A 143,623-nucleotide genomic window follows, 5' to 3' on the forward strand; every position below is an offset into this window, starting at 1 on the left:
CCCGGGGCGGGGCAGCTGCGCAGACAGGAGGTGGGCACGGGGCAAGCTGGACTTCCCCAGGGAGGGAGAAGGCCCCCAACAGCCCCATCTCCATGGTGGCTGGCAGGGGAGGGCCCCGCTGGGGTGGCACAGGGAAGCTGGGCATCTGGCGAGGCATCTAGGACCCTCAGGAATGCAGTGTCCAACCTCCCGCCTCTCCACTCCCAGGGCCCTGCACTCACCTGACCCCAGGTCACCAGGGGGCACTGTCCTGCCAATGTTGGGCAGGAGGTACTCAATGTTGGGCACTGCCTGAAGCTCCTTGTCGCCCACAGGGGCCTGCAAACAGGAGGCGGGGTCAGCTGGCATGCCCTCGGATGCTGGGCTGCCGACCCCCCAGAGGGGTGTGCCCTGATGACAGAGCCCGTGTCTCCTCCATCAGACCGGGCTCACTGGGGCAGGGACCGTCTCCCTCATCAGCCAGATGCTCTTGAGGATGATTCCTACATGTCCCCTTTTAGACAGTTTTGCGCCTTCCTCAACATCTCGGAACTGCGAAGGCCAGAGCGGCCCCTTCAGCTAGGGGCAGGAGCTGTGTCTCCTGCACCAGACTGGAACTCCTCCAACCTAAGTCCTTCTCAGTAGCCCAGAGGGCAGGAGCTGCCTTTACCCCTGAATTGGGTTCCCTCTGAACAAGGCTTATATCTCCCCCATTTAGACTGGGGATTCCTGAAGGCAAGCTTTGTGCTTCTCTATCAGACTAGGGGCTCCTGAGGAGAGGGTCTGTGTTTCCTCCATCAGACTTGAGGCAAGCTTCAAGGACAGACACCTTCCCCAGCTTAAGTCCTGCTGCCTGCCCCACCCCCAAGGACTGGGGCTCACCCCAGACCAGTCCCCATGCCAACCCAGCCCGCAGCATCACTTACTCTCTCTGCCTTGTCCTCTTCATCACTGAAGAACCAGTCTGACTGCAGAGAAGACAAAAGGAAGGAATGAAATCAGCATGGGAAAGAAGAGTCTCTTCCACCTGCTCATTCCAGAGGACCCACTCAGGCGGCAAGGGGGGCCTCTCTCTCAACAATCCCCAGGCTGGTGGGGCTGCAAAAGAGGGCTCAGAAGGAGCTGGACGGACCCTAAAACCTGACTCCACAGACTATGAAAAACCCTGGGGGAGAGAAAAGGTGGGACCCCAGTGTGGGAGGAGACATGGCAGTGAATGGGAGCGGCCACCTCAGACGGGAGATAGGCTTAGGGAGAGCTTCGCTTTTACTTGCTTTTCTCTAAACACTGTCCTGGGCACACCCCTATGGTATACTCCCCACAGCAAGCCGGGGGGGCAGGGATGCACCAGTGCCGTTAGTGTTGGCCAGGTCCATGGCTGTGACAGCTGAGTGTGCCCCACGCCACCTGCCACCCATGGGTGCCACACTGACAACAGGGGTGTCACGTACTCAGCCCAGAAAAGGAAAATGACAGGAGAAAGGTGTTGGAGGTTTCCTGAGGGGCAGGAGGTGAGAGCTTTCTCATAAAGGCCAAACAAGAGAGAAAATAAAGACCCCGACAGTTTAATATATTTTGTAAAATTTGAGAATCTTTAAGATAAAATTCTAAGGTTTCTGGAAAAAAATCCAGATTGCTTATAAATGAACACGTATCACAGGTACTTGGAACTTTCAGCAGCAAGACACAAGAAGACAAGACAAGAAAGTAAGTTTTGATGTGTTGAAGGAACCTAGAATTTTATACCCTGCTAAAATCTCATTTAAAAAAATGAGAATGTAAAATAAAACTATTCTTTTTTTTTTTTTCCAACAGAATCTCACTCTGTCACCCAGGCTGGAGTGCAGTGGTGCAATCTTGGCTCACTGCAACCTCTGCCTCCTGTGATCAAGTGATTCTCTGGCTTCAGCCCCCCCGAGTAGCTGGGATTACAGGTGCATGCCATCAGGCCTGGATAATTTTTGTATTTTTAGTAGAGATGGGGTTTCGTCATGTTGGCCAGACTGGTCTCAACTCCTGACCTCAAGTGATCCGCCCACCTCCACCTCCCAAAGTGCTGGGATTACAGGCATACCACAGATTGTTTTAATCACCCCTTAAGTGAACCTCCTGCTCTCTGGAACCACCACACCTGGCCTTGAAATAAAGCTATCCTGAGACAGCAGAAAATTTACTACACAAAGACTCTCTTAACTGAATACTTGAGCAAGTAAAGAGATGAACTTCGGCAAGCTCCAAGAAATAACTAAGGCACTTTTGGCTTTTATTGTATTTATTTATTTATTTTTGAGATAGGGTCTCTCGCTGTTATCCAGGTTGAAATGCTGTGGCATGATCCTAGCTCACTGTACCCTTGCACTCCTGGACTCAAGAGATTCTCCCACCTCAGCCTCCTGAATAGCTGGGACTACAGGCATGTGCCACCTTGCTCAGCTAATTAAAAAAAAATTGTAGATTTTGCGATTACAAGCATGAGCCACTGCACCCCACCACTTTTGGCTTTTAGATGTGGTGGAAGGAAGACACAGAAACTGATAAGCATTAGAAATTGACAGTGACAGGCCGGGTGCAGTGACTCACACCTGTAATCCTAGCACTTTGGCAAGCTGAGGTGGGTGGATCACCTGAGGTCAGGAGTTTGAGACCAACCTGGCCAACATGGTGAAACCCTATCTCTACTAAAAATATAAAAATTAGCTGGGCATGATTGTGTGCACCTGTAATCCCAGTTACTCAGGAGGGTGAGGTGGGGGAATCACTTGCACCTGGGAGGCAGAGGTTGCAGTGAGCTGAGGTCGCACCACTGTACTCCAGCCTGGACAAGAGTGAAACTCCATCTCAAAAAAAAAAAAAGAATAAAAATTAAGGCAATTACCCTTTTCCCCCCTCAACACCTATGAAAGAACAGGAACAGGCAATTTATAATCTCATTATATAGACTTAAAACACACAAAGAATATTATATATATTTAAGGATAGCCATGCATTTACAGTAAGTGGAAGGTGTCCTGGAAGGACACATATTAGCCTATTAAGAGTGGGCACCTAGGGGAATGAAGAGGGGAAACAAGGGGACTTGCCTGAGCATGTGCCATGAGCCTCAGTTATTATTGCTCATGATCTGACGTGTGATTAACTCAAACAGCACAGGAAGGCCAGAAGGGAAACAAAAAAGAGATAGAAGAGAAGAGAGCGAAGGAAGATAAGAAAAATGCAAGCTCTGGCCAGGCACAGTGGCTCACACCTGTAGTCCCAGCACTTTGGGAGGCTGAGGCAGGTGCATCAGCTGAGGTCAGGAGTTCAATACCAGCCTGGCCAACAGGGTGAAACCCCAGCTCTACTAAAAATACAAAAATTAGCCCAGCATGGTGGCGTACGCCCATAATCCCAGCTACTTGGAGGTGCTGAGGTGGGAGGATCACTTGAGCCCAGGAGCCGGAGGCTGCAGTGAGTGGAGACCGCACCGTTGCACTCCAGCCTGGATAACAGAGACTCTGTCTCAAAAAAAAAAAAAAAAAAGAAAAAGAAAATTGGAAGCTCTGGAGTCAGTCATCTTGGTTCAAGTTCACCTTAGCCAAGTTGCTTTCCCTCTGTAAGTCTATTTACTTATCTCTAAAACGGGCATGATGTGAGTACCTCCTTCTAGGCCTGAGGAGGATTGAGATGAAATACTGTATGGAAAACGTTGAGTGCAGCACATTGTTAATGTATAATAGATGTCAGCTACCGTTATTCAAAAGTGCGGCTTCCAGAGGCAGGCTGACCAGGGGGAGCCTGAGGATCGGCCCAAAGAAGCCAGCCATTAACTCAGGTTGGAAGGTGCCCAGAAGTACTCTTCAAGCCACAGCATCTACAGGAAGCACCCGGGTGGCCACGGCTCTCAAGACGAATCCACACTAGTTCCTGCCACCCTGTTTCTGCACGTGCTGTTCTTTCCGCCTGGGATGCCCTTTCTCCCTGCTCTACCTGGCTAAGTTCTCATCATGGTCCTCTAAGGCAGTTCAAGAACTCCATGACTATGACCCCAGCCCTGCACCCAGGGCCGGGGTGGGTCCTTCTGTGGGGCTTCCTTGGACATAGCCCAGAGCACAAAGAGACGCAGCTCTTACTTTGATAAACATTATTTTATCAAAGTAATAAAATAATAATGAGAAGCATCATTTTATGGATTTGTGTGTGTGTGTGTGTGTGTGTGTGGCAGGGTCTCACTCTGTCACCCAGGCTGGAGTGCAGTGTCACAATCTCGGCTCACTGCAGCCTCCCACCTCAGCCCCCCAAGCAGTTGAGACCACAGACATGCACCACCACACCGGCTGGCAATATTCCTTCTGAGCAGGCTCCCATTCACCTCCGTGTTCCCAGCACGGGGATCTGTCTCTGGCATGGAATAATGACCACGACAAAGAGGATGACAGTCAGTTCTCACACAACACTTAGGACCTGCCAGGCACCGCTGCGAGTGCTTTAGCAGACATTCACAACGATGTGCGGTAAACAGTATTGTCATCTCTACTTTACAGATGTGGAGACTGAGGCACAACAGGTAACGAACTTGTCCAAGGCCACACAGCACATAGGAGCAGGCTGGCCCCAGAGCCACTGCCATCAATCCCCCCACCCCAGGGGGCACTTGGCAATGTCTGGAGACTTTTTTGATTGTGACAACTAGAGTGATATTCCCAGCATCCAGCAGGTAGAAGCCAGCGATGTTGCTAAATGTCCTATAACACACAGACCAGCCTCTTACAATAAAGACTTATCTGGACCCCAGCGGTCACTAGTGCTGAGGCTGAGAAACATTAGGTATCACTGCCTTTGCTGAGTGAGTCCCTAAGCAAAAGCCCTGGGTGATCTTTGTTTGGGTTCCATTTGACTTCGTAAACATAGGTAGGGGCTCCTGGCAACTTGCCTGCTGCAAGATCAGACATCCAGGTTTGCTCTCCTCTCTGCTCTGCCATTATCTTGCTGCATGGCCCTGGGCAAGTCGCTGTTCCTCTTTACCCCTCAGTTGCCACCCTCTTTCCAACCTGAAGACTGGTCTGGGTGCCCCAAGTGACAGCAGCACTGCCCTGGCTATGGAGCCTCCGGGCTAGACAGAGCTGGCACACTTGGGTGGGCAGGCTTTCAGGGCTTGCAGAGTGGGTGGCTCATTCCCTCGACAATCATCCAGTGCTGGTTACGTTCAATTGCCAAGGAGGCAGAGAAGGGAAGGACACTAGCTCAGTTAGCTCTCGGGAATGAATCTCTGAGTAGAAAAGCCCAGCCTGGCCGGGCGTGATGGCTCACACCTGTAATCCCAGCACTTCGGAAGGTCGAGATGGGAGGATTGCTTGAGTCCAGGAGTTCAAGACTAGCCCTGGCAACATAGTAAGACCTCATCTCTACAAAAGAATACAAAAATTAGCCAGGTGGTGTGGTGGTGGCATCTCTAGTCCCAGCTACTCAGGAGGCTGAGATGGCAGGATCGCCTGAGCCTGGAAGTGGGCCGTATCTGCCCACTGCACTCCAGTGTGGGTGACAGAGACTCTATCAAAACAAACAAACAAACAAACAAACAAAAAAGCAAAAAGAAAGAGAGAGAAAGAGAAAGAAAAGCCCAGCCTGACGTAACCTCAATTAGCAATTTACTCATTCATTTATACTCCACAAACACTGAGTATCCACTGTGTGCCAGGCGCTAGCGTCAGTGCTAAATGAGACAAACTTCACCTTCTCCACCCTGCCCAGAGCAGGGACTCCCCATTGGGGCTTTGGCCTCCTTCCTCCCTGAAGGCTGCAGTTCCTGACACCTCAGCTGACCTCAGACCTTGGGCTTCCAGGGGCTTCTCCAGGAACACAGAGCCAGACACCCACTCTTCCCTGCTGCTGCCCCCAAAACACACCCTCACGGGAGGTTCCGGGGCTCCCTGGTGCCCTGGAGAGCTAAGCTTTCCCAAGGCCTCATCAGGATCCCCGATGCTGCAGGGCAGCCCTGGCCTCCCAGACAGCTCTGGAGTGGTGTTCCTAGTGTCCGGATGCAGCAGGCTGTGATGCTCCCTCCTGTGGCTCAGAGCCCTGAGCATGCAGTCAAAGAGGGAGATGGGCAACCAAGGCTGTTAACATGGCTCAGCTGCCCACCACCTCGCCTCCTTACCCTGGCCCCCTCCCTCCGTCCCAAGCCAGCTCAAGGAGGGACCTAGGAGTCTGGCCTTTGGATTGATAGCAGGAGGAAAGCACAGGCTTTGGTCAGTCAGATCTGGCTTGAAATCGTGGGCTGCCACGTATTAGCTGTGTGACCATGAGCAAGTTGCTTTGCGTCTCTGAGCCTGTTTCCTCCTCTGTAAAATGGGGGTGATAGGGCCCAGCTTTCCTTCCGTGAAGTGTCTAAAGGGGGCTTGGGACTGAGGCTTCCCTTCCTCTGACCAGCAGCCAGTCTTATTTCCCCTGGCAGGAGGGGCTCTGTTCTCATCCTTTGTGGGCTGTAACAAGAATTGGAAATGGAAAATCTATGATTCATAATGACATCCGTGTGTGCCCCAGAAGGCGGCAGTGCTGCCTTAGGGTTGGGCTCTGGAAGACCAAGGCCTCCTGCGCCCTCTGCTGGCCACTCTGGGTTCTCCTCCGCCCATGCACAGTAACAAGAACCTACAGGACAAGGGCTGTTGGCATCCAGGAAGCCATGAGAAGGGAGGTGGCCAGCCCAGTACATGCCAAGCACTGGTGCAGGATCCTGCCTCAGGCCAAGGCCCTGTGTCCTGCCCCATCCACCCCTTGTTACCATGGACATCACCACTACCTCCCCAAAACCTCAGTGGGGCCAGCAGGGAAAGTCACTAGAGCCGGGGCCTTCTGATATCAGGCCAGACCTTGGCCACCGTCTGCTCGTGTCTGCCAGGACACCTCTCCAGGGACCACCTTCTGAAGCTGCCCCTTCCGCCCTCCACCAGTAGCACCTTCCCCGCCCTTCCTCCTCTTCTGCCTTTCCCAGGCATCTTGGACACTCGGGGGCCTCTCGACTCTCCTGCTGGGGACACAACATCCCAGGGCAGCAAGGATTCCAGGATCCATTCCTGCCTTGCCTTGAAATGCAGCCCATGGCTTTGGAGGAGTATATACCACCCTAGCAGCATGCTCTAAAGCTGCCAAGCCCTTCCTGGGGCACACCCCGCCAGGCTGAGCAAGAGCGAGGGGCTCAGAGGAACATGGCCTGGGCCCCAGGGGCTGCCGGGCACCCCCCCGGAACAGGGGCTTACGTGCTGGATCAGTGTCTCCACGATCTTGTAGTGGTCAGGCATGTGGGTCACCATGTCTGTCATGTTGTCCTCAGATGTCCTCACCATTGTCGGCCCAAAGACCAGGGCCAGGTTCTGGAGTTCTATCTGGGCAGCAGGGAAAGCAGGTCACTGTCAACATCCTGAACTCAGTCCTCCCTCACTCTGGCCCCTAAGGCCTCTGTCCCGAACTACATCCTCACCAGTCCCCAGCTTAAAGGGTGGACACCCCCTTGTATGGGCATGGAAATGCTTGATGGGTAGAGCACAGGCCAGATTTCAGCCCCTTTCATCCCCAGGCCCAGCAGCCATGAGCAGTGCCCAACCCGCACACCTATACAGGGCAGCCCTGAGTGGTCAGTGCCAGCAGTGGGAGACCCTGCAGTAGGAAACATGTTGGAGGTCCCAGGGGTTATTTTAGGCCTGGGAAAAAATCTGATCACTTGCAGATGCCTGTAATCCCAGCTACTCGGGAGGCTGAGGCAGGAGAATCGCTTGAACCCGGGAGGCGAAGGTTGCAGTGAGCTGAGATCATGCCAAGGCACTGCAGCCTGAGCAGCAGAGTGAGACTTCATCTCAAAAGAACAAACAAACAAAAAACACAAAAAATCCTATCATTCCCCTCATTTTCCCCACTGCAGAACCAGAAGGCATAAGGGGTTTGATGAGGAAAATGCAATGCGAGGGACTTGAGCTAAGTCGGAGGATGGCAATGCATCGGATACGGGGGGCCGGGGTTCCCTGACTCTGGAAAGCCCTCAGAAACTCAGGAGATGGCTCTCTGGGGGAAAACACTGACCAGCATGTAGGAGCGGGATGGGGACGGAGCAGTCATAGGAGGAGGGCGTGCCTAGAGGGGCCTGAGTTACGGGACCTGCAGGAGCTCAGTGCGTGCTGAGGACCCCCACACAGTAAGTCCATGCTTGCCTCCCCCAGACTCCATGCGGGACTCCTATCCACCTTGTTTTTCTCAGAGTGGTCAGCGATGGTCTTGAGATGGCCCACAAGGAATTTGAGCGTTTCATAGTAGTGTCCTGGGAGATCCCGGATCTGAGCAGGAGAGAGGAGGGGCATGGGGACAGGCTGTAAGGGCCTGCCCCTGTCCCCCGTCACCACCATGCCCCAAAGATCTCCCACTACCATGCCTCAGGGAGTCTGGAACCTATCCTCTGACCCCCCGTTCTCTTGTATGGATGGGGAAACTGAGGCCCTGAGTGGAGCAGGTCTTCTCCAAGGCCACAGGGGTCGTGGGCAGCACCGGACTCCCTGCCTCCTGGGACAGAGGTGCTCAGGCAGCTGCCCCACCTCGTGCCTGGCAGCACCTCTCGCTCCTTACCAGCTTCCGCAGCGTCCTCATCCGCTCCCACACGTCCTCGATGCGGTTGGCCTTGATGAAGTCGTTGTATTTGTCTAGAACACAGCAGAGACTCTTTAGAGAGGTGGGCGCAGCACCTTCCCCTGTTCTCCGGGCCGAGGGCCCTGCTGGGAGGGCTGTGTTTTGAACTCCTCCAGTTCGGGGGCTCCAGCGTGGGCGACAGCCTCTTGTGTATGTGAACACACCCACCACAGCTGCACTTACCACAGCTGCACTCACCACAGCTGCACTCACCACAGCTACACTCGGGTGTGCACCTGACCTGGGGTAGCCCAGCTGTGTTCATTTGGGAGGCAATATGGTCTGAGCTGCATGCTGATCCCAGAAAAGGGGTCCCTGCCTCCATCTCCAGGACAGGGACACCAAGGTTCAGCAGGTCAGAAGAGAAGGGCACCTGGAGAGGAGGAGGGGCTTCAGACAGCCTCGACCAAGGATTCCCCCAACTCCCTTCAGAACAAGTCCATGGGGACTTTTAAAAAATGGAACATGATAAGCCTATTCTGAAATTCATCTGGATGAGCTAATGCACAAAGACAGCCAGGAATAGTTTTTAAAGAAAGAGTAACCTGGGAGGATCTGCCCTACCAGGGACTGAAACATCCTGAATGGATGGCACAGCTGAAGCCGGCTGGCAGGGCAGAAATGGCAGAGCAATGTTAAGGCTAGAAAGGGGGGAAGGGGGCCATGTGGATATTTATTATATGATAAAGGCAGCACTTCCAATCGGGGGGAGGGATGGGGGCCTCAACAGATGTCCCCGGGACAAATGGCTACCATCGGGGGCGGGGGGGACCATTTCTAGCTCACAATACACAAATGCAATCACACGGCAGAGCCAATTGTGAAAATTATAAAAGCACTGGGGAAAAAATAAGAAAATATTTTTATAATCCTAAGGCCATCCTAAACATGAGATGCAGAATCTATGAAGAAAAGATGAACAGCTTTGGTCACATTTTAAACAATTGTTTTCAGCCAGGCACGGTGGCTCACGTCTGTCATCCCAGCACTTTGGAAGGCTGAGGTGCATCAGCTGATCACTTGAGGTCAGGAGTTCAAGACCAGCCTGGCCAATGTGGCAAAACCTCATCTTTACTAAAAATATAAAAATTAACTGGGCATGGTGGCAGGTGCCTGTAATCCCAGCTACTTGGGAGGCTGAGACAGGAGAATGGCTTGAACCTGGGAGGCGGAGGTTGCAGTGAGCCGAGATCATACCACTGCACTCCAGCCTGGGTGACAGAGTGAGACACTTTCTCAAAAAAATAAATAAAATTAAATAAAAATAAAATTAAAAATTGTTAGGCAGGGCGCGGTGGCTCACGCGTGTAATCCCAGCACTTTGGGAGGCCAAGGAGGGTGGATCACCTGAGGTCAGGAGTTCGAGACCAGCCTGGCCAACATGGTGAAACCCCGTCTCTACCAAAAATACAAAAATTAGCTGGGCATGATGGTCGGCACCTGTAATCCCAGCTGTTCGGGAGACTGAGGCAGAAGAATCGCTTGAACCCAGGAGGCAGAAGTTCCAGTGAGCCGAGATCACACCATTGCACTCCAGCCTGGGCGACAAGAGTGAAACTCTGTCTCAAAAAACAAAACAAAACAACAACAACAACAAATTTGTTTTCAGTTTCTGTACTGCAAAGTGAAAAGGCAAATGGCAGGCCAAAGCAAATATTTGTGAAAACTAACAAAGTGTTAATATGTGTAAAACACAAAGAGCTTTTCTCCCACAAATCAACATAAGAAAAAAATAAACAACCCAACAGAAAAATGGGCACATTGTCTGATCAAGCAATTACAGAGAAAATAGAAACAGCCAATATGCTAATGAAAAAAGATTTAATCTCCCTAGTAATGAGGGCAATGAAAATAAAAACAATAATGAGATACCATTTCCCTTATCTGATTAGAAAAGTTTAAAATATTAATACTATTTAACGCTGTCTGGGTGAGGTGGCTCAAGCCTAAAATCCCAGCACTTTGAGAAGCTGAGGAGCGATGATCACTTTAGACCATGAGTTGAAGACCAGCCTGAGCGATGTAGGGAGACCCTGCCTCTACCAAAAAAAAATTTTTTTTTAATTAGCTGGGTATGGTGGCACAAACCTGTAGTCCCAGCTACTCAGGAGGCTGAGATGGGAGGATCACTTGAGCCCAGGAGGTTGAGGCTGCAGTGAGCCATGATTGCGCCACTGCATTCCAGTCTGGGCAACAGAGCAAGATCCTGTATATATAATAGTATTTTTATTTTTATTTTATTGTATTATTTATTCATTTATTTTGAGATGGAGTCTGGCTCTGTCACCCAGGCTGAAGTGCCGTGGTGCGATCTCGGCTCACTGCAACCTCTGCCTCCTGGGATCAAGCAATTCTCCTGTCTCAGCTTCCCTAGCAGCTGGGACTACAGGCACCCGCCACCACACCCAACTAATTTTTGTATTTTTAGTAGAGACGGGGTTTCACCACAGTCAGGCTGGTCTTGAACTCCTGACCTCAGGTGATCCACCTGCCTCAGCCTTCCAAAGTGCTGGGATCACAGGCATAAGCCACCATGCCTGGCCTTCAAATAACAATAATAGTTATAACATCCAATGCTGTTGGGGATGTGGAGAGACAGACTCCTACATCGTTAGTGGGAGTCTAAACCAGGGCCTCTTTCTCAGAGTGCAATTGACACTGGTCTCAGAAAGGTTCGCCGGGACTTTGACCCAGCAGTTCTACATCTAAGAATCTCCTTAGAGAGCACAGATCCAGGTGTGCAAGGACTTATTCAAGGAAAGCCATTGCAACAGGTTGTGTGATAGCAAACATTTGAAGACAAGCTAAATATCCATCAATAGAGGAGTACTTAAAGAAATTATAGTCTATTCAAACCATGAAATTCTGTGTGGCTGATTTAAAAGAAGAATGAGGTAGACCTCTCTGCACTGACACGAATGAATCTCAGAATTACAACTCTGCTTTTGTTAAAAACAACTCAACCAGCGGTGTGCTGGAGCCCGCTCACACCAGCTCCTGAGAGCGACTGTGTGCCTCTCTTCCCAGTTCCATGTTGGTGACATCATGTTGGTGGCTTGAAATACACCATGGTAGGAGTATTTACACCATGGAAGCTGGAAAACGCTAGGCATTAGGGTTTTTTTCCCCAGAGACAGATGTTAAACATCTGCCAGCACACCCCTGAACCCATCCAACTCCAAACCCCATGCAGGCACGTGTGTATCTCTGCCACGCATATAAGAGGGCCAGGAGAGAAACACAACAGATTGTGAATCAGCAGTTCAGCAAACGGCCAAAGCCCGTCGGAGCCCGATGCCTGGGGTGGAATCCTGGCTCTGCCATTTACAACCTGTGTGACCTTGGGCAAGGCATTAAACCTCTCTGAGCCTTGGTTTCCTCATCTGTAGAGGGAAGACAATAGCACCTTCCTCATGGAGTTGCTCTAGGGATTTGTGCTTGGCACACACTAATGCTCAGAAAGTGTTAGCCACAACCTCCCGTGAAAGGGAGCAGGAGATTCACAGGGTCCTGTGCTGTTTTCTTTATTCACATCTGTACAATCTATGTTTTTTTAATAAGCTTTTGTGTTAAAAAAAAAAAAAAAAAAGCCAGCGTGGTGGCTCATGCCTGTAATCCCAGCATTTTGTGGGGCTGGGGCAGGCAGGAGGATTGCTTGAGCCCAGGAGTGCAACACCAGTCTGAGCAACATAGTGAGAAACTCCCCCCATCTCTGAAAAAAGCTTTTAAATTAGCTGGGTGTGGTGGTGTTCACCTGCTGTCTCAGCTACTCAGGAGGCTGAGGTGGGAGGATCGCTTGAGCCCAGTAGCTTGAGGCTGCAATGAGCGGTGATTGCACCACTGCACTTCAGCCTGGGCGACAGAGCAAGACTGTCTCCAAAAAAAAAAAAAAAAAAAAGAGTAAAACCAACAAACCAAATGCAAAAGTAGTGGTCAGGGTGCGGCACAGACTGGTATCCCCTCCCCACTCCCACTTCCACCTCCTACTCACCATCAGTGAAAAGAGGCTCAGGCAGCTTTCGGAAGAAGGACTTGAGCAGGCTGCTGACCACATTGAGGTCTTGCCAGCGCTGGGGGAGGAGTCAGATGTCAGGCCACAGGCAGGCCTAGCCCAATGCCCATACCTCCACGATCATTCACCCCAGAGCCCAATCAAGCCCACCAGGCCCTCCCTGGGACCCACTTAGACTAAGCTCTCTACTCATCAGGATGGTGGCAGCAGACCTGAGTCCCCAGAGAGGTCCTGTGCCCACACTCACACTTGGCCCCAGTACCTCCCTGCTCCTGCCAGCGCGTGGGCTCCAACACCTCCCCATTCACAGAAAGTCCCAGGCACTGTGGGGACACAGTGAGTGGCAGCTGCTGCCTCCACTGGGCACAGTTTAAGCATCCGTGACACAGCAGTTATTCGTGCTGGCTCCTTCCTGTCTCAGGTCCTCTGCATCTGCTGGTTCCCTCAACCAGAACTTTCCTCCCCGCCTCCACACAACTGGCTCCTCATCCCCGCCTAAAAGTCACTCTTCAAAGAGGACTTCTCTGACCCTCATAGCTAAAGCAGCCACCTTCACCACTGCCCTGTCACCTGCACCCCAGCCCTGACTTTGTTTCCTTCATGGCACTTAACCCAATTTGTCATTATTTTCTGCTTTTGTTTCTATGTTCATGCCTGTCTCCCTGCAGGACTGTAAGCTCCAGAAGGAGCCAGGATCCCGTCTGTCTCATTTCCCACTGTGCTCCTATCACCTAGGACAGTTAACCTGATACTTACATGGCCCTAAATCAGTAGTTCTAACAGAAGGAGGCCATTTTGTCCCCCAAACTCCCACTCCACCCCCAGAGGACATTTGACAATGTCTGGAATCATTTTGATTTTCCCAACTGGGAGATGCCACTTGCATCTAGTGGATCGAGGCCAGGGATGATGCCAAATTTCCTCCAATGCACAGGGCAACCCCACACAACAAATAATTGTTCTTCCCAAAATGTCCAGTGAGGTTGAGAAACCCTACTCTAAAATAAATGGTTGTTGAGTCCAAGAACTAACGGCCGGGTCGTTGTCCCTTCTGTCCTCCAGGGGGCACCATCACCCCACACTGCAACCAAGTCGGGCACAGCCGCCTCGCTGGGAATGGCTCAGAATAACTCAGGCCCAGAAAGCGACCTAATACCCCCAACAAAAAGACAGAGCACAGCAGTACACACGCTCATTACAATGGATCCACAGCTTAATGCCAGACAATCCCATAAACAATACACTCCCCACAGGCTCACCAGGGGTTAGATTCATCCCCCACTACACTTATTCCCAGCACGACCCACAACAAATGACACAATGATATCCAAGACAAAACAACACATCCAATACACCTTGTATGCCCCCGGCTGGCCCTGGCTTGGACCAGCTGCCTGCCAGCATGGCCCCCTCATCTCACACACACCCAGTGCGGCTCCTGCCCACCCGACTCCGTTACCTCCTGGCCCTCAGGTGTGAGCTCCTCTCATCTCCCAGCTGCCAAACCCAATGCCCTGGCCAGTGCTTTCTGGCTCCTCCAGAGTGAAGTGTCTGCCCTCACCCCAGCCTCACCAGCGGCCCTCTCCTTCTGTCCCACTCAGAGCGAGGCCCCTGCTGTTCTGCGACCCACCCTTGGTCATCCCATGCCCCAGCTGCAGCAGGACCCATGCCACTCTCTAGTCCACGCTCAATCTAGTGCCTGTTTATGCCCTCGCCCCATGCAAGGGACTTTCCACACCCCAAATCCAATGGAGCCACTCCCTGAGATGGCCCCTCCCTTCCACCTCTCCTCATGCTGCCCTACTCCCTGGTTTCTGCCAGGGGAAGATACCACCAGCCCCAGCTCAAACATGCAGCTCTTCCTCGCCCCTCCTTCCTCCCTCTCATGCAGCCAACTCTTAGGGTTGCTCCCATCCTCCCCCTTCCCCCGGGACCACCAAGTCCTCCCGACACTTAGCGCTTCCATAGATCAGTGACTTCTCCCCAGACCCCTGCCCTCCACTTTCGTATCCAATGGACATGAGCAGAAGCATTACTCTTTCTTTAACTTTGTTCTCACGATGCCTCCCCAGCTTAAGAACCATCAAAAGCTCCCTACTGTCCATCAGATCAAGGTCAAAGTCTTCAGTGAAGCCATCAAATGCCCTCTCTGTCCCCCTGGGGCCTCACCCTCCCCACCTCCAAGCCCAGGAGGTAGATCTACTCTCTGTGCTAACCCTCAAGCCCTCCCTGGCCCTTGCTGGGGTTTTGGGAAAACTGCCATTATCTCACACCCCGAAAGGCTTCCTGTCCACCTGCCCCCTCCTATTCATTCCTCCAATACTCAAATCCTCCAGCCACCACCTGCTCCAGCCTGAGCACCCTGTCCTTCCTCATCACAGTGTGGTCCCTGATGAGAGATCATCTTTTTCTCTTGTCCACAATTTCACACACACTTGTCTCAGCTCCTCACTCTCCAAGGACAGGAAGACTTGTGTATTCCATGAGCCTTCATGTGTGTGACTCATGGGACATCACTGCCCACATTCATGGTTTTCCAAAATATCTTTTTTATCAGAGCCCCTTTGGGCAAATAAAATTGTACGTGAAAACCCAGTACAACAGACAGGGCAAAGCAGGGTTGCTCTAGCAAGGACACGGGGTCCTGACCTGCCCCTGGCCTCCCATGCCCCTCTGGGGAACCCTAGGACTCTGTGGAACACCCTTTGAGAATCGCCGGCCCTGCTGGAAACACTTAAGTGTGATTGCAGATCCTTTCACAGGCTGGTCTCATCTCGCCTGATCAGCCACTTCTCTTTCCATGTTGCAGCCACCCAAATTGCTGGCCATTCTAGAAAACATCATATATTCCCCTTTTTCTAAGCTGGCGGTTTGTAAAACATGGTCTGTAGGCAATATCTAGCCACAGCCTGCTTCTGGATGGACCTTGAGCTAAGTATGGTTTTTACATTGTTAAAGGATTAGGAAGAGAAGGAGGAGGAAGAGAAGGGGGGAATGCAACAGAGCAAACTACAGCAGAAAATATTTACTTTCTGCTTTCTACAGAGAAAGCTGGTAGACTCCTGGCACACTTTCCACATCTACACCATTGTGCAGGCCATTCTGCTGCCTGGAATGCCCTCAGCTGGCTTTCACCGGTCTTTGGTGAACTCTACTCATCCTAAACACTCGGACAAAACTGCCATCTGTGAGCCTCTGCCTCAGAGCTCCCCAGGCCATGACTGCATTTACTTGGTCAGCTTCAGCCTGGGGTGATGCCCATCCCCAGGCTGGCCAGTGGGGGCAGGTCCCATCTTGCCCATCTTGGTGTTCTGGACCAATGCCGGGCATGTCATAGGGCACAATGCATGCAACACAATAGACCACAGAACTCTCCAAGCGGAGCACCACCCACACACCATCTCAGTCCCCTTCCACAGACCCCCCCAACTTCACCCACCTCATCCTGCAGGTTGATGTCACCAGGCCAGCAGTTGAGCTGCTCCTGTAGGCTGGACACCACTGCATTGTTGCCGGGCACTCGGTAAAAGCCTGTGGACTCCAGCCCTCATGCCTCCACAATGCGACAGCATGCAGCCACGATTAAGGGGACATGCTGGGGACACAGGGGAGGGGTGTTAGGGGGGACAGGGGCCAGAGGAGCTGGGGAGGCCAAGAAGGGGACAATGCAAGGCCCAGAGCTGCTGCCGGGAACCCTTGGGGGGAACAAAAGGCCCTTGCTGCCTCCAGTCTGGGAGCTAAAAATAACACCAAAGCCTCGCCATGGTCTGAGAAGGAGCCGGGCTCAGCCTCAGCCCTGCTGCTCCCTCCCTGGGAGGCCTGGGGCAGGCGGGGGCCTTCCTCTCTCTGGGCTGTTTTCCCAGCTGTGCTTGTACAATGAGGTGAAGAGCTGGTTCCATGTCCCTTGCTGCTCTGACCCTCTGTGCCTCAGTCTCCCCCTGCCGGGCCTGCTCTGGCGTGTGGCAGAGACCCACCTGGTTCTCCGTGGCTGGCTGGCACTCCTCCAGCCTGACCCCAAATGCCCTTCGGGCGGCCTTCTTATTTTTCTTGATGATGTTGATGCCCCAGGGGGTTTTGGTGGCTGCAGCACTGTCATCTGAAGTGGGGGAGACAGAGTCAGAGTGAGCTGGAGTATCCAGTAGGGTCACACATATTCACTGCCACATTCACACATATGGAGTTATGGGGATTCCATCAGAGAAGAAACCAGATGCCCAGGGCTGATGGGACATTTTATGGCAAGAGAAAAGGCCTGAAGTGGAGGATGCTTACCCCAAAGGAGAGGCCCAGAGCAATGCAAGGACTTCCATGTGGCTCATGGGCCAAAACTACAAGGCAGAAGCCATAGAACTTTGTTTCTTTAGAGACAGGGTCTCTGTCGCTCAGGCTGTAGTGCAGTGGTATGATCATAGCTCAATGCAGCCTCAAATTCCTGGGCTCAAGCAATCTTCCCTGCCCAGCCTCCAGAGTGGCTGGGACTATAAGCTCATACCACCACACCTGGCTAATTAAAAAAAAAATTTTTGCCAGGCACAGTGGCTTATGCTTGTAATCCCAGCACTTTGGGAAGCTGAGGCTGGCAGGACCACATGAGGCCAGGAGTTCAAGACCAGCTGGCCAACATGGCAAAACCCTGTCTCTACTAAACATACAAAAATTAGCCGGGTGTGGGCCGGGCGCGGTGGCTTACGCCTGTAATCCCAGCACTACAGGAGGCCGAGGCAGGCGGATCACAAGGTCAGGAGATCGAGACCATCCTGGCTAACATGGTGAAACCCTGTCTTTGCTAAAAACACAAAAAAATTAGCCAGGCATGGTGGCGGGTGCCTGTAGTCCCAGCTACTCAGGAGACTGAGGCAGGAGAACGGCGTGAACCCAGGAGGCGGAGCTTTCAGTGAGCCGAGATCACGCCACTGCACTCCAGCCTGGGCAACAGAGCAAGACTCCGTCTCAAAAAAAAAAAAAAAAAATTAGCCGGGCGGGGTGGCGCACGCCTGTAATCCCAGTTACTAGGGAGGCTGAGGCACAAGAATCGCTTGAACCCAAGAGGTGGAGGTTGCAATGAGCTGAGATCATGCCACTGCACCCTAGCCTGAGTGACAGAACAAGACTCTGTCTCTAAATAAATAAATAATATATAAAAAAATATTTTGTAGGGATAGGACCTTGCTATGTTACCCAGGCTGGTCTCAAACTCCTGGCCTCAAGCAATCCTCCAGCCTCAGCCTCCCAAAATGATGCTGGGATTATAGGTGTCAGCCATCATGCCTGCTGGCCCAAGGGAACAACTTTCTTTTTTTTTTTTCTTTTTTTTTTGAGACAGGGTCTCGCTCTGTCACCCAGGCTGGAGTGCAGTGGTGTGATCTCGGCTCACTGCAACCTCCACCTCCCAGGCTCAAGTGATTCTCGTGTCTCAGCCTCCCACGTAGTTGGGATTACAGGCGCACACCACCACGCCCGGGTACTTTTATTGTATTTTTTTTTTTTGAGATGGAGTCTCGCTCTGTCACCCAGGCTAGAGTGCAGTGGCGTGATCTTGGCTCAATGCAAGCTCCGCCTCCCAGGTTCATGCCATTCTCCTGCCTCAGCCTCCTGAGTAGCTAGGACTACAGGTGCCTGCCACCATGCCTAGCTAATTTTTTGTGTTTTTTAGCAGAGACGGGGTTTCACCGTGTTAGCCAGGATGGGCTCGACCTCCTGACCTCGTGATCCACCTGCCTCTGCCTCCCAAAGTGCTGGGAGTACAGGCGTGAGCCACCGCGCCCGGCCTTTTGTATTTTTAGTGGAGTTGGGGTTTCGCCATGTTGGTCAGGCCGGTCTTGAACCCCTGACCTCAGGTGATCTGCCTGCCTTGGCCTCCCAAAGTGCTGGGATTACAGGTGTGAGCCACCTTGCCCAGCCAGGTAAGAACTTTCTAATAGCCAAAGTGAGGGAAATGGGAAAGGTTGCTCTTGGAAAGGGTGGGCCTCTCATCCCTGCAGAGACACCAGCAAAGATTAGAGGACCACCCAGCAGGGATGTCAGAGAGGGGAATCAGGCTCCAGGCCCTTCCCCCCTGAGACCCTGAGAGCCCCCAGACCCTCACAGGCATGCACACGCAGACAGACATACCGGTAACCCTGGCACACAGTCAGACACACACGAGCAGACACAGCCCAACACACGCACACACGCTCTCCCCTCCCAATGCCCTCTGCCCCAACACACCACCCTGTCTCAGTGGCCACCTTCCTACCCTTGCTCCCTGCGGGCAGGTCCTGAGTCCTGAGGCCACGTGCCGCACTCTGCTTGAGGAACTCAGACTTGAGGCCCCCCAGGCTGCGAGAGCCTTTGGGGGAGGAATCAGCTTTGGGCCCAGAGCTATGGCTGTGTAGGAAAAAGGGGGAGAGGAGAGGTCTTCACTTGGGGTGGCCAAGCAGGCCACCCACCCTGGCCTCCCGCCCCTCGGGACCTCCCCTCCACCCTGAGGCAATGCCTCCATGCCTAACTGCAGCCTGGAGAACCTGGATACCCTGGATACCCCTTCCCCCAGCAGAGGGCAGCCTTGGAGGTGGGCCAGGAAGACATACTTTGCCTTCAGCCCCCTACCACCCCCACAGAGGAGACTGCTCCATGAGGGCTGGGCCTCACCTTACTTTGCGATAATCATTAAGCTTCTTGCTGATCAGAGCTTGGTTGGCACAGCCGGGGTCCTGAAGCAGGAGAGGAGAGAGTGGATCATGTGAGTGCCCACAGCCAGCCACCCCAGGGCTCATCCCTAGCCCTGCTTCCCCTCTTGTCCACCTGCGAGGTGGACAGCCCAGACCCTGGAGTTAGAAAGACCAGGCCTGGACTCCCCAGCACCCTCTCACCAGCTGAGGCCTTGGGGAAGACTTTTAGCCTCTCTGAGCCTCAGTCTCCTCAGTAATAAACATGGGGGCCTAACAGGGAAGGCTCGGGGCTGGGTGCAGAATCATGCAGCACTCGCCACCATCCTGGCAGACGCTGAGCAGGCATGGAGGAGGTGCCCCAGGAGGGACTGCTAATGCCATAGTGATGGTGACTTGGGACACCCCTGACTAAGCCTTGTTGGGGACAGCCAAGCCAGGCCCCCAGAGGAGGAGGCCCAAATTCCAGGCGCCTTCCTCCCTGCAGTGGGGAAACCTGTTCCCGGGAGAGCAGAGCCTGGTCAGCGAGAGGATGTGTCCTCAGCAAGAGGCCATGCACTAGCACCCCCTCCCACGGCCAGAGCAGGCCCAGGCCCACTGCCCTCTTGGCAGAGACCCCAGGCCTGGGACGCCCACATGACTTTGTGTGGGTGTCTCAAGGCACTTCTGTGCAGGTTCTTGGCCAAAGAAGTAAACAGGGAGGAATCCCTACCTAGGTCCCTGGAGTGTAGCTACGGTTGACCACAATGGGTGCCATTAAAAAAAAATTCTTCAGCTGGGCGCAGTGGCTCACACCTGTAATCCCAGCACTTTGGGAGGCTGAGGTGGGAGGATCACGAGGTCAGGAGATCAAGACCATCCTGGCTAACACAGTGAAACCCCGTCTCTACTAAAAAAAAATTAGCCGGGCGTGGTGGCATGTGCCTATAGTCCCAGCTACTCGGGAGGCTAAGGCAGGAGAATCACTTGAACCTGGGAGGCGGAGGTTGCAGTGAGCTGAGATCATGCCACTGCACTCCAGCCTGGGCAACAGAGTGAGACTCTGTCTCAAAAAAAAAAAATTCTCCCAAAATCCCTGCCGAGGGCCTTGGCTCCACCCCTGCCCACCTGTGGCCAAAGGCCAAGCCTCTCGGCCTCCTCACAAGGTCAATGTGTTCATCCCCCTGCAGACAGGCCAGCCCAGTGCAGTTCTGTTGCGGGGACACTCATGCCCTAAAACACTCCATAGGAGGACCCTGTCTTCCTCGCCTCCTGAGAAAAGCTGAGACTGGCCTGGAGCTGACCACTCCACACCAGAGCCTGCTCAAGGCGATCCTAACACAGTCACAATAATCCCTGTCATCATTAGGGTCAGGATGGTGACTGCTGGTCCCCGCACCCGAGGACGCCAGGTCCTCCGTGAGCCCTGCCCTTGCACCCTCCTCACCCCGAAACCTAGGGGGACACAATCACGAGGTGCACTGCTGTCAGTCCCCCTTTCTAGCAGAGGGAAGTGAGGCTCAGAGCGGACATCCCAGGTCCACAGCCGGTGAGAGGCCACCCCACCCGCCCTCTGTGGCTGCTGGGCTGGCCGGGCCCTCACCTCGCCCTCAGCCCTGCTGTTCTCCCAGATCGCTCTGATCCAGCCCAGCATGTCATCCCAGTCCTCAGCCTGAAAGAGATATTCACAGAAGTCAGCGGTGGTCAGCCGGAACACGTGCCTCCTCTTGGTCTCGCTGTAGGAGATGTCCACGAGGCAGGAGCCGATGCAGACGGGCGCCGCCTCGTGTTCACCTGCGCCGGCCGCTGCAGCCCCCGCCGCCGCTGGCCCGGGCTCCTGCCGCTCCTTGCTCAGCGAGAGCGAGCGCGCCCGCAGCGCGGCGTACACCCGCTTCCACTGGCGCAGGCCGCTGCCCGCTTTCTGCAGGGAGACACGGGGTTGGGGGAGACAGGAGTGGTGAGAGGCCAGTTCTGCCCACTGCTCTCAGAGTAGCAGACAGAGGACAGCCGGGGGATGGACCCCACGCTGCCTACCAGAAGCCCCCTGCTCCACCCGGCTAGACCTGGGCAGCCTCCTGCCCACAGCCCACCAATGCTTTCTCAGCCCCTCGCCTGCCTAGACACCCCTACCCATCACCCTAACGCCCCCCAGCAGACCCCAACCCTCTCCCCCTCTAAACACCAGCATCAACACTCACCGAGCGGTGGCAATGCTCACACACCCAGCATGGCCCTCCCTACATGAAATCCTCGGGAAGCCGTTTGCAGCCCACGCCCCTCCCCAGGCTGCCCCTCATCCCAGCAAACCTGCTCAGAAGCCGTCCGCACTCTTAGAGGGTTGTTCTCCCCACTTTCCTGCCGCCCACCCAAGACTCCGCTTGCCCAGAAGCTCCTCTTAGGGACACCCAGAACCGCCATGTGGCCAAAGCCAGTGGCTGCTTCTCCCCAACTTGCCTTAACCCCTCGGCGGCATCTGACACAGCCGGCCCCTCCTTCCCTCTCCAGACCCTGTCTCGGCACCTGAGACCCCACGTTCCCGGCTTTCTTCCTAATGCCACTGGCTCCTTCCTAGTCTTCTCTACTTCCCCTCCCCCACCCTCTACACCTGTAGTTAAACAGCCAGGAGACTCGTCCCCACGGGACATTTGTGTGGAGGGAGCTGGAGGGTGTGCTATGGCATCTGAGGGATGCGGCTAAACATTGCACAATGCACAGGACAGCCTCCCCCAACAAGGAATTATCTGGCCCAAAATGTCAGCAGAGCTGAAGGTAACAGACCCCGCCCTAAAGGAGGCGGAGCTCCAGAACTTTGTCCTGACTCTCCCCTCCTCTCCTCTCCCTGCACACCTCCCTCAAGGATGTCACCTGTGCCGTGCCTTTAAACCAGGTCCATCTGCTGATGGCCATTCCCCAGCCCAGCGTCTCCCCCAGCCACAGCCCGGCACCCCCACCCTGCTCAGTGTCTTCATTTGCAGGTCCCATGCGCACTTTGCACAATACTTGCCAGGCCACGTGATTTCTTACCATCAGACCTCTTCTCCACTCTCTACCCCCATCTTTTCCAGCCCAGTCAATCCATCCAGTTGCCCAGAAACCTGGGAGCTGCCCTTGACTCCTCACTTTTCCTCGCCCTTGACATCCCATCCATCAGGAAGTCACAACTGTCCTGCCTCCAAAACATCCCCTGTCTCTGTCTTTCCTGCCAGAGGAAAGACATCTTTCCACGCCATCAACGCCTCTTGCTTGGAGGATGCACAGACCTTCCCAGTCTCTACTCTCGCTCCTGCAACCATTCTCCAGCAGAAGCTGCAGCGATCATGTTAGAATGAAAAGGAGATCACATCTCTCCCCTGCTCAGCATCCTCTCAAGAGATCCCATCGCCCTCAGAATCAAATCTAAGGTCTCCTGTGGTCTGTCCCTGCCTTTCTCCAAATTCATCTTCACACCTTTCTCATTATATCAAGCCAGGGGGCCCTTGCAGGTGAGCGAGCCAAGGCTTTCCTTTCTCAGGGCCTCTCCGCTTGCTGTTCCTTCTGCCTAAGCCCCCCTCTGTCACTTCTATATGTGGCTGCTTCCTTCTTCCCCTTCAGATCTGAGCTCCAGCATCACCAACGTCACCTCCTCAGCGAGGCCTTCTCTGGCCATATTTTTCCCTCAATGCAGCTCCTGCTTCTGATCAGCTTGATCCCTTCCAAGAACTTACTGCAGCCTCAGGCTGTCCTGGGGACAGGGAGCTTGTCCGTCCTCTCATTTCCATATCCCAGGGCCTACAGCAGCATGCAAGCGCTCATCAATATTTTCTGAATAAATGAATTAATGATCCTTGGAGCACCCTGAGGGCAGGAGCTCCATCTCCCATCAGACCAAGAGCTCCTCTCTGCTGGCTGGTGGCTCCACATGCAGCACAGGCCTCAGCTTTCCGAACAAACCAGACAAAGAGACCCTGTGGCTGGCAGATGGGCACAGCCCACATCTGGCCTCCCATCGTGTGGATCCTGAGCTGTGAACCCTGCTCATCACAGAACTGCTGGAGGGGGACAGGGACATTCAGAGTAGGAGACAGCAGAGCCCTCCAGGGAGAATTTTAATGTGACAGTGAGGTGGTGACAAGGGCACCTCTCTGAGGCTAAACCAGCGGCATGACCTAGGACAAGTCAACCGCACTCCCAGGCCTCAGTGTCTCCGGCTGGTAAATGAGTGAGGGAGTTGGTCACCAAGGCTGTATGCAACTCCCATGCTGGGGCTGAGGCTGGGGGGACAAGCCACTGTCCCTTTCCCTCCTCTGCCTAACAGTCCGTGTCTCTGAAAGAGGCTGGGGCTGAGAGGGAGCACAGAGAGGGTGCCCACGGCCTGGGTGGACCAAGGGCCTGAGGCTGACTTGAAGACTCTCCTCTAACGTCCAGGCCACTGCACCAAGGGAACAAGTGACATCGGGTTTTGGCCAGCAAGGGACTGGAGGCCTGGTCCTCCAGAACTGGCCGGTGAGCAGGCAGGGGACAGCTCCTGTCCCTGAACTGGGCTCAGGGCCCCCAGGAGCTGAGGGTCAGGCTCCCCAGCAGGGGGAGCCAGCCACCCTCACAAGGACCCTTCATGTGGCTCACACGTTAGACTGGAAGGGCTGGCCCACATGTGGCTCTCCTCCCACAGTGCACGTGGCTGGTCCCTCCTTGCCTCATGGCTCCCACCCCACGGGTCGCTGCCAACTTGCTGGCTCTTTTTGGTCTCTGTCGGCCTCCCCGGCCCCCCCACTTCTCTCAAGGCTCAGCCAGGTCTCTTGCCTTCTTCCTTCAAGCACCTGCACAGAGGCACAGGTAACTCGTCGGTGCTGACAGACAAAGGCCGTCCCCAGGTGGGCCTCCCTCTAGTACCACGCCCTCAGAGCCTCTGTCCCCAGGACATCTCCACTGAGGTCTGTCCCAGGGCCCTCAGACTCACATAGCCCCAGTGGAGCCACTTGGCTTCCTCTCCCCAAACCTGCTCCTCCAGTGTGCCATGGCCCAGGGAGGGTCCCACCACCCACCACCCTCCCTCAGCCCAAGCCAGGAATCCAGGAACCTTATCGCCTCCTCCTCCTTCCATACCTCCCAGCAGCTGGCAAGCCCTGGCCGTCCTTCCCATGGAATCTCTCTCTAAAGTGTCCGCTCCATCTGGCCCCACACCACCGCCTTGGGTCAGGGCCCCCAGCCTCACTCACCTGGACAAGGGCAATGGGATTGGCTCCTCCTGTCACAGACATAACCCCAGTCTCCTGCCAGCCCCAGCCCACATTTAAAACCCTGGACAGAACCGGGCACGGTGGCTCACGCCTGTAATCCAAGCGCTTTGGGAGGCCAAGGCAGGCAGATCACTTGAGGTCAGGAGTTCGAGACCAGCCTGGCCAACATAGTGAAACCCAGTCTCTACTAAAACTACAAAAATTAGTTGGGTGGGTGCCTGTAGTCCTAGCTACCCAGGTGGCTAAGGCTCGAGAATTGCTTGAACCTGGGGGGCGGAGGTTGCAGTGAGCTGAGATCGTACCACTGAACTCCAGCCTGGGCAACAGAGTGAAACTCCGTCTCAAAAATATAAAATAAAATAAAATAAAATAGAATAAAATAAAATAAAATAAAATAAAATAAAATAAAATAAAATAAAATAAAATAAAAAAATAAAATAAAATAAAATAAAATAAAATAATAAAAAAATATAAATAAAATAAAATAAAAAAACCCTGGACAGGCTCTTCCTGGGTATCAAGGCCCCACACTCTGGGCAGGTGCCCAATTCCCCAGCTCATCTTCCACCTCTCGCCCTGGCTCCCAGCACACCTCTCCCCACCTCTCCCCAGGACCCTCTAAGGAGACATCTTCCCTGTCAGGCCCCTCCACTGTCTCCCAGTTTTGTGGCTTCTCATCCTTTCATGTCTCAGCCTCTGGATACCTCCCTATCCATGCCCACCCGCCCCTGCACCCCGGTGTCACAGCAGTCTGTGCACTTGGAACCATGATGCCACATGCGTTCTCTCTGCTCGACAGGAGCCCCAGGAGGGCAGGGCTGCCCTGGCTCCCTCACCACTAACTCCCCAGAACCTCCACAGAGGCTCCAGAGCAGGGAGGCCTTAGTCATTCTCCACAGAGGAGCGCCAGTCCCGCCTCGACTTCACCCTCAGTTAGTCCACAGCAGCCCTTGGGGTAGGATAACATTGTTCCTATCATACAGATCAGAAAGTGACGCTCGGGGAAGGTAAGTGGGGTGCCCAAAGCCATGTGCTTGATATGTGGCCAGATAGGAACTCAAAGTCTGCCTGCTTCAAAGCTTATGTTCTTTCCAGGGACCCCCAAGACCCCAGAAGGCAGGGTAGAAAATTCAAATAGCAGTAAGCGGGCTGGGCACGGTGGCTCATGCCTGTAATCCCAGCGCTTTGGGAGGCCAAGGCAGACAGATCATTTGAGGTCAGGAGTTCGAGACCAGCCTGACCAACATGGTGAAACTCCGTCTCTACTGAAAAAATACAAAAAAAAAAAAAAGTAGTTGGGTTCGGTGGTGAGTGCCTGTAGTCCCAGCTACCTAGGAGGCTGAGGCTGGAGAATTGCTTGAACCCAGGAGGTAGAGGTGGTAGTGAACCGAGATCGCGCCACTGCCCTCCAGCCTGGGCAACAGAGCGAGACTCCATCTCAAAAAAAGAAAACAAATAGCAGTAAGCAGAAGTACAGCAGCTTCAAGTGCCGGGCACTGGGTAAACCCTTTACTTAGATCATCTCATTTAATCCTTAGCAACAGGCTTATGAGCTAGGGATTACTGTTAGCTCCATTTACAGACGAGGACACTGAGTCACGGCCAGGTGAGTCACCCAGGCTCTCAGAGCAATGGGTGATGCAGTCAAGAGTCAAACCCGGGTTCATCCTAATCGCCGGGAGGGAAGGCAGTGGTCTCTCCTCCCACTTCTCCAGCCCACAGTGCAGCCTGGGGCCAGGATTTGCACCCCATGGATCCAGGGGCTCTGCCCTTCTCCTCTCAGAGTCCTGCTGGTTCCCTCCCAGGCCCTCCCCAACTACTCCCCGAAGCCCCCTTTGCCTCTCACCTGGATCTCCACGGTGGCTCTAACTGGTCTTCTTGCCTCCAGCGTGGCCCCTCCCTAACTCACTCCCAGGGAGCCAAATGGATATTTTAAAGCTGTTAACTCCCTTGGCAAGAGCCCCCGAGAGCTTTTGGTTGCCCTTAGGATGAACACTAAGCCCTTTGCTGGCTTGCCTGCGTCTTCTTGGGCCTTAACTCTCCTACGGAAATCACCCCGGCCTTGCTCCTTGTTTTCCATGAGCCCCAGCGGCCATCTTCAGGATGGCCTATCAAGCCAGGGCCACTGTGGGATGGTTTTGCCAGAATTCCAAGCACGACTCGATCAGATCCATCCCACAGCAAAATCCACCTCTCTTGTTAAGTTCTTTTACATAAGTTCTTTAAATCCCCCTGCCAGGAAGTTCTTCCTAGCATCTAACCTCCATCCTTCATGCAACAACCTACACTGGTTCTCTCTGGCTCCAGAGGCTGTCAGGGTAGGCCTAGGAGAGGCTGGAGGGTTCTGCTGGAGCCAGCTTCCACCTCATTCCTCCACCCATCTTACCTTCCCCTTCTTGGTGAGAATCTGCTTATAATACAACCAGCCTTCTCTCCTGATATCGCTGAAGGTCGCTTCTGAGAGGTCAGAGGTTGAGTGTCGCTTAGAAGGAGCGTCAGCATCTTCAGAGGTGCCCCAGCTATCCAAGGACTGCAGGGAGACAACAGAGGACAATTTAGGGTGGCTCCCACAATGCCAGCATCTCAGGAACCCCAAGGACCACATGTGGCCACACAGTCCTGATATATGTCTGTGCTACACCCCGATGTGCCGTGCGACCTCATGGGCATTGCTTGTCCTCTCTGGACCACTTGTGTTGAGGTCATGAGACATACATAAAGGAGAAGCCAGAAAGGAGGAAAGGCTATGACCTGTCAGCAGACCACACGCCTCACCACGCTAGAGGAGCCAATTCGGAGCCTCCCGTAACTTTATAGACTTAGAAGAATTAAGGAAATGGAGGAAGTGATCGTGTCAACGAGGAGTTAAATAAACAGGGGAAGTGGGAACATCAACAAAGGCTGAGTGAGTGGAGCAGGTAGTCATGTCCACGAGGCGTTAAACAGAGGAAGTGACAGTGTCAACAGGACTCCAGCCAGAGGGCGCAAGTCAAGGGAGAGTTAAGTAAGCAGAAGAAGTGATAAAAAATAAGCTAGGTGCCAATATCACCGGGGTGTTCAACCAACCAATGAGACAGAGCGCTTGACATCAAGATGGCTTTTCCAGTCCATCTATAATCAAAAACAGCCAGGGAAAGGTGGGGCGGGCACGGTGGCTCATGCCTGTAATCCCAGCACTTTGGGAGGCTGAGACAGGCAGATCACTTGAGGTCAGGAGTTCAAGATCAGCCTGCCAACATGGTGAAACCCTATCTCTACTAAAAACACAAAAATTAGCCAGGTGTGGTGGCGCATGCCTATAATCCCGGCTACTCGGGAGGATGAGGCATGAGAATCGGTTGAACCCAGGAGATGGAGGTTGCAGTGAGCTGAGATCGCGCCACTGCACTCCAGCCTGGGCAATAGAGTGAGACTTCATCTCAAAAAAAAAAAAAAAAGAAAGAAAGAAAAACCATGCATGAAAAACATATACATATGATTTTAAAAACAATAATATGTCCAGGTGTGATGGCTTATGCCTGTAATCCCAGCATTTTGGGAGGCCAAAGCAAGAAGATCACTTGAGGCCAGGTGCGGTGGCTCACGCCTGTAATCCCAGCACTTTGGGAGGCCGAGGTGGGTGGATCACCTGAGGTCAGGAGTTCAAGACCAGTCTGGCCAACATGGTGAAACCCAGTCTCTATTAAAAATACAAAAATTACCCAGGCGTGGTGGCACACGCCTGTAATCCCAGCTGCTCGGGAGGCTGAGGCAGGAGAATAGCTTGAACCCAGGAGGTGGAGGTTGCAGTGAGCCAAGATCATGCCACTGCACTCCAGACTGGGCAATAGACTGAGACTCTGTCTCAAAACAAACAAACAGCCAGGGCTATCACAGGCCCGATCCTGCCTCCCCAGGTCCTGAGGCTGGGAACTCTACCTGTCCACCAATCTCAACCCTGTGTCCCGGCCACACCTTTCCAGTGTCCACCCCGACCCCATCCCATGAAGACAAGACGCGATGCAAATACTGACTGAAGGTAGTGAAGGAAACAAATGAAGCCCCAAGTATAAGCTCGGGGAGCTTCTATTCTAGCTGGGGAGCCAGGCAGGGAGGAAGGGAAACACCAATTGTGCATGAGGCGTGCTGAGGAGGAAAACAGAGTAGCGAAGGGAGGCGTGAAATGTCAGGAGCAGAGGCTGGAATTTCAGGGAAGACCTAAAAAGCCGCGAAGACAGTGGAGAAGTGAGTCGTGTGACTATGGGGGATGGGTCTGGAAAGAGGCAGTCCAGACGGGGGCCCCTGGGTGGGGCTGCATGGTGTCATTCAGGGATGTCGGGGCCCACAGCAGAGGGCGGGTCCCGCGGTGGACACAAGGGTGAGGGGTGCAGGGAGGAGGGGGAAGGCAGGAGCTGGAGCAGGAACCCCCATGCCGAGGCTGTGGCCCCACCTCCCTGACACCCTCTCTCCCCACACCCTCGCTCCTGCGCATGCACACACACTTGCAGCTCACCCCGTCGGTGAAGAAGCTCCGGAGCAACCGCAGGCTGGGTATGCGGTTTGGCAGGCACCTGGAAAGCGAGGGTCGAGGGTGAGGGATGTGGGCAGCAAAGCTGGGACCTCACGATCTCGTCATCCACCAAACCCCAAGCCCAGAAGCCTTCCAGCGGGGGAGGCACACTGTCCCATGCATAGAGGACCCTCAGGGCCAAGAGCCCTGCCCCAGAGCAGCTGGCCAGGGTGGCTGTGGCTACCCCACCCCATGTCCAGACAGGGCCTCACCGCAGAACCCGGCCCTCGTCGCGGAAGGTGTTGAGTCCATCATCGCAGGACTTGGAGCGCTCCTTGGTGATGGCCAGCAGGTAGGAGGAGCGGCGGCCAGCCTTTATGCTGCCTGCAAAGCCGCCCGCATCGGGCCTCAGGGTCCGCGGGGCAGCAGGTCAGGGGCTTCCCAGAGCCCTCCCCTTTGGGCAGGGGCAGGAGGTGACTCTCCCAAGGTGCCCCAGGAGAAGCGGAAACCAGAGGAAGAGGCCAGACATCAAGCAGCAGGCCCAACAGAGACCCCTGGGACTGGGCAGCCAGGGAGAGGGTGGGACTGGGGGTGTGGGGAGTGCTCACCGCAGTCCTCCGAGTAATGGCGTCCGAGGGTGAAGGTGAAGGTCGGGGAAGATGGGCTGGTGCCCAAGACAGGGGCTGAGTTCATGGCACTGGAGACCACAGCAGAGGCAGGGACGTGCTTGGCTTGGAGGTCAGTGCTGAGGCTGGTGGGCTCATCTATGCATGTGGAAGGAGAAAGGTGTGAAGGCGGCAGACAGTGGAGCCTGCCTGCCTCCACCCTAGCCTTGCCAGCCCCCGTGCCACTCACCTCCAGGCTCAGACACATCCCAAAGGGTCCTGCTGGCAACACGCCCACTGTCAAGCGTGACTGGCCCGCTGTCCAGACTGTGGCCATGGAATCCTTACCCTCAGGAGTGGGGCTGAACCACCCTCCTTAGACCGGGCTCCTGAGGACAGAGCCAATATTCCCCCGTCAGACTGGGAGCCTCCTGAGGGCAGGGACAGTGTCTCCCCCATCAGACTGAGGGCACTCAGAGAGAATGAATTATGTCTCCCCTCTCAGACCAAGAGCCTCCTGAGGGCAGGGGCAGTGTCTTCCCCATCAGACTGAGAGCTTCCTAAGGGCAAAAGCTCCCCCATCAGCTGGGGCTCCTCAAGGGCAGAGATGACATGTCCCCCTCAAACAGAATGTGCTCTGGAAGAAGAGACTGCCTCTCCCGGCCACAGCCTAGAGCCTTCCATCAGGGGTCAGCGGTGTGGATGGGGCCCTTGAGACAATCCAGTGAGATCTGGAAGTGAAGAAAAAGATTATAATCTGGGATAAATATAAAAAATTACAATAAAAATTTTATTGCAAATTTACAAATTATGGTTGTTTATATGTACAAGGTAAAGGACAATGTTATGATTTGTGAATACAACATGAAATAACTAAGATAATTAAGAAATAACTGATATAATTATCATTCATTGCTTCAAATTTTTATCTTTTATTGTGACAACATTTAACATTTACTCTTAGCTGTTTAAAATGACCGATGTACTATTTTAAATGAACCAATAGAAACCAATTTATGTAAACAATTGAAAATCCGGGAAATCAATTAAGAATTACTGTAATAATTTAATAATTAAAATTTAATAATGTAGTTAATTAAGTTTGATTTTTTCAAACTTTTTTATCATTTCATTGTAATGTTTAATACGAATGCCTACATATACATGCATTGGTCTGTGTATTTATACATCTTTCTATGGGTATAAATTTATGTCCCTATAGCTATGTAGTTGCTGATGTCAACAAATGTTAATAAAACTCTGGAAGAATCAGTGCAAACAATTAGGAATGTTTATTTCTTGAAAGTATATACTTAAAATATAATAATATGTAGAATGTTAATAATTACTAAAATTTAAATATTAATGATAAAATTCATAATAAATATAAGTAACAAAATATCACAGCCCAGAAGACTCCAGAGTCCTGCGAAGATAAACGTGACTTTTCCAGCTGAGGAGAAAGGAAACCTCTCCTGGCACCTGCTCCTGGGACCTGTCCTGTCCTCAGTGGGTCCCGAGGGCCCCCTGGTTGCCCCACGCGCCCCTGCAGGGAGGTTTGTGTCTGGGCTTACACTGACCTCTCCTCACTGTGTCTGTGGTACAGTAATACACGGCCATGTCCTCGGTTTTCAGGCTGTTCATTTGCAGATACAGCGTGTTTTTTGAATCATCTCTTGAGATGGTGAATCTGCCTTTCACAGGTGCAGCGTAGTCTGTTGTCCCACCATTAGCTTTGCTTTTAATACAGCCAACCCACTCCAGCCCCTTCCCCGGAGCCTGGCAGACCCAGCTCATCCAGGTGTTACTGAAAGTGAATCCAGAGGCTGCACAGGAGAGTCTAAGGGACCCCCCAGGCTGTACCAAGCCTCCCCCAGACTCCACCAGCTGCACCTCACACTGGACACCTGCAAACACAGAGACACTAAGGTCAGAAACTGCCACACATATCCACTGTTTCTCTCACTCATGTCCACTCACACTCAATCTCTCTAGCTCTCCGTAAATTACCTTTTAAAATAGCAGCAAGGAAAACCCAGCTCAGCACAAACTCCATGGTGATTCCTGTGTGTTCAGTCCTGATCACTGAATGAAAACACTTGGGAATTCCAAGGCTGGGGCTCCTCTCCCAGAGCTGCAGGGTCAGGACTGGGCTGGTTTTCATCAGGAGAGGGAGGGCCCTATTTGCATGTCACCTACTATATAGCAAGCTCTGGGGTGGGACACCTGAGCAGAGGGCAGTGCCCAGATAAGGTAATGATGCCCTGCAAGAATCTGATGACAATGATGGTGTTTGGAAAACTTGCTGTCTTATTAGGAAATTGTGCTGTGATAAACACTTTGCACTAATCACTCTCTTACATTTTTACATATTTGTGTAAATCATATTTTTAGGGGTCAATGGTTTCTCGATTTACAGATGGCGAAGTAAACCCATACGTGGAGGGGCTTTGTATGTATCTAAGAGCTCATACTCGAGGTTAGTGAGCCCCAGTATCTGGGCCTGTGCTCCTCATCCACTGGCACTATATTACTCCCTAACCCAACTCCAGGACAGAGCTGGGCATGCCTAGTGTGGTTTGTGAAACCCACTTTCTGTATTGAGAACATGTGTAATTTTGCTGCATTCTAGCATTCACCTAATAATATGGTGAGAACTAGGGTTCACGAAGATAAATTATTAGGTGTTTCTGAAATTTAATATTTTTTCTATCTTTATATCACTTATTTCTTGTGCAAGTTTTCATTTGTTTGCTGGTAATAAATTTTATAAATTTCAGTTTACTGATAATAAACTTCACATATTTAAAGTGTACAATTGATAAACCTGATGTAACCATCCTAGTTATCAAGGTGAACCAGAAAATTCTCAAAATTTCCCTCTCATTCTTCCATATTCCTCCTCCTTTCCTCTTCCCTTCTTCTACCGTTTCCCCAAATGGTAAATTCTGATCTTCTTTATATTGCTGTAGATTCAATTTAATTTATCAGAATTTATTAAAATGGAATAACATAGTACATATTCTTATTTGTTTGCTTTATTTTCCTGAACATCAATACTTAGATATTTTACCTTGTTGTTATATTGCTTAAGTTCAGTTTTTATTTTCCAGAATTTATATAAATGAAATTATGTGGTAAATCTTCTCATTTGTATGGTTTATTTTACTCAGCAAAAATACTTAGATATTTTACCTTCTTGTTGCATGTATCAGACAATTATTTATTATAAATGTTGTGTAGTATTCCATTGAACAAATTTACCATAATTTGATTTTCTGTTAAGCAGCTTAACAATGTTCAAATTATTGTATTACTCTGGTAGTACTAAAAATCTGCTACTCAACTTGAAAATGTACATAAATGAGGAATATATTTTCTTTATTTCTTACAACTACATCAACAATAACAGATAAACAGTCAAGATGAAATTTTGCAAATTTCTGAATGCTTAGGATAACTGAAGTTAAAAAAAATCTTAAATTTAACAAGAAGCAAGTTCTTGTAGAGAGTAACAAAGCCAGCATATGAGATTACCTAAGGCAGAGTCTGGCATATGAAATATAGGCTGTTAAAGATAAAAATACAAATATATATGGGATTGCTTGAAATTGAATATGGTTAGCTTGTTGTAGTTTGAAATTCTAAGGGACCACATACTGAAGAGCTTTTCTATCCTCTTGAATCCCTTTCCCCAAAAAAGGGGCAGTCACAAAATCTTCCTTTCCCAAAGTGTCTGTCTAGGAGAGAACAAGAGTCCCCATTTTTGAAAGGCATTCAGACTCGACTCCCTTATATCCACTACAGATCTAAAAATTACTTTGCAGGGGAACCACCAAAACCAGTACACTAGGGGCACAGGTGCAACCCCTCAGGAATTGAGATGGGAACAGAGGTCACTGCCACGAAGTTCTGTTGAGACATAACTCTCTTTCTTATGGAATCAGAGCTTTAGTCTGCAGGGCAGGGCAGCAGATCTGGGAGGTGATGACACTGATGGGGAACACTGGAGTTGTGGGAGGGAACACCTGGGGGAAACAGGGGGGCTGTATCCCAGTGGAAGGGACAAGAACACACAGATGAGCATCTCATCTGGAGGAGGGTCAGGAACACTCAGAAGGTCACACCCAGACTTACGGGCACAATGCCTTTCTAGGAATATGGACCGAGATGAGGTCAGAGACTCTTCCTTCAGTGTAAGGGCTTCCACTAATTTATCAGTTGTCAGTTACATATAACAGAGGAATGCACCTGTGGGAGCTGAAAGAGATTCTCTGGAGGATGGAACAAAGAGAAGAGACACAATCACGCAGCAAAGAAAAACAAGATATCACTGGAGCATCTGTAGTCTCTGGTGGGCATAGAAGAACAGACTTCAATTAGTTGTTGAAACCTTTATATCAGTCTTTACTAATTTATATGCTATAATAGTCGGCCTCATCAATGGAGTCTTATTATCCCCATCAGGGATGAGTGTCCATGTGGGCACGTGGTGCAGTTCTAGTCATGGGGGCAGGGGAGGTGGTCTGTTCAGGTGTTTCTGGTCCTTCAGAGAATTGCAGAACTGTCTCTGCCCCTTTTCCAGCCAATATATAAAATATGTATGTGACCATGGGAATATTGTCACCACGTAACTGCATGATGGGAGTCACCTGGGGGGTGAAGCTGACTTTCTGGATGCATCAGTGTGGAAAATTGAGAAAAGAAACTTCCTGGGCACATGAGCTGTCAAATTATTCAATCCTGGAGCCACTCACTTCCAGAGGCTTCCTGTTTCATCAGGTTGTGATTTTCCTCATTGTGTAGTCAGCCTAGGTTGTCCTTCTTCACTCTCTGCTAAAATAGTCACACATAATATCTAGAAGCATTAAGATTAATAAGTAACTAATTTGAAAATTAGAACAAGTCCCAAGTGAAGTCGAAGTTACTGTGTGGTTGACAGGAAACCTGGCTGGATACTAAGAGTGTGTTCACATCTGTTTTATGTAGATTAGCAACATATTCTGTATATCCCTTAAGTAATACTTTCATTGAGACTCCTGATTTAATACTATTTCTTGATGAATAACACCTAAATCATAAAGGTGGAGGTTATTACCTAATAATTCATATTACTGGTACAAACTTTCACCTAGGATATATTCCTATACCTGATGTAAAATCAGCCCAGAATGGAGGAGTTACTTCTCTTATTAGAGCTTGTCAATTAACTAAAAACCAGGATTAAATACAGATGTTCTACATTAGTGTGTAATTTTAAAATGTGTTGTAAGCAGAGGAGGTTCTTAAGTCTCCTGGAAGCCCCATCAAAATGGACAAAAAAAAAAAGACACTTTTAAATAAATTCCTACATTCTAGAGACCTGACATATGAATTCGAAACCAAATGCCAACAAAGGAGAAAACAAACAAATGAAACAACTAGTATGGAAGCTAGAATAATGTGATGCACCATTACACCAAATATTCAGTCTTAACGTGGTTTTTAATATTATGTAAACATGGAAGCTATTGCCATTGTTCATATGATACAGAATCAATGGCACTCACAATCATCTGAATATGTTGAAAAATGGCATCTTCAAATAAAAGTTATGAAAACTTCAATAAAATATTGAACTCTCTTCACCAAGTGTTATACCATTAGCACTGTGGCATGATGGTTTCCTCCCTCAGCACACATCGGTTATTACCCTATGACTTGGTAGCTGGAAGATTCACACTTTCGAGATTTTACCCTCATCACATACCTTTGTCCTATTGCATGCATGTGTTACAAAATATGGAAAATGATTTTTGTGTTATTCGCACTCCAACGACTAAAAATTTAAAGTTGCCTTTTTACCACATCTTTTAACAGCATTTTGTGATATCCAACCATGAAGTTATGTCTATTGTGTGTCTTTTATCACACAATATGAATCTAGTTAGGAATCGCAGAAGCTTCCTCATTTGACACCAGTGGGTGTTTCGCACTGTACAATCCCTTTCCTGTGAGTGGGAAGCCTCACTCTGACCCACCATGAAACCATCACAAAAACCCTGAGCCAGTCTGCTTTCTGGCTCTATCGAGCCATTTTGGGTGTTCCTGAGAGACCAGCACTAATCTCAACAGACGCCTCAAGAGGTAATTAACTTTTCCATATTCACATCGAGGGAGTATGCAGCACCCACAGATGTGACATCCACCTGACATTTTAGTTGAGATCCCTTCGCCTTTTTGAGGTGTCAACTAGAACTGATGCTGTGAGCTTGTTGTCATGGCTGCTAAACACACGACCCACCTGTTCCCTGAACCAACTCCAGGACAGAGCTGGACATGCGTGGTGTGGTTTGATAAACCCCCATTTTTAATAAAATCATGACATCGTTTTGCTGTATTCTAGTGTTTCCCTAAAAATATAGGTAGACCCAGCGTGTATTCATGTGTATATTCAGGAGTCTCTGATTTCTCATATATATTTAATGGAATATGTAATCCTTTCTTTAAATTATACTTTACGTTCTGGGGTACCTGTGCAGAATGTGCAGTTTTGTTACATAGGTATACACACGCCATGGTTGTTTGCTGCACCCATCAGCCTGCCATCTACCTTAGGTATTTCTCCTAATGCTATTCCTCCCCTAGCCTTTTACCTCCCGACAGGCCTCAGTGTGTGATATTCCCCTCCCCGTGTCCATGTGGTCTCATGGTTCAACTACCACTTACAAGTGAGAACAGCAGTGTCTGGTTTTCTGTTCTTCTGTTAGTTTGCTGAGAATGATGGTTTTCGGCTTCATCCATGTCCCTGCAAAGGACATGAACTCATCCTTTTTTATGGCTGCATAGTATTTCATGGTGTATATGTGCCACATTTTCTTTATCCAGTCTATTATTGATGGACATTTGGGTTGGTTTCAAGTCTTTGCTATTGGGAATAGTGCCGCAATAAACACACGGGTGCATGTGTCTTTGTAGTAGAATGACTTATAATCCTTGGGGTACATACCAAGTAATGGGATTGCTGGGTCAAATGGTATTTCTACTTCTAGATCCTTGAGGAATCGCCACACTGTCTTCCACAATGGATGAACTTATTTACACTCCCACCAACAGTGTAAAAATGTTACTATTTCTCCACATCCTCTCCAGCATCTGTTGTTTCCTGCCTATTTAATGGTCACCATTCTAACTGGTGTGAGATGGTATCTCATTGTGGTTTTGATTTGCATTTCTCTAATAACCAGTGATGAGGAGGATTTTTTCATGTTTTTTTGGCTGCATAAATGTCTTCTTTCGAGAAATGTCTGTTCGTATCCTTCACCTACTTTTTGATGGTTTTTTTTTTCTTGTAAATTTGTTGTAGATTCTGGATATTAGCCCTTTGTCAGATGGATAGATTGCAAAAATTTTCTCCCATTCTGTAGGTTGCCTGTTCACTCTGATGATAGTTTCTTTTGCTGTGGAGAAGCACTTTACTTTAATTATATCTCATTTGTCAGTATTAGCTTTTGTTGCCATTGCTTTTGGTGTTTCAGACTTGAAGTCTTTGCCCATGCCTGTGTCCTGAATGGTATTGCCTAGACTTTCTTCTAGGACTTTTATGGTTTCAGGTCTTGATAAGTCTTCCATCCATCTTGAGTTAATTTTTCTATAAGCTGTAAGGAAGGGGGTCCAGTTTCAATTTTCTGTATATGGCTTGTCAGTTTTCCCAACATCACTTATTAAATAGTTCTGGAATTCTTTCCTCATTGTTTGTTTGTGTCAAGAATGTCAAAGATCAGATGGTTGTAGATGTGTGGTGTTATTTGGGAGGCCTCTGCTCTGTTCCATTGGTCTATATATCTGTTTTGGTACCAGTACCATGCTGTTTCAGTTACTGTAGCCTTGTAGTATAGTTTGAAGTCAGGTAGCATGATGCCTCCAGCTTTTTTTTTTTTTTTTTTTTTTGCTTAGGATTGTCATGGCTATGCAGGATTTTTTGGTTCCATATGAAATTTAAAATAGTTTTTTCCAATTCTGTGAAGAAAGTCATTGGTAGTTTGATGGGGATAGCATTCAATCTATAAATTGCTTTGGGCAGTATGGCCATTTTCATGATATTTATTCTTCCTATTCATGAGCATGGAATGTTTTTCCGTTTGTTTGGGTCCTCTCTTATTTCCTTGAGCAGTGGTTTGTAGTTCTCCCTGAAGAGATCCTTCACATCCCTTGTAAGTTGTATTCCTAGGTATTTTATTTTCTTTGTAGCAATTTTGAGTGGGAGTTCACTCATGATTTGGCTCTCTGTGTTTCTGTTATTGGGCTATAGAAATGCTTGTGATTTTTGCACATTGATTTTGTATCCTGAGACTTTGCTGAAGTTGCTTATCAGCTTAAGGAGATTTTGGGCTGAGATGATGGGGTTTTCTAAATATACGATCCTGTCATCTGCACACAGAGACAATCTGACTTCCTCTTTTCCTATTTTTATACAATTTATTTCTTTCTCTTGCCTGATTACCCTGGCCAGATCTCTCAATACTATGTTGAATTGGAGTGGTGAGAGAGGCATCGTTGTCTTGTGCTGGTTTTCAAAGTAAATGCTTCCAGTTTTTACCCATTCTATACGATATTGGCTGTGGGTTTGCCATAAATAGCTCTTATTATTTTGAGATACATTCCATGGATACCTAGAGTATTGATTTTTTAGCATGAAGGGGTGTTGAATTTTGTTGAAGTCCTTTTCTGCATCTATTGAGATAATCATGTGGTTTCTGTCATTGGTTCTGTTTATGTGATGGATTACATTTATTGATTTGCATGTGTTGAACCAGCCTTGCATCCCAGGGATGAAGCCGACTTGATCATGGTGGATAAGCTTTTTGATGTGCTGCTGGATTCGTTTTGCCAGTATTTTATTGAGAATTGGTGCATTGATGTTCATCAGGGATATTGGCCTGAACTTTTTTTTTTTTTGTTATGTCTCTGCCAGGTTTTGGTATCAGGATGATGCTGGCTTCATAAAAAGAGTTAGGGAGGAGCCCCTCTTTTTCTTTTTCCTTTTTTTTTTTTTTTTTGGAGACGGAGTCTCGCTCTGTCCCCCAGGCTGGAGTGCAGTGGCGCCATCTCGGCTCACTGCAAGCTCCGCCTCCCGGGTTCACGCCATTCTCCTGCTTCAGCCTCCCGAGTAGCTGGGACTACAGGCGCCCGCCACCACAGCCGGCTAAGTTTTTTTTTTGTATTTTTTAGTAGAGATGGGGTTTCACCTTGTTAGCCAGGATGGTCTCGATCTCCTGACCTCGTGATCCACCCGCCTCGGCCTCCCAAAGTGCTGGGATTACAGGCTTGAGCCACCGCACTCGGCCACCTCTTTTTCTATTGTTTGAAATAGTTTCAGAAGGAATGGTAACAGTTCCTCTTTGTACCTCTGATAGAATTTGGCTGTGAATCCATCTGGTCCTGGACTTTTTCTGGTTGGTACGCTATTAATTACTGCCTCAATTTCAGAATTTGTTATTGTTCTATTCAGGGATTCAACTTCTTCCTGATTTAGACTTGGGACGGTGTATGTGTCCAGGCATTTATCCATTTCTTCTAGATTTTCTACTGTATTCGCATAGAGGTTTTTATAGTATTCTCTGATGGTAGTTTGTATTTCGGTGGGATCAGTAGTGATATCCCCTATATTACTTTTTATTGCATCTATTTGATTCTTCTCTCTTTTCTTCTTTATTAATATGGCTAACTGTCTATCTATTTTGTTTATGTGCTGTATTCAGGAGACCCATCTCATATGCAAAGACACACATAGGCTCAAAATAAAGGGATGGAGGAATATTTACCAAGCAAATTGAAAGCAAAAAAAAAAAACAACAACAACAATAAACAAAAGCAGGAGTTGCAATCCTAATCTCTGATAAAACATTTTAAGCCAAAAAAGATCAAAAGAGACAAAGAAAGGCACTGCATAATGGTAAAGGGATCAATGCAACAAGAAGAGCTAAATATCCTAAATATATATGCACCAAATACAGGAGCACCCAGATTCATAAAGGAAGTCCTTAGAGACCTACAAAGAGACTTAGACTCCCACACAAGAGTGGGAGACTTTAACTCCCCACTGTCAATATTAGACAGATCAACGAGACAGAAAATTAACAAGGATATTCAGGACTTGAAGTCAGCTCTGGACCAAGCAGACCTAATAGATATCTACAGAACTCTCCACCCCAAGTCAACAGAATATACATTCTTCTCAGCAACTCATCACACATATTCTAAAACTGACCACATAATTGGAAGTAATACACTCCTTGCCAAATGCAAAAGAACAGAAATCATAACAAACAGTCTCTCAGACCACAGTGCAATAATCAAATTAGAACTCAGGATGAAGAAATTCACTCAGAACTGCACAACTACATGGAAACTGAAAAACCTGTTCCTGAGTGTCTACTGGGTAAATAAATGAAGGCAGAAATAAAGATGATCTTTGAAACCAATGAGAACAAAGACACAACATATGAGAATCTCTGGGACACATTTAAAGCAGTGTGTAGAGGGAAATTTATAGCACTAGATGCCTACAAGAGAAAGCAGGAAAGATCTAAAACTGACACCTTAACATCAAAATTAAAAGAACTAGAGAAGCAAGAGCAAATTCAAAAGCTAGCAGAAGAGAAGAAATAACTAAGATCAGAACAGAACTGAAGGAGATAAAGACATGAAAATCAATTCCAAAAAATCAATGATCCAGGAGCTGGTTTTATGAATCTTTAATTCTGTGTTGAGAAATTTAAGATTTCTTTAGTTTGATGATCGAAGTCCTTATGCCATCGTTCTGACATTTTCTTTTTTATTTCTCATATATTTTATCCATCTCTAAATTCTTTTCTACCAAATTATATATGTTTAAATTTGTAGTATTTTAATGTTGAAATTAGAAAGTAACAATCTTCCCTTAATGTGTACAATTTAACAAATAATGACATAACCATAACTTTTCTCAATACAGAAAAAATTATCCTCAAAATTTCCTCTTGTTGTCCTGTAATTTCCACTTCTTACACCTTCCCTTCTCATACCATGACCACGGCCAACTACTGGTTTTCATTATGTAACTTTAGATTAGTTTTCATTTTATAGAATTTATAAAAGTGGAACTGTATGTATGTACTTGTATTTTTTGGTTTATGTTACTCGTCATAAGTACTTGTGAATTTAGCCTTGTTGCGCATTTCCAGCAGTACTTGTTTGAACAGTGGGTATTATTCAAGTGAACGAATTTAGAACCAAGTGTTTACTGCTTAACCTGCTGATCAATATTTGGATTGCTTTCAGTATCTGGGTATTATAAAGAAAGGTGCTACTCAGCTTAGAGAACTACACAGTTGAGAAAGACAATGTTCTTATTCCTACATCAATGTGAACAGCAGTTAAACTGAAAAAGCTGCAATTCAATAAATTTTCTTCAACACATCAGGTAATTAAAGTTGTAGAGCTCTTTGTGTGTGTCAGTTTGTGTGTGAGAGAGAAGGGAGGAAGGGACACAGAAAAAGTGAGAGATCCTACATAATTGACCATAATTTATGAGGTGCTCAAATATATACAAGGACTTAGTCCTAAAGGACAAGGTCCACATTAGATGGAGAGGACAACGTGGTGCACCTTCGTATGGCTATCTATTTACATAAATATCATTGTCTAATAACACAATAATATACATCAGAATAAATATGGTGGAGAGTAAAATATGCCAGTGATGAAAAACCCCACCTCCAGCACCTTTTTCCCCTCTTGCACCTGCCTTGATGTGTCCTGAGCGCCCCTTGGTGACCTGAGCACCCCCTGGTGTCCTGAGCTTCCCTGCAGGGAAGTTTGTGTCTGGCCTCACAATGACTTCCCCCTCTGTGTCTTTTGTATAAAAATCCATGGTGGTGTACTCATTGCACAGGTAGCTCAGCTGTAGGAAAAACTGCTTTCTGAATGTGGATCTGGAGGTGGTGACTGGCCTCTTGAGAAGTGGGTTGTACTGTGTGCTTCCTCATGACCTACACACCTGACCCACTTCAGCTCCTTCCCTGGGCGCTGGCAGATCCAGCTCCAGGAGGAAGTACTGGTTATGATCGGAAATCCAGAGGCAGCACAGGTGAAGGAGAGGGTCTCTGAGAGCTTTACTAGAACATGAGTGCACTGAAAAACACAATTTTTGTCATACGCAGCATCTGAATGACATTTTGATGAGAACGATCACAGGCTAGAAGCATCAATAACAAGGTTGACATCAGTGTAAGGTTGGACAGGCAGTTGCTGTGCAGATATTTTCACAGAAGTAATTATTTTATTGTTGTGGTTGCCTTGTGCAAGATTGTGGCCTTTCCGAGTGTTACAAAGCTAGCTCTTGTTGTTAGGGATATAAATAATTATTTTGTTGTTGTGGTTATCTTTGTGCACAGTTGTGGTTATTCTGAGTGTTATAAAGCTAGCTCTTGTTCTTAGGGATATAAGTAATTCTTTTACTGTTGTGGTTGCCTTTGTTCAATTTGTGGTTTTTTGGTGTGTTATAAAGCTAGGTCTTGTTCTCAGGGGTATGTGCATGAGAAGCTTCCATAAATGGCCTTCCCCAGCTCCATTTGTCAGGGTTTGAACACAAGGGACTCCAGTTGGATTCCGACAACTTTTACAGGCTCTTCTAACACTACCGGTGAAGAAGGTGACTCTGTGACAGTTTACACAGCACAGGATCAATTCCACATCCTCACCCCATTTTGACCAAAGAAGCTTATGCCCTCATTCCTAATGGCCACATGCATTCCCAGATGTGTCTCCAGAAAACAGAGTGAAGTGTCCTGACCAATGAGAGAGAAGAAAGTCTCAGCAGCCTCTCCCAAGGGCTGCAGGAGTCACAGCCTGAGCCCCACCTAAGCTCCAGGGAAAGGGCTTGAGCCCCAGGATTTAGACCACAGGGACAACATCCTTTTTTCCAGAAAGCAGGAAAAGCAAATGGAAAAGCGAGAACCACTAAAAATGAAAGTCAGGAAGCACCAGATCAGTGCTGATACTCATTTGAATACTTTATTTTCAGGAGAAATGTCATACATAAAACCTGTGAGGTCCTACATGACACTGAACCTGCTCCAGCCTCTCTCTTGGCTGTAATCAAAATCCCTAAAAGCCATTCTAGTCAGGGAATCCCACTGAGGTTCCTGTCCTGAGTCTGACTGGAGAAGACTCACCAGGCACCCCTGAGCTTCCTCACGACTCTGATGCTGGTGCCCATGGTTGAGGAGTTATCATTCCTGTAGGTGGCAATGTACATATTGTGCATGTGAGAATGAGTCCTCATATTACAATGATTAAAAAAAATATGTAGAGATGACATTGGTGGGCACAGAAATCTAAAATTAAAGAGTTTCCCTAGAGAAACTGTCAGAAGCAGAGGAAGTCCCAAATCCTGACAGGAAACAAACCCCAGCCTCCATGTGAACCTGCTCTGGGGTTGACTCTGATGAGTGGGTCCTGAGCGCCCCCTGCAGCTGATTTCCCCCAACGTTCCTGCAGGAGGTTTGTGTCTGGGCTCACACTTGTGTCCCCTCACAGGATTTCTCACACAGTAATACACGGCCATGTCCTTGGCTCTCTGTCTGTTCTTTTGCAGATACAGGGACTTCCTGGAATTGTCTCTGGAGATGGTAAATTGGCCCTTCACGGAGTCCACATAGTGCATCCTACCGCCATTCCAACTAATACCCGAGACGCACTCCAGCCCCTTTCCTGGAGCCTAGAGGACCCAGTTCATGTCACTGTTACTGAAGGTGAATCCAGAGGCTGCACAGGAGAGTCTCAGGGACCCCCCCAGGCTGGACCAAGCCTCCCCCAGACTCCACCAGCTGCACCTCACACTGCACACCTGCAAACACAGAGACATCCTGGTCAGAAACTGCCACACATAGCCACTGTTCTGTCACTCATGTCCCCTCACACTCAATATCCTTAGTTCTCCATGAATTACCTTTTAAAATAGCAGCAAGAAAAACCCAGCCTAGCCCAAATTCCATGGTAATTTGTTTATTGCTGTTGACCCAATAGAAACACCTGAGAATCCCAGGGCTGGGGCTTCTCTCCCGGGGCTGCAGGTTCACGGCTGGGCTGCTTTTCATCAGAAAAGGGAGGGTCCTATTTGCATGTCCTCTATTACATAGCAAGCTCTGAATGGGACACCCGAGGAGAGGACTGAGCCCAGAGTAATGAGAGTGAAAGAGCAAACCTGAACAACTGCAGATAAAAGAAAAAAAAATCCTCAGCATATCAGAGTTGATATCATGGAGCAAACATGAACTGAAAATTTGAGGACAGGGGTTGATAGGGAGACCCAGGATGCATATATGAGTATACCTGGGGCAGCTGTCACTCCATGGCATTTAAGCTAACCTGGAAGCATTTAGAGTTCCTTGAGGATGTGCGCATTAACAGTGTTGCAGTGTGAAGCTTCTAGAGCCACATATTGTTGCAGGCTTTCCTTACAAAGCTTGAAATATCCCACATGACCTCACACTCACACAGTGTGACCTTGCACATCCCCAAGGTCACCTCACATGTGCTCTGAGGCACCTCACACATCCCCAATGTCACTTTACACATCCCGCAGGTCACCTCACACATTTCCCAGGTAACCTCACACGTTCCCCAGGTCACCTCACACGTTCCCCAGGTCACCTCACACATTCCCCACGTCACCTCACACGTCCCACAGGTCACCTCACACATTCCCCACGTCACCTCACACGTCCCACAGGTCACCTCACACGTTCCCCAGGTCACCTCACACATTCCCCACATCACCTCACACGTCCCACAGGTCACCTCACACGTTCCCCAGGTCACCTCACACATTCCCCAGGTCACCTCACACGTTCCCCACATCACCTCACACATCCCCACATCACCTCACACATCCCCACGTCACCTCACACATCCCCCAGGTCACCTCACACGTTCCCCAGGTCACCTCACACATTCCCCACATCACCTCACACGTCCCACAGGTCACCTCACACATTCCCCAGGTCACCTCACACATTCCCCAGGTCACCTCACACATTCCCCACGTCACCTCACACATTCCCCAGGTCACCTCACACATTCCCCACGTCACCTCACACATTCCCCAGGTCACCTCACACATTCCCCACGTCACCTCACACATCCCCCAGGTCACCTCACACATTCCCCAGGTCACCTCACACGTTCCCCACATCACCTCACACGTCCCACAGGTCACCTCACACGTCCCACAGGTCACCTCACACGTCCCACAGGTCACCTCACACGTTCCCCAGGTCACCTCACACATGCCTTAGGTCACCTCACACATTCCCAATGTCTCCTCACACATCCCCCAGGTCTCCTCACACATCCCCCAGGTCACCTCACACATTCCCCAGGTCACCTCACACATTCCCCAGGTCACCTCACACATTCCCCAGGTCACCTCACATGTCCCTCATGTCACCTCACACATTCCCCAGGTCACCTCACACGTTCCCCAGGTCACCTCACACATGCCTTAGGTCACATCATACATGCCCAAGTCACCTCATGAGTTCCCCGTGTCACCTCATGCATGTCCAGGTAACCTCACACGCACCCAGGCCACCATACATGCACCCTGGGTCACCTCACATGAGCCCATGTTCACCTCACACATACCCCCAGGTAACCTTACACATCCCCCAGGTCACCTCATTGTCATGTGACCAGGTCACCTCACCTTCATACAGGTAGGTCCCTTCACACATGCTATGATACATGTATACATTATGGAATTGTTAATCAAGCTATTTAACATATTCATCACCTCACAAATGTGTAATTTCTTTTTTTTTTTTTTTTGAGACTGAGTCTCACTCTGTCGCCCAGGCTGGAGTGCAGTAGTGCGATCTCGGTCACTGCAGCCTTTGCTTCCCAGGTTCGAGCAATTCTCCTGCCTCAGCCTCCCGAGTAGCTGGGATTACAGGCGCCCAACACCACACCTGGCTAACTTTTGTGTTTTTAGTGGAGACATGGTTTCACCATCTTGGCCAGTCCGGTCTTGAAATCCTGACCTTGTGATCCACCCACGTCAGCCTCCGAAAGTGCTGGGATTACAGGTGTGAGCCCCCGCTCCTGACCTGTATAATTTCTTACTGGGAAAAATTTTAACATTTACGTTTTAGCCATTTTGAAATATATAATGCATTCACAGCCATATTTTCCATCTTGTGCATTAGAACACTGCAACTTACTCCTTCTGTCTAACTGGAACATTTTACACTTTGACCAAAATCTCCCTTTTTCCAGTCCAACCCTCCAGCCCCTGGTAACCAACATTCCGTTCTACTTCTGTGAGTCTACCATTTTAATGCACTGCAGTGAAATCACGAATTACTTGTCTTCTGCGCCTGCTTGTTGCACTTCACATGTGGTCCTCTAGAGTCATGATTGCTGTCGTATTTCAAAACCAATCATGCCTGTTCAAGAGTGTGCCAAAGTCTTAACTCATTTGAGCCTTAACTCAAAAGTCCACAGTCCAAGGTCTCATTTGAGATGAGGCAAGTCTCTTCCATATGAGCCTGTAAAATAAAAACCAAGTCAGTTACTTCCTAGAAAGAATGGGAGTTCAGGCATTGTGTAAATACAGCCATTCCAAATGGAGAAATTGGTCCAAACTACAGGCCCCATGCAAGTCTGAAATCCAGCTGGGCAGTCAAATTTTCATGTTCCAAAATAATCTTCTTTGACTCCATGTCTCAAATCCAGGTTACCTGATGTAACAGGTGGGTTCCCATGGTCTTGGGCAGTTCTGCCCCTGTGGCAGAACTTTTTTAAAACTTTTCAAATGAAAAGTTTTAAAAAACTTTTGCAGGGCACAGTCTCCCTCCTGGCTGCTTTCACGAGCTGGCATTGAGTGTATGTGGTTTTTCCAGAAACACGGTGCAAGCTGTCAGTGGATCTACCATTCTGGGTTCTGGAGGGCAGTGGCTTTCTTCTTACAGCTCCATGAGGTTGTACACCAGTAGAAACTCTGTGTGGGATTTCTGACCCCACATTTCCCTGTCACACTGGGACTAAAGGCACGTGCCACAATACCTGGCTATTTTTTGTATTTTTAGTAGAGACGGAGTTTTACCACGTTGGCCAGGCTGGTCTTGAACCCTTGACCTCAGGTGATCTACCTGCCTAAGACTCCCAAACTGCTGAGATTACAGGCCTGAGCCACCGTGCCTGGCCAAGATTAATATGTCATTTAATGATGTATTTGAAAACTTCATGATTCTACAAACACACATACATACACAACAGCCCAGCAAAGACACCTACATATGCCCATGAAAAGAGAATATATATCTAAACACCAAAATAGCACACCCATTTGTTTCATATTTTTTAATTACTTGATTGAATTTAAATTGTGTTTGCAGTTTGAGGTTGTAGTAGAAAATAATGCTCTTCTATGTGTATGTCTGCCTATTCCAATACTAAAAAGACAAATATATTTACATACATGTTTTGTTAAAGCTGAATGTAAATGCTGTTCTTGCCAAATATGTCACTCAAATGTGCAATGGTATTAACTTTAAATATCAGTCTGTTTTTAATAAATTGAATAACTAATAAGACAAACATTGTATTACATTATTTGTTAAATTTAGATTGTAGTTTTCAAACCAGGAAAGATAAAATTGTTTCATTTGAAAAATTTAAAAAAAACTTTTCTGGCATGAATATTCAATACAAACTCTAGTATTTATTTGTCAATATTCCTTTATGATAGAGAACATCCAGGAATATGAAACTGAATACAGCCCATGATTTTCAGGGCTCACTCACAATGGCATCTTCCTACAGGGTGGTCTCTGAGGGTCCAAGCACATGGGGATTTGGACTTCATCATCAAAACACTAGTGAGCCCCAGGGCTGAACACACAGAGGGCAGCAGGAGCTGCAGAGCCCACTCTCGGGTACTTAGGGAAATGAGGGGATGGTCTGCAGGACCCTGGAAAAGGGTGAGTAGGGCAAAGAGTCTGCAGGTAGATGAGCATATTCTAAGGAGAACCATTATCCTCTAAACATGGTTGGCTTCAGTGATTATGAAGACAAGGGAACTGATTCACCAGACTTGGAGGTCAGAAAGTAAAGTGACTTTCTTTTTCCTTCATGGAGACTGAGGAAGGTAAAATACTTTCAAAGAAAAAGGGAAGATGGAGAAACAGTCTGAAAAACAGGACACCTGAAGCCAACCAAAATGGAGAACAAGAGCATTTAAAGTCGTGTTTAATTTCCAAAAACAGCAGATGAAAGAAAAAGAAACAAAATACCATGTATATGCTGAGTTAATGTTAAAAAACATGTACAATTGTTTGACTATTACAGCACAAAAATACAAAACTCTAATCATTGAAACAGTTTGTATTGAGGATATACATTTTTTTTAAATAGGGTCTCACTCTGTCAATGAGACTGGAGTGCAGTGGCACAATCACAGCTCACTGCAGCATTAACCTCCCAGGCTTAAGGGATCCTCCCACCTCAGCCTTTCAAGTAGCTGCTACCACAGGTGGAACCATACCCAGGTATTTATTATTATTATTTTTGTATAGAAAAGACCTCACTGTGCTGCCAGGCTATTCTAAAAGTCCTGAGCTCAAGTGATCTGCCTGCCTTAGCCTCCCAAAATTCTGGGATTACAGGTGTGATTTTTATAATTTTACTATTTTAATAATAGTATTATTTTTAATCAAGAGAATATATGAATAACCTATTTTAAAAATTGTCCTGAGAGATCATTGCTAGTATTACTTGGAAAATATGCAGCATTAAAAGTTGAATTAAATCCTGTTCTAAGTTAATGTTTTGTAAGTAAAAGTAATCATGGATTTACAAGGAAGAAATGGTGAGAGATCCTGGGGAAGACTTTTGCTTGACCAGGTTGGGAATCACCAAGGTTTAAAAGAAAACCACAGCTTCTCAGGCTCCTGATTTGGAGCTGCTTCCTGAGAAACCCCGTGTACTGAGCGCCCCCTGGTGGTTCTGAGTGCCCCTGGCGTCATGAGTGCCCCCTCGTGGTACTGAGGGCGGTGTGATATCCTAAGCACCCCTGATGCTTCTGAGCGCCCCCAGGTGTCCTGAGCACCCCCTGGTGGTTCTGAGTGCCCCCTCGTGTCCTGAGTGCCCCCTGGTGGTTCTGAGCACCCCCAGGTGTCCAGAGCGCCCCCTGGTGGCTTGAGCGCCCCCCTGGTGTCCTGAGCGCCCCCTGGTGGTCCTGAACACCCCCTGGTGACCTGAGTGCCTGCTGGTGGTCCTGGGCAAACCCTCGTGTCCTGAGTGCCCCCTTGTGATTCTGAGTGTCCCTTGGTGTCATGAGCACCCCCTCGTGATCCTGAGAACCCCCTAATATCCTGAGCACCCCATGGTCCTAAGCACACCCTGGTGGTTCTGAGTGCCCCCAGGTTGTCCTCAAGGTGCCTTGGTGGTTCTGCGGAGCATCTACCACGCAGCTCCCTCCTGTCTTCCTGCAGAGATTTTTCTGTCAGAGCTCACGCAGATATTCCCTCTCCTGTGTCTCTCACAGTATTACAAGGCCTTGTCCTTGACTTTCAGTTTGGTCCCTTTAAGGTAGACTGCACATTAAAAGGTGTCGCTTGGGACTGTTAATTTATTTGTACTTACGGAGAGTAACTCTGAGAACTCCCACTTGATCACTCACTGTTTCTACCTACGCAAATCCCTGTCATGAAGCTGGCTGGACAAAGCTCATGCTGTAGCCAGTAAAGGAGAAATCAGAGGCTTTGCATGAGAGTCTCAGTGAACCACTGGGCTGTACAGTTTTTCCCCCTTTGACTCCATCAATACATTTCACACAGGACTTCTGCAAACACTGAGGAAATGGAAGAACGGCCCCATGTGGAGCAGCCGCAGCTGGACCTGATTCACAAGGGACACTAATATTGAGGGTGATGAGAAGGGAAGCCCAAATCAGTGCAGACCCCACGGTGTGGACACTGAGGAAGGGAAGAGACATGGGTTGGCTCCTCACCAAGGCCTGAAGGAACAGGGGATGAGCTGCCTTTCATGAGGAGGGGAGGGGACACATTTCCTTGTCTTTCTTTTTGTGGTCTTGGGTGCACTGCTCGGCATTGCTCATCCGTCCTCTGTGTCTCCATTTCGGGGGGGGCAGGGTCAAAGGACTCGTGGGTCTGGATGCACAGGGTTAATCTGCTGATTAGTCTTTTTTATTTTCTAGTGTGGACCCTGTTCAGGTATCTTCACAGTAGCCAACATTATCAAAAAAAATACATCCAGTAAGAACTTAAAAATACATTTCCAGAGAAAACGGACACCAATCTCTAATCGGTGCATTTAGAGCTACAAACTACTGTTCTTGACAATAAAGCAAAGTTAAGGTACAATAAAAAAATGCAGATCTACACCTTGTCAGGGAGGGATTTTATAATTATTATCTTGAGATCATTTTGCCATAAAACAGTTCAACATTGGATATATGTGTTTGTGTCAGGAAACAGTCAATGTGGAAATGTGTGTACTTATCAGAGTGAAGAGTTCACATGGAGTCATGTTTGTTTGTCTGAGACAAGAGTCCACATAAGGAAATGTCATTACCAGAGGAAAGAGTAAATGTAAGGACATATGTGGTGGTCTGAGGAAAGAGTCCATGTGGGGACATGTGTGTTTGTCTGAGGGAAGAATCCATGTGAGTAAAGGTGTGTTTGTCTGACAGAAGAGTCCCCATGTTGACAGGTGTGTGTGTACCCATCTGAGGGTAAATGCCCATTCAGGGACAGTGTGTGCCTGAACTGAGCTGAAGTTCGGGGAAAATCTTTCTCAACCAATGAAAGAAAAGAATTATCTTGGTTATTTGCTTGTCAGGAAGAAAAAACCTGGGTCACGTTGAAAATTGATTTTTTTTTTAAATTAAAGGTCTTTAGTGAATGGTAACATCTTATATGCAAATGAGGAAAATTACTTCATTCTTTTTTGCATGCATCTCATGACATCCCCACCCTCACCAAATAAGTTATTAGATGACTTTATACAGTCTGCATTTAATCCTGGGTTTAATGAACTGCTAAATACTTTTTACAAAAATTGTATATATTTAGGTTTATATTTTCCATCACACAATTATGAGCTTAGACAAATTAACTGCATCATGTCTCAACCATTTTATATCACTAAAAATAATTTTACTATTCTTAAACAGTGCCATTTTTACTTATTTAATACTCATTCTCTGAATTCCTTGAATATCCTCTATCTGTTTATTTGACTATAGTTTTGGTTTATACCGAATTTCAAATAAATGATATTATACGGTGTAATTGAAATGACTTCACTGAAGAAAGTAGAAAATGAAGTTGCTAGTCTAATTAACTTTGAAAATGAGGAAATTCTGTATGTTTAAAATGTAAAGAAACTACACATAGCACTCTATTCTAGTAGATAAACATATTTCCAATGAGCTTTACATTTCTGATACCGCTATGCATGTGTCCTAAAATTGTGCAACCAGGTAATAATAAGGCAGTTGGTGGGATACGATTCCTCACTTTAAAGTGGATGGTTATGGACAGTCAAGGAAGGAAGGCTAGAAAGGTCCACGTGGTAGCATAGTTGGGTCAGGAGACCAGGGTGTTCTCATTTTTAATATAATAAAGTTACAGAAGATTAGGTACATAAATAGTTTTGATGTGTCCATAAACATGGGTTCATATAAACATGCAAGTCTACTAGGCCAGTAGGTTGAGAGGCCCTAGAAGTAATTATGCACGGTATCACAATTTTTTTTATTTTACTGCTATTCGTTAACATTAGAAACAAGCAATCTTTAGAAAAATGGCTAATTCTATGTACAAAAGAGGTAATATAGAAAATGAACTTAGAATTTATTGTAGTACAAGGAAACAGGGAAGTGTTCAAAAACAAAAGGATGAGGTGCACTGTAAGGATACAGGATCCAAACTAAATGAGCTCCCAGGACCTAATAAAGCTGTGGTGATTTGAATGACAAAATGAATAATACAGCATGGATCTTCTTCAGTGTATGAAATATATATTCATAAACCAATACACATATTAATAGATGATTATGAAAATAAATATTGGGAAGATGAACACATCTCCTTACAGAAGTATTCCAAATATCTGAGGTCAATAGTCCTCCAATCAAGTAGGTGAAGTTTAAACACTCATGAGTTGATTGTGGCCTGAGCTTAGACACATGGAAAAAATAACCACTATTTGTGTATTCTATAATGAGACTTCAGATATAATGCCAAAAACATCATCTATGAATGAATACAATTTTACATGTTTTTGAATCTAAATTTGTACAAACACACACATACACACACAGACACATGCACACACACACGTATGTTTCTGCAATACACACTGATAAGGGAGTAAAGACAGCCACAGACTTGGAAAAAATACTTCCAAGTCACATATTTGTGAAATGAATTCTTTTAATTTGTCAAATGACTTTTATAAACAATATGCAAGTAAACTTGCAATGAATCAAAACGAAGCAATGCAGTTAAAATGAACCAAATGTCAGGAGAGGCATCTCAACAGAAGTTATAGGAAAATTGTTAAATATGAACTTTTGGAGGGACATGTGCATTTAAATAAAAGTTAGATACCATTACTCACCTACTAGATTGGTTAAAACACACAATTCTCATAAGGATACATGACAATATGAATGTGGAAAACCAAGAACTATCATGCATTGATGGTGGGAATTCAAAATGCTACATGCACAAAAGATTTTTTTGGCATTTTTAATAGATATGAATGCAGACTTAAAATGTGATTTTGTGTCTGTATTCCAAAATACTTACAGCACTGATTAAGAAATTAATGTTTACAGATATACCTTCAGAGGAAGTTCTATATTAGTTTCATTAATTTGATTCATTCTTTAATCATTGAAATTTGTTTACAGAATAAATGTTGTATGAAAAATCTCTCAAATAATTAAAATTTCTCAAGTACACATTAATATTGTTCCTTTTCTTTAATGACTTAATGCCATTTTCTAAGCAAATCTTTAATCTAATAATCTTTGTCATCTCCTCTGTGTCAGCACAGGTGTCTCCTTCCTGGGGTTTCTGACACTCTCAGGATGTGGGTTTTTGCACTGTGTCTCTCACACAGTAATACACGACCATGTCTTCAGATCTCAGGCTGCTCAGCTCCATGTAGGCTGTGCTCATGGACCTGTCACTGGTAATGGTGACTCTGCCCCGGAACGTCTGTGCATAGTGTGTGTTATCATTGTAAGGGTTGATGCATCCCATCCACTATGCCCTTGTCCAGGGCCTTGTCGCACCCACTGTGTAAAGTATTTGGTGAAGGTGTATCTGGAAGCCTGGCAGGAGACCTTCACTGAGGACCCAGGCTTCTTCACCTCAGCCCTAGGCTGCAACAGCTGAACCTGGGAATGGACACCTGTGAGGAGAATGGAGGGGTTGATAAAAGCCCCCTTGACTGAACTCAATCCCCTCCTCATCACTGGTACTTGGGAGCCCCTTACCTGTGGCAGCTGCCACCAAGAAGAGGATCCCCCAGGTACAGTCCATGGTGAGGAGCTGTGTTCTCAGGGGCTTCTATAGAAGAGGGATGTGGTTGTTGGGTGATGCTCTCAGGGCACAGACATCCAAATTTACCTCAGTGGATCTCAGGTTATTTGCATATTCATGAGATAGCATTTCATAGCACAAAGCCTGGTTAATAATAAGAAACGGAAGATAAATGACACATCAGATTTACAAGAGTGAGATGCTGATGGTCCAAGCCCTATTCCTGTTTGAGGAAATGCACGCCCTGCTCCATTTATGAACATTCATGAACATAGGTCCTTTCACAGAAGAACAATCCCCCTCAGGACATGCTCCTCACTGTGAACCTACATTTTATAAGCACAGAGACCACCTGGATAATTTCTGGAACCATCACTCTCCATGACACTGAGCAGGTGCCTTGGTTCTGTCCTGGATCCATCAGTCACCAGCACAGCTGACTGATGACTGAGGAAGTTACTGCTGATGTCCCACGTGAGTGACCAGCAGGTCCCTCTGAGATCTGCTGGGCGCTCCTGAAACAGTGTCTCCAGCACCTGACTGGTGTTCAGATCCCCCAGGATCTTCAATAGAAACACTCTTGTTTACAGATTTGCTCTGTGATGTGTGATTAGAGATGATTTTCTCATCTCAGGAACAATAAGAATCAGAAGCTGAAACGGTAGTTTCAAATTCTTTATGAACTCACTGCTCCCAGAATATTTGTCAAGGAATTTGTGTTTTGAATAATTTGGGTTAATTTTGGACTCAATTTATTGGAATTTTTTGAAGTATTTATATATTTTCAATTCATATCCATAGGTCCTCATCTTTACATATTGATATCTAACTCACCTGGTCTGTGCCCCCAACAGCCCAGACCCTGCCCTGCAAAGAGGTTCCTGCTGGGACTTACAAATCATTTCCCCCAAGCTTCTCTAGCCCAGCATGAAATGGCTGTGTCCTGGTTTATCATACTCCTTCAGTGACACCATATGCTGCTGACACCATCTCTTGAAACAATTGATTATCCTTACTAAACCTATTGAACTCTGCAAGGAGACCCAGAGCAAGGATTCAATGACACAGGAAGGAGCCCCTTCTCTGAAGCTCCAGATTCACTTCATTAATGGAACCAAAATGAAGACAAAAACTTACAGGAGATTTGGGAGTGCCATGTTTCTTCACTGGGCTATTGCAGTTGAATGTTGCATCTGAGAATACCAGCAGGTGCAGATACATTCAGATGAAAGCCCACTCCGTATCCACTATTCCAATAACACACATTTTCCCTTCTTCCTAATATGTAGCTTTTAGGAAGTGCCTCCTACACTGACACTAGGCCCAGTTATCTGACTTTCTTCTCCTAGAGATTTAAAGCAAACAGGATACAGGTGGAGACTTGGGAAGTGCATGCAGGTTGTTATTTTCACTTTCTCAGCTAGGAAACCAGCAAAGTCCCCATAATAAAAGAAGCTGAGATCTATGATGGCATTTACAAGATGTTGGTCTTAAAAATCATGATGTCAGAGGCTTCACATTGCTCTACTGCCTTTGTCTCACCCTCTGTCATTGTCTTAGTGTTTCTGTGTTCTCCTCAGATAGAGTCTGTGCATTGCCACACTTTCATCTTTAATCCATGGTCATCATCCTAGTTAGAATGGATTGTGCAGTGCAGGTAAGCACTGCCTGTTCTTCCAATGGAAACCTAGAGATTCAACAGGCTTCCTCTTCTGGGCTGTGACCTTAACAAAGTATCTCCAGGGGAAAAGCTCATTTTTGGCTGTTACTCCCTTTTGTGGTTTTGGCCTCCCTGGACTATTTACGTACATCTTACCCCTTTTGGCTAACTTTACTCATTCATATAATAATGGAAGAATGGGGGAGAATCTGGAATGGGAGATTTGTCTTCCTTCACATAGGATAAGGTTCTGGAAAAGTCATTCCCTTTAGAAGCTTTTGAAGTAGGCTCCTGGTGTATTTTTCTATAATTAATCATCTTCATTTCATCTTCAATTCTGACCAACAGGAAATTTATTTGGATTGTATATTTTAGAATCTGGAGGCTTCTGGAGAGAAAGTCCAGAAACCTTAGAAGTATAAGACCCTCTGGAATGCTCACATTTACCGAGTCCACATTTGTCTTTCAGACGTCTATAGTGGTTACCATGTGAGTGCCTTCAACAACTTGTGGCTTCTGCAGCTTCTGCAGTTTCTGCACCAGTTAAGCAAGTGCTAACTGCAATTCTGGACATGCCCATCTCTCCAGTTTTTGGAGTGGGTAATATTTCTTGCAATTTCAGTTATTTAATAGATTCCAAAATGTATTGACATTCAGATTATGCAGATTTATTTTGACATAAAATATGACGGTGATGAAATTTATAATCAATATCTTGGAGCATAAATCAAAAGTACAATCAAAGGTCACCTTTGATGTGTTACTGGAGGCAGAATTCTGACCTTATTACATGTAGGTGGCACATCTGACATAAATAAACCGGCAATAAAACAGAGAAAGGACACGGCACAACACTGTGCCATGGCACAACTCTGGTTGCCCTTAAAACTTTCTCCTTCATTTCAACCTTGGTGAATCTGACAATTATGTGTCTTAGGGTTGCTCTTCTCAGCGAGTATCTTTGTGGTGTTCTCTGTATTTCCGGAATTTGAATGTTTGCTTTCCTTGCTAGGTTGCACAGGTTCTCCTGGATACTATCATGAAGAGTGTTTTCCAACTTGGTTCCATTCTCCCTATCACTTTCAGGTGTACCAATCAAACTTAGATTTTTCTTTCACATAGTCCCATATTCCTTGGAGGCTTTGTTCGTTCTTCTTACTCTTTTTTTCTCTAAACTTGTCTTCTATTTTTATTTCATTAATTTGATCTTCAATCACTGATATCCTTTCTTCCACTTGATCAAATCAGCTGTTGAAGCTTGTGCATGCATCACAAAATTATTGTGCCATAGTTTTCAGCTCCCTCAGGTCATTTAAAGTCTTGTCTACACTGTTTATTATAGTTAACCATTCATCTAACCTTCTTTCAAGGTTTTAGCTTGCTCGTGATGGATTAGAACATGCTCCTTTAGCTGGGAGAAATTTGTTATTACTGACCTTCTGAAGCCTACTTCTATCAGCTCGTCAAAGTCATTCCCATCCAGCTTTGTTCTGTTGCTGGTGAGGAGCTGTGATCCTTTGGAGGAGAAGAGATGCTCTGTTTTTTAGAATTTTCAGCATTTCTGCTCTGGTTTCTCCCCATCTTTGTGGTTTTATCTAAGCTTGGTCTTTGATGATGGTGACCTACAGATGGGGTTTTGGTGTGGATGTCCTTTTTGTTGATGTTGATGCTATTCCTTTCTTTCTTTCTTTTTATTTATTTATTTATTTTTTTTTTGAGACAGAGTCTTGCTCTTGCCCAGGCTGGAGTGCAGTGGCGCGATCTCAGCTCACTGCAAGCTGCGCTTCCTGGGTTCACGCCATTCTCCTGCCTCAGCCTCCTGAGTAGCTGGGACTACAGGCGCCCACCACCAAGCCTGACTAATTTTTTTTGTATTTTTAGTAGAGATGGGGTTTCACTGTGTTAGCCAGGATGGTCTCGATCTCCTGACCTTGTGATCCGCCCGCCTTGGCCTCCCAAAGTGCTGGGATTACAGGCATGAGCCACCGTGCCTGGCCATGCTATTCTTTTGTATTTGTTCATTTTCCTTCTAACAGTCAGGTCCCTCAGCTGCAGGTCTGTTGGAGTTTGCTGGAGATCCACTCCAGACCCTGTTTGCCTGGGTATCACCAGCAGAGGCTGCAGAACAGCAAATATTGCAGAAGAGCAAATATCGTTGCCTGATCCTTCCTCTGGGAGCTTTGTCCCAGAGGGCTACCCGCCTGTATGAGGTGTCTGTTGGCCCCTACTGGGAGGTGTTTCCCGGTTAGGCTACACGGGGGTCAGGGACCCACTTGAGGAGGCAGTCTGTCCATTTTCAGAGCTCAAATGCCATGCTGGCAGAACCACTGCTCTGTTCAGAGTTGTCGGACAGGGACGTTTAAGTCTGCAGAAGTTTCTGCTGCCTTTTATTCAGCTATGACCTGCCCACAGAGCTGGAGTCTATAGAGACAGTAGGCCTTGCTGAGCTGAGGTGGGCTCTGCCCAGTTCGAGCTTCCCAATGCAGTGGCTCATGTCTGTCATCCCAGCAATTTGGGAGGCCAAGGCCCGAGTAACAAAAGTGAAACTCCGTCAAAAAACGAAAAAAAAAAAGCTGAGGGGATTGAAGGGATTTCTATGCAAAGTGTGGACGGTGTGTTTTAATTTCTCCTTGCTTAATATAGTATAATGTGAGAGGAGGTTGATAAAGAGGAAACTATTGGAAAATGTGGAATCAGGTATTTTATAAGTAAAGAATATTCTCCCATCTTCTGGAAACCCCATAATCTTTTTAAAAATGAAGGAATTTTAAGATTTATTTCTACATTCTAGATACATGCCTAATATAAACTTGGATTTAAGTGCAAACAGAGATACATAGAAGGTGAAAATTCTGCAGCAGATCATTTGCCAAATAGGCAATTTTATACCAGTTTGTAATTTTACCTAAGATTCAAAAGATAAACGACAGAGAGATCCAAATAATAAATTATAACATTTCAATGTTAGACAACTGGTTGAGAGGCGCTTGAATTGACATTATTCTGATGAATCATACCTCAATAATAAAACTGTATTGAATGGTGCACCTGTTCAAGAGGGTGCTTGAGTAAATAGTTTCTACCTCCCCTACTTAGGAGTCCTGCCACAACCCAACATGCTCTAAAACCTGGGGGACACTAAGAACAGAGACAGAAGTTTGAATATTGTGAAGTTATTATGAAGTTTTTGAGCGATCCACAATCACTGACGGGGTGATTGGTGAAGGTTTTCTCTAAGGGCCTAGGCTTGGAAGAGTATGGCTCTTTGTTATGATGAACAAAGAGCTGTTTTTCTTTGATGAGTAGATGGCAACAAAGACCATCAAGGAAAATGAAGAAATGGGGAAATATGGTCCAAACAGGGGAACAACATAAAGGTCCAGAAACTGGCATCAATGAATATAAAAGCATATGGATTTCCTGGCAGAAAATTTAAATATTACAATCATGTTTAATAAGCTAGTGGCAGCATGCAAGAACACTGTGAGAATTTTAAGAGATAAAAAAATTTAAAAGAGAACTAAAAAAAATTGGTGCTGAAGAATACAATAAGTCAGCCAAAAATTTTTAGAGAGCGCACTGTAGGAGAGGCTCAGGCTTTCGTTTCCCCTACAGGAGGTAGCCCTGCAATTTCCTCAGACGTGAATCACTGTTTCCTCTCACCCACCTTCTAGATTCTCCTCAGAGATTCTCCCGACTCCAGAGCTCATGTTCTCACATGTTGTGCGACTTTGGGTTAAAACACACCTGAAACATTTAATGGCTGTTGTCCTTGATCATTTCATCATCACCTGCATTTTAGTTGATGTGATTTTTTTAAACCTCAGTTTGAAGGAAAGAAAAAAAAATCTATAGACTCTATCTAGGCCAGAATTACTTCTCTCTCTTTCCCTTGGTAGCTGCGAATGTAGCCCCAAATATGATAGGAATCAATAAACACTGCAGCTGTTACAATACTTTCTTGGTCAGCTCTTCCAACAGTATGAGAACCACGGCAGCACAATTATTTTATGGGACTAATTCTGTTCCTACTGGAGACACATTTATTCTTATGTACCAGTCCATCGCAGCCTATGATTATGGAGAAAGAAAGAAACATTCTTCAAATTTTCATCATACATGTGGCAAGGGAAACTGACATTTCTGTCCACTGCTTTCTAGACCCAGGTATTGTAGCTCCTGGCCATGGGACACTGTAGTGCTGTTTGGGGGCATTTAAGCATCCTAGAGAATAGTATTATCCCCAAAATGGCCCTTCTTTATTAAATTTCCTACTATAAAATGGAAGCATAAACTACCTGCTGTTTATCTCACATCAGACTGTGGAGACCTAAGTCAATGTTTCCATTGTTCTGCTGGGGCCTTGTTTCTGGTCAACTGTGAGGGAGAAAGAACTGCTGGATCACAGACTGTTGTTCCCATGATCACATCTCCTGTCCCTTAACTATAGCTACATCCCCTCGTGTCAGAACACATTGTGCAGTGTCTCATTCTAGGAATAAGATATTCAGTAACTTGGACAGTGACTCTAGTAGCTTCTCTATGATTAAGAAAAATACATGTGAAGATAAGAGTTAATTCTTCTAAGTATAAATGACTACCTATCAGGTTTGAGCTTTGACTAAATTTTTTAAATTGTCTCCTTATGACTGGTGGGTATCCTTACAGGGTGTAATGATTTTGTTAGACAAATGTGATATCTATCACTATCAGCTCAGGCACTCAGTGAGAGGTGCTGGTCAGTCTGGTTGGCGGTATCTGTGCTCAGTCTTTATTGTACGTTAGGGAATGTGCTGATATAAAGAGAGAGGATGCTATCACTTGTGTGGCAATAATGATTAAACTGCAGAAAATCATCATACTATGAGGTCTCCATACCCTCCTATGCAGCAGAAGAGATTTCCCTTGCTTTCAGCTGCTGGTTTCCTTACATTAAAATTTATTGCATTTCCTTTTACTGCACATGTTTTTAAAAATTCTAAGATATTGTCTGCTTATTTAATTAAAGTTAGCACCAATAAATTTTAAAATTATCAATTACCTGTATAAGAAACATAAAATGGGTGTGGTGAAGATGCCGAGTAGAGATACCAGAAAACAAAACTAATAAAGAAACACATTGTGTAAGTTTAGAGTCGTCACTGAGCACTGAAACCATGAGGAGCTTGTGTTGACTTTTATATGATGAAAGTCTATTACATTTGACATCCAGAAGGCTGATCACACCAGTGAGAAAAATCTGTAGAGTGGTCCACACAGATCAGAAATTAGAAAGTGATAAAGTCACAAACTTGCACAACCTGCAGACATTCAGTGAATTCAGCATTCAGCTCTTCCTATTTCTTCAGTAAAATAGATGGGTTACATCTGCATGGAAAATGGGACAAGTATTTTATAAGCTGATTCTCCTGGGAAGTTGCTAATGAAATCAGTCAAGTGATGCTCTGACACAGGATTGTGAAGAGGACGTTGACCCCTGGTGGTCGCTGTCATCAACATGGGATGCTCAACCCTGGTGGGTGTCTTTGTTACTGTTTTGTTCACAAGAGATTTTAAGCTGTCATGTGCTGCATGCAGGTGAGTTTTTAAGCCTCAGATGAGGAAAATAACATGACCACACAGTAGATGAGAAAATTGAAGACCTCACTTCATCAATGACATTCCACTGATGGGAACTGTTCACACAGAGAGCCAGGGATAACCTGGGAAGAGGAAGGGGCTGGGGAAGATCATCCATAGATGGACCCATCCAGGCTGCTTGAACTCCCTGTGGAAGGAGGGTGTAAATGTTTGTCCTCAACTGATAGCGAGTATTTCAAGACCTTCACAAGCTTTCAGAAAAAGTTTTCATGAACAAGTGCCCGTATGTTACTCAGAGATGTACTTGTCATCATTTATCCTTCCTCTCCAGGCAGCACCACAGTAGCGTGTTCTCAGAATTCTCCCTGATCCTCTATGAGTTCCTGGTGCAGCTCCTGGAGGAAAAGCCTGCATGGGGGAAGGAGCCCTCCTCAGTTGCAGTCCTGAGGCTGTCCCCAAAGTGCCATCAGCTCTCCTACATCCTTCTCGAGCCTCTGCTCTCTCTCCCTTCCACCCCCACCCCTTGGACAAGCAACATCTGAAAGTCTCCCCTGCCCTCGGCTCCCAGAGCTGTCTGGCCGTGGCCTGTACTCTCCCTCAAAGCGGCCCTCCCCCAGGTCACTGTCCTCCCTTCGATGACATCACGCGCCCACCCTGCACTCCTGCTGGGCTGAGGCCCTCCGAGCCTACTTCACCGGGTCCTCTTCTCTCTTCTCTCAAAGGCCATGGGGTTTGCCTGTGGTCCAGCTGGGTTGGCCCTCTTCCCTCTTTCCTGGGTCCTTGAGTGGCCCCGCTTCTTTAGGCCATCTATGAGTCACTTCTCTAATGCCCCTGTCTCCAGACCAGCTTCAGTCAAAGGCTGGGCCAGAGAAGACCCTAGTGAGAAACTTCTGATGAGCAGTGTGACCTTGCCACCTCAAGGTACCCGCCCACCGCCCCTGGTCTCAGCACAGGTGACACCGCCTGTCTCCCCCAACCACACACACCCCTTGAGCCTCCTCCTCCAAGCCTGGGTGGGGACACTGCCCCTCCCTCACCCAGGAAGCTCAATCTGGCTTGGGCCAGAACTGCTTTTCTTCCTAAAGCTGGAGGGATGGCCGCGGGCTTATCTTAACGGGATGAGCCATCTGGGGACTGCAGTGTCAACGATCAGATCAGGGAGCTTGAAGTTGAGGGGGGCACACTTTACCTTCCAGGCCAGGACAATGACCACTTCCTTCCCCACCCCACCCCCAGGCTACTCTTAGTCCTAGAAAATTCTAGACAAGCTGCTCAGCTGGCGGCAGAGAGGCAGCCCAAAAAGCTGACTCTTGCTGGGTAGGCCTGGGGGGTCCTGGGGAGAGGAACACGGTGTGGGTGGGGGGCGGGCAGCCAGGACCTCAGGGCTGAGGCCTTTGGGGAAGGGTCTGTGCACCCGCCAGGCACCAGGGGGCAGCCTTGCCTTATTCCCGCTCCAGTCCCCTCAAGTCCGAAGCCCCTACCCACTCTCACACCAGGCAGGGGTGGGGGCCGCCGGGGTCATTTATCCGGGCCCCTTCTCTGCCTTGGTGACAAAGTCGAGCCTTGCTCATCAGTCAGGCAGGCTCCCCTCTGGCCACTGTGGAGACACAGAGGCCTGTCACCTGAAGAGCTGGTCCCGGCCTCCAGCTTCCAGGGTAGCCGAGAAGCTCTAGCCTCCAGTGGGCAGCGGTGAACAAAGCTCAAGGAAGGAGGGAGCACCTGGAGGAGACGGCTGCAGCCTGCCAGGAGTGGGGAGAAAGGGAGAGAAGGGGAGGCGGAGGGCTGAGGGGGCCCGGGGGACGTCTACCTAGGGCTGGGAGGGGCCGGCCAGAAAGCCTGGGCCGCACTAGGAGCCGGCGACCCTGGGGCGAGGAGCGGCCCGGAGCCCTGCGGGAGGAGCTGGCAGCCGCCCCAGGTAGCCACCATCCTGCCTCCCGCTGGAGCAGCGTCTCCTCCCCAGGAGGAGGGCAGGGACGAGGTGAGCGGAGTGTGACGAGGAGGGCGGGAGGCAGGGATGCGGGAGGGGGGGAGGGGGAGGGGGGGCGGCCGGCCGTGGGGGTGGGGCGATAGTGACATCACCCCGGAGTCGGTTTTTAAGTTGCGGCCGGCCGGGGACGGGGAAGAGAGGGACAGTCGGAGAGCGGCGGCGAGCCGCTGAGCCCGCCGCGGCCCCGAGAGCGGCTGCAGCCGCTGCCGCCGGGAAGGAGAGGGCGAGGCGCGACTGAGCCGCCGCCGCCACCGGAGTCGCGGGCGAGCCGGTCAGCCGCCGCGGGACCCGGCCCCTGCTCCGGCCGCCGCTTGCAGACCGCGGGCGCCGATGTCGCCCGCGCCCCGCTAGGCTGAGCCTCGGGTCGGGCGAGGAGCCGCGGCTGCCGCCGCCGCCCGGGCCGCGGGTAAGAGCCTCGGGAGCCACCACCGCCGCCACCCCCCCCAGGCCCCGCCGCCGCCCGCGCGCCTCCGGGCCCCCGACACACAGGAGATTCTTCAGGCTCACTTTCAAGTGCTTCGTGGACTGCTTCTGACAGCGCTGCCCGCGCCTCGCACCCCGCCGCCCGCCTGCCGCCCCGTCCCCCGGCCCGGCCGCCCCCCGGCCTCCGGCCGGCCCGCGCCCTCGGGGCCCTTCCCGATGCCGCCGGTGCCCCCCGCCTGACCGCCGCCCCCCGAGAGGCGCCGCGACCCTGGCCCGGCCGTGCGGCCCGCCGGGGCCATGGCGAAGAAGAGCGCCGAGAATGGCATCTATAGCGTGTCCAGCGACCAGAAGAAGGGCCCCCTCACCGCGCCCTGGCCCGACGGGGCCCCGGCCAAGGGCGACGGCCCCGCGGGCCTGGGGACAGCCGGAGGCCGCCTGGCCGTGCCGCCGCGCGAGAGAGACCTGGACGCGCCAGATGGACTTCATCATGTCGTGCGTGGGCTTCTCCGTGGGCTTGGGCAACGTGTGGCTCTTCCCCTACCTGTGCTACAAGAACGGCGGAGGTGAGCTCCCCCGCCTGCCGCGGCCCCCTCTCCCAGCAGGCTGCCGGCCCCCGACGCCCGACCCCCGACCCCAGGAGCCGCCGCGGAGGGGTGAAGTCCGGGCAGCGGTTGGCCCCCGGGCACGCGGGGTCGGGGCCACCCCTGGTCCGCCGCTGCCGCTCGGTGGCTGAGCCGGGCGCCTCCACCCCCCTCGCAGTCATGTGCCTGGCAGGGTGAGGGGAGGGGGCGGGCGATGCCCGCGAGACTGCCCCCCAGACTCCTGGGCTGGGAGGAGCGATTGGCCGCCGAGGTGGGAAAGCAGGCCTGCGCCTTGGGGTCTCCTCGAGGTAAGGAGCCCTGGCTGCCCCCGCGGGTCGGGCATACAAGCGGCACATTGTGTGGGCCCCCCACGTGTGCACACACAGAACACACACACACACACACAATGGGCCACTCTGACCCTCCCCCTGCCCTCCCCTCCCCTCGCGGCCCTCCCGCCCCTCCCATCTGGCCCGGGGCCTGGAACACTGGGTGCCCGAGCCAGGCTTGGGAAGCCTGCGGCCTGGCCCGCCCGGCGCCGCCACTGGACACACTACATGCACGTCCCATGCCTGCCCGCCCGCCCGGGCCCAGCTTAGCAACAGCGATGGGCACGCGTGTGTCCTGTGACTACAAAACAGCACTGGGGTTGCTGGAAGCCGAAGTGACCCGGTGATGGGTGGGAAACAGAGGTCCAGAGCAAAGGCCTTTGCCCAAGGTCAGGAGAAGGATGCTGGGACCTGGAGTCAGGCAAATTGCAGCCAAGCTCGGCCTCTGAGTAGTGGAGCGAGCCCAGCCAGGGCAAGGGTAGGAGGCCCAGAGAGGAGAAGAGGGTAGTGGCACCCACCTCTCCCTGCCCTTTTGCCACCCCCACCCCAGCCTGCTGGTCAGGGCCTGTGTCACGCCCTATCTCCTGCAGAGCCTGACTCCCTGGGCTTGCTAAGGCCGGCCTGGCCCCTCTTCCCGCACTTGTATCCCTCTGTCCTTGCACGTGGTCATCCCACCAGCAGGGGACTGTGACCCACCCGCCCTCTGCCTTGGACCTCACACTTGCAGGCAAGCGTCCAAGTGCAGGACAGTTGTGCTCCCTGCCTTTGGATGAGCCCCTCAGGCCTGATCACCCAGCCTTGGCGCACACTCACACACGCATGTGCCCTGACTGTGCTGCCTGAAACAGGGAATTGCGGCACTAGGGACAGCCTGCGTGTCTGAGCGTGCATGTCCTCCATGGCCATCACCCCAAGTGACCATGGGGCTGGAAGCCCTGTGGGCCTAGGGCCTCTCTGCCACCCAGGGAATAGGGCTTCAATGGCCCAGGGGCTACCGTAGCGCCTCTTCAACACACTGAACCCACCCCCTGAAGACCCCACCTGGGGCCTGAGTCAGTGGCCACCCCTACACTGACTCACCCAGTGGGAAGTTGTGATGGGGCCTTTGGAGTCTGGGCTGGCCTGCTGGGCCTGGGCAGCCTGGCTGGGGGCCACCCTGAGTCCACCCTGTGCCTCCACCCCCAGGTGTGTTCCTTATTCCCTGCGTCCTGATCTCCCTGGTCGGAGGAATCCCCATTTTCTTCTTGGAGCTGGGCCAGTTCATGAAGGCAGGCAGCATCAATGTCTGGAACATCTGTCCCCTGTTCAAAGGTGAGCAGCCCTTGGCCAGCCTCAGGGACTGCCCCCTTTTCCCAGCTGGCTCCCACTTGAGAAATCTTTTCCTGTCCTGAGCACCAGGCCTGGAGCCACGTGATGGCATCCCAGTCTTGAGGGGGGATCCTGGAGGAGATGTTCAGGCCGCACAGCGAACTTGGGGAAGCAGGGACTAGAGGGGGCATAGGCAGCTCCACAAGGCAAGGACAGGCCAGGCATAGCCGGGCTGGGGATGGGACCTGCCCAGCACACTTGGCTCTCTAGGTAGATCCTACTATTACTATCCCCAGGGACGCTGGGGCACAGACAGGTGGAGTGACGTACTGAGGTTGCCCACTGTGGGGGCAACTGTCTCCAACACTACCTCAGGCTACTGGAAACTACCCCCCTCCCCACCACCACCACCACCAGCTGCTGAGGACTGGAGCTACTGGGTGGCCAGGTGGAGGCTTGGACCTCCTGGAACTGCCATGGTGGCAGTGGGACCCACAGAAGGGGCCAGGTGTGTGAGGCTGGAGACTCAACAGCACTTGGTCAGATGGGGACAGGAGGAGAGGGGCTCGCCCTGCCTTGGGTCTAGGGGGCAGCTGGAGGAGAGGAGTCAGGCTGCAGAGTCAGCCCAGTGTTGGGGCTCACACAAGGGGGAGTCCAGGGGAGTCAGGAGCACCACAAACAAGGCTCCAGAAGGACAGACGGTGGGAGCACTGCCAGCCTGGGTGGGGAGATAAAGGGGTGGCAGGGGGAGGTGGCCAGGAAAGAATCTACATGGCAAGGACTTCCCAGCCCCAGGCCTGGGCTACGCCTCAATGGTGATCATCTTCTACTGCAGCACCTACTACATCATGGTCCTGGCCTGGGGCTTCTATTACCTGGTCAAGTCCTTTACCACCACGCTGCCCTGGGCCACATGTGGCCACACCTGGAACACTCCCGACTGCGTGGAGATCTTCCGCCATGAAGACTGTGCCAATGCCAGCCTGGCCAACCTCGCCTGTGACCAGCTTGCTGACCGCTGGTCCGCTGTCATCAAGTTCTGGGAGTGAGTCCAGCACCTCTGGGCCAAGCCCATCCCATCCCCCAGGTCTCCCTCACATTGCCCGGCTCCAGGGGAATGGCCCTGAGGGGGGACCAGGGTGTTGCTTGGCAGTCCCTCCTGGACTCTGCCTGCCCTTTCCTGCCCTCGGAGAGTCCTGGGGCCAGCCCCAGGGGCTGGGCCAGATCAGCCTCTCTCCTGGGTTTGGCAGCCTATCACTGTCCCGGTCACTCCCGCCTGATGGGAGAGCTGGGGCTGCATGTGGGGTGGGATGGGAGTGGCCTCCCAAAGGCCAGGGGCTCATGGGCTCCAGGCCCAGCCCAGATGGACAAGAGGGCCCGCTGAACCCTGGGCTGTGGGAGAGAAAGGAGCCACGACTCCTGGGGGTGGACCTTGTGGCTCCATCCTCTGCTGGCACAGGCCTCATGGGACCTCCCTCCCTCCCCTAGGAACAAAGTCTTGAGGCTGTCTGGGGGACTGGAGGTGCCAGGGGCCCTCAACTGGGAGGTGACCCTTTGTCTGCTGGCCTGCTGGGTGCTGGTCTACTTCTGTGTCTGGAAGGGGGTCAAATCCACGGGAAAGGTACCACTAGAGGCATGCAGGGGGGAGGGTGGCTCAGCCCTGGGAGCTGGATGTCTGTGCCAGGCACACCTGTGGCAACGGGAGGTGACCAGAGTCTAGCCCTAAGGAAGGGGGAGGTACTGAAAGCCAAGCAATGCTCCCCACCCTACAAATCCAGGGCCCAGCAGCCTTTGCCCCTGTGGGGAGAGGCCCCGGCAGGCACTGTCCCTTCCCTGTGCCCATCACCCCCACCGGTGCCCTCTTGCCAGTCTCTGACTCTTGTGACAGTCTGGTGGACCTGGTCTGGCCATCTGTTACCTGCCTATCTTGCCTTGGGGACCCAGAGCAGAGTCTGGCCACATCCCTTGGGGGCTCCCGGTCAGGCTGGGGGTAACCTGAACAAAGAAGACAGTGTCCAGAGCTGTGGGACATGGCCAGCTCCCTGGGGGACAAGGTCCCCAGAGCAGCATGTGGGAAGAGGGGGCAGACGGTGTGGCAGCCGTGTCTTGCCTGCCTCTGCCTGGCCCAGTTCCACTCTCCACCTGCTCAGCCCCCACCTCTCTCCCGAAGAGGAGGGGGACCCGGCCCCGATCCAATATCCTGCTCCTTGCCTGGGCCTCCCACACCTGCACTGCCCACACACTCACACAGCTCTCACTCCCCACATGCTCCACGCCTCCTGTCCCCACTGAGGAGAGCTCCCAGAGGCTCGCCCGCTCCCCACCAACATGCGTCCCTGCAGACAAACGAGGCGCCCAGAGAGCTTCCCCACTGCACTTGCCAGGGCTGCCAGGGCCCAGCCTTGCCCCTAGCTTCCTCTGGTGGGAGCCATGGCTCGGAGGAGAATGGGAACCTCTGAACATACCTGCCTGCAAGGGGGACCGGAGGTGCTGGGAGTGGGCATGTGAGGGAGGTGGTGCCGCAGTCCCCGCTGAGCAGCCTGGTCCCCCAGATCGTGTACTTCACTGCTACATTCCCCTACGTGGTCCTGGTCGTGCTGCTGGTGCGTGGAGTGCTGCTGCCTGGCGCCCTGGATGGCATCATTTACTATCTCAAGCCTGACTGGTCAAAGCTGGGGTCCCCTCAGGTGAGGTGGAGGTGGGGAGGCTGCAGCAGGGCGCTAGTGGGGAGCCCTGCAGGCTCCTCATGCCTGCGCTCTCCTGCCCTCCTCTAGGTATGGATAGATGCGGGGACCCAGATTTTCTTTTCTTACGCCATTGGCCTGGGGGCCCTCACAGCCCTGGGCAGCTACAACCACTTCAACAACTGCTACAAGTAAGCACCACCGGCCTGCCATCCGTGCCCTGTCCAGCAGCCTAACCCATCCACTCTGGCCCCTCCACCCCTCCGGGACGCCATCATCCTGGCTCTCATCAACAGTGGGACCAGCTTCTTTGCTGGCTTCGTGGTCTTCTCCATCCTGGGCTTCATGGCTGCAAAGCAGGGCGTGCACATCTCCAAGGTGGCAGAGTCAGGTAGGGCCCTACCCCCAGCCCCGCCTCCAGAGCAGCAACTGCCACCCAGATGCATGAAGTACAAGAACACGCAATAGAAATGCTGAAAAGTGACGAGGATTCAAACGGAACTTGTCAGATTGTGGGCCTGCGGGGGCAGGTCCTGGGATTTGTCAATGTTGACAGAGACAGGACTTGCCAGCCCCTGCTGCACGACCCAGGGTTGACAGCGCCTCAGAGGCAGGTGTGGGCATGGGCGTGAGTGTTGCAGGCAGGGCTCAGGGTGCACGCAGGGCAGGACATCGGCTGCAAGGTCTAGAGCCTGCACCTTTCCCACAGAGCCGGTCCTGGCCTTCATCGCCTACCCGCGGGCTGTCACACTGATGCCAGTGGCCCCACTCTGGGCTGCCCTGTTTTTCTTCATGCTGTTGCTGCTTGGTCTTGACAGCCAGGTTTGCATGGGGCTCTGGGACAGGGAGCCAGGAGGGGGGCAGAGTGAGGGCTGCAGGCAAGGAAAGGGGTGGAGGGAGGTGCGGGGCTCAGCCTGAGCTGCCCTGGCCACAGTTTGTAGGTGTGGAGGGCTTCATCACCGGCCTCCTCGACCTCCTCCCGGCCTCCTACTACTTCCGTTTCCAAAGGGAGATCTCTGTGGCCCTCTGTTGTGCCCTCCGCTTTGTCATTGATCTCTCCATGGTGACTGACGTCAGTGGGGTGGGGGGTCTGCCTGTGACCTCTGGTGGCCGTCCGCCATCCTCCCTGACTGGGCTGTCCCCCAGGGCGGGATGTACCTGCTGTTTGACTACTACTCGTCCAGCGGCACCACCCTGCTCTGGCAGGCCTTTTGGGAGTGCATGGTGATGGCCTGGGTGTACGGTAGGTCATGGCTGAGGGCTGGGCTGGGGCATGGTGGCGGGGAAGGCAGGTCTCCAGCTTGACCCTCTCGCCTCACCTCACCACAGGAGCTGACCGCTTCACGGACGACATTGCCTGTATGATCGGGTACCGACCTTGTCCCTGGATGAAATGGTGCTGGTCCTTCTTCACCCCGCTGGTCTGCATGGTAAGGGCTGGGGGAGGTGGGGCGGGGTAGGGGGGGAGGCAGGGCGGGGTGAGGGCCCCATTAACCACGGCATTCTGGTCCATAGGGCATCTTCATCTTCAAAGTTGTGTACTATGAGCCGCTGGTCTACAACAACACCTACGTGTACCCGTGGTGGGGTGAGGCCATAGGCTGGGCCTTCGCACTGTCCTCCATGCTGTGTGTGCTGCTGCACCTCCCGTGCTGCCTCCTCAGGGCCAAGGGCACCATGGCTGAGGTAAGGCTCCCGCCCGGCCCGCCCTCCCCTCCCCTGCTGTGAACATTCAACCCAGCCTGCTTCCTAGCCAGGGAGTGGCCCTGACTAGGGTGGCAGGCAGTGGGAACTGGAGAGAGGCAGAGGAAGTCACCGTGGGGATGAGCAGGTGACCCTGGGGGCTTCAACATGTCCTCTCCTGCAGTGCTGGCAGCACCTGACCCAGCCCATCTGGGGCCTCCACCACTTGGAGTACTGAGCTCAGGACGCAGATTTCAGGGGCCTGACCACCCTGACCCCAGTGTCCGAGAGCAGCGAGGTCGTTGTGGTGGAGAGTGTCATGTGACAGCTCAGCTCACATCACCAGCTCACCTCTGGTAGCCATAGCAGCCCCTGCTTCAGCCCCACCCCACCCCTCCAGGGGGCCTGCCTTTCCCTGACACTTTTGGGGTCTGCCTGGGAGACGAGGGGAGAAAGCACCATGAGTGCTCACTAAAACAACTTTTTCCATTTTTAATAAAATGCCAAAAATATCACAACCCACCAAAAACAGATGCGTCTCCCCCTCCAGTCCTAGCCCAGCTGGTCCTAGGCCCCGCCTAGTGCCCCACCCCCACCCGCAGTGCTGCTCTTCTCCTGCCCCTGCCACGCCCACCCCCTGCCCACCTCTCCAGGCTCTGCTCTGCAGCACACCCTTGGGTGACCCCTCACCCCAGAAGCAGCAGTGGCAGCTTGGAAAATGTGAGAAAGGGAAGGAGGAAGAGATGGGAGGGAGGAAAGAGAGGAGAAGGGAGGCAAGGGAGGGGCAGCAGAAACAAGACAAATATTTCAGCTGGGCTATACCCCTCTCCCCATCCCTGTTATAGAAGCTTAGAGAGCCAGCCAGCAGTGGAACCTTCTGGTTCCTGCACCAATCACCACCAATATCAATTGTGTGAGCTTGGGTGCGAGTACACACGTGCGTGAGTACGTAGAGTATATATAGATTTCTATCTCTTAGCAAAGGTGAATACCAGATGTAAATGGTGCCTCTGGGCAAAGGAGGCTTGTATTTTGCACATTTTATAAAAACTTGAGAGAATGAGATTTCTGCTTGTATATTTCTAAAAAAAGGAAGGAGCCCAAACCATCCTCTCCTTACCACTCCCATCCCTGTGAGCCCTACCTTACCCCTCTGCCCCTAGCCTAGGAGTGTGAATTTATAGATCTAACTTTCAGAGGCAAAACAAAAGCTTCGAGCTGTTGCGTATGCGAGTCTGTCGTGTGGATGTGTGTGTGTGGTCCCCAGCCCCAGAATGGATTGGAAAAGTGCATGGTGGGGACCTCGGGGCTGTCCCCACACTGTCCCTTTGCCCACAGGTCTGTGAGGCAAGAGGCTGCAATACTCCGTCCTGGGTGTCTGGGCTGCTAACCTGGCCTGCTCAGGCTTCCCACCCTGTGCCCTGGGCTGGGCACACCCCCGGGAAGGGACCCCGGACACGGCTCCCACGTCCAGGCTTAAGGCAGATGCACTTCCTGCACCTCCAGTCTTCTGTGTAGCAGCTTTAACCCACGTATGTCTGTCAGATCCAGTCCCAAGACGGCTGAGTGACCCCAAGAAAGACAGAGGCAGGGCTGGGGCTGGGTGAGGTTGGTGGGCCTGTGGGTACATTCTTACTGTGCTAAAAAGTCACTGCCAACATAGAAATAAAAACATGTCATTTTCCAAAGCAGGCCTCTGCTTCTGCCTCTGCTGCTCTAAGGGGTCGGGGTACAGGAAGTAGGGGGAACCTCCTCCAGCTGGAGCTGCTGCAGTGGGCAAGGCTCTGCTCTGGAGACCTCTGAGGCCTGCACCCTTCTGCGGACTGGGAAGGGAGCAGGGAAGGCAGCAGCCCAGGGAAAGCCTTGTCCCCCTGGAGCCGAGGCACCTGGGGAGAGCAGGACAAGAGAGCTGGGGAGCAGCCACACCCACAGGGAAGGGTGGGTGTAAAGCCATGGGTGCTGAAATTTTCAAAATGTTACCCCAAGAATTTGTCACTGAACATGTGCCTTGTGTCACTTGGGCCAGGCTGGTAGCAGCAGAGGGGATAACTCTTTGCATCAGGGATCAATTTTGAAGGTGGAGCCAATAGGGGTTGTGCATGACCAGGATGCAGGCTCAAAGAGGAGTTAAGGACAACAGATTTGGCCTGAGCAAGAGGAAAGATGGAGCTGCCAGGTCCTGCAACAGGGAAGCAAGGAGAGAATGGTCCGGAGTCAGCCTTGGGTGTGTCATGCAGGAAGTGTCATCCAAGTGGAGATGTCTAGTTGGCAGGTGGACACAGGAGTTCCAGAAAGTACTGGAGATGGAACTTTGCAAGTTCTTACCACATAGAGATGACACTTAAAGCCCTGAGCCTGGGTGAGCTCAAAGGGATGCCGCAAGTCCCAGGACACAATGAGAGGTGCAGAGGGAAGACGCAGCAGCGATGGGGGAGGATGCCTGAGAGTTCCTGGTGGGGTCCTGCAACCTGAGCCAGTGAAGACCCCTCACAGGTCAGGGAGGAGCAGTGGCTGGCTCCGTCTGTCTGTCCAGTGCTGCTGCTGCTGCTGCTGGTGAAGGACAGTGACCTGCAAATGCTCACTGAGTCTGGCAAGGGTCACAGGGGCCTGGTGAGGGTGGCTTGCATGAGGGGGTGCGTGTGAAAGGCTGGCTGGTGTGCGACTGAGTAAAGGAGTCGTGGCAGCCCAGTGTCATCTGCAGACGAAGGGAGAGACAACAACGTAGTTCACCCAGGCAAGGAAATATGAGCCGGCCTGGAAAGGGAAGGCACTCCAACACACGACACAACATGGCTGACCCCTGGAGGGCATTTCTGTGAAATGAGCCATCATAAAGGGACACTTGCTATAGGGTTCTGCTCCTGTGAGAGAGACAGGGCCTTACATGAGAGGAGGGAGATCCACAGAGACAGAGGGCAAGGGTGGGTGCCAGGGGCTGGGGACAGGGTGGGGAGTGTTGAGTGGGGACAGAGTGCCAGTTTGAGAAAATAAATTCTAGAGGTGGACGGAAGTGGTGGCTGCGCAACACTGTGGCTGCACTTAATGCCACTGAATTGCACACTTAATGATGGTGAAAATGGCTCATTACATATACATTGATGACACTATATATGTGTATGATATATATGCGTTTACCATGAGAAGAGGCGGAGAGGAATTGGAGACAGTGAGTACAGACAGGTCCTTCAAGCGGCAGGACCCCGTGCAAAAGATGAGCATGTGGCACCCCACCCTGAAAGGGCTGGGCGCCACGGCAGGGCACAGCAGGCAATGCAGTGGGCGGCTCAGGCAAGCACAGAGAACATCAGGGATCGGAGCCTGTGAAGGGGGAGCAGGTGGCCCCTCAGAGCAAAGTGACAGCTTGGGCTGCTCCCTTTGTGTCCTGCCCAGGACTGCTATCGTGCTGTGGGAGAACCCCCAGAGGCCCTGCTCCTCAGCGGGCAGCACCCCCTATGGAGGTGCTTTACCCCTAAACTTCTGGAGCCAGGGGAGGGACCTGGCTTAGAATATGGCCAACCAAGAGCCTGGGTGAGAAATGCATGGACCAGACAGGGAGCAGAGAAAGGAGTGGCAGTGCAGTCCCACCCTAGCTCAGCCGGGGGCTCTGGAGCCTGTCCTGCGGTCCCTGGCCCCCATCTCTTCAGCAACTGCCATTTCCAGTTTTCTTTTTCTCCCCAAGAAGCCTGTCCTCTCACCATGCCTGCGCCTTCAAGAACCCCACCTGCTGGCAGCTCCCAGATCTCCAGCCTGGCCCTCCTTAGCTGCAAAGGTGCTTCCCAACATCGGCAAGACCTCTCCCCAGGGTGCCCCAGGCCCTCACACAGCCCCTGTCCCCAACCAACTCCAACTGTCCTGCAGCCCACAGTCACCCTCAGGACCCCTGAGTTCAGGCCAACTGCTTTATACACTGTCGGCCAGGTCTCTGCCTGGATGACAATCACCCTCTGCTAATTGTTCTCCACACCTCCAGGCCAAATGCCCTCCAAGCCACCTCATGCACCATGATGACACCAAACACACAGAAAAAAGACGTTGAAAAAAGGAAACTTCACAGAGGCGTGTCATTTAAAGTGGGTTCTGAAATGGAGACGCCCTTACCTCAGGACTTAGCTCCCGCATCAGGGGTTAGGACACAGAGATCAACAAGCAGCAGGCTTTGCCCTCAAGCAGCTTGCAGTCTAGTGGAAGATGGGTAAGAAAACAGATCAGGATGCCCACGGGTGCAAATGCCCTGGAACAGAAGCTGATCCAGGAAAGCGCGAGCCTGCAGGCCGCCCTCCAGTCTAGGCTGGGCAAGCACCTCAATTTTCATCTCTTAAGAGCCTGTGCCCACACCCCCTGCCCCATTGTTGTTCTGTCACTCCACTAGAAAGGGCGCTCCAGAAGCTGGCCTTGTGCAGCTTTCTGTCTGCTGCTAGCCTAGGCAGAACAGTGGAAGAAGCCATCAGGGCTGGTGAGGGAAGCACCTGTTTGGACTTTAGCCTTTCAAAGCTCAGAGAAGGGTGAGCTCAGGGAGGCCCAAGGTAGCCAAGAACACTTCCTGGAGAAGTGGGATCAGCCTTTGGCCTTGGCACAGCAACCGGAGGGTATTGCCCACGTGTCCCTTACTCCCTCAGACACCACGTATCAGACCGCCTGGAAAGAGACAGAACTCGTCACGAGGCGGCTGTGCTCTGAGCACAAGGGAAGGGCGACAGGATGCTAGAGAAGGGAACCACTGGCCTGGGCCTAGACAGGGCAGGCAGAAGCAAGCATGCACAGCAGGCCATCAGCTACCCTGCCAGCATCAACATCCTTCAGGGGTCCCCCCAGTTCCAGGAGACACACCTCTAACCTGCTCCCCTGACCCTTCCGCCCAGTCCTCATGCAGACACCAGGCATGGCAGAGGCCCTGCAGGGTGGGAGCACTGTGCTGCGGGCGGGGGCTGCCTTCCTCATGTGCTACTGGAGAGCAGCACAGTGCAGGGGCCTGCGCACTGTTGCCAGGCAGGAAGCCCCAGTTCTGGCCTGGCTTGCTGTGGGCCTGGAAGACACAGCTTTGAGGGAGCCATGGGAGGGACGCCCTGGAGCCAGCACCAGCACAGCGCTCTGGTGGCAGGCACACACCCAGCACGTTCTCAGGGCCAAGGGCCCCAGCCCATTCCCAGCCCCTTTCTGCCTAGCTCTGCCCTGGGCCAGCTCCAGGTCACTGCCAAGGACAAGTCTCCTCTCCCAGCTGGCATTAATCAGAGGTCATCCTGCAAACCTTCAGGAGGGGGTGGAGCAGGGAGTGACTAGTGGCATTCTGCCATGTTCTGTCTGTCCCAAATGTGACGAACAGGAACCCAGAGAAGGCAAGCGAGTCCTCTAGCCAAAGGACCGCCGGTTTACTGAGCCTCCCAAGCTGCCCACACCCAGGGAGGCAGACGGGACACACACTCGGCGGGTGGCCCTGAAGCAAGGCCTGGCCCAGCCCGGGGAGCAGGAGGACAGAGAGGGCAGGGCCTTCGAGAACAGGTGTGAGCCTGGCCTTCAGTGGGGGAAACAGGTTGAAGGGCTGTGGCCGCTTGGGGGCTCCAGGCAGGAGAGAAAGCACAGCCCTCCCCACGGCCACAGTCACACACCACACCATGTACACACCATGACAACTTTTATTGCCCTCAAGAGAAACTCCAGTCCATCTGCTCCACCCACCCTCCTGCAGGACCAAAGAAAACACCCAGAGGGCAAAACAAAAAGGGGCTCAAACCAACAGGAAGTCAGCCCCACCGCAAGCCGGACTACAACTAACTCGTGCCCTCCACGCTCAGGCATGGAAGCCAGGGCTGTGCCAGGCCTGGCCAGGCCAAGCAGGATGACAACAAATGCATTCTGAACATGTAGCAATCAGGTCCCCTGTAATGTGCTTGGAGAGTGTGGACAAGGGCCGAGATGAGGAGCTATGAGCTGTGGAAGGGAATGGGGGAAGCGAAGGGCACAAACAGAAGTACTGGAGGGAGAGGCCGGGCTCTCAGGAAGCAGCAGGCACGTGCCAGGTGGAAGCCAGCTGCAGGCAGGGGAGGAAGGAGGCCCTTACTCTTTCTTCTTGTCCATGGGACCATCTACTGCAGCCGGGAAAGGGACAGAAATCCCACAGCAGTAGGTTGGCCGGGTCCACTCCTCCCCTGCCACCTCCAGCCCCATGCCCCAGAGGTCCAGCTCGGTTCCCCTCTCTCCTAACAACAGCTATTCAAGTGAGCAAGGGGCCCCCTCCTCGGCTGCACCCAAAGGCCTGCCAGGGTGGGATCGTCAGCCCTGGCCCACACTCTAAGGAAAACCCTGGACCTAACGCCAGCCAGGGAGGACTGCCAGGACCTCACTGGGGGCTGAGTCCTGGCTGCAGGGAACAGCAAGTCATCCAGTCCCCTTCAAGACCTGATCAGGCCCTTCCCAACTCTGCACACCTTTGACAGGTGCCCTCGAAGCCCAAGTCCCATCTGCCAAGCCTGCCCTATACAGAAGGCATGGGTGCCCCCTTTGAGGCTGGACCCTTCCTCCCCACCTGCTGTGGTGCCCAAACTTGGGCCACCAAGCACTGAGGCCAGCTGTCCAAAGTTAGGAGTATTTATGTGGCCCTCACTCCCAACGTCAAGACCGCCTGGGCTTCCAAATGCGGCCTGGTGCACCCAAGCTAGTCTGAGGACTCGGATCACGCCTAGGGCAGCAGGTGATGGCCACAACTAGTGCCTGCTAGGGGAGGTGACTTTTTGACACCTTGTGCCCTCACTTGCCCAGGGATCTTTGCCCTACATCACCCCCCAGCACTCTAGGAAAAAAGGCCAGCAGTGGGTCCCAGAGTTTCACCTGCTTATTTGTTCTTGACCGGGCCCCAAACCATTGAATGAGCCTGAGTACCAAGGTAGGAAGGCTCAGAGCCTAGTGAGCCAGTGCCACTCCTGAGGGCCGCCTCGGCAAGTGCCTACATCTGCTGCCAGGCCACCCCTCTCCTGCCCAGTGAACGGTCCCACTCAGTAGGGCAGAGGTGGCCAGGGGGAGTGGGGGAGAGGGCAGCCGGCCCCTGGGCCCCTGGAAGGTTCTCTCCACACCCACAGGGGCTGCCTCATCCTGCTCTGCTCTCCTGCCCTGGGTGCAGCGATACGTGAGGGCTGACCTGCAGCTTTGCGTGCTCCTCCAGCAAGTGGTCGTACTCCTTGGTGAGGCCCTCAGACTGCTTCCGCATGGCCAGAACCTGGTTTTAAGCTTTCTCTAGTTCTTTAAATGATGTAAATGACCAAGAAAACAGAAATGAAAAGACAGGAATTAGGGGGAAAAAACCTGACTGCTACAGACACCAGAAACTGGCCCAAATCTATCTCAAACGAGGTTATACAGGAGCCTACTTCTCAAAATAAAGCCCCTCTACTTTTGCAGGCCCCCAAAGTAGAGGGAAAGGGCTGACAAAAAAGCTCAAGATAAAGCAAAAGAAATACAGAGGACATCCCCCAGTCCCTTTAATGGAGGGGAACTCTAGTGGCTCTTGGCAAGGGTAACCTCCAGGGAGGCTGAAGGTGGGAGACAGGGAGCAAGATCCCAGCCTGAAAGCGAAACCCAATGACAACCATGCCTTGCAGACAGCAGCAGCAGGCGAGGCCTGTGGTATTGTGGGAAAACGCCCGAGACTTAAGTCTATGCGTGGGAGACCAAAGACAGGCAGGCCGCTTGGGAGCCGCCCACTCCCCTCCTGAACGCCACTCCCACACTCCCCTCATTCTCAGCCCCCAGGCATGCTGGGGCTACCGTGCCACACTCTGGACGGGAAAGCCCCAGCATGCACTGCTCTAGTGCAGGGCAATCGAGGCCCACCGACTGCAGCCTGGTTCCTCCTGAGCCCCATTCAAACCACTTAGCTTCACTGGCCTGTGGGCTAAGCATGGCTGCATTGGGGTTGGAGACACAGGGTGCTATTTGTTTGTTTTCACGCAACCCTCGAGCATGCGTGCAAGGCTTGTTACTAATACTTTGGCACAAAATGGGCAGCAGTGGGCAGAGGACACTCCTCTGGACTTCCCTGCGGGGAAGGACACGAGGTCGAGCCTCACTTTGCTTAGTGCTGGCCAGCTTGTCCTTTAGCTTCTGCAGGTCAACCTTCAGGCTCCTGTTCTCTTCCTCCAACATCACTTCAGCATTCCCGACATCCAGTTTGCCTCTGTCAACAGCAGATCACTGGGAAAAGCGCCAAAGGCCAGGGTTACTCAGGAGGTAGGGAGGGAGAAGTTCCAGCCCCATCCTCCCCACCGAGCTGTGGTTCCTCAAGCTGCCCTGGCCACTCGCCCCTTCAGAAATGTCAATGCGGAACTGAGCCACCACTTGCTCCCAGCTCCTAGGCAAAGGCCAGGGCGTGGCTGCCTGCTGAGGGGAAGAGAAGCGCCAGCGGGGCCACTTGCTGCAGCTCGCCAGGCACGCCTTGCCTGCCCTGGCCCCTGGCCCTGCCTCCTTCCTGAGCAGCAGGGCTCAGCAGCTCCATGGTGCTCACCAACCCCTCCGCGGATGGCGGTGCCTTGTGCTCCCCACACGGTGCCGCTCACTGCAGTCAGGAGCCCCCAGTCGGCCTGGCCAGCTCTATCCCACCTCTGCATCCACATCCCTCTGAGCTTGCCTTGCAGCTCACCTCCTGACAGGACGTCTAAGACTGGCCAACCACCCTGCCCCCACCTCCTCTCCAGCACTGAGGGATGCCACAGACCCCGAGTTCCAGAGGGGGTGCGGCAATCTTGCAGGGAACAAGGGCCTAGCTGAGGGCCTTCGGATCACAGCAGAGGGCCTGGCTCACTGAGGGGCTGTTTTTCTCAGGGAAGGGTCTGACTGGAAGCAGTGGATGGAAAGGAGAGCAGCAACACCCTCCTCCTCACCCAGACCCTCACACACAGACGCCTCCAGCAGGCATACTCTCCCCACTGAGGACTTCCCCTCTGCGCCTCCACCCAACTCTGGCTTTTCAGGCACATTTCCCAGGGTGATAGGCTAGCAGTGGCCACTGAGGCCCTAAAGAATGTGGCTCCCGCAGTATAACACCAGGACGCCCCATGGTGGGTAGGGAAACTGGACTCACCTTCTTGAGCTGGTCATTCTCCATGTACTTCTTGGCCGCCTCACTAGCACTCTCCACCTGCTTTTTAAAGGCTTCATTGGAGGCCAGCAGTGTGGCCTGCTGTGAGTTGAGAGTCACCAGGCATCTAAGCAGGCTGCGATTATTTACAAAAAGAAGGGAGAAGTGAGAAAAAGAGCATGAAGGGCTGGCAGGAGCACCACCTGGTTGCTCCCACTCCACACCTGGCTCCAGCCTGGACCTGCCCTCTTGCCAAGGCAGCCGAGCGAGAAGCCACCAACCTGGTGCTGGCAGTGTGAGGGAAAAGGTGGGGCCCAGGAGCTGTCCTCTGCTGCTGTGCCCAACGGCCACCCTTAGCTCTGGGAGGGGCTGGAAGCAGGAGCCTGGGGGGCTGGGAAGAGCCTCGATACAGCATGAGGTCCCGGAATGCGGCACTTTGCGGGTCGGGGCCTAGACGTGCCAGACAAGCCACAGCACCACCTTCCTCCCTGCAAGGCTGGGCTTGCCTTGGTAAGGTAACGAGAGAAGCTAATCAAGCCGAGCACTTCCAACATGCCACGCCGCATCCTCACATCTACCTGATGAGGAAGTTACTATCACTGCCCCAGCTTATAGAGAAGGAAACTGAAGTTCAGCAGCATAAATCAATGTACCCAAGGCCAAAAACCAGAAATGGACATCGCTGGAATTCCAAATTATGTCTGCCTGACTCCAGAACCTGAGCTCGGAACCACTCTACTCTCTAAACTAACAGGGAATGGCTCCCAGGTCCCAACGTAAGATAGAACTCTCTTCTCTGGCCAGCCTCCTTCCCAACCCGTCATGCAGGCTGCGCTGGAACACATCCGTTATGTAACAGCACCCCAAACGAGGTCTTCTTGGGCTGGAGGGTGTAGAGGAATCAGGACACAGGCACACGCTGCCTATCTGAAGCAGCCAGGAGAGACAGGCAAACACGTGGCAGCTGGAGGCAGATGCTAGTCCCCAAACAGAGACTGGAAAGGCTGCTTCATTTCCCTTGGTTCACCCTTGCCCCGAGATGTTAGCTGGCAGGAAGAGAAGAGGGAAGGACTCGTTCAGTCAAAACAAGGCAGGGGTTCCTTTCTCACACACCTCAGAAGGCAAGGGTCACACAGGGCCTGGGGGAAGGAAGAGACAAATCTGCTTAGTCCAGGGTGCTTCAACAACAGCTTACTCAGATGAGTCGAAGTGGCCTCCTGCCCCAGCCAGGCCTTCACACTTCGCAGCCTCTGCTCATGGCCAGGGGCAGCCTGGAAGGGCTGGAGAAAGTAGAGAGCAGACAAGGTGAGCTACCTCCCTGGCCCAAGCCATCGCTGTCCAGGGCCTTGGCAGAGCCCCTTTTGAGATGTACTCAGGACAGAAAGTACCCACCCGGGCCAGGAGATGCCCCTGAGGTTCCTGGTTTGGGGAGAGGCTCCCAGGGGCCCCTGGCAGCACCAGGAGAGCCAGGCCATTGATTCCTGGCAAAGAAGGAGAGTTTCCAGTGACATGTGCTTTCTAAAATTAGCAGCCCAGGACCTTGTGGCCTAGGGCTCAGGTTTCCCTGCCTCAGCCCCCAGCTGCCCACCAGCCTGCCCCCCACTGGGCTGCAGCCTGAAGGTGGAGTAAGCTACTGAGTGCCCTAGGAGCCAGAGAGAAACAACGCATCTGACTCACATCGGCATGGCCAGGAGTCACTGGAGAGGCCTAGAAAGAAAGGCAAGTCTTACTAAGACCCAGCCCCCCGGCAAGGAGCTGCCCAGCCCCAGAGCAGATCCCAGTGATGTAGAGAGGAAGAGAACCACTCCTCCCAGCTGGAATTGAGGGGTGGGGGTCATGCCACCTGGTGGTAGAGAGAGGACCAAGCAAGACTGAAGGCTATACTCCCCACCACCAGGCCAGGCAAGCGGCTGCTGGTGAGTGCCCATGGCTGTCACCCAAGTACCCAGGGAGATAGCTAACACAAATGCTTCCGCAGCAGTGCAGCAGAGGCCCAGCTCTTTTCGGACCGTTCCAGGCCTTTCCCGGCTATTGAGAATGAGGGCTTCCAAGACAGGCCAGGGCATACACAAAGTCTAGCGCAAGATCTGCGCCGCATCTGTCTGAAAGCCTGACCCTGCTCAGCCCCAGCCCAGGCCTTCAGTTCCCAGCCTTGAGACAGTCCGGGGCTCCCCTCTGCCAGATCCCGGTTCCCCTTCCTCTTGCCAACCCTCACAGGCGCTCCCCACCCCCGCAGCACCCTAGGCATACTCCTCCCACTGCACCCCCAGCCCAATAGTTCTTTTTCACACCTTCTAGGTCCTCTCTCTTCCTGCTGGATGACCCGGGATCATTCTCCCCCCAGGAACCTCACCTTCAACTGCCTCCTTCCTGGAGTCACCCAGCCCAAGCCTGTGGTCTTTTCCCTCACATATATTCCTCAACCTACGCTGGCCAAGGCCTGCCCTTCCAAGCCAGCAGCAGGGCCACCAGTGGCCTCCTAACTGCCCAGGCTGGCGGTCACCCTGAACTCCTTGCTCTGCTGCTAAGTTAGCCTCCTGAGGTCCCCTCGCAACACCCTCCTCCCACTGTTATTCTGCTCCCTCTGGGGTCTGCACTTTTCAGCTCACACCCTATACCTTCTTCCCAGCCACTCTTACCCCTGAAAGGGTTTTCTCTGCAGCCCAGACTCATGCCTAACCTCCTGCTAAACATTGGCTCCTGGATGTCCCCAGAGACATTCTAGACTCAGCTTGTCCAAAACGGGCCTTCCCTTGTCCTGCCTGACCTGACCACCTTGTGTAGCCCCTGCTGTAGTGGTGGGCAGGCAAACCGCCTTAGACTCGGCCCTCCTGGCCCCCTAGCCCAGGCCACAACCCAGCGCTTTCCATGTCAACTGCAAACATGCCCACCATCATCTCCACTGCTGGCACCTCCTCCCTATCTGCTGCCATACGGCTTTCCCATCCACCTCCCAGAGCAAGGCAAATCCGACGTCAGCCGTCTGCTTAAGCCACCTGCTGCCAGCACGCATGCTCTCAGTGAGCTCTCCTCCCTCACTAACCACGTGGCCCCCTGCTCTAGTAACACCTAACCCCTCACCATTCCTGGAACATGCCTGGCTCTGTGTGGCAGTCCTCCAGGCCGGAATGTCCTCTCGACCCAGCTCAATCCTCACCTCCCCCCAGAAACCCTTTCGGATCTCCCACCCTATCAGAGGGATGCCTTCTGGGGTCTCCTGCAGCAGCCCCCTAGGCACCCGCATGCAACTACCTCATCCTCTGTTCTCTGCGTGGCTGCCATCCATTTATATGGCTGCCCTACCAGGCTATGAAGGTCTTTAGGCTGGGCACTGTGCCTTCATCTCTGCACTCCCATACCTGACACACTGAAAAGGGGTCTTCCACCCACTCCAGCAAGTATAGCTAAAAAAAGGGGGGCGGGGGGGGGGCGGGACTGGGCTTACAGATGACTGGATCCCACTCCCAGGAGAGGAAGTGCTCCCTGACAGGTGAGGGGACAGATTTGAGGCTGCACATAAGGCTGGACAGAATCTCCCTGGGCCTAGACTGCAGCTGTGTTCACCTGGGAGCCTGGCACCAAGAAGGGCAGAGGCAGACACACAGGTGCTCAGTCTAGCAACAGAGGAGACAGAAGATGGGTGGGAAGGCGCCATCTCAGACCTGTGCTGATGGGCAAGCCAGGCTCATGGCTGCAGGGAGAAAAAACATTCACTGCCGCAACCTGAAGGCACAACCCAGAGCTCCAGCCTTTGCGTCCTCACACCCTCAGCCCCTACCCAGGGCCCAAGCAATGCAAACCACGTCCTCTCTGATCACTGGCATTTTTCAGCCTGGGAGCCAGCCTTCTAGAACATTTTCTTGCTCCCTCACCCTGGGTCACTCGGGCACATTAACGTGCGCTTCTGTCTGTTCCCTTGTAGCTTCCCAGGCCCCCAGGACAGGGCACGGAACATGGCCTTTAGCTTCTGCCTCTGCTGGATCTCCCAAGTAATCTTACCGGAATCACTGTTCTTAGCTATTCATTTCCAGAAAACAGGAAAGAACCTAAGAGCCAAAGGCATCTCCTACAGACACAGGGTGGTCACCAATAGAATGGCCTGGGGTCCAAAAAAAGGCCAGTGAATGAAACTTAACCGAATCCAGACGTGGCCTTGGCAGACACATGGCAGCCCCAAATGCCTCAATCTGACTGGGCTTCCTTGATAGAATGTTGTTGGACACTGAGCAGGGCTATCGTGCTTTTATAAAAGGTTGAGTAAATTAAGAGAAGGCAGGAGAAACAGAACATCTCCACAGACTAGAGAAACAGGGCCAACCATATCAAGTGGGGAGAGCCACGGCTCATAAGCACTTTTCGGTGCCCTGTCTTCCCCCATGAGCAAGGGAAAGAGGACACGGGCTTAATAGGAAATGGAGAAGAAGCAAGTCCCGACCAAAAGATTCCATGCTGTGGCCACCCCTGGCCCGCCCTGCTGATGGGTTTCAGGCGAGTCAAGTCATTCAAACCCCAGCCCCTGCATATACATGGTGTTCACACAAGCTCACTCCTCTGCCCCCAGCCGGCAGAAAGCCGCTGTCCCAGCGCCACCTGCTGACTTTCCAGGCCTACCGCAGGGTGGCCAGTGGACTCTGCGTGAACACGCCCCAGCTGTGGAAGAAAAAAATGAGGCAGTGTCCAGGCAAGGAAGCAAGACAGGTGACGCCTCAGGAAGGCTTCAGTGAAGAATGACTAACACCAGGGCTTCCACTGCCCTGAGCGACTCTTACCCACCAGTCTGGAATCAGGAAAACAGGTTACAACTGGGAGAGTCACCTAGAGCAGACCTGAGAAGGCTGCCCCAAAGGGCTGCCCCAAGTCCATTTTGGTACAGCTGCATGGCTTTCCCTGTAGCCTCCCAGCACACAGACGCTGGAGAAGACAGGAAGAGGAGGGCTAGAGCTGGGGGAAATGGAGGCCGTTTCAAATGAGAACATGCCTTGTGGCAGCTCCAGCCCACGACCCAGATGGAACTCGCCCATCCTGAGGACAGTGCAGTAAGCACAGGGCAAAGGGGCAGGTGTGAGTCTGGCCTGTCCTCCCTTCTTCTTGAGAACAAGTGACATAGGCCAGCTGGGTTTCTGGGGTTTTGCTGTGTATCTTGTTTAAAACCAGCTATCTGAGGGGTCTGGGGTAAGCTGGAGGGTAGAGAGCAACCAAGTGAGGTAAGACAACTTAGGCAAAGGTAGTCTGTGATTAGATGACTCAACCTAAAAAAGAAGAAAAAGCAGCTCAGCAGAGAAGCACGGGCAGCTCCATCTGGGCTAATGGCAGGGATGGGATTCTACCCTGGAGGGGTAAGGAGGAAACAAAAGATGCCTGTGGATCAAGTTCAGATCAGCAAAAATTCAGGGGGCTTCCACACAAACAGGGGCCTTCCTGCGACTGGCTGCTAACTAGAACTTTGGGCCTAACCTTGACCACAATTTAAGCTGAGTAAGGCAGAGAAGGCAGTGCAGGTCCTCTGAACACACAAGCCCCAGCCCAGAGGGAGCTGCCGTCCCCAACACACTCCAAGACTCAAGAGGGCCTCTCGCTAGCTGTGCCCCCGAAGTGCAAGGTTGGCAGGAAGGGAACAGGAGTGACTGCTGGAGTTTTCCACAAGCGGAAACCAGTGGCTCATCCAGTGTGGTCCCCTGGAGGTGGCCCCGATGCATCCATCTTCACAAACTGTCATAGCTCCTAAGACCTGAAAAGCTGGGCTTCTTGTCTAAAAAGCCCGACTGGTTCAACCCAGACACGCACCTAAAGCTGTCGCCGTCAGCCCGGGACAGCCCATTCAGTCACCAAAGGTTTCAGCGGCCCTTCATATGTGCCAGGCCCTTGGCACTGAGCTTAACAGTCTAAAGGGGAAGAGCCCAGGTTTTCCATGATGGGCAACCCTGCCAAATGCCACGCCTCACAGCTGCATGCGCAGGCTGCCCTGGGACCTGAGGACAGCACTATGGGTTAGCCGGGAACATGGTGTGGGCCCCTCTGAACAGGCTCCACAGGGAAGCCTCGGAGATTCATGAAGAGGAGGTGCCGGCTGGGCTGGCAGCTGGAGGGGGTGTTCCACACAGAGGCCCCTAAAATGCTCAGAGAATCGAGTTGGGGGAGAGCATGTGTTACGTGAGGCTCTCCCATGAGACCCACATGGCTGCTTTATGACAGGGGAAGGCCGAAGCAGAGACTGTGGGGGAGCCACGTCCTGGAGGATCCATGTGATAGCAAGCCACTGGAAGTGGGGTGCACAGGCCAAAGCGGGGAAGGCAGGTGGCAGGGAGCCCACTTGGTCTATATGGGATGGTGGTGGCCCCACCACAGCAGTGGTCCCAAGGGTTGTGAGAGAGAGGCTTAGGAGGTGACATCTATAGGCTCTTTCATGGGTGGAGTCCAGCTCTGCAGGCTGAAGACTTCTAGTGGTTGGCTGCCTGACAACATGGAAGTGCCTCACCCTGCTGGGCCACACACTGAGAAATAGCCACGATGGTTGGGCAGTCACATGGGACAAGAAGAAAGGGCAGATCAGCCCCAGGCTTATGGGTCAAGTGATAGGACTGAGACAGTAGTGGCAGAGGCAGGACAAAAGCTCAGAAGGCTTTGGCTGGGAAGCTGGGACTCTCCCACTGCTATCCCAGGCAGCAGCAGCAGCAGACTATGGGGGGCCAAGGGTACGGGCTTGCTTCTAGGTGTGATGTTTCCTTTCAGGCCAGGCCCCCTTTCCCAATTACAAGGGCTACTCAGGGGTTCTCAGGCTAACCTCCTATGTGTCCTAAGCCCAGTCCCGCTGAAAACTAGTGCCAAGCACCAGGCTTTCTCCGGAACGTGCTCCCCTCCTTGGCCACTAACCTGCTCACATCCTCCTTCTTGATCTTGCTTCCCTCTTCCTTCTGCTCCCCGATCTTCTATCGCTCTGCTGGAGGCTGGAATCCATCCTGCCATCACATTCCTTCTGTCCCGGCCTCAATACCTCTGTGAAGCCAGCAACCCAAGCTCAACTGCCCAGAAGCACCCTATCCTGCTCATCTGCCAGGCCTCCCCTGCTCAACTCTGCTCTCCCTGTCCCCTCCTTTCCTTGCTGTCCCCATGCCTGGCCATAAGTCCCACTCTGCAACCAGCCCTCACACCTAGAACGATAGTGCTACTCCATGGGCAGCCAGAGGTCCCTTTCCAGCAGGGTGCTGCATCCTCGCATTCTGCAAGTCCAGAGAAGAACCAAGATCATCTCAGACTCCCAGAGACTGGAAAAGCCTGCTGATTCAACTCCACGTGGATCTCTCAGCTCTGTCCCCTCCACCCCACTTCTGCTACCACTGCCCCAGTTCAGGTTCCCAGCAAGTCTCACTGACAACCTCCAACTTGGTCTCCCCACTTCAGGCTCTCCTGCTCCACTCCATCCCATACACCCTTGCAAAATATTAATCCACACAGGTGACCACATCCCAGCAGTACTGGAATACCCACTAGGCAGGCTCTCTACCACTCAGAAAAGTTGCATACGAAGTCTGGAACCCTTGACTCCTAACCATCTAAAATGCCCGGGCCATGAGTACCTGCTCATGCCATGAGTACCTGCTCACGTTCAAGAACTGAGCCTCTCAGTGGGACATAAAGAACATGGAAAGAAAGAGGGGTGGGTGTGGTGGCTCATGTCTGTACTCCCAGCACTTTGGGAGGCTGAGGTGAGTGGATCACATGAGGCCAGGAGTAGGAGACGACCAGCCTGGCCAATGTGGCAAAACCCTGTCTCTACTAAAAATACAAAAATTAGCCAGGCGTGGTGGCATGTGCCCATAGTCCCAGCTACTTGGGAGGCTGAGGCATGAGAACTGCTTGAACCCAAGAGGCGGAGGCTGTAGTAAGCCGAGATTGTGCCACTGCACTCCAGCCTTGGCAACACAGAGAGACTCTGTCTCAAAAAAAAAAAAAAAAAAAAAAGAAAAAAAAGAAAAAGAAATCAACAACAACAAAAAAGAAAGAGACAGATAATAGGAGTAGCACGGGTGCTCCAAGAGGATCAGGAGGCCCAAAGAAAGCTGACTAGCTGAGGTCACTGTTTATGACGTCAGAAACAGAGCTGCAGGCTCGACGTCCACCAATGAGGAATTGGGTAGACACTCAGGAACACTCAAGAATGCTGGATAGGCCAGGCACAGTGGCTCATGCATGTAATCCTAGCACTTTGGGAGGATGAGGTGGGAGGATTTCTTGAGCCCAGCAGTTTGAGATCAGCTTGGGCAACAGAGCAAGACTGTCTCTACAAAAAGTTTAAAAATTAGCATGACGTGGTGGCACGTGCCTATACTCCCACCTACTCGGGAGGCTGAGGCAAAAGGGCAGGGCTGCAGTGAGCCATGATCAGGCCAATGCACTCCAGCCTGGGTGATGGAGTGAGACCTTGTCTCTAAATAAATAAATAAATAAATATGCTGGAAACAGGTCAGTTGTCCCAGAAAAACATTCACGATAAAGTGAGTAGAACATTCAATTCACCAAGGGGTGTTTAAAGCATGTGGTGCTTTAAAGCCCCATGGTTAACTATTTTTAAACATGGGAATGTTTTTGAAAAGCATGTGGAGGCTGGGCGTGGTGGCTCAGGTGCCGCACCCTCCCATGTTCCCATCCAGTAGCCTGATCCAAAAAAGCCATGAGGTTGGTCTTGCGTGACTTCTTAGAAAAGGAAACGGTGATCCCAGGGATCAGTGTGGATTCACCAGTTGCCCATAAGTGATCTAGTTAATCATTTCTGGAATTTTGCCAGAAACATGTACTCCTTGCTAGTCTAAGAGTCAAGGCTAGAACCAAGACAGGGGCAAAGGCCAGGGCAGATCTAGGGCACAAGCAGGGCAGGCTAGGGCAGGGCAATGGCAAGACCAGGCCATGGCAGGGCCAGCCCAGGATAGAACAGGGCACAGGCGGGGCAGGGCCATGGTCACGGCTGGGGCAGGATGAGGACCAGGACCGGGGTCCAGGCCAGGGCAAGGGTATGGCCAGGGCAGAGGTAGGGCCAGAGCCAGGGTCTGGGCAGGACCAAGGCAGGTCCATTGCAGGGCCAGGGTTCAGACCAGGGCCAGAGCAGGGCTGGGACAGGGCCAGGGCCAGGGCCAGGACCAGGAAAGGGCAATGTCAGGACAAGGGCCATGGCAGGACCAGAAACGGGGCTAGGGCCAGGACAGGGACAGGGTCAGGGCTAGGGCCAGAATAGCATGCCAGGGTAGAGCCAGGCCAAATTAGGGCCAGGACAGGGTCAGGACCAGGGATGGGCCAGGGTATGGCCTTAAGAAGCAAAGGGCCAGGACTAGGGTCCATGCCAGTGCCAGTGCCAGTCCAGGGCAGAGGCAGGGCCATGGCCAGGTCTAGGACAAGGCTGGGGCAGGGCCAAGGTCTGGGTCAGGGTCAGCACAAGACCAGGACAGAGCCAGGGGAGGGACAGGGCCATGGTAGGGCCAGGTTAAATCAGGGACAAGACACCTGTAAATCCACTTCAGGGCCAGGGTCAGGGCAGGGCCAGTTCAGGGCCAGGGCCAAGACAGGGTCAGGGCCAGGGCTGTCAGGGTCATTGGCAGTGCAAGGACCATGGCAGGACCAGGATCAGGAGCAGGGGTCAATGCCAGGCCAAGGCCACAGATAGGACCAGGTCTGTGCTAGGGCCAGTGTGAGGGCCAAGGCGGGGTCAGAGCAGGGCCAAAGGGAGGGCAGGGCCAGGGCAGGGTGGAGCAGGCCCAGGGTAGCACAGGTTTAAGGTAGGGCATGACCAATCAGGGCAGGTCTATGGCTAGGGCTGGGGCAGGGCCAGGGCCAGGGCAGGGCGAGAGCCAGGGCAGGGCCAAGACAGTGGCAGCTCCAGGGCAGGGCCAGGGTTAGGACCACGGACATGTCCAAGGCCAGTGCCAGGGCAAGGGCAAGGGCAGAGGCAGGGCCAGGGTCATCTAACAATCAGGGACAAAGCCAGGCCCAGAGCAGGGCCAGGACAGGTACCTGGCAGGGCTAGCGTCTGGGACAGGGCAATGGCAGGTCCAGGGCCACAACCAGGTCTGTGCTATGGCCAGGTCCAACACAGTGCCCAGGTAAGTCTAGGGTGAAGGCCAAGGTAGGGCCAGGGCAGGGTCAAAGACAGGCTAGGGCCAAGGCAGGGCCAGGGCCGGCAAGGCAGGGCCAGGAAAGCATAGGGCCGAGGCGGGACAGGGCCAGGCCAATGCCAAGACCTGGGCAGGGCCAGGGAACAGCCAGGGCAGGACCAGGTTCGGAGCAGGAGCAAAACAAGGGCAAGGACAGTGCAGGTTCTTGGCACAGCCAGGGTCCAGGACAGTGTCAGGGCAGGGCCAAGGCAGGGTCTGGGCCATGGTAAGACCAGCAACAGGGCTGGGGCTAGGCCAGTGACAGGACCAGAGTCAGAGCAAGGGCCAGAGCAGTGCAAGGCCAGGGTAGGGCCAGGCATTTCAGGGTCAGGGCCAGGGGAGAACCAGGGCAAGGTCTCAAGCAGGGAAGGGCCAGGGCCAGGACAGGTCCAGGGCAGGGCCATGACAGGGCCAGTGGCTGTGTTAGGGCAAGGGCAGGGCCAGAGCAAGGTAAGGGTCAGAGCCAAGGCCAGGGTAGGGACAGGGCAAGAAATATGGCATGACCAGGGGCAATGCCAAGACCAAGGCTGGGCCAGGGCTGAGCCAGGGCTGAGTCAGGGCAGGGCAGGGCAGGTCATGGTATGACCAGTGCAGGACAGGACAAGAGCCGGTCCACAGAGAGAGCAGGGCTGATGCCAAGAAAGAGCCAGGCTAGTGCCAAGGCTGAGGCAGTGTCAGAGCATGTCCAGGGCAGGGCCGGGGCCAGGGCCAGAACTGAGCCAGGGCACAGCCAAGGCAGGGTAGGGCAGGGAAATAGCGTGGCCGGGTCAGTACTGGGACAGGGCAGAGCAGGGCAAGGCAATGGTAGGGGCAAGGCAGGGACAGGCCAATGCAGAGCCATGTCACGCCAGGGCCAGGACACCTCCAAGTCCACTTCAGGGCCAGGGCTATGGCAGGACAAAGACCAGGGCCAGGGTCAGGGCCAGGTCTGTGCTAGGGCCAGCTCCAGAACAGGGCCTAGTGAAGACTAGAGTGAGGGCCAAGGTAAGGCCAGGGCAGGGTCAAAGGCAGAGTAGGGCCAGGGCAGCATGATGACACATCCAGAGCACAGCAGGGCAGGGTGATGGCAAGACCAGGGGAAGACCACTGCCAGCTCAGGGCCAGGGAAGGGCCAGTGCAGAGCCAGGAAAGGGTCTGGGTCTGGGTCAGGGCCAGGAACAAGGCAGAGCAGGGCCAGGGCCATGGCAGAGTCAGGGCAGGTCCTTGACAGGACCAGGTTCCAGGCCAGGGCCAGGGCAGCAGCAGGGGCAGGGCCTGGATAAGGGCAGGGCCAGGGATATGGCAGGACCAGGGCTAGGGCCAGGGCCAGGCCATAGTGAGGGCAGGGCAAAAGCCAAGGCAGGGTCAGGGCAGGTCCAGGGAGCGGCCAGCACCAAGCAGGGCCAAGGAACAACCAGCGCAGGGTAAGGCAGGGCAATGGCACCACTGGGCCATGACAGGGCAAGGTCAGTGCCAGGAGAGGGCAGAACAGGCAGGCCCATGGTGGGGCCAGGGCAGGGATGGGCCAAAGCAGGGCCAGGACATTTCCAAGGCCAGGTCAGGGCCAGAACAGGAGCAGGACCATGACCATTGGCAGGGCCAGTGCCATGACAGGACCAGGGTCAGGACAAGGGGCAGGGCCAGAGCCAGGGCCAGAGCCAAGGTCAGGCCAGTGCAGGTTCAGGGCAGGGCCAGTGCCAGGGCAAGACCAGGGCAGGGACAGGGTAGCACAGGGCCAAGACAGGGTCAGGATGGGACCAGAGCAGGACAGGGCCGAGAGTCCAGGTAACAGTAGGGCAGGTACAGGGCCAGGCAGGGCAGTACAGGGCCAGATCCATGGCAGGGGCAGGGCAAAGCCAGGCCCATTGCCAATGCACCAGCCCTCCCTACAAGGCTCCTACCACTTGGCCACTGCTGCAGCCCGTCCATCGCTGTAAGCCTGACCCCCAACCATGGCTGCAGCCACCTGCCCTCCTAGTGCGGCCGCTCTCCTACTGCTCTGGCGCACTGCAATCTCCGTCACTGCCACCCACCTGCAGTGAGGCGAGCCGTGGTGTCGCAGGCTCTAGGTGTCTCCTCCTCCTCCTGGCACGGAGCAGCTGGGCGGGCAAAGACAGAAAAGCCTAGAGGAAGATGTGAGGGGTGGAAGCGTTAGAGCCTCAACTTGTCATGCCGGCCACTGGGTGGCAGGGGCCAGTTTCAGCAAAGGCACTCACACCCACCCTCCAAAGTCCAGCCTCTCCTTTTGGCCCAAGCTGGCCGGGAACTGGGGTCTGGGGTGGCTGTTGGAGACACCACAGCACCCAGCTCCCCACTCCACAGGAACCATTGGGCCCACTGGCTGCACTCCTCAGTGAGCAGGAGAAGCAGAAAAATTCAGACCCAGCCAGCCCTCCGCACCCAGGTGCCAATTCCTGTTCCGGACGCCTCCGCACACAGCCCTGTCCCCCGTGGTGTCCCCAGGGGTGCCTGGCAGCCTCTGAGGCACAGACCCAGAGTGCACAGGCCCAGGAACCACGGTGGGTGTGGGGGCTCTGCCATGCTCAGGATTCCCATGCAAACGCTGCGTGCCCTGCCGCACTCCAGTATGACCAAGAGTGGTTCACCCTCTGGAGTGTGGAGTCAGGGAGAGGAGAACCACTCCTTCCTTGGATGCCAACTCTGCTGACTGCCGCCAGCAGTGCAGCCCCTGATAGCACCGAACTTGCCCCCCACTCCACGGCTAGTCTTACCCTCAATAGCGCCCCCCACCTCCATCCCCCAATGCTGCCAGCAGTGTATACCCAATAGTGCCCTAACCTGTCCTCCTCCATGGGCATTGCAGCCCCAGAAAGTGCCCATAACCCACCCTCCCTGCCGTGGGCAGTGCAGCCCTGTACAGTGCTACCAACCAGTACCCCTAATGCAGGCAATGACACCCTGGATCGCGCCCCCCAACCCACTCCACACTGGGAAAGGTGCAGCCCTGGATAGCCCCTGTCCTACCACTCTGGTCATGCTGCAGTCTCTGTCACCGCCACCACCAACCACAGTGAGGCAAGCCAGTGGGCCACAGGCTGTAGCACCCAGCAGCCAGGCATGGAGCAGCTCTCGCTGATGGCCGGCTCCTACCACTCTGACCACGCTGCTGTCTCCATGGCCATCTTCTTTGACTACAAAGGAATAAAACTAGGTATCAATAAGAAGAGTAATTTTGGAAACAATACAATCACATGGAAGCTAAACACTACCCTCCTGAATAAATGACTAGCGGGTCAATGAAGATACTAAGACAGAAATTCAAAAATTTCATGAAACAAAGGGTAATGAAAACACAGTATACCAAAACTTGTTATGCAGAAAGCAGTACAAAGGCAGAGATTTACAGCTATAAATGCCTACCATCCAAACAAAACAAAAACTTCAAATACACAATACATCTTAAAGAACTAGTAAAGTAAGAACAAACTAAATGGAAAATAAGAAAATAAATAAGATCGTAGCAGAAAGAAAATTGTAAGAAAAAACACACAAGATTAAATGAAAAGTTGGTTTTCTGGAAAGCTAAACAAAATTGACAAGCTTTTAACCAGGCTAACTAAGAAAAAAGAGACAAGATTCAAATAAATAAAATCAACAGATTAAAAAAAGGGGATATTACAACTAATACTTCAGAAATTCAAAGTATCATAACTGGCTATTATATGCCAATAAATTGGAAAGCCTAGTAGAAATTGGCAAATTCCTAGATGCATACAACCTACTTAGGTTGAACAATGAAAACATCCAAGACCAGAACAGATCGGTAACAAGTAATGAGATTGAAGCCATCAAAAATGTCTCCCAGTAAAGAAAAGCCCAGGAACTGATGTCTTCACTGCTGATGGCTTCACACCAAACAATTTAAAGACCTAGTATGAATCCTGCTCAAACTATTTTGAAAAACAGGAGGGAATACTTCCAAACTTATTCTATAAGACCATTATTACTGTGATACCAAAATCAGACAAAGGCATCAAAGAAGGAAACTACAGGCCAGTATCTCTAATATTGATGCAAAAATCCTCAACAAAATACCAGTGAACCAAATTCAGTAATACATTAAAAAGATAATTCATCATGATCAAGTGGGATGTATCCCTGGGATGCAAGGGTCACTCAACATACAATGTGACACATCATATCAACCAAATAAATGACAAAAACAGTATGATCATGTCAACTGAAACTGAAAAAGCATTTGATGAAATTCAACAACCCTTCATGCTATAAATCCTCAAAGAAACGGGCACAGAAGAAACATACGGCAACATAATAAAAGCTACAGGAAAGACACCCACAGCTAGAATCATATGGAACGGGGAAAAATGGAAAGCTTTTCCTCTAAGATCTAGAACATGATAAGGATGCCCCCTGTCACCACTGTTGTTTAACATAGTACCAGCAATCCTAGCTAAAGCAATCAGTGCAGCCCCTGATATGGCCCCCAACCCACCCTGCCCCCTACCACCAGTAGTGTCGCCCCCCCACCAATAGCGCACCCAACACACCCTAACTGCCCCGCCTCCCCACACCATGGGCATTACAGCACCCCATAGCGCCCTCAACCCAAAACCGCCACCGCCCCCCCCCCCCCACAGCCGCACAGTGCAGCCCCAGATAGCACACTTAACCCACCTCACTGTTGCCAGCAATACAGTCTGGGATAGTGCCCCCAACCGGCTCCCCGCCAAGGGCAGTGCAGCCCCGGTTTGGGCCCCCAAACCACCGCCCCCCCCCCCCCCCGGTGCAGGCAGCACAGCCCCAGATAGCACACCCAACCAGCCACCCAAGGCGGGCTGTGACGCCTGAGATAGGGCCCCCAACCAGTCCCAGGCCACCCGCAGTGCAGCCTGGATAGCGCACTTACCCCGACGCCTTTTTACGCTCCGGCTGGCTGCAGTGTCCATCGCTGCCACCAACCGCAAACAGGGCTGCAAACAGGAAGGATTTTATTCACCGTCGATGCGGCCCCGAGTTGTCCCAAAGCGAGGCAGTGCCCCCAAGGTCTGTGCTGAGCAGAACGCAGCTCTGCCCTCGCAAAGGCACACAACGCCCGCGCGGCGCGGCAGAGAGGCGGACAGCGGTGGCGCTGCGGAGAGCGGCGCCCCGCGCCAGGGCAGGCGCAGAGAGGCGCCCCGTGCCCGGGCAGGTGCAGAGAGAGGCGCCCCGCGCCGGGGCAGGCGCAGAGAGACGCGCCCAGAAGACCTCATGCCCAGGCTCCACTCTCCAGCTCTGAAAGAGTAAGAACTGAGGGTGGCTGAGGCTCAGGGTTGTTCAGGGCAGGGTGGGCTCTGGATCCAGCACGCTCGGCATCCAGGCTAGGGCTCCAGGGGAGGCCAGGTGGGGCGAAGGTCAAGAAGGGGCCGGGGCTGGTCAGGAAGGTCTCCTGGTGACCAGACCACTTTGCCTGAGCCAGTGTGGGAGGGAGGTGGGCTGGATGAGCCAGGGAGGCGCCGGGAGGGGCCTTGGCAGACGCGACCTCCTCCGTCAGCCCCCAGGCCACTGAACCCTGGGTAGCGAGAACCGGCAGGGGAGGCTGCAGATGGAGGAGTGGAGGCTCCTTGGCTTTGTGGGCTTTGAGTAGAAGCATCTAGGAGGTCTCTCAAGAGGCCCCTAAATGCTGCCCCATGGTGAGAAAAGGTGCAGAGAGGCGCACAGGAGACCTCAGGCCCAGGCTCCACTCCCCAGCTGTGAAAGGGTAAGAACCCCGGGGCCAGCCCGGCGGCGGCAAGTCAGGCAGTCTGCGGCAGGAGCGCTGGGCATGGGCTTCGGCCCGGGGTGCAGGAGGCGCGCACCCTCCGGCCTGATGGGCGGCGCACTCAGGGCCCAGGAGGCCATCCCAGGGGAGCCCCGCCAGCCCCCGCTGGAGCCCGAGCTGCAGCTGCCACCAGCAAGTGGTGCGCTGGCTGCAACGGTGGCGACCCGGGATCCTGTCCTCCCGCCTCGCGCCCATCAGCGTGGACCCCGGGGGCGACGCAGTGGCGAAGTCGGGCTGTGGGCCCAGCGGCGGCACCAGGCGGAGAAGCACCACTCAACCCCATCCCTGGGCTGCAGAGGGCTCAGCGCGGGGGGCTCCCAGCGTCCGCAGCCGGTGGAAGAGGAGAAGAGCTCGCGGGCGACAGTCAAACAGGCCCTGGGGCAGGGCGCGCCTCGCGCTCCAGGGAGCCCCGCCAGCCCACGGCACTTGAGCAGCAACAGCCGCCTGCACTGGGCGCGCCAGAGAGCTGCTAGGGCAGTTTCTCACCCTTGGGCCTGTTGGGCGGGGCCGGCTAAGGTGCACGCTGGTCCTAACGGTTCTGTTGGGCGTTTCTGCTGAGAGGCGGCAGGCGCTGAGAGTCTGTGCGAAGGTCCCTGGACAGACTGCATTGCGTGTTGTTGCACTTCAGAGGCGGCAATCCCCAGAAGGCGAGCTGAAATACGGCTGGAGTGTTCCTAGGCTACAATTTGCAGCCATGATTATGGAAGACTACCAGCCAGAGTATTGGCCCACCCTCTAGGAGCGCTTGAGCTCGGATGGCTTCTCATTTCCCTGATACTACATTAAATCGTCTGATCTGAGGAGGATCCATAGAGCTGTCTTCAATGGTGATCTGCAGAAACTGAACAACCTTCTGTCGACTATCATGACCCCAATAGGAGAGACAAGACGGGAAGGTAATGGGGGCTGGGAGCCGGGGCTGCAGGAGGAGGATGTGGAGAAGTACCCCTTTCCAGGCTGAGGGCTGCGGGGCAGATGGTCCAGGGCTTGGGGTATGGATGGGGGCTAGGGGGTGCCCGGCTGGGGTGGGAGTGAGTGGAGCGGGGCCTGGGGAGTGGGGGTATATGGGGTGGCAGGGTGTGGAGTGAGTTGGGGGATGGTAGTGGGGAGTAGGGGGTGCATTGGGTGGGGGTGTGAATGGGCTGAGGTGGATGGAATGAAGGCTTGGGGGGTAGGGGTGTGGACGGTGTGGGGTGGGGAGATGGGGTGAGGGTTCAGTGGGATAGAGGATTGGAGGTGGGGGTGAGGTGTGGGGGTGAATGGGGTGGGGGAAAGGGGTGCAGAGGTGAGAGGGGCGAGTCCTGTCACCAAAGCGGCTGGACTTTCTTTCCTGGCAGGCTCAGCCGCACCTGGGATGTGGAAACCTTGGCGGGGGCGAGCACCCAGGCCATTTTCACGAGCGGCAAAACAAAAACAAAACTTCAACTGGTTTCCAATCACTCACCATTCTGCTTCTTTATAAATCATTTTAAAGTGATTTCACTAATACAATTCAGCATGTACAGCGTTTTATTTTTAATGTACACATTTTAAAGCATAATGTTACATACATTATGGAAAGGTGCATAATGAGAGAAATCATTTCCATAATATATCAACTTCCTGACTAAAAATTATTTGGATAAAAATCCAATATTTATTTGATATCAGTGGACACCTATGTCAATGTGGTTTTCACTGAGGGACCTTAGAGGGAAACTTTGAAGTGGGAAGATTGTGTTCTTGAATAGAAAGACACATTTTTCTAAAGTTCTGAGCTCTTTCTGTGTTTATAAATTTTACATAATCCAAATAAAGTTATCAAAGTGTTAACATCTTTGAATTCCTCATGCTGTCTTTTACTATTGTGATGACATTAAGAAAACTTTTGAAGTGGAGTCAAAAAAGACTTGCCTTTCTAGATATGAAAATGTGCTGTTAATTTCCACAAGTTATTTACTAACAGCTGAAACAACAAATCAGTGAATGGAACAGGTTAGAAAATCCAGGAACACACCAATATGTGTAAGAATTTATTAGGTTGGTGCAAAAGCAATTGCGGGTTTTGCCATTACTTGTAATTGCGGCAAAAACCGCAATTGCTTTTGCACCAATCTAATAGAATTGGATAATGGTGACATTTCGTATTAGTAGGAAAAGATGAATTACTCATAAATGAAGTGCCTGCTAACTATTTGAAGAAATCTGGCTAGATTTTTATGTCACAGAAATAAGTTCGTTATGGAATGTAGATTAAAAATTTTAAATACACAAAATAAGAAAGATAACAGAAAAAAACACAAATGCCTACTTATATTGATACATGTTTATATTCCTACAAATATCACAAGCACACATTCTGAAGGTCGATTTAGCAAAATAAAAAAAAATCCAGTTTATAAGAAAAAATTAACAAAAGACAATACGTGTATATACATATTAGATAAAAAAGTGATTTTCATTTTACAGACAATTCTTCAAATAAACAAGAACTCTCATTTAAAATAGAGCAAAACATTTTCTTTTTCAGATATTAAAGCAACCTATGCACATGGGAAAAAAATATTTAGTGTTCCTGGGAGGAGAAGGTATTTAAGTTAAAAAAGGAATGAAATATTGTTTTCTATCCACAAGTTTGTGAGGGTAAAGAGTACCAGTGCATATACTGCTGTTTAAAGTTTACATTTCTGATGACTTTTCAAATAGACAATTTGTTGGTAAGTATCACACTTTAAAAATGTATGTGCCCTTCACCCATCAATTCCATTATACAAAAATATCTCTAGGAAATAGAGATACCTGCTATTTGTTTTTCTCAGCACTGCTTAAAATAGCAATGTATTTGGAAAAACCCCTATAATGGATTTTATAAATTTTATAAATTTATCAATAAATTTCGGTGCATCCACAGGATGGGACAATATGGGACCTTCGCAGATGTCAGTAGATACAGATGTATGTTGAGGTGTGAAGATGTACTCTGAAAAAAAGTTGGTTTGATTATACATACACACAAACAGTCTATGGTGTTTATAAGCCAAGTATGTGTACAAAATATAACATTTCTTCTTTTCTGGCAGGTGTATTGTGATATTTTTTCTTATCTGTGATGTATAAATGATTAGTATGTTTAAAACTTCTAGTAAATGTTTTTTATTAATGAAATTGTCCTTGGGAAAAGAAGAAATATAAATCTTGCAAAGAAAAAATAATTCTCACTTTCTATTTTATTTTATTATTTATTTCTTTGTTTGTTTGTTTATTTTTGAGATGGAGTCTCGCCCTGTCACCCAGCCTGGAGTGCAGTGGCATGATCTCAGCTCACTGCAGTCTGCCTCTCAGGTTCAAGTGATTCTCCCACCTCAGCCTCCTGAGTAGCGGGGATTACAGTTGTGCACCACCATGCCCAGCTAATTTTTGTATATTTTAGTAAAGACGGGGTTTCACCATGTTCGCCAGGCTGGTCTCAAACTCCTGACCTCAGGTGATCCCCCCGCCTCGGCCTCCCAAAGTTCTGGGATTACAGGTGTGGGCCACTGTGCCTGGCCTTATTTTTATTTTTTTGTTTATTGGTATCTTCTGTGAACTTTTAGCCTTTTCAGAGGCAGAGGGAATATTTTTATTTGTGCTTGATTATTTTATTATGCATAGATTTTAGTATATAAATACGTTTTTATTATAGCTTTATTACATATATGCAAACAATTTTAAATTATTTTAGCTTATCAGTGTCCTCATGAAAATCATTTAAATGATTATCACTATTCCAAAAGCACTGCTTTAATTTATAGTTTTTTTCATAATAAACTCCCCAACTGTATGTATGCATTCTTTCAATCCAGTTATTCATCAAGCATGACCTGAATACCTATTATGTAGCAGACACATTCCACCATCTCTCAGGACTCTTCCACCCTTAACAACTTCATATTTACCTGCCCAGCCTGAGCAAATTGAGATTTAAAATGGAAGCATTAGGACTGAATCCTAATTGGATCTTTTATTCCTTTTTTTTTTTTTAAATAAAAGCAATTCTGAAGTTAGAAAATAGTGAAAGATAACCTTTAACTGTCATTTCAAAAACTTATGACAGTCTCAAATACTACTATTAATCATTGCAAATACCTAATTTACATAACATTCTGTAAGTATTGAAAAAAATGAGCCATACCTATTCATTTGAATCCTTTGTTTTCTTTGGATTTTTTTTTTTAAATTGAAGTAAGAATTGCTTTGTTTTAAAAATTTGTTTTTTTTTATTTTTGCCTTCTTTTTCCACAGTACTTTAGGTGCCAATTATATGAGTAGAACTGCCTGTTCTATGTACTGTATCCCACTTAATGTGAGGCATCATGGATTGGGTGATGCCACATTACTTTATATATCGATAAGATAATGTTTAAAATGTTGCCAGCTATAATTGTAATAAATAATGAATTGTAAACAGTATTCCAATGTCAGGAGATGTTAATATATAAGAGAATAGTAGCTTATATAAGAGAATAGTGAGAAAATGAGCATCTGAGAATGACTGAAATACAATGATACATCTAATCTTTAATAGATACCTCAATGTAGATATGATTGTATCATTTTACTTAATTAAAATGTCTTTGTAAGTAGGAATATCTAAAAATTATTGAGCTGTTATTTGTGTCAGAAAGTGTTCTAAATGCTGTGCATAGATTGTTATGTAAGCATCACAGCAGTGTTCTGTGGGATAGCTACTATTCTCATATATTTTATTGATAAGGAAATTGAAGCAAAGAAAGGCTAAATAACAGCTAAGTGACAGAGCTTACAGTAAATTTTAAGCCCCAATTAAACTGAATCCAAAAGCCAAGCTTTTTCTATTAAATAGCTTGCTCTTTCATTAATGTGGTGAGTAATAAGCGCTAACAAATGTTGTACTTTCTTCACAAGAAAATTACATGTTTGTTTTGAAGACAGAGAAATAACATGCTAATTAATGCTTACAGTTACATGTTTTAAAAAGTCCTGTCACTCTCACAGGACTGCCCTACATTTGGCCTGTGCCACTGGCCAATCGAAAATGGTATTTCTGCTGGTGTCCGCAAGATGTGAGCTTAACCTCTGCGACAGTGAATGCAGGACACCTCTAATCAAGGTATATAGTAGCTGACTCTTTGAGCATGAGATGGATTCGGTTTAAGTACGTAGGATAAAATGAATTTATCTCATTGCAATACCACCATATAACTAGTTAGTAAATCCTACGGAGTGTTTATTTTGATTTTTTCAGTATCTGCATGTTTCTCGTTCTAATACTGACAGGCTGTACAACTGAGGCAGAAGGCTTGTGCAACTATTCTGCTGCAAAATGGTGCCGATCCAAATATTATGGATTTCTTTGGAAGGACTGCTCTACACTATGCTGTGTATAATGAAGATACATCCATGACAGAAAAACTTCTTTTACATGGTACAAATATTGAAGAATGCAGCAAGGTATAGGTCAACCAATGTTATTTTCAAACTATCTGAAATGCATTTATTTTAACATTGACCCATGTAAGGGTCAATTTTTCATATTTGGAAGCTCAAACATTCCTTGAATGAAAATATTTTGAAATGCCTTAGCTGTCTAAGATTTTACTTTAAATATTGGAACTTTTAAAGAAGCATTATAAGGTACAGCTTTTTTTCATGCACTTATGGTAAATAATTATAAAAACAAATGAATTACAATAAATTTATAATTCATGACAACTGAATTTGGGAAAGGTAATAGTTAAGTGTTTTTCCACTAAATTACTTTTTTTCTAGTCTGTGTGAAGTGACACAGGAAAGTAAAATTGGCCCTTATAAATAGGCTTTATTTTAAATTTCAAAGAAAATTAAAGAATTTCACAATAAATGTACATCTTGTTGCTGTTGACAAGTATTGTATGTGAAGGTGATTTCATTTGAAAGTGATTCCTCTGTGGAAAGGCTTAAGAGGGAAAAATGAAAAGGAGAGCAATCAGAAATGCACAAGCTAATTTGGAAATTAGGTAACGAGGGAAAATACTGTGGAGAGGGTTTTTGTGTGTTTTGTTGTTTGTTTTCAATTTATATGTTTAGACAAGGATCGCTTCAGTTTTGGGGATGATTATTCTTACTTTGGGAAAGAGTTTGTGAGTTGTAAAATTGCCCAGGGATCAATTTTGGTAAGACTCTGAGGAAACCAGGTTGGCAGTGAATAGTGGTGATGATGCGGCACACAGTTCAGCAGAGAGAAGAACACATAATTAATGGACGTTATTCAATTCTGGCAGAAACAGCCACTCAGATAAGCATCTAAACTCTACTCTCAAGTCCAGAATGTCTTGATGGGCAGGTGGGAGATAAGGAGCTTATAAATAGTAAAATCAAGTTGGATTTTGAGTTGACTAGTCTCTTCTCTACCCCTACCCAGGAAAGGTAAATGAAATTTTCAGTGAATGGCTCTATCTTTTGCTCTTTCCTCTTTTCAGCCAAATCCCAAATGATAAAGGGAATCTGCCATGTGGGTGAGCGATGAGACTGAAGTGATTATCAACTGTGCTGGTTCACAGTTAGAATTGTGCATGGCAGTAACCTGGGGAAATTAAAAGCAAATCTCTAAGTCTAGGATATCCCCTGAAGATTTTAATATAGTAAATCTAATATTTACTATTAAATATTACTGGACATGTATGTTTTAAAATATTTCCTTGAAGCTGGGCATGGTGGTGCCTCTAGCCAGAGCAACAGAATAAGACACTGTCTCTAACAACAACAACAACAATAAAAAATTTCTTGAGACACTGATACGCTGCTGGTTAAGAACCACTGAATAGATAAGTGTAATATAAATTCCCATATCTCAAACACACAAAAGTCTCTAGAAGAGTTGGATGATAGGTGCTGCTTCCTTTAAATTTCTCCTTTCCAATAATATTGGCCTGACTTTTACCTGTCTCTACCTCTGTGGGTGGGAAGTGAAAAGGACTATTACTTGCAGTATCTATCAGCATAAGAATAACACCTTTTCTTTGCCACCGTCACTTATTCACTGCCATTCATAGGGTCGTTAGAAATTTGCTATTGTGGACTCTTTTAATAAGTAGAGACTGACTCTTTCAGGACTCTGAGTCTCTTTGTTATCATTCTGGTGATTTGGTCAATACATCATTATTAAAAGCAGGGTTCTCTCAATTACAATAGTAAAAAATTCTAAACCTTTTTTTAAAGCTGAAGCTCTATTATGGACTGCCTCAGTATGTCAGTTAAGTACATAGAACTAAGGCATAATCAGGATAGCAGTTTTAAAACCATGAAGTTAGTAAGAATACAGAGAATACATATAGGTCATTATTAGAGCTTTAATTGATAAGCCATTGTATTTTTATTTCTGATTTATATTTTACCTAAAATAAAAAAATTAGGTTACAATATAGAAACTAGAATAATTTAATATTATCTTAATAATTTAGTTGCAGCAGTCCTATGAACTAATTATCCATTTGGTGAGTAATCTGGGAAAATTAAACATAAATTATGAATGAATGAATGTTGTAAAAGTGCTCAAAGTGGGTATTATGACTCTTAGTAACAATTTTTATTGCATTCTTGGGCCTATTTTGGAAAAAAAATCTGAAACTAAAGAAAGGAAGTATTTTACATGAAAATACTTGTTTTATATACAATCGCTTGGAGACATATCCATAGCAATTATAAAAATACAAGGTCTATAGTCTAAATGTGTCCCATAGATGTGTTTAGTTTGCCTCTATAAATTGTTTCAGCATGGAAGGTTTAGGAGACTCGTGCACAGATCTGGATTCCAGGCTTTTCCTCAAGAATCCAATCTGGTGTCCCTTGAGCCTATCTCATGTTTAGGACGCTGTGCAGAGGTTGACCCTTTCTATGAGGCTTGTGGTCTCCATTTTGCTACTGTACTTCACTTCCTCAGGTCATCTCCCTTGTCTCTGTAGGGATGACTTTAAAAGCCCTGTTTCATAATATATTTTAGTAAATATTTCAAGGTTTTCAAGACATTTTATATTTATTTAAATATGGAGTCTATATTTTATATAAATCCCTTGGTAATCGGGTTGAACTTTTGAATTTAGATGGTGGTGTTTTATAAACTATTTTTCTTTATATATACCATAAATAATCATCTTCCCATTAGAATGCATAGAAGCTTTTTAAGGTGAATCATGGTATAGTTGCATAGGTTATGCATACTGCAGACAACGTTGTATTTTTCTCTTCAGCATTGCCTCTTAAAAATGCAAGTAATTGGCCAGGTGCAGTGGCTCATGCCTGTAATCCTGGCACTTTGGGAGGCAGAGTCGGGTGGATCATGAGGTCAGGAGATTGAGACCATCCTGGCTAACGTGGTGAAACCCCCTCTCTACTGCAAATACAAAAAATTAGCTGGGTGTGGTGGCACACACCTGTAGTCCCAGCTACTCGGGAGGCTGAGGCAGGAGAATTGCTCGTGCTTGAATTCGGGAGGCAGAGGCTGCAGTGAGCCGAGATGGCACCACTGCACTCCAGCCTGGGTGACAGAGCGAGACTCCATCTCAAATAAATTAAATAAATGAATAAATAAATAAATAAATAAATAAATAATGCAAATAATTTAGTGGCTTTCATTATGCTATAAATAATTCATATAGGTCATTATTAGAGCTTTAATTGATAAGCCACTGTATTTTTATTTCTGATTTATATTTTACCTAAAATAAAAAAAGTAAGAATTAATATGGAAACTAGAATACAAATAAATTTTTAAAGGAGTTATGTACCAGGGTCCTAAGATTATAATTACATAAATATTTGCAGAGTCCTAAGATTGTAATTGAGAATAACATTTCATACAGAGCTTTCTGACAGCTAAGATAAAAATATTACTAGAGAAAACCCATGGACTATTTAATAATAAGCAGTGAAAGTTCATTTGAAGCCTATCTCTATTAATTCAGAGCCCGGCTCTCCAAATTAAAAAGAGATAGGCTTCAAATGAACTGTCAATCGTGTCAGAATCTCAGATGACAATGTTAGGTGCTCGCACCTGATGTTGTCATCTGAGATTCTGACACCATCGATAGAAGAGAATGAGGCAAGTGTGTATCACCCAGAGGAAACCTTCACCTTTACTGGTAAGCTCTCACAACTGTATCCGTGAAACTCTCATTTCTCAAAGGTGGGAGGTGACTGGATCATGGGGGTGAATTTCCCCCTTGTTGTTCTCGTGCTAGTGAGTTCTCATGAGATCTGGTTGTTTAAAAGTGTGTGGCACTGCCCCTTCACTCTCTCTCTTTCCTGCCGCCATGTGAATATGTACTTGCTTCCCCTTTGCCTTCCACCATGATTGTAAGTTTCCTGAGGCCTCCCCAGCCATGCCTCCTGTATAGCCTGCAAAACTGAGTCAATTAAACCTTGTTTCTTTATAAACTATCCACTCTCAAGTAGTTCTTTACAGTAGTGTGAGAACAGACTAACAAAGCATGGGATCCCAAGTAACTATGCATTCAGAGAAGAAACACAGGTATGTTTGGGAACTGGATGATGGAAGGTACAGGGAAGCACAGTAGGTAACTTTCATGGGTCCTACACTCTACAACATATTCTTGGGGTTGGAATGAGTCAAACAGGAGACTGATGTCCAGGATGGAATTGGCTGTTTATGTTCCCAGGTGTAGGTCTCTTCCTTAACAGATCACGGTACCTTCATTACAAATGGCCTGGGAAGCGTACTTAATGCAGAAACCCCAGCAAATTCTTACAGGGGTTAGTCATGCAGTTATACATTTTCATTCTGGTATTTCTAGGGGCTTAATAAAATTCCTTCATTGGGTCATTTAATCCAACATAAATTATTTCCCTACACCTACTTTATACTTGCTCCCTGATTTCATACCAGTGAGTATAGCCTGATGTAACTAAACATTCTGAATTTTCGATGATACCCAGAGAAGAGTGTGATAACCAATTCTCTCAAAAGTGATTTACTGCAAATATTTTCATTTACAGTAAGTCCTTACTTAACATTGTGGATATGTTCTTGGAAACAGTGAGTTTAAGCCAAACGAGGTACTGTGTGGCTTCATAACTCAACTCTTTTTCCTATCAATTAGACTATGGGAAAACTGGTTTCGTATGCATTATGTCCTTTTGCTTAAAGTGGTAGTTTCCAAGAACCTATCAATGACATTAAGTGAGGACTTATTGTAATCTGATATCTGCGGGTGGATAATTTAAGGAACACATACATAGTTAAGCATGTAAACTGCTGCAAGTTCCAGATATTATCAGTTCTATTTCTCCACAATTACAATTCCAGTTTTGGGGTTTCTTTTTGCTCATTAAATTTGAAAAGCCAATTCCAGTTTTAAAGCTTGACCCTTTTCTTATAACTTTTTTTATAACTGATAATATATCAGTTATATCAGTTATATTTCTTAGGCTTCCCACGAAACCCTCAAACTGACTCTGAGGGTGGCCTTGCTATCTAATTTACAAAACCGGTTATCTTGGTTTGCGTTCATTTTATTTCCCTTGCATACATTGCTTAGCTGCTTCTGATTATATGCCTCTTAGCCACGGCTGGATAGAAAAGTGTAATAAGAGAAAAGTGTAACTAAGAGACACAGAAGAAAGAGAAATTCCATGAGAACCAGACACTTTTATGGGTGCCTTTTGGAAGCTCTAAATTGAGATGTATCTTTGTTGTCAATTTATGCTATGAATCCAAACGAAAAATGGGGGGAAAAAAACAAGTAGGCTGTAGATGGAAGTGGAAGAAGAAAAATGAGTCTATATATATATATATATATATATTACCAGTTGTATGAAAGTATATGAGTCAATATTCCATCAATACCTAGAAAAATAATAGATCAATATGCTGATTTTAGGGGTGGACACAAAAATGTTATAAGCGTCTTTTATCTTTTCTTTTTTCCCTCCTTGACTCTGAAGAGAAACACCATTTTTCTACGTATGCAAAGAGTAAAAATTCAGAACTAACACACAGGGATTAATAGCAGTGAATTGCAAACTCAACTCAGTGGTATAGTACCTGGCAACATTATTACTCAGCATATTTCCCTGGCTGAGGCTGATTTCATTTAAAGTAGTTTTATACTGTGCTAAAAATAAGTGTACATCACATTAAGGGAGAAAAGATCCTCTACACAAATGGATTGGACCTACATAACCTTATGTACCAGAGAGGAAAACATCATTCTCATGAGTCACAAAGCTTTCTTCTTCTTGTCAATATGATAAACAGTTTCCAGAAATTGAGAACGACGCTGGTTACTTTCCTTCCTCCTGAACATGCCACACTGAAGAGACAGGGATGACTCCTTCCCTATGGGACAGACACACATGTAGCTTTCCCTGGGTTGTGGAGGAAGGCATGGCCACAACACCATCGGCAGCCTGCTGCAGGGACCTCACGATGAGAGGAAGCAATGGATGCCTGGGCCAGGGAAATGCATATTTGGGAGAAAGCAGGACATTCTGATGTAGAGATAGGGAAGAACCCTGGGGAAAAGGACCCAAGCTGGGCGGGGAGGAGGAAACCACCAGGATCCCAGGATCAGAGACAAAGGACACAGGGACACAAACAAAGTGAGGCCAGATGGAGAGGGCAGGCTCACGGGGAGAGCATGAGCCAAACATGGCTTATTTCACACTCATCAGAGAGACTGCACAGATGGGGCCAAACCAGGGCCCAGGAGCATCGGAGAGAGGAGGGCCATTTCAAAGACTTTTGTAAAATAAGCTCAAAGTTTCTTTGTTTATTTGTGGGTGTGGGAGTGGAAACGTAGGGAAAGTGAAGAGAGTGGGGAAAAATGGATGGGTGATTTTGTAGGCAAGATGCTCCCTGAGGAGGTCCTGGTGGACCTGCTGTGGGGAGTGGCATTCTGCACACTCTCATATCATGGGGAGCGCATGACTACATTACTGCTTACACATCTCCAAGTGCAGCTTGGGGGGTGAATGTTTAATTGTCTCACTGTAATTGTCTAAATCTCTGGAAAATGTGAAGGAAAATTAAATGCATTTGATTTAAACCTATGAGGTCTGAATGAATTCTCCTCCATGCCTAACCGAGTGAAGCAAGTATATAACCAACCATGCATCCCTAAGCAGGGCCGGTATGAAGGGGAGGAAACGCCTCCCCACTGAGCTGGCAAAGAACTTCATCACTGACCTGAATCAGATCCAGCAGGAAATGAAACACTGAGTGCATACTTTTACAGTAGAGGGAGGGGGACGGAAAACAAAGTGAGCTGAACTGAAATGTGAGAAAGAACAGAATGGCAGTGAGTCCATGGGGCAGGGCCGCAGCTTTCTTTTTTCATGGCCCTCAGTCCAGTAACCCCACCGGGCATTCGTAGCGAGTGACATCACTGATGCCCCAAACATGCTCCAGCAATTTCCTGCTTTCCAGAGTCCAGCCGAGCAATGATGTCAGTGGTGCACCTGGGTAAAGATATGGCAGGGCTGGGTCACAGGGAGTGGGGACAAAGGCCAACCCAGTTAAATAAACTGCTGGTCTTCTAGGGCCTGGTCCCTAGGCGGGCTTCCACCATGAGATAGGTATAGCCCAGGCCAATCCCAACAAGAGGAAAAAAAGCATGTACTTGGCTGGGGGCAGTGGCTCACACCTGTAATCCCAGCACGTTGGAAGGCTGAGGCGAGTGAATCACGAGGTCAGGAGTTTGAGACCAGCCTGAACAATGTGGTGAAACCCCGTGTCTACTAAAATTGGAAAAAATTAGCTGGGCGTAGTGGTGGCCGCCTGTAATCCCAGCTACTTGGGAAGCTGAGGCAGGAGAATTGCTTGAACCCGGGAGATGGAAGTTGCAGTGAGCCGAGATCACACACTGCACTCCAGCCCACGCAACAGAGTAAGACTCTGTCTCAAAAAAAAAAAAAAAAAAAAAAAAAGAATGCACCCATGCAGTGCCTCCTGTCACCCTCTGCCCAGAAAGGGCACAGGGGCCAGGGTGAAACAGTTACAGGAAGACAGAGGGAAGCAGAGGGAAGGAAACCGTGCAGAGAACCACACGGGGGCAGGCCCTAAGCTTCTGGGACCTCCACAGTGTATCCCTTTCCTCCAACCGGGAGACGGAAGCACCGATGGTCTTTCTCTACAGTGCCAGGAGCCACCCTGCCCCCAGAGATGCCCTACAATCAATGACTACCATCTAAATGCTTCTGGATAGTTTCATTCCTTGTAGATGATATTCCAAATATTATAATTTGTACTTCTCCACAATTACAATTCCAGTTTTGGGGTTTCTTTTTACTCATTAAATTTGAAAAGCCAATTCCAGTTTTAAAGCTTGACCCTTTTCTTAAAAGTTTAACTTCTCTTTTTATTCAGGCTTCCCACTAAACCCTCAAACTGACTCTGAGGGTGGCCTGGCTAATTTACAAAACCAGCCAGGCTGCCTAACCCCTAGATTCCAGCCCAGAGTGTTGCCATAAATTGCTGTCAAGACATGCCTCTATGTCCCATGTTTGCCAGTGAGAAAAGGGTTCATATTCTAAGTTCTTCAAGTCTCTCTCACTGCCTCAATGTGAAGTCAATGGAAAACAGTCAAATACACCAAAAATTAACTTCAAATGGATATCTGCTATGAATTCCAACTTGGTTGGACACCTCTCCAGGCCAACTGTTGTGAAAATGCATTGTTGTTTTAAAAAACACTGTGAGAGATGGCTGGGTGTGGTGGCTTACTTGAGGTCAGGAGTTTGAGAACAGCCCCGCCAATATGGTGAGACCCCAGTCTCTATGAAAAATATAAAAAAATGAGCCAGATGTGGTGGCATGCACTTGTAGTCCACGCTACTTGGGAGGCTGAGGCAGGAGTATCACTTGAACCTGGAAGGCGGAGGTTGCAGTGAGCCGAGATCATGCTACTGCACTCCAGCCTGGGTGACAGAGCAATACTCTGTCTCAAAAAAAAAAAAAAAAAAAGAGAGAGAGAGAGAGAGAAAACACTGTGAGAAGAAAGAAGTCAATCACCCCCTCTCCAATGCCCAACACAGTAAGCAAGAAGGGCCCAGGAACAAATTAACAGGGAAAAACAATCTTGCATTTGCTTAGTGGAATCTGGGGTTTGCACACATTAGTCAGAGCTAGACGAATCATACTGAATACACTTCTTATAGAAACATTCTAGCTCTTATGGCCTTTCCTTGCTGTCCCAACTTTTGAGGTGCGAAAACACAGCAACACAGCCAGGACTGGCCAGGTGACGGCACGGAGCCTGCTCCCACAGGCTGCGTGTGTGTTCTCACTCTCTTGCAACTGGCCTGAGTTAAGCCTTCTCCCCAAGCACTTGCAGTTTATCATCGCCCTATTTACTGTATTTTCATGTTATAAAAGTGATATATGCCCAACGTAGTAATTTGATCTATACAAAAAAGAGAAGAAAAAAAGCTACTCATAATATCACTGTCTAATTTAAGGTTTTGGTGTAGTCCTTCTAGTCTTTTTCTATATGGAATGTAATTTACTTCTCAAAAATATCATTTCATATACTTTGCTTACATATTAGCATTTTTGTCATGAAATTTATGCCAACTGATTAAACAGCCCTTGTAAATTACAGAAACTTAAAGACAATATCAAAACAATGTGACCACAAGACAAAGACCACCTACTACTAAATTATTTTTGGAATGAGATTATTTTTTGAGAAGTTTTATAAACTATTAGGTTTATTGAACACTATAAACTGTAATCCTTGAAAGAATTTTGGAAGCATACCATAACCGGGTAATTTGTAGTAGAATATAAGGTTGGAAAACCTTAAAAAACAACTTGCTCATTTCTTCCTATATCAAAGATTTGTATTAGAAAATCTATTTCTTACAAAAAGATGTACTAAGTGGTATTATGTCAGTCAAGCATCTTGTATTATTTTCTAGCTTTCAATAATATGTATAATGTCATAAAAAAGAGGGAAGAATACACAAAATACATATGAAGCTTACTAGGAATGAAGAAAGTTATTTTAGGAAGGAAAAATTGGTTACCATCAAGGAATATGGAAAACACTAGCAATGCATGTAAGAATGACCTCAAAGGTCTTAGACGTCCATGAGCTGGGAATGCTTGTGCTGGGTGCTTCAGTTACAACAGCATGGGGAAGTTAAATAGACTAGTGAAGCTGTTACACCAGTTAATAGTATTTATTATTATTTGTGGTCACCAATGCCAATTAAAACAATAATTAAATAGAACATGATGAAATAATTCAATGGTAGGAAAAAAAAATCTGGCCTACAAGTGAACATGGAAAGTAAAAGTAAATATTTAGAAAGTGAAATCAGGAGCAGAAAAAAGCTCCAGCATCTCACCATGGGGTCTTCCAAAGCCAGCAATACTGGAGATGTTTATTGTTCAAAGATGGACTTGCTTGGGTTGGGATTCTCCAACTAGAGCCAGACGGGAGATTCTCTGCTTCCCTTGAGGACACAACAAGAGAGGCTTTCTTATAAAGCCTGCCACATTCTGTGCCTGTATGGTTTTATTTACTGGAGTCTATCATAAGGCCTGTGAGGGAAGGACTGAATCTCTTTCTCATAGCCGTTGGGCTGATGGCCCTGCGTGCTGTAGGCATTTAATAATTCACTGAGTAAATGAATGAACCCTGCAGGAGATTGGGAGCCTTTCTGATCTTGAGGTCTCAGTTTGGACTATCTTTCTGGAGTGGATAGATGAATATGTTTTTCAGCAGCACTCTAATAAGCGCACATTGGGTGACTAAGCAGAAGAGTGATTCATTTTGCTAGAATTTTCCCACCTGCAGGAGCCAGTCCCCCTGGTGTCCCCATTCCCTGTCCCCTCAGTCATCTCAGCAGGAAATTACTATCCTGTCTCCCACATGGGTGATGAATGTTCAAGGCATTTCAGCAGACTGTGGTAAGGCCCAGAATGGGTTCAAGTAAAAGTAAATACCAGTCCTTATTAGGAGATCCTGGCCCCTCTGATGCATGTGTCCCACTACACATGCAGCTTCCTGCTCTGTCATAGAAAGCAGCCTTCTAGGGCCACCGCCTCCAGTGAGAGTTTCCTGACCTCCAGGAACTTCTGTAGTCAGGCACCACTCCCTTCCCTCACACCCCACACCCGATTGTTCCAGATTTCATCACTGTGCACTGATGCTCACTGCGACCCCACATGTGGCCACAGGAGGAACTCAGCTGAGGGCTGAGAAGACCAGATAATGACACAGAGGGCTCACTTCAGGAAACCCAGAGAGCTGCAGCGGCTCCTCCAGGGCCATTCCACGCATTCATTTTCTAACAAGTCATAAGTCAAAGAGTGACGTCAGGAGCAGACAGCCTGGTGTCCAGGCATGAGCCATGGCAACAGATTCTGATTTTCCAGAACGGCTTTGGTCTTTACCTGGTGTTGGATATGGTAGTGTTAGCTGGAGTGGGAGGAGATTCACATTGTATATTTGTTTAGTGACTCCAAAGATTTTAAATTATATTGTGTTTTTTATTATTTTATTCCATGTTTTTAGAGACAGAGGTCTCACTCTATCTCCCAGGCTGGAGTGCAATGATATGATCATAGGTCAGTGCAGCCTCAAACTCCTGGGCTCAAGTAATCCTCCCATTTCAGCCTCCTGAGTAGCTGGGACTCCAGGTGTGTGCCATGACTCCTGGCTAATTTTGGTTTAAGTAGAGACACAGTCTGGCTATGTTGCCCAGGCTAGTCTTGAACTCCTGGCCTGAAGCAATCCTTCTACCTTGGCTTCCAAAAGTGCTTGGATTGTAAGTGTGAACCACTGTGTGGGCCCTGGTTTTTGTTTAATGGCTATTAAATGCTCAGAAGTGAATTAAGGTTGCAGTTAAATGCACAATTTTTTATATCAAACTATTTTCTTTGCTAATTCACTTCTATCTGCGTCTACCAGCTGTAAACTACCTGAAGCAGAGAAAGCTTCTTTAGGTTGGGGCTTCCTGTAGCCCCGAGCTGAGTGCCTTATGCAGCATTGGCCGAGTGAATGAATTTGTTGGGTGAACTGCTGCGGGGTTTAGAGTCCACAGAGGGTAGGACAGGACAGATCGTGATCGAGGCTAACCTTCTCATCTACTCTACCATTTCATGCTCTGTTTGGGCACCTCCGTCACCCCTCACTTCCCCTGATGGTCCAGTCTCTCTGGGCCTGCACTGTCCAGCCGCCCTCTTATCCCTAAGCCAAGGCCTTTGCCAACTAAAGCTCAGGAGTAAAGTGGCCATCACTGAGGCCATTCTATGTATGTATGTATGTATGTATGTATTTAGAGATGGAGTCTTGCTCTGTCACCCAGGCTGAAGCACAATGGCGCAGTCTTGGCTTACTGCAACCTCTGCCTCTCAGGTTCAAGCAATTCTCCTGCCTCAGCCTCCCGAGTAGCTGGGATTATAGGTGCCCGCCACCATGCCCAGCAAATTTTTGTATTTTTAGTAGAGATGGGGTTTCACCCTTTTGGCCAGGCAGGTCTCAAACTCCTGACCTTGTGATCCCCCCACCTTGGCCTCCCAAAGTGCTGGGATTACAAGTGTGAGCCACTGCACCCGGCTGACTGAGGCCATTCTAAGGAATATACAGCAAGCTCTTCAGTACCCATTTTTGTTAACTGAGGTATAACTAAATGATACACAGGCCCAGCACAGTGGCATGAACCTATAGTCACAGCAACTTGGGAAGCTGAGGTGGGAGGATTGCTTGAGATCAGGAGTTTGAGTCCAGCCTGGGCAACACACGTGTATAGGTCTATGAGTCTGGAAGAATGTATATAGCCATGGAATCACTACCATGTCAAAACATAGGGTATTTCCATTATCCCCAAAAGTTCCCTCCTGCCCCTCTGCAGTCAAACACTTCCCTCCCCCAACTCCTGGCAACTGCTGATCTGAACTGTAGACCTGAAAATGTCATTCAGAACCCATTTCATCTGGACCCTTCTCTCTGTGTCAACATTGCTGTGAGCGGTATCTGTGGGATTTTTCTGGACGTTCTCTGCCATGCCCCTGCTCCTTCCTTCCTGCCTTCTGGAAGGCACCCCTGCCAGGAGTTGGCTGCATTAAAGTGGGTGTTTCAGGGGTGTCTTCCTTTACTCTCTTCTCACTGATTTCCAGCTATCCCTGTGTCTCTTGTTTAATGAGTGCCTTCACCCATATCCTTAAACCCACCAGGGCGACCTTCCTGCCCCTTTCTTTGGAGCGCTGTATCTGTATTTCCAGTGGAGACACAGACTGTTCCTTAGATCCTATTAACCCTCCGAGCTCTCTCTCTTCAAGCCAGGCTCATTTCTGGCTTGGCCAATCTGCCTCCTCCCGTGTCCTTTCCATGACACGGTGATGGCATCACCAGCCAGTCACCAAGCTAGAACAGTCCCTTCACCCGGCCCCTACTGTAGGAGGATACTTTTAGAGTATGTCTGCAGTTCACCCCCACTCTCCATATCTACTTCTGTGGCCAAAGTGCGGACCTTGATTTCCTCTGGCCCCAGCTGAATTAACCCACCTCTCTGGGCCTGGTTCTCTTTTCACTAAACATTCTCCACATTGCTGCCAGAGCTATTTTTCTAAAATACACATCAGACCACATTCTTCTCCTCCTTATTTAAAAACAAAAAAATCAAAAAAATAAAAAACCAAGAAACAAACAAGAAACCCACCCTACCATGGCTCCTCAGTGTGGAGAGATCAGATTCAAGTTCCATGAGATGGTCTTCAAGATCCTTGGCCATGTGACCCCGTCCTGCTATCCCAATCCCATTCCCATTCCCATCCCCAGCCTCCCCACCTCATCCATTTCCAGCCACACTGGATCACCCCAGGAGAAGTTGTCATGTATTAGTACTCTGGTGCCTTTGAGTCAAAACTCACTGTTTTGCCAGTTCAGAGGTTGAGCCCTTTTTGAAGAATCCCCTCTTCTTCCACAGCCCAGGTAAGTTCTACCCCAGGCATAATGAGCTGTTATCACCCTGGGATCTGAGGGCATTCAGAATACCAACACAATGCTCTCCAGATACCTCTATGCTATTCAAATCCATGCATCTCACACCTGCTCATCTTAAAATCTCTGTGCCTCACATGCAGGAAGAATTCAAATGATGCTGATTGAAAAAACATTGTGTCCAATATTAGATGAAGTATGTAAATATCAAGGCAAGAATCTGCACTTTTTGTCTGTCTATTGCTTGTTTGCACAATAGAGCCACATGGTTTATTATAAAAAATTATTATAATGTATGCTGTTTAAGCTCAGATCACTTTGCACTAATGATGATGATAATGATGGGTTAGAATTTTTTTTCTTTTCTTGCCATGGGATCTGCCAGGTTTTAAGAATTCTTTTTTATTCTAAACCAAATTCAGGAGCACTCCCAAAGACAAAAATCAAATTTAGGCCACTGATGGTACCAACGGAAGGCTATCACTGTGTAGCTATACCAAATGAAGCCAATCTTCATGGATTTTAAGCACTTTGATAAGCTTTTATATCTCTGCTCATCTCCTTTACCTCCATAGATAACACAAAATAACAGAATAATCAACCAATAGCAACATAATCCCATCACAACAACATCAAAAATGAGAATTCATATGATTCAGTAATTTCCTAAGCCAGAACTTCCCACCTGATGTGCTGGGGAAGTGAGAGGGTGAGGACTGCTTTCCCCAGCCCTTGGGGTGACTGGGCAGATCCTGTCTGGTGTGAGCAGTCAACCCTACTGATTACATCATTTTGGGTGCTATGTGTGATAAAGGTTGACAACCACTGTCCTAAGCCATTCTACCCTTTAAATAACAGACTGAATTCTCCCAAGTTATGTTCCTACTTGCCTTAGGAAGGAAATTAGTATTATGACTCTAAGGATCCTGAATACATGATCTAAGAAAAGAAAAACCCAAACCACAATGGCAAAGGTAGGTGAGACAGAGTGTTTAGAAAAATAGCGAATACTGTACTATTAATTACTCCCAATTCTCCCTAATCCATGATTTTTAAAGAGCGGGTGGAGCATAACAATTTGAGGCTCTGCGACAATGCAGAATGGGGAGGGTTTTTGGAAAATGTGACTCACTCACCGTTCCGACCAAAGGGTAAATGAACCCAGCACCTATGCTGGCCCAGACATCACTGATAGGTAAGATGAAGTCCCTTGGCACACCTTTTTTGTCAGGTTGGTGAGACAGAAAGGTCGGTCTTTGCCATGCAGATGGGCAAATTTCCAAAACCCTGTAAGAAAGGAAAGAAAATGTGTTCACTGATATAGATGTGAGTCTCCTGTGGTTTTCAATTTGCACTTTATACAGTCTCGGCAGCAATGGTATGCCAGCTCAGATCGAGGCACACGCAGGAGCTACTTGTTACTACTTGTTCACTGAAGAAGCAAGAAGGTGAGGATAAAAACTCATCTCCATGTGATGACTGTTTAGTAGGTCAAGGGTGACTATTGTTTATTTTGGAGTTTCTCGTTAAGAGAAGGCAGTGTTATGTGCATGTTTGGGAAAAGCATTGCTATTTTCAGGCAAAGCAGCAGCTGTAGAAACCGCTTTCCAAGACTATTAATATCCGGGACCCAGCAAGGTAGTCTGGAGAAAGGCTCTGCGACTAGGCTCTTAGTCATGTTGTTCACTCATTCTGGAGTCAGTCAAGAAGCAAAGGGTTCCTTTGTGTTGGTTTATGAATCATGGTTATTTGATCTGCAACTACATTACAAGAACTAAGATGACGTCACTATTTAAGCTTCTTGTTTTTAAGGACCAAAGTCTTTGTCTGACCCAGAGTTCCAAAGGTGAAAGAGCAGGAAGTCACATGTGGTGTCTCACAAAAAGCACCGTGTCCTCGAAGCCTGTTTCTGATTAAATGGCACATAGTGTTCCTTTAGAGGCTTTGCTAATTCATTGCAACCACATACTTGGCACTAACTTTAAAAAAAATAAAAATAGAGATGGAGGTTTTGCTGTGTTGCTCAGAGTGGTCTCAAACTCCTGGCTTCAACTGATCCTCTGCCTTGCCCTCACAAAGTGCTAAGTGCTGGGACTACAGGTGTGAGCACCGTGCCTGGTTGACACGAATTTTAAGGAGTATTTCCTTGATAGAGATAAAGGGAATGAAATCTTTAGTCAAATTTTCATAAGACTTAGCCTAAAACTATTTGGAAGATCTTAGAGTCTTATCAACTTAGGGAGGACTTGGGCTTGGGGCCATTTTCTTTTTGAAATCTTCACTCTTCTATACTGATAAGAATTTTGCTGAGTGAGAATCACAACTGCCTTTCAGAATGGTGCCAGAATTTTGAATTTCAGACATGGTTAAATATTAAAGTAATTTCTATAGGTTTGCTAATGTAAAAATTTTGTCAGTAGGCATATTAAAAAGAAACAGAAACCAACCAGTATGCTATATACTGTCACCAGATTACTTCATAAAAGAAATAACATTTTAACACTGAAAGGAGAAAAGACTTAATATTACAATAAATGATAGTCTTAAATATCATTATTAAAAACTCAGGGGAAAAAAAACAAAGCAACCTCATGAAAATGACCTTATTTTACTTGGTTCTTTGCACATGAATGAAAACTTCACCACAATGCCTAGGCACAGAGCAGTGCTTGGGAATCCTTTTTGTAAAGGGTAAGCCAAGAACATCAGGGAAAATTCTAAGAATTTAGAACTTTCTGAGTTCCTATTTTACCAAACCTAGGAGAACAAATACCCTGGCTGGCAATGGTAGCATTTAACAAAATTTCAAATGGGTTTACAAAAAAGAATAAGGAGTTGGAGATTGTTTTTAAAGATAAGGTCAACACTACCAATCATGAAGCTCTTTAGCCAGCAGGCTCTTAAAATGTTCTGACTTCTATCTATCTGATTACACCAAAGTAGGAGGGACACTGGAGGCACATGGTCCTTTTGGTAAAAGGTGGCTGAGCCTCCTGTAACGGAGTTGATTCATCATGACTGTCACTGGACTAGGTGATGACACATGCCGTCAGATCATAGCCACCTTCCCAGCTGTTTGCCTACTTGCCTTTCTCAGTGGCTAGAGGTAGAAGATGATGGAGCCTTCAACCTCAGTGGACCAGCTCAGTAAAAAGCCAATGAACCACTTGCATAAGAACAGCAAACATTCCCATCTTTATAGGCTGCACTCCTATCTGCCTACCCTGACACCTTGCTAGCATTTTTAAGGTAGTAAGAGGCCTGTAAGGAAGAGGAAGCATTGCAATTCATCTAAATCTGACTCCACAGCTCTACTCCAAAGGATAGTTTCAACATTCTGGGCTGAGTGGGAGGGATGAAAGATCACACATCACCTACAAATAGGGATACCACCCATATCAGACACATTTATAGTCACGGAAGTAAATGATGCATGGATCAGAGGATACATGCCTCACCATAAAGTTCTAAATATAGTCTACACTCTACCCGAGGATATTACTTTCATCTTTGTTAACCAGAAAATAGATTAAGCAAAGGTTAGCTGGTGAGACATGTACAAATCCTCAAGTCAAGCTGAGTATTCTGAGAGCCTAAGGTGGATTTTTTTTTTCCCCTAAAAGTACAACTTTTACCTGCTGAGTGTAACGATCTATTTTGACTTGTGCCTCAGGACAGAGTTCGATATCTTTGGCTCCATAGACAGCCTGGGCAATGGTCCTTATCTTGTCCACAATTGGAAGCTGCAGAAACAAATTATAACAAAATTGTGTAAGTTTAATCTGGTTAAAGATTTTTTAAAAAGTTTAGTGACACTTACTGTAATTGCTTAAAATTCCCTTATCAGGGTATCCCCTCAGCAACTGCAGGATGCCTTGCAAACCCTCTTTTTTCCTTTTAGCACCCTAAAGCACTGAAATTTTCAGTGTCAGAATAGATCAGATGTCAACTAGCAAATAAGCCTTAGGTGTTCAGGCAATTTAGAGGCTGCTTAGAGCCCACGTAGAATCTGCAGAGGGAGGCCGGGCACAGTGGCTCACACCTATAATCCCAGTACTTTGGGAGGCCGAGGCGGGTGGATTACCTGAGGTCAGGAGTTCGAAACCAGCCTGACCAATATGGTGACACCCCGTCTTTACTAAAAATCCAAAAAAACTAGCTGGGCTTGGTGGTGCATGCCTGTAATCCCAGCTACTTGGGAGGCTGAGGCAGGAGAATCACTTGAACTGGGAGGCAGAGACTGTGGTGAGACAAGATTGTGCCACTGCACTCCAGCCTGGGTGGAGTGGGACTCCGTCTCAAAAAAAAAAAAAAAATCTGCAGAGGGAAGAGGGAAGTTAGTGCCTTACAGAGGGCTTCTGACTAGGAAGCCCCGGGACTGCGGCCGACCCCTTCCTCTCCCTGCCTCACCCCTGCAGAAAGATCTGCAGAAAAAGCTGGAAGGGGTGGGACGGTGTGAGTGGGGGTGGGGACTGGGGCTATGCAGTTTCCAGACCTGGTCTTTGGCACCCTCTACAGGACAGTTCCATTCCCACACCTGAGCTTTGGACAACTGAATCCTATGCCCCTTCCCACCCATGGAACCTGGTGCCAGAAATTCCCAAGACTTACCCACCGTCCACCACACCACATAGCAAGTGTCCTCAGTGTCTGCAGACCAGAAACAACTCCCTTGTGTCTCAGCACTGGGCCACCTGCTGAAACCCCAAACTGCCTGCCCCATTGTTTGAGACCCAGTCAGGCCTTGGCTCCAAAAGTCCTCTTGGACTGCCGCTGGCCCCCAGGGTCTCTCCTGACTGCACCTCGGTCCCGGAGCTCCCACGCCGCTGGGCCCTGAGCCCCATGCCCCGATCCAGCTGTGGCTCCTTTACGGGGGCCTTGCTGGCCTTTCCTAAGGGAGGTGTTTTCCCGAGGGCAGGTGGACTGCTCCTCAGACTAGGGGCCCTCAGAGGGCCAGGCCTGGGCTTCTACCTCCTCTCGCAGGCTGGTGTTTCTCTGCAAATATGGCTCGTGTATCCTCCTTCCTCTCAGACTGGGGGCCCCTGAGGACTGGGCCTGAGTTTCCCTCTCCCCCTTCAGAATGGGGGTTCCCTGAGGACTGACCCAGGGCCTCCCCCCATCCCCTCCATCTGGCTGTTAATCTCCAACACTTCCACCTCCAGTCCTATTCTGCACAGCTCTCCCCAGCGCTGGGGGCTCAGAGGCCTCTTCAGCCTTCCCCAGGGCTGGGGCTCAGGGAGGGCTTCCTCAGGCGCTGGCCCCAGAGTCAGGCTGCACATTGGCTTGGAGGACAGGCCTTTCCTCTGGGACTGTGAGGCCCAGAGTGCCCACCCAGAACTCCACCTCTGACCTCACAAAGGCCTGCTTCAGAACTCGGTCTCCACGGCACTGCTGGCCAGATGAGGGATGTTATTTTGGGCAATGCATCTGGACTTGGTTCAAGTGGCACCAGCCAAACACCTGCCTTACTGACCTCTCCCCTGGAGGAGCAGGAGCAGCGCTCGAGGCCACCCTGGGAGGGCTGAGAGGCAGGCTCTGGACTGGGGACACAGGGATAGCTGAGCCCCAGCTGGGGGTGGAAGCTGAGCCAGGGACAGTCACGGAGGAACAAGATCAAGATGCGCTTTAAAGATGCGCTTTAACTGAGAAGCCCCCAAGGCAGAGGCTGAGAATCGGAAGACATTTCAGCAGAGTGAGTGGGGCTCCAGGCAGGGTGGGGATGGGGCAGCCTCCTCAGTGCCCAGATCTGGAAGGGCCATTCCCTGGGTACCATACAGCGAGGAGGTGACTGAGGGATTGTTTGGGGAAGGAGCCCTGGCTGGGAGTGGAAGTCCCGGCTTTCTTGTTATGGTGCAGTCCTGTGTTGCTGTGTGACACAGGCACATACACCTTCTCTCTGGGCCTCAGTTTCCTTACCTGTAAGTTGGTTGTTGGGAGGACCAGCGGTAGAGCAGAGATGGCAGGGATGCACTGGGCTGGGCTGTCAGCAGACCATGCGGGTGGGACGAGGAGAGAGCTGAAGACCACCAGCAGTGGACCACAGGGGGAGGTGTGCAGGCAGGAGACGGGTCAGCTGCCGGCTTGCTGGAGTCATTCCTCCCTCGCAGTCCCCTCCTGAGGGGCTGGAGCTGGGGCTGGAGGGTTTCAGCAGTCAGGGCTGGAGATAAGAGTCTGTGCTGGAGCTAGAGGGAACTGGGCTAGAGAATCAGGAGGACAGACAGGGTGAGGGGACTTCGGGCTACCTTCATGCTGTCAGTTAGAGATAAAGATAGGAGTACAAAGGGGAATTTTTGGGTGAGGTACACGGGTGAAATGAGTTTTCAGGGCCTCATCCTGTGTGTTCACCTTCTGTGTGTGTGTGTGCATGTGTGCATGTATGTGTGTGTGCAAGTCCTGGACAGTCACAGCTTAAGTTAGCAGCAAGAGGGCTTGAGGTTAAAGGTATAGCACGCAAATATGAGGCTGGAGCCACTGAGTAGTGGCTGAGGGCATCTCCACAGTCCAAAGCTGGGCTGCAGACAGGGAAGGTCAGGAGGAGCACTGGAGGGTCTGGCCTGGGGTTGGGGTCCTGGGGCCAGCATGGGTGGGGTGGGGCTCCAGGGCGTCGTCTCATTGGCTGAGCACCGCTCCTCCCTCCCTGTTGCTTGGCTGGGTTAAGGGAGTGGCACTAGCAGGAGCTGCCCCAGGGCTTCTCCCCTGGGGACCAAGGTCTGATGGAAGTGTGGGGCCAAGTTCTGTGTCCTCCAGCCCTAGTGACCTCTCTTTGGCTCCTCAGCATCTACAAATCTGAAGGACAAAACATGGTTCAAGCATCTGGGCACAGGCGGTAAGTACCCCACCCTCTTCTCACCCTCCAGCCCCCTGTCCTCCACCCAGCCCACTTCAGTGCCCTCCCTGCTCCATCCTCAGCCTCTCCGTTGGGGCAGCTGTCCCCCCTCGACCTCCTCCTCCCCACCCACCCACTCGCCTCTGAGGTCCCAGAAGAAAAGCATCTTCCACCTGTTGCTTGGGCTGGGTCCTGGGGTGAGGGGAGGCTCAGAAATACTTGGATGAGGGTCAAGGCATGCAGGTGGCCTTCAACTCAACTGCACTCAGCACCTCTCACCCTCTCAGGCTCAGCTGTCTTTGGGGTGAAAAAGAGCCAGTCCTTGCAATGGCCAAGGCCCTGCCTATGCAGTCCTTGTTGGCTTTCTGGCCTCCCCACTCCAGCCCCCTGCTCTCCCTCCTCCAGCCACACTGAGTTTCTTTTCTGGTTTTTTTTTTTTTTTTTTTGAGATGGAATCCAGTTCTATCGCCCAAGCTGGAGTGCAATGGCACGATCTTGGGTCACTGCAACCTCCTTCTCCCGGGTTCAAGCGATTCTCTTGACTCAGCCTCCTGAGTAGCTGGGATTACAGGATTACAGGCACACACTACCATGCCCAGCTAATTAGTTGGTTTTTTTTTTTGTATTTTTAGTAGAAATTGGGTTTCGCCATGTTCGCCAGGCTGTTCTTGAACTCCTGACCTCAGGTGATCCACCCGCCTCGGCCTCCCAAAAGGTTGGGATTACAGGTGTGAGCCACTGCACCTGGCCTCACACTGACTTTCTTTGCTTTCTTCAAACATGCTGAGAGTCCTCTGGTGACTATTCCCTCCATCTCAGAGGCTTTCTGCAGTTAACATACAGCCCACTCTCATCTCCTTCATGGCTTTGCTCCAAGGCCACCTTCTCAACAAGGATTACTCTGACTGCCCTATTTGAAATCACACCCCATCTCCAGCCCCTGGACTCCCAATTCCCCTCTCCTTGCTCTGTTTTTTTCCATAGGAGCTGGTACCTTCGCTTATACAAATGTACTTACTTATTACATTTCATTGCTGTCAGCTCCACACAAGCAGGGATATTGGCCTGTTGTACACTTGGACGGAGAGAATGAATAGTGCCCCTCTGTTGACATCATTGCCTCTAGCCTACGTCTCTTTCCAGGGCTTTAGATCCTGTTTCTAGAGACCCACTGGTGTCTCACAGGCAACTCAGCTCCTAGATGGAAACAGCCTCCTCCGCCCCCGACAAGTCCACTCCTCCTGTGCTCTTGGCTCAGTCAGGGGTCCCCTTCTCTTCAGTTGCTCAAGCCAGAAGTCAAGGTCATGTCCTTGATACTTCCCTCTCCCCCATGCCTCACATCCAGTCACCAATCTCCTAAAATATCTAGAATGTGCACAGCTTCCACCATTCTTTCTACCACCACCCTACTCCCCCATGGCCATGTCAGGCCATCACCCACCCATTCTTCAAAACCCCCTTCAGGCCTCACCTCCCATGCCTCCCCTGAGCTCCCCCAGTCCCAGGCTGCTTGTCTCTGGTGCTGTTGCCATTACCCATCTCTTCTATTAAACAGAGTGACCCAAGAGTGGAGAGTGGGTTTTGACTTTGTATCCCTGGTGCTTGACTCATAAGTAGGTGCTCAACAAAATTTTTTTCTTTTTTTGAGATGGAGTCTTGTTCTGTTGCCCATGCTGGAGTGCAGTGGCATGATCTCGGCTCACTGCAACTTCTGCTTCTTGGGCTCAAGCGATTCTCATGTCTCAGCCCCCAACCCAGCTGGGATTAGAGGCGCCTGCCACCACGCCCAGCTAATTTTTTTTTTTATTTTTAGTGGAAATGGGGTTCTGCCATGTTGGCCAGGCTGGTCTTGAACTCCTGACCTCAAGTGATCCACCTGCCTCGGCCTCCTAAAGTGTTGGGATTACAGGCATGAGTCACCATGCCTGGCCAACAAATGTTTGTTGAATGAAGAAATGTTGGTTAGCAGGTTGAATTGTTGGCTCGTGGTTAGTTGGATAGTTTATGGTTGACTGGTTGATTAGATAATTCAATGAGTTAATAGCTGGTTAACAGGAGAATCAGTTAGTTGGTTTTTGATAGGTTAGTCAAAGGGTTAGTAAGCCACCGGGCATGGTGGCTCACGCCTGAAATCCCTGCACCTTGGGAGGCTGAGGCTGGAGGATTGCTTGAGTCCAGGAGTTTGGGACCAGCTTGGGTAACATGGCAAAACCCCATCTCTACAAAAAATAGGAAAAAATAGCCGGTCATGGTGGCATGCTCCTGTAGTCCCAACTACTTGGGAGGCTGAGGTGGGAGGATCACTTGAACCCTGGGAAGTCTAGGCTTCAGTGAGCTGTGACTGTGCCACTGCACTTCAGCCTGGGCAACAGAGTGAGACCCTGTCTCAAAAAAAAAAAAAAAAAGAAAGAAAAAGAAAAGAAACAGGCGTTAGTGAGTTGTTAGCTATTTAGTTCCTTGGTTAGCAGATTACTTAGGGGATCTGGTTGGCTGTCAGTTTCTTGCTTTGTAGGCTGGCTTTCTTGGGCCCCTCTTCTTAGTCTGTACCCTCTCCTTGAGCTCTCTCATCTATGCCCATGGCTCAGATGACCATCTGTGATTTGCTGTCCTCCAAATGTGTCTGTAAGTGAGAACACATGACCAGCTGCCTCCTCACTGGCCATCCCACCCAAGTGTCTAGCGGGCTCCTCACACTCAACATGTCCAGAAAGGTCCTCCTTGTCCATTCTTCCACAGTGAAAGGATTGCTTTAGCCCCAGAGTTCAAGACCAGCCTCGGCAACATAACAAGATCACATCTCTACAAAAAAATACAAAAATCAGCTGGGCATGGATGGTGTGCACCTGTAGTCCCAGATGCTTGGAAGGCTGAGGCGGGAGAATTGCTTGAGCCCAGGTGGCTGAGGCTGCAGTTAGGTACGACTGCATCATTGCACTCCAGATTGGGTGAAACAGAGACTCTGTGTTCAAAAGAAACAGAAAAGAAATACACATTTGGCTTCTGCCCCTCGTCCTGGCACAGAGCTTCTCAAGTTCTTATAAAGGCCTTGGTGATAAAGGTGATAGGACCATCTTTTGTTTGAACATTTGGTCTTAGTCCCAGGTTTCTAACACAAGAGCCTCTAAGACCTTTGGGATCACCATAGTAAGAATGCATTTGGTGATGTTACTGAGATGACTGGGTGACTGAAAGCTCCTAGACAGCTTCAGAAAAAGGGCTGGTTGCCAGAAGAACAAACCATGTGATTAGAGGCTTGGAACTGTCAGCCTCACCCACTGGGCTCCAGGAAGAAACAGCGGCCGAAGACTGACTTAATCACCAATGGTCAATGATTTCATCTATCATGCCTGCTTAAAGAAGCCTTCATAAATGACCTCAACAACCAGATTTGGAGAATGCCTGGGTTGCTGAACACAAGGGAGATAGCAGGAAGGTAACATGCGCAATAGAGAGCATGGAAGTTCTGCACCCCTCCCGACACACCTTGCCCTGTTTTTTTTTTTTTTTTGAGACAGGGTCTGGCTCTGTCCCCCAGCCTAGAGTGCCATGGCACAATCGTGGCTCACTGCGACCTATGCCTCCCTAGCTCAAGCCCCATCTCTCATCCTCTCACCTCAGCCTCCTGAGTAACTAGAAGTATAGGCACTGAGTAGCTAGAACTATAGATCACTACACCTGGCTAATTTTTAGAAAAACCTTTTTGTAGAGATGCGTTTTCACCGTGTTACCCAGGCTGGTCTTAATCTCCTGAGCACTTACGCGATGCTCCCGCCTCAGTCTCCCTAACAGCTGAAATTACAGGCATGAGCCACTGTGCCCAGCATATACATCTCTTTCACCGGCTGTTTCTGAGATATAGCCTTTAAAATGAACCAGTAAAAGAAAGTAAATTGGTGAGATGCAGTGGCTCACACTCATAATCCCAGCATTTTGTGAAGTTGAGGTGGGAGGATCATGTGAGCCCAGAAATTTGAGACCAGCCTGGGCAACATAACAAGACCCCTTCCCTACAAAAAATAAAAACACTTAGCCAGATATGCTGGTGCGGGCCTGTAGTCTCAGCTATTTGGGAGGCTGAGGTGGGAGGATCACTTGAGCCCAGGAGTCCCATGCTACAGTGAGCTTTGATCACACCACTGCATTCCAGCCTGGCAACAGACTGAGACCCTGTATCTCAGAAAAAAAAAAGAAAACAATCTGTTTTTCTGAGTTCTGCAAGCTGTCCGAGCAAATGATTCCACCCAGCAACGGGGTCATGAAACCCTGTTTTCTAACTGGTCGGTCAAAACTACATGTAACAACCCAAGACTTGCAATTGGCATGTGGAGTGAGGGTAGACTCCTGGGACTGAGCCCCCATCCTGTGGGGTCTGCACTAACTCCAGGGAGTGTCAGGATGGAATTGTGGGATACTCAGTTGGGATCCAGACTGTCTGAAAATCAGTGTAGAAACTCCACATGCACATTTGGTTAGAGGTGTTTAACCATAACTACTATTCACGAAAAAGGTCTATTCATTAGAACTGAAAATCATAAAATTGTAAGTTCTACAAAAATAAATCAACCTTATCTACTGCCCAGTCCTACCAAACTACAGAATGTGAGAACAGAAGGTCTGACCGTGGACTTGAGAGCTGACATTAGGAATGTCACCACCATCCCGCTCTCCAAGGACTCCTCATCATCAACAGACTCCTCATCTTCAATGGGCAGAGTGGAAACTGCAACTTGTGCCATGATCCTTGCACAAGAAAAGTAGTAAGAAAGTGAGTGGTAAAAATCCAGTGTCCGAAACTCACATCCAGAGCTGTGAGAATTTTTCACCAGCTGGATAATTCACAGTTTTCTTGATTCAGGGGAAAAATAAGACTCAGAAACTAGGAATTTGTTTTGCCCAAAACTCTCATCAGATAGAGAATCCATCCACTAACTTTCTATCTAGTATTATTTCCATAAGTTAGATCAGTATCACTCCCAAAACAAATGCACATGGCACCCAGAATCTGTGCATTTCTCCCAAGTAAAAGAGGAGGTGGATGGGCGCAGTGTCTCATGCCTGTAACCCCAGCACTTTTCGGAGGCCAAGGTGGACGGATCACTTGAGGTCAGGAGTTCAACACCAGCCTGGCCAACATGGTGATACCATCTCTACTAAAAATAAAAAAAATTAGCCAGGTGTGGTGGCACGTGCCTATAGTCCCAGCTTCTTGGGAGGCTGAGGCAGGAGAATCGCTTGAACCCAGGAGGCTGAGGTTGCAGTGAGCAGAGATCTCAGCACTGCACCTGAGCCTGGGTGACAGAGTGAGACTCTGTCTCAAAAAAAAAGGGGGGGGGGGAAGGAGGCAAGGCACTTTACAACCCAGTGATGGGCTACCACAACTCAACACAGCAAAGAGGTGCCAAGCTCCCTTTCTCCCCTGCACAACCCGACACGGAAGAGTTGGTGCAGTGGAATGAGGCTGGATGGAGAGAAGTTCCTCCTTTCCTTTTTTTTTTTTTTGAGATGGAGTCTCACTCTATCACACAGGCTGGGTGCAGTGGCGCAATCTCGGTCACTGCAACCTCCGCCTCCCAGGTTCAACCAATTCTCTGCCTCAGCCTTCCGAGTAGCTGGGATTAGAGGTGCCCGCCACCACACCCAGCTAATTTTTGTTTGTTTGTTTAGTAGAGACTGGGTTTCACTATGTTGGCCAGGCTGGTCTTGAACTCTTGACCTTGTGATCCACCTGCCTCGGCCTCCCAAAGTGCTGGGATTACAGGCATGAGCTGCTGCGCCCAGCCGAGAAGTTCTTCTTCTTACTGAGAAAATAGATCACAGGGCATCAAGTAACACATAAAATTCTTTATAATAAGCAGTATTATTTTTGGAAAACCTTTCCTAATATTTTGGTTATCAGCAAAAACCCTCAGGTTAATTTCAAACACTATAAAAATACAATACATAAACAGAAAATATTAACTGTCAGCAATGCTATAGAGAAATTGGAAGCTGTACGCATTGCCTTTTGGAATGTAAAATGGTACAGCCCACTGTGGAAAATGGTTTAGCAGCTCCTTAAAAATATTAAGCACAGAATTATATGATCCACCAACACCCTTTAAGTGTATATACCCAAAATAACTGAGAGCAGGGACTCAAACAGGTATTTGTACACCCGTTTAACAGCAGCATTATTCACAGTGGCCAAAAGGTAGAACCAACCCTAATGCCCATCAGTAGGTGAATGGATAAAGAAAACGTAATATATACATACACAGAGTATTATTCAGCCATAAAAAGAAAAATATCTGGCCAGATTCAGGGGCTTACAGCTGTAATCCCAGTATTTTGGGAGGCCAAGATGGGCAGGTCTCTTGAGCCCCAAATTTTGAGACCAGGCTGGACAACATGGCACATTTGGTCAGAAGTGTTTGACCATAACTACTATTCAAGAAAAAGATCTACTCATTAGAACCATAAATCATAAAATTATAAATTCTACAAAAACAAATCAACCTTATCTACCACCTAGTACTACCCAATTACAGAATGTTAGAACAGAAGGTCTCACCATGGACTCAAGAGCTGATATGAGCAATGTCACCACCATCCTGCTCTCTGCGGACTCACCTTCAACAGACTCATCTTCAACGGACTCCTCATCTTCCATGGACTCCTCATCTTCAACGGGCAGGGTGGAAACTGCAGCTTGTGCCATGATCCCTGTGCAAGAAAAGTAGTAAGAAATTGAATGGTAGAAATCCAGTATCCTAAACTCACATCCAGAGCTGTGAGAGTTTTTCACCGGCTGGCACATTGTTTTTTTGCATCAGAGAAAAAAACAAAACTTGGTAACTTGGTATTCGATTTGCCCAAAACTCTCATCAGATAGAGAATTCATCCGCTAACTTTCTATCTAGTAGTATTTCCATGAAGTTAGATGAATATCACTCCCAAAATAAATCCACGTGGCAACCAGAATCAGTGCATTTCTCCCAACAGGAGGTGGCCAAGCCCCACATCTGTAATCCCAGCATGTTGGGAGGCTGAGGGGGGTGGATCAGGAGGTCAAAAGATTGAGACCATCCTGGCCAACATGGTGAAACCCTGGTCTCTACCAAAAATACAAAAAATAGCTGGATGTGGTGGTGTGTGCCTATAATCCCAGCTACTTAGGAGGCTGAGGCAGGAGAATCACTTGAACCAGGGAGTCAGAGGTTGCAGTGAGCTGAGATCGTGCCACTGCACTCTAGCTTGGTGACAGAGCAAGACTCCATCTAAAAAAAATAAATAAATAAACAGTAAAATACAAAATGTCTTTTTCTCCTAACCTTCTTAGCCTTCTGCTGGTACTTCAATTTCTGCTGGTACTGTTTGGTCATTGCCCTCTAAAGAATGATGGCTTCCTAAAAAGAAAACAAACAACATATAAACCAATAAAAACTCACACTGAAAGATAAAAAATAATCTAGGTGACGATGCAAGCACTTTTAAGACATAATAGGCCAGGTGCAGTGGCTCACACCTGTAAACCCAGCAGTTTGGGAGGCTGAGGAGGGTGGATCACCTGAGTTCAGGAGTTCGAGACCAGCCTGGGCCAACATGGTGAAACCTCATATCTACTAAAATACAAGAAATCAGCCAGGCGTGGTGGCGGGTGCCTGTAATCCCACCTACTCAGGAGGCTGAGGCAGGAGAATCACTTGAACCCAGGAGACGGAGGTTGCAGTGAGCTGAGATCACGCCGCTGCACTCCAGCCTGGGTGACGAGAGTGAAACTCCATCTCATGAAAAAAAAAAGACATAATAAACATAAAATATGATTCTATTAACTCTATTAATCCAAATAACATTTTCTAATTCAGAAGAAATATATAACATGTCTATTTGGTAGCTTAAAAACATTCTTTTAAAATACAAATACAGTAGACCCAAGTAGGCTTGGGGACTTAATATTAGTTACTCTAGCTACATGATAAGATTACTGGATATCGGAATCTGAAGCAGCACAATTATGCTTCAAGTACCATGCTCATCTGTCACTGACACACACACACAAGTGTGAATGCTTGCTTTGCTCAATTAACTCTGTAAATAAGCTCAGGATTTGCTGTGGAATGTTCCCTGCTTTCCATTTTCACCATGGTGAAAGTTATGGAAACTCGATCCCCATAATTTTAAGCAAAGTTGTACTTAAAGTAACTCATATGTAAAAATTTAAGATACTACCTTTAGTGTCAAAAACATTTTAATCCAGGTAACGTAATCTGCCTGCTTCTAAAAACTGGCATATAAAGCAACAGATCTGTTAGGCAGTCACAAGGTAAACAGGCTCATCCTACTGGAGCAGAAGTTTTACTCACAAATATGAAAGAAATAATCTAAAATATCAGAGTGCCACTTAGGATTAAGACCACAAACTGCCCCCCAGTACACATCCTCTGTCCTTAAAGATCTGAGCTACTAACATGGAAAAGATTGAAAACCACTGTCTTCAAGTATAAATAAAAATATATTACATTTCGGCAAGAATACATTGTTTAGGGGGAAGGGAAGCAGATGCTCGTCTATTTTGTCCTATCTATTGATAACTAAATTCAGAAGCTGCACTAAAAGTCAAACAAAAGTTATAAATACATCTCTTAATTTTTAAAGAGCAATGATTACAGTCAGAAAAACTCATTTGGTGGCTAGTATTCTTGAATTAAAAGTGCCATACCAAAGTGAAATCTTTTTGGTTTTCAACATCTAGCTTTTTCATGTCACAATTATTTTGGGATTCTTTTCCACTTACTGCATATTGTGAAAACTCACCTGAACTCAAAACTCTAGGTAAATCTATAAACTTGTATCTCAGAATCCATCTTTAATTCATTTGTAAAATACACTTTCTCTGCACACATTTCCTCTCTCTTCTTTTAACCGTAATATTTGCATTTACGGAGCATCAAGTTCCTTGACTGTAAAGTCAATGAAAAAAGAGATATGAAGTCAAAAGAATGGGAGATAATGAACAAGAGGCCAGTAGTTAAAAAGTAAAATTTCAATAAAGAATAACAGTTAAGATGGTCGTTCATGTTATTACCCAAACACCAGGGGTTTCATCCAGGTCCTCCTGCTCATCAGAGAAAAAGCCAGTCACTAAGGTGACAAGTACTGCCAAGGAAGAAAGCTTTAACCTGGTGCTGTGGCCCAGGAGCTGGGAGCTCAGTCTCAAATCCATGGGCTTGACTAATAGGGGCAGGAAAGAAATTTAACAATGTATAAGAGAACAGAAATTAGGGAGGGGCAGGAGGCATGTGGTGCTGTGATCTGCTATGTTTCAGTTATCTGATACTTCCTGAAGGTCTTTTTTTGAGGAGAGAACTCAGATACAACAGATCCAAGTTTCAAGCTTTAACAGCAGGGTCAATTTTGACGTTCATCCAAAAAAACCCATCCATTGGGACAATAGGGCTGGTGTCAATGTAAGCAATGATTCTGTAGTTCCTCTTTGTTCTTTCAAAATCTGAAATAAACAATTGAATTTATATTATATGCTAAATCTAAAGAAAATACATCTTGTGTACTTGAGGCCAGAAGAGATAGAAGTAAGGCAGTCAAGTTTGGGAACATTATAAAAAATTCAAAAAAAGTAATAAATGCATAAACTTACAGAGAAACAAGTGCTATTTCAGAATTCTTCTAAATACTAAGTATTGACACGACCTTATCAATATTTGCATTACTAACCATACAATAAGAACCTGACTTCTGACTATTCTGAGATAAGGGATAAATGTGTATTTTACCTTAAATGGGAAAGTGCATCATGTACCCACTTCGAGATTCACAACAGGGAAAACTGATTTGAAAAATTGTTGCTTGTGAAGTTCATTTATATGTTAAAAAAAGGCCAATACATTTTCCCTTTTCCACATAGAAAAGGAACACTATACTTATAAATACTAAAACACAGTCTGTGGAATACAAGGAACCAATAGAAACAGTATGTAGGAAAATGGAAGTGAAAAGATTATACATTGCAAAGACTTGAGTAGAAGGAGTTTTTCATCAGTATCATCAGTTTCAGAAGGGCCTCCTTTGGTATACAAAGTATCCCAACAGTATCTTCAACAGTAACTCCCCCAAGCCAGACACAGTGACTTATGCCTGTAATCCCAGTAATTTGGGAGGCCAAGGCAGGCAGATCTCTTGAGGTCTGGAGTTCGAGACAAACCTGGCCAACAGGGTGATACACCGTCTCTACCAAAAAATACGAAAATTAACCAGGTGTAGTGGCATGCACCTATACAGTCCCAGCTATATGGGAGGCTGAGGCAAATGTACTCATTTTTTCATTCCTGCACCCAAGAAACTGCAACCAATCTACTCTGTTAAGAGCAGAGATAAAGGGTTTAGACTCCATATTACATGTGAAATAGAAGAAATGAATCAGTTTAGTATGAACTTGTATGCACTGTTAGAGAGGAAAGTAGGTCAAGAAGCCATTAAGATACATGAAGGAAGGTCAAATCTTAAAGAAAACTAGAAATCCAGATTTATTTATGTAGCTCTAGAAGGAAGAACCAGGAATAGTGGAGAATGAATGTAGAAAACATTTTTAGTGAATGAAAGCATGAGATGATAACACAAGCAGCCACCAATGGAACAAACTGATGTGCAACAGCGGATTTGCCGTCACTGAAGCTATCCAGTCTCCGACTGTTGCAGGTATTATAGAGCTATCAAGAGTTTTAGTAGGTGGCTGGGGTTCCTTTCAGATCTGACATGGCATGATGCCAAAATGCTGTACATGCTCTCATCTTTTTCTGGCTCATTTTTTTTCTCTCTTCAGGTTTCTTAACCTTTTATCTACTTCCCTCTATTAATAATCACCTAAACCATACACTCAGTCTTCTGAAGTAAATTTCTTTATCTTTCACTTCACAAATAAACATCTTTGATGGATGAAAACACCGCAGAAAAGCCACCTAAGCAGATATGACCTCTCAACTTTTTTTTTAAAGTGATTTCCATTCATCACTAATTCCAAACAGAACAATTACAAACTATCATAAAATTATTAGAAAGTGAAAATGGGAAGCATTGGTTAAATATGTGTTTAGTATGCTTCACCATGTCCTCAAACATATTTAAAAAGTTAATCCACACTTCTTTAAGTGCATTGGGGGACTTGCTTTAGATTAAGAAATATGTTAACTGTTTCAGGACACTAAGGACCTTACAAATCTGAATTAGCTCAGATTGGCTGCTATCTCCTCAATTATTTTCTGATAAATAAGAAACAAACAGTAAATAGCAACTTCCAGAAAATCTACCAGTAGTACACAAGGGCAGCCAAACTTCAAAATTCTTGCCACTCAAACTCTAGACGGTTACTATTTACTAAAATGTAAATAATAAAAAGACTTTTCTCAATCTTGTCCTCCGGAAAGAAAAGCCATAAAGTTCAAACACTAACCAAAAAAAGGGTAAGGAGAAACGTTTATATATTGGCATTCCTTTTATTAGTGTCTTCACATACAACACTCCTCAATTTTAAACACCGCTTTCTTTCAGAAGACAAAATGAAGACAAAATGGTAGAAATCAAAGGGTTACAGACTTTGATTTAAAAGGCATAACCTTTTCAAAAATGAGAGCTATCGATGGATCACTTCTGAGAAGAAATTCCCTGGCACTAGGATAGAGGTTGGAAAACCATCTTTCCAGGTGCTCTAAAATAGAATCCTCTCATAGTGCAAGAGTCCTTCTAATTCTAGGGGTCTAGGACTATTTTTATTATTATTGTTACCTTTCCCGTTCTGGAAAATCCTCAAGACTCTGTCTTGTAAATGTCACCAACCCAGTAGGTTCTACAGAAGCAATAAAAGAAAAACATACCCAAAATAAGTTTCAATTTTGAAAACATTATACACACACACGTGCACGTGCACGCACACACTCGATAAAAGAATAGGTCTAACATTGACTATAAAACCAACCAGGAAATACAAAGCCTAGCATTGGAAAATAACAGAATATTGATTGAAAATATTATCCTTACAGTAGAAACTCCTATAAAACAGTAAGACTTCACTAAACGAAACTATACAAATAACAGCACAACAGTAGGATTTGAGTGCTGGTACTTTTTGGTAAAGTTTTGAAGCTGAATACACTTTAAAAGAAAAAAACCATTGAAAAAAAGGATGTATAACTGGTACAGCTTATGCAGTAAAGACAAAATTGAATTCAAATTTGTAGACTCCTTTACAAAGAAAGGACTTAACCCTACATTCAAAGACTGGTGAATAAAGACACATTTATGTACTTTATAGTAAAGTGAAATGCCACAGCTTTAAAAAGAAAATCATTTGCACATCCTCTGAAGTTAGTAAAGCTAAGTTTCAGGCTTAGATAGTGGGCAATCACTCTACTTGTTAGTAGCAGTCTTAGCCAGAGAAGAAATTACTGGTTCTAAGAGTTTACAGAATAAAGATGACATATTTTTCAAGAAGCAATACATTTGGGAGGATCAAAATGTAGTATTAATGTAGCCAATAATTTTAAGAGGATGAGATCCTTTTCTAGTCAGATTTATTTATTTTTTAAAGCTAGTAGCAAAAGAAATAAATCAGCTGGCCAGAAGCAATTTGTCTGATTCAAATCAAAGAGCAAACTAAAAAGGCCATGCCATTTCTGTTTTCTTGAATAGAAAAAAGCTCTTAAGGAAAGAGAGAGATGTCAGGAACTATTAGTGATGACAGTGTATAACCCAGTGAAAGCCTGGCCATCATTTCATTCCTGTGCACAATTCCACATTTCTCCTTGTTCTCAGTCAAAAGCAGGAACCACTCAAAAACCATATGGAGCAGTTACAGAAAAAAACAAAATTTTTTATTAACATGGGTCTTACATTCTTTAGATACCTAACTTTAAGATAAATGGATAACATATTTAAAACTCACAAGTAAGTGGTGAAACAACTCAAACACTAGAGAAGCAATTCTATGAATATAATAGAAAACATCTCTCTTGTCATTCGGTAACTTAGCAGACAAGTAAGAACATCAAATGTCTTTCATATATACTAAGAGATGCTAAGAGAAATTCATAAACACTGCTGGCAAAGCAAGAAAAGGCAGAAGAACATGGTTTCTCAGATTAACAAAAAATGCCTTGAGAGCACGTCTGTTAGCTTTCTTTTTCATAACAAGGCAACTTTCATCTCAGAATAGGATACTCTGATTAATCAAATACTTCCCATAATAAAATCACAATATATACTACATACAGGTCATAAATTTTCAAAAATCTGATCTATAAGATACTTTATCTAAAACTATATAAAAAGTAATTTAATTCGGAAGGCTTTTTAAAATATTTCAGTCTCAAGATCCTCATCAAATATAAAATACACGTTTAACAACACTGAAAAGTTGGTCCTCATGGAATTCTATTTTATCAATTCTAAAAGGCAGGTTTTTCCACATACTACATTTCTGAAACTGGAATACATCTTTTATAATGGAGGTATCTTACCATAGGTCTAGACTAGAGGAGAATTTTCCCAGAGAAGATGTGCATCTGCTTCTGCTGTCATCTGGGAACACTATCAGCCCAACACCATCTGAATTAATCCTTTGTGGCAGGCCTTTGTGGACCACACTGGTGGTAAGGCTGCACACCCAAAGCTTAGGGCTTGTGGTTCAAATTCTCAGAGAAATGTTTTTTTCTTTCTCTATTTAGTGTCAAGGTTGAGACTTGCATGCTTCTTTATGGTCCCTTTTCTGGATGGTCACGTTAATTTCTCATTTATCCCTAGGTGTACCAGCCTTGTGGGTTAGGTCTCCTACTAAACTCCATGTCCTGAATGTTTTTTCCTTCTTAGAGGTATATAATGTAATAGCACTTTTTAAAAATAATCTATGACATCTTAGATTCGATGAAATATGGTACCTTAAATAAGCTTCTCAAGTCTATTGAGTAGGCTCCAGAACTTCTACACAACGACTCATTATACTGCAACCTCTTTTATTCTCTTTAGGATTTCCTCTTTAAACCATTAGCTTTACATACTGCAGACCAAGAGCAATGTTGTACTGTATTTCTACAAAGAACTTAATTAACATGTACAGTAAAAAAGTCAGAAAATAAAATGTCTAGTTATAATTTATTTCTTCAAATTCCAAATACTTATAATGGCATATACATTTCTAGTTGAAAAAAAAAAAACTTTTAGCTTTTTCCTCAAAGTATCTGAAATCCTAAAATTTAGAAAGCCAAGTTAGTTTTTAGAGAAGACATACATGATTTGACTCCCAGGACAAAAGAGTAAACTCTGTACTATTTAGTTATAACAATTCTACTTAAAACGGCAACTCAAAGTACCGTAAAAACAAAACAAAAAAGACCAACAGTAATAATTCTACTTAGACCTAGAATAGCCAAAAAAAGTAGTCATTTTTTTTTTTTAGACATAATCTTGCTCTGTCACCCAGGCTAGAGTGCAGTGGCACAATCTGAGCTCACTGCAACCTCCACTTCCCGGGTTCAAGTGATTCTTGTGCCTCAACCTCCTGAGTAGCTGGGATTACAGGCTCCTGCCACCGTGCCTGGCTAATTTTTGTATTTTTTAGTAGAGACGGGGTTTCACCATCTTGACCAAGCTGGTCTGGAACTCCTGACCTCGTGATCCACCACGCCTGGCCTTACGTAGTCATCTTTTTAACAAGTCATTACAAATTCTAATTTGATTTTGTGTCTCAGAGGTCCAAATGATTCTGCATTTTAATATTTCATTCAGTACACGGCACAAAACTGAAATTCAATAAGCTATGAGATAAATAATTCCATATCAGAGAAGCATATAATTTTCCCTTAAATATCAAAATCCTGATAATTGATTTCATTCTAAAAATTTAACAATGTCCAATAGCAATACATTCAAGGCGGAAGATGCCAAGTACACTGTAATGCAAGAGTAAAAGAAGGATATGAGAAAAATGATGTTAAAATTATTCAAAAACATGTTTTCAGACAATCCTACAACCATGAACTGAAAAAAAAGCCATTTCACTTGACCAGGTTGACCTTACCTACTTAGCACAAAGAAACTTTTCAGGTGTTCTGGTTTACATCCACTTGTAGGAAAGGCTACCCATTGACAATAGCTTACATTTATTAAGCATGTATCTCCTTGTTTAATATATGTAACTACCCTGTAAGGTAATAACCATTATTATATTATTTCATAGGTGATAAAACTGAAGCTTAGAGGTGTCAAGAAACTTGACCACGGTCATTCAGCTTCTGAGATAAGAGTGGCAATACCAATCTATTATCAGCTGGTCATTACCAGTATTTGTTGGACATTTACTATTACTGCCTCAGCTGCTATCAGGTTTTGGGGAAGCAAGAATGTTAAGGTTCAATAGAGGAAGATGGATATAAAACTCAGTACAAAACAGTTTTATGAGAACTCCACAAAGGGCTTAGGGGGGCACAAAAGAGAGGAATGGGTAGAAAAGCAATGCGTTAGTTGACTTATACAAATAAACTAGTGAATGCTTCTTTAAAGAGCATCCAAAATTTATTTCCTGGTCAATATACTTTCTCTGGTTTTTATTCATGAAAATGTTTTGATGTATATTACAGATTTCAGAGAATATGGGTCCAATTTCATAGTATGTAAACCCTGCCCCCCTACATTTATAGCACACATTTATACTTATACACAACACAAGCATAAAACCGAAGTTATCTTGTCGCATCATTACTGTTTCAATGTGGTTGGGACAGGAAGGTTTACGTTAAACACAAAATGTTCCTCACATGTCACTTGACTTGAACAGTTCCCATCAGCAAGAAAAATTACTGCAAGAATGAAAGGAGTTCACTTTTCTCTGTGACTGTTCCAAAGAAGCAGAAGAGCGTTTTAAGTTCCTCCGGTTTCCTTGATGAACGTCCCTCAAACAACCTAAAGGAATTAAAAAATAAGAGAGTGGAAGATGAGTTAAAATGCCTTAATGATTCACAAAACTGCATCCATATTTCTACCAAGTAACAAAAAGAAATAATTGTTCCAGAAGACAATTCTGTAATGATAAGAACTAGAAAATTGGTTTAGATTCAAATGGCATCTGGAGAGAACTGAAATCAACTAGAACCAGCCTTCTTTAAAGCTGTTCAAATCAGACAGCATTTGCTACCAACCACATTTCTCCAACCTATATTCCACCACAGAGAAGGCACCATCTAGCCCTCCCAGTCAACTGGGGTCAGTCAGTGCACAGCTACTTTCTCAATGGCTAATAACATTTATAATTCATAATGTTACTGCGTAGTTTGATAAGTAACAAAAACAGTATCTGAAAGAAATCCTTATCTGAGTGTTTGTGAGGAAATGAGAGTGGAGGGGAATGGGGGAAGGACACAGGCAGGTATAACAATATATCAGGGCTCAACAATCCTTGTTAATTAAACAACTAGTTTCTTTTATGGACTGAATGTTTGTGCCCTCTCAAAATTTGTATGTTGAATCTTTAATCCCTAATATAGCTAAATTTGGAGACAGGGCCTGTGAGGAGGTAGTAACAGTTAAATGAGGTCATGGGGTGGGACTCTAATCTGATAGAACTGGTGTCGTCTTAAGACAAGGTGAGACTACAGTACTCTCCTCTTTGCCATGTGAGGACAAGATGCCAGCCAACCTATGAGCCAGGAAGAAAGCCCCTCGTCAGGAACCAAAGCAGCAGCACCCTGATCTACAGCTTCTAGCCTCCAGAACCATGAGAAAATAAATTTCTGTTGTTTAAGCCACCCAGTTCTATGGTATTTTATTATGGCTGCCCAAGCTGACTAATAGAGATCCTCTGCATGGTAACCAAAACAGTGCCTACCCTGTGTCATCTAGTTTTCAGCAACCCGGACTTGGATTACTTAATTCAGTTTCCTTTGAAATGATGTGGCATTGTTATTGGTAACATGTAATTCAGTTTATTCTGAGGAAAGAAAAGCAGGGCTTTAAAAGCATTATGACCTGAGTAAGTAGTTCACTGAAGGATTTGTAACACAAAAGCATGCTTTTGAGCATAAGATCTAGCTTTCCAAAGGCATTTAAAAATTATAGAGACTCAGTGGCTATGAATGACGAGGTACTCTTCATCTGCCTCTAGCCATGTGCTCTGACTTTAAAACCAGAGACCCTTCAAGTAAAGTCCACGTTAGTAAGTGCTGAAATGGGTAATTATTTTTCATGATTACAACAGCAAGCTTATGTAACTACGCTGAGAGGGAAAAGTTAATTCCATGAGAAAATCCTATTGAGTGACTGAAATAAATTAGGAAAAGGAAAGGAAATGCAGATTTCAAATGATTCCGTTTTCAACGATCTGAAACCTGTATTCAGGGCCAATTTCTGGAAAAACAATTTATGTGAATATTTATTTCCTAGAAAGAATACTAATGTAGGCTAGTATTTTAACCAAGTCTAAAATCACATCTTTTTAAAAGTTTAAGACAGCCTGTGTGATAATTTTTATTTATTTAAAAGAATCTGTCTTCTAAAATATTTAATGCACATACTCTTATAATCCAGTTGCTAGCTGAAACAGGGTACAGGTTAAATAAGATAGTATTTCTAAATGGATTCTGAATGGATTAAAACTCAATAAAATGGACATTTTATTATTGAGTGAATGGAGAGATCTAATCCATCTGGCAAGTCAGTTAAGAGAGCTTCTGCTGCCATTTTTGTTGACATGTAATAGTGTAATAAACTCACATGTAATACTGTAAAGCTCTGTAAAAAAATTTTAACCTAGCCTATTTGTTTAAAGGAGATGTTAGCAATTCATGCTCCCTTGAACCACTTCATTTTTGCTTTCAGGACAGGACTGTTCATTAACACACACAATCAATTACTAAACACAATCAATTACTGAAATAAATATTATCAAGCAGTAACCAAAAAATTCAACGTAAGGCTATCATACCCAAACTCAAATATCCAGAAGCCAATTTCAGTAACCCATGCCTCCTTGGCAAAGTGTATGGATAATACCTTTTCCTTGTGATAGTAAAACCTATCCATTTTCTTACATCACACAAGTATCAGCTTTTACGCTTCTACAAATAAAGCAGACAATGAACATACTGTGTAGAAATCTTGAGCTCTTAATTAAAAGATACTCACAGAGTTGTATCTAAATCATTGGCTACAATGATTTAAAACACACAGAGTTATATCTAGGTCATTTGCTACAATGATCTAAATCATAAATCACTTCATTTGCATCGTAGTATTAATCACAGGACAAAAACGCTAATATTTTCAGAACTACAGCCAGTGTTGCTATCTGGCACAGGCAACGTGTCTTCAAAACCCCATGATACTATGTGTTTGCCCCCAAGTAAACAGGAGGGAGATCCAGGCGCCCCTTCCAAAAGCAACAGCTTACAGGAGAGAAGGAAAATCAAAGATACTGAGACGATTCATTTTAGCAAAAAGCGAACCTGCCACCCCAAAGAGCAAAAAACAAAATCTGAAAACTAAGATGTATGTTATTATATGTTATTCACAGAACTTATTTGCAATATTTTTAAAGAAAAAATTACAAAACCGTGTTTCTCAAAATGTTACAATAAAATTATATGTGTGTAAAGTCTATCTACTTTACGTGTACATTTGTGTGTGTGTAAAAGAGAGGGGATTATGAATTAGGAAGCGTATGTAGCAAAACATTAGAAGTAGTTATCCTTGGGCAATGAGATTATGATTTTCACTTTCCTCTTTATACCTTAATACATCATCTCCAAATTTACAATCAGAATTCATTATAAAGCTATTGCATTTTTATTTATTTATTTATTTTGTGAGACATGGTCTCACTCTGTCACCCAGGCTGGAGAGTGCAGTGGCGCGATTTCAGCTCACTGCAACCTTGGCCTCCCAGGCTCAAGCAGTCCTCCCACCTGAGCCTCCTGAGTAGCTGAGACCAATCAAAGTTAAGTTTTCTTCAGTTTAAAGTAACTTGTTATAATTATGTTGTTTAGCCTCATGGTAACCAGAAAGCAAAAATCAACAGACACTCTAAACATAAAAAGCAAGGAATTAAAACACTACCAGAAAAAATTACTTCACTACAAATAAAGACAGGAAGAAAGGCGAGGAAAGAGAAGAAATAAAAAGAGATCAAAAAGAAAAGAGGAAGGGAGAAAGAACAAAAAAAAAGTAGCAAAACAATCAAAAAAGTAAAAAATGGCAGTAGTATGTTTTTATCTATAATAATCTTGAATGTAAATTAAATTAAGACAGAGTGGCTGAATGGATTAAAAGACCCAATTATGTCCTGCCTACAAGGAACTCAGTTCACCTATAAAGACATACACAGACAAAGTCAAGGGATGATAAGAGATATCCCATACAAACGAAAACAAAAAAAGCAGGAGTAGCTATACTTAGATAAAATAGCCTTTAACTCAAAAAAAGAAAAAATAAAGATAATTATATGAGAAACAAGTAAACAGCCGTTAAGTGCATATGCAACTAACACTCAAGCACCTAAATATAGATGCAAATATTAACAGGCTTTAAAGGACAGATGGACTGCAATACAATAATAGAGTACCTCAACACTCCACCGTAATCAACACCCCACTTTCGCGAACGGACAGATCATCCAGACAACAAAACATCATCAGTTAAACTGTACTCTATACAGAATGGACCTAACAGACATTTACACAGCTTTTCACTCTGCAACTGCACAATGCTCATTCTACTGAGATCGATTATTCTACAGGACAGACTGTGTTAGGCCAAAAAACAAGTCACAACACTTTTTTTTTTTTTTTTTTTGAGGTGGCGTCTCTGTCTCCCAGGCTGGAGTGCAGTGGCACTATCTCCGCTCACTGCAAGCTCCGCCTCCCGGGTTGACGCCATTCTCCTGCTTCAGCCTCCGGAGGAGCCCGCCACCACGCCCAGCTAATTTTTTGTATTTTTAGTAGAGACGGAATTTCACCGTCTTAGCCAGGATGGTCTCGATCTCCTGACCTCGTGATCCCGCCTCGGTCACCCAACACATTTTTGAAAACTGAATTCATATCAAGTATCTTTTCTGACCACAGTCGAATAGTATTAGAAATCAGTAACAGATAGAACTTTAAAAACTGTACAAAAAATGGAAATTAAAATACACGCTCATGAACAACCAATAAAAGAAATGAAAAAAATACAAGGGAAATTAAATATTTATTGAAACAAGTAAGAATAGAAACACAACAAATCCTGTGGGATGCACCAAAGGCAATTCTAAGAGGAAAAGTGTATAGCTATAAATGCCTGCATCAGAAAAGTAGGAAGATCTCAAATAGCCTGACAGTACACCTCCAGTAATGAGAAAAACAAGATCAAATGCTAGAATTCGCAGAAAAAATACCATAAAGATTAGAGAAGAAATTTTAAAAATAGAAACAAAAAATACAAAAAGTCAATGAAACAAAAGCTGGGGTGTTTTAAAAAAATCAAAATTGACGAGTTTTAACTAGATGAAGTTAGATAAAAAGGAAACAAAGTCATAAAGAAGGCATTACAACTGGTAACCCAGAAATACGAAGCATTAAGAGATTACTAAAAACATCACAAACAAATTTAAAAATCTGGAAGTGAATACATTTCTAGACACATAACGAATTCCCAAGATAGAACGATAAAAAATAAAAATAAAAAACCTGAACAGACCAATAATGAGTAATGCAACTAAAGCAGTCATAAAAAGTCTCCTGGCAAAGAAAAACACAAGAATCATGGTTTTCCTGCTCAATTACCAAACATTTTTAAAAGAGCTAATATCTATTTGACTCAAAATATTCCCCATAAAATGAAGAGAAAGAAAGTCTTCGAAACTTGTTCTATGAGGACAGCATGACCCTGGTACAAAAACAAGACCACAACACAACACAAAAAGGAAACCACAGGCAAATATCCCTGATGAACAGAGGTGTAAGAAATCCTCAGCAAAATACTTGAAAATTGCATTTGACAATGCAATAAAAAGATCATCTGCCGTGATCAAGTGGATTTCATTCATCCCAGGAATATGAGGATGATTCAATAAACACAAATAAATATGCAACATCACATTCAGCAAATCAACAACAAAAACCATATAATCATTTCAGTAGACGCTGAAAAAAATAAGTCAACATTCCTTCATGATAAAAACTCAACAACATGAGTACAGAAGAAACATATCTCAGTGCAATAAAGGCCATATATGACAAACCCACAGCTAACATAATCAATAAGGAAAAGTTAAAAGCTCTTCTCCTCTAAGATCTGGAACAAGTGTGGCTACTTTTATACCACTTTTGTTCATCATAATACTGGAAGTCCTAGCTAGCGCAATTAGGAGAATGCAGTAAAAGGCATCCAAATTGGAAAAAAGGAGTCAAATTGTCTGTTTCCAGGTGACATGAACATATATAGAGAGAACCCTAAAGATTCCACAAAAAACCTACTAGAAATAATAAATTAGTCAAGTTCCAAGATACAGTATAAAAATATAAAAATGAATACTACACCCATGCACCAATAGTGAAATATCTAAGAAAGAAATCAAGAAACTATTTCATTACCAAAAAAATGGTATCTAGGAATAAACAACCAAAAAGGCAAGAGATCCCAAAATGAAAACTTCATAAAACATAGATGAAAGATACTAAAGCAGACACAAGTAAATGGAAAGATATCCCATCTCTATGCACTAGAAGAATGTTAAAATGTGTATCACCCAATGTGATCTACAGAATCAATGCAATCCATGTTCAATTACAAGACATTCTTCATTGAAATAGAAAAAGAACCTTAAAATTCACATGGAAGTTCAAAATACCTCAGATAGACAAAAGAATCTGGAATAAAAAAAGCTGGAGGCATCACACTACCTGATTTCAAAATATACTACAAATTTATAGTAAGGACAGTACTATCAAAACAGTATGGTACTATCAATAAAAGGGGCGGGGGAGAGACAAGAGAGATGAACGAATGAGACAGACAGACACAGACAAGTGAAACAGAACAGAGAAATCATAAATAAATTCACGCGTTTACGGTCAATTCATTTTTAACAAAGGCCCCAAGAACACACCTTCGGGAAGGACAATCTCTTCAATAAACTGTACTAGGAAAACCCAACACCCACATGTACAGGAATACATCTAGGCCATTACCTTACCATATACAAAAATCTACTCAAAATAAATATTTAAATACAGGACCTGAAACTATGAAACTACCAGAGAAGAAAACATACGATAAATGCTTCATGAAATTGATTAGGACAAGGAATTTTCAAATAGACATCAAAAGCACAAGCAACAAAAGCAAAGATGTAATTACATTAAACTTAAAACCTTTTCCAAAGCAGAGGAAGCAATCAGTATAATGAAGACAGAACCCGAGAATGGAAGAAAGTCTTTGCAAACTATGCATCAGGCAAGAGGTTAATACACAAAATATCTAAAGAACTCAAACTACTCAAAAGTGAAAATACAAATAATCTTATTTTTAAAAATCTACCCAAAACCTTTGTCCCCCACCATTTCCCCACCTTCTTTTCCCGACCGCATTTTGCCCTCTCCCTCTCACCACCCTTTCTCTTCCTCCATCTACCCCCAAACTTTTTCACCGTTTTCTCCCCACCGTCATTCCGTTTTCTCCCCGCCCCCTCCCCCGTCATTTCGCAAAGCCTTTACTCTCCCGCTCACCACGCTTTTCCGCAACCATCTACCCAAACATTTCTCCCGTTTTTTCCCGCCGTATTTTCCCCCTTCTCCCTGGCCAGCCTCTTTCTTCCCCCCTCCTGCTGTCATCATGCCCTTTTCCTCCTTCATCTAAGCAAAAACATTCTCCCCCGTCTTTTCCCAAAGCCTTTTCCCTACTCCTGCTGCTCACCACCCTCTTTTCCCCCTTTATCTACCCAAAAACCGTTTTCCTCATTGTCTTTCCTCCTGCTCCTCCTTGCCACTCTTTCCCTTCTCCATCTACCCAAAAACATTTCCCCACCATCTTTTCTCAAAGCCTTCTCCCCACTCCTGCTCACCTCCCTCATCCCCATCTACCCCCCAAAATTTCCCCATCTTCTCACAAAGTCTGCCCCCTCTTCCCACTCGTCCTCTTCTCTCCCCTATCCTGCTTGCCACCCTTTTTTTTGCCCTGCATCTATCCCAAACTATTTTCCCGTCTTTTTCCCAACCTTCTTTCCCTGCTCCCTTCTCGCCACCCTCTTTTCTCCTCCTCGTCACCCTCTTTCCCTCCTCCATCTACCCAAACACTTTTTACCTACCATCTTTTCTCCACCATCTTTCTTTTCTGCCACTGTTTTTTCGCAAAACCTTGTCTTCCTCCTGCTAGTTACCCTCTTTTTCCTTCTCCCACTTGCTATCTTCTTCTACTCCATCTACCCAAAAACTTCTCTCCCCACTGTCTTTTCACAAAACCCTCTCTCCCTACTGC

General features: G+C 48.2%; 2 protein-coding genes, 2 long non-coding RNA genes, 3 pseudogenes and 1 gene segment (V, D, J or C); 3 read left to right on the forward strand and 5 right to left on the reverse strand.

Moving 5' to 3' along the window:
• Positions 1-8,060: 8,060 nt before the first annotated feature.
• On the reverse strand, positions 8,061-29,910 carry LOC101138564 (rho GTPase-activating protein 23-like). The gene is given in 12 exon segments (XM_063697292.1): positions 8,061-8,279; positions 8,566-8,639; positions 12,617-12,695; positions 16,077-16,232; positions 16,612-16,733; positions 18,873-19,003; positions 19,268-19,329; positions 20,867-21,184; positions 26,866-27,009; positions 28,972-29,029; positions 29,241-29,352; positions 29,577-29,910. Coding segments are annotated over 12 exon segments (1,809 nt in total).
• Positions 29,911-31,079: 1,169 nt separating this feature from the next.
• On the reverse strand, positions 31,080-31,659 carry LOC129526488 (immunoglobulin heavy variable 3-15-like). The segment is given in 2 exon segments: positions 31,080-31,480; positions 31,584-31,659. Coding segments are annotated over 2 exon segments (447 nt in total).
• A 19,843-nt stretch (positions 31,660-51,502) lies between these two features.
• On the reverse strand, positions 51,503-63,355 carry LOC101125192 (immunoglobulin heavy variable 1-18-like; annotated as a pseudogene).
• LOC129526437 (sodium- and chloride-dependent creatine transporter 1-like) lies at positions 63,069-69,955 on the forward strand. The gene is given in 14 exon segments (XM_063697152.1): positions 63,069-63,276; positions 63,278-63,389; positions 64,922-65,047; positions 65,840-66,089; positions 66,533-66,665; positions 67,597-67,731; positions 67,819-67,919; positions 68,025-68,119; positions 68,438-68,550; positions 68,663-68,800; positions 68,875-68,971; positions 69,058-69,158; positions 69,244-69,414; positions 69,596-69,955. Coding segments are annotated over 14 exon segments (1,866 nt in total). The 5' UTR covers positions 63,069-63,123; the 3' UTR covers positions 69,737-69,955.
• A 5,068-nt stretch (positions 69,956-75,023) lies between these two features.
• Positions 75,024-79,406, reverse strand: LOC129526442 (B-cell receptor-associated protein 31-like; annotated as a pseudogene).
• Positions 79,407-93,481: 14,075 nt separating this feature from the next.
• Positions 93,482-143,623, reverse strand: part of LOC115933310 (uncharacterized) — a 50,660-nt gene continuing 518 nt past the window's right edge. The window contains exons 2-13 of one of the 3 annotated variants that reach the window (XR_010130471.1): positions 135,937-136,081; positions 131,915-131,975; positions 129,204-129,626; positions 128,933-129,078; positions 127,450-127,524; positions 126,749-126,841; positions 124,759-124,879; positions 119,230-120,099; positions 116,949-117,056; positions 114,450-114,600; positions 109,715-109,822; positions 105,259-106,822 (exon numbers count right to left, since the gene is read on the reverse strand). This is a non-coding gene — a long non-coding RNA (uncharacterized lncRNA). Of the gene's footprint in view, positions 93,546-105,258; positions 106,823-109,529; positions 109,823-114,449; positions 114,601-116,948; positions 117,057-119,229; positions 120,100-124,758; positions 124,880-126,748; positions 126,842-127,449; positions 127,525-128,932; positions 129,079-129,203; positions 129,627-131,914; positions 131,976-135,936; positions 136,082-143,623 lie in introns of those variants that run through there. The other 2 variants (XR_010130473.1, XR_010130472.1) reach the window with 2 other exon arrangements.
• Positions 95,073-99,826, forward strand: LOC129526443 (ankyrin repeat domain-containing protein 36B-like; annotated as a pseudogene).
• Positions 118,736-127,099, forward strand: LOC134756425 (uncharacterized). 5 transcript variants are annotated; one of them, XR_010130474.1, is made up of 4 exons: positions 118,736-119,005; positions 120,089-120,139; positions 124,720-124,904; positions 126,651-127,099. It is a non-coding gene; the product is annotated as an uncharacterized lncRNA (long non-coding RNA). The 5 variants fall into 5 exon arrangements; XR_010130477.1 differs by having other exon boundaries at positions 126,667-127,099; XR_010130476.1 differs by lacking the exons at positions 124,720-124,904; positions 126,651-127,099 and adding an exon at positions 122,876-122,968.

Source organism: Gorilla gorilla, chromosome 14 (genome assembly GCF_029281585.2).
Source record: "Gorilla gorilla gorilla isolate KB3781 chromosome 14, NHGRI_mGorGor1-v2.1_pri, whole genome shotgun sequence".
In the NCBI taxonomy this organism is placed as follows: domain Eukaryota; kingdom Metazoa; phylum Chordata; class Mammalia; order Primates; family Hominidae; genus Gorilla; species Gorilla gorilla.